Source organism: Podarcis gaigeae (assembly GCF_964106915.1).
Source record: "Podarcis gaigeae genome assembly, chromosome: 14".
In the NCBI taxonomy this organism is placed as follows: Eukaryota; Metazoa; Chordata; class Lepidosauria; order Squamata; family Lacertidae; genus Podarcis; species Podarcis gaigeae.
Genome location: NC_139690.1, coordinates 16,076,498 through 16,220,676, shown reverse-complemented (window position 1 = coordinate 16,220,676; position 144,179 = coordinate 16,076,498). Strand labels below are relative to the sequence as shown.

General features: G+C 45.9%; 3 protein-coding genes across 5 annotated transcripts in view; 1 reads left to right on the top strand and 2 right to left on the bottom strand.

The window, feature by feature from the left end:
* The window catches only part of ADAMTSL3 (ADAMTS like 3), a 283,528-nt gene extending 239,940 nt beyond the window's left edge, over positions 1 to 43,588 (bottom strand). The window contains exons 1-2 of one of the 2 annotated variants that reach the window (XM_083712399.1): positions 43,147 to 43,588; positions 37,210 to 37,322 (exon numbers count right to left, since the gene is read on the bottom strand). In XM_083712399.1, the coding sequence (XP_083568525.1) occupies positions 37,210 to 37,287 (78 nt within the window). In that variant the 5' untranslated portion in view covers positions 37,288 to 37,322; positions 43,147 to 43,588. Of the gene's footprint in view, positions 1 to 34,507; positions 34,617 to 37,209; positions 37,323 to 43,146 lie in introns of those variants that run through there. The other variant, XM_083712400.1, reaches the window with a different exon arrangement.
* Positions 43,589 to 48,700: 5,112 nt separating this feature from the next.
* Positions 48,701 to 66,607, top strand: LOC310831669 (lamin-B3-like). Of its 2 annotated transcripts, XM_083712681.1 has the most exons (11): positions 48,701 to 49,204; positions 50,871 to 51,027; positions 51,564 to 51,689; positions 52,832 to 53,002; positions 54,576 to 54,680; positions 54,826 to 55,067; positions 57,408 to 57,636; positions 58,880 to 58,987; positions 64,474 to 64,590; positions 65,307 to 65,405; positions 65,805 to 66,607. In XM_083712681.1, exons 1-11 carry the CDS (start codon positions 48,867 to 48,869, stop codon positions 65,835 to 65,837), a joined length of 1,725 nt encoding a protein of 574 aa, XP_083568807.1. In that variant the 5' UTR covers positions 48,701 to 48,866; the 3' UTR covers positions 65,838 to 66,607. The 2 variants fall into 2 exon arrangements, with proteins under 2 accessions (XP_083568807.1, XP_083568808.1); XM_083712682.1 differs by lacking the exon at positions 65,805 to 66,607 and having other exon boundaries at positions 65,307 to 65,513.
* Positions 66,608 to 69,086: 2,479 nt separating this feature from the next.
* On the bottom strand, positions 69,087 to 116,382 carry SH3GL3 (SH3 domain containing GRB2 like 3, endophilin A3). Its single transcript, XM_083712820.1, has 9 exons — positions 116,166 to 116,382; positions 89,728 to 89,796; positions 88,444 to 88,516; positions 81,988 to 82,131; positions 80,813 to 80,946; positions 79,412 to 79,570; positions 74,644 to 74,747; positions 73,572 to 73,699; positions 69,087 to 69,845 (listed from the first exon to the last, which is right to left on the bottom strand). The coding sequence occupies exons 1-9, from the start codon at positions 116,208 to 116,210 to the stop codon at positions 69,640 to 69,642; spliced, it is 1,062 nt and encodes a 353-aa protein (XP_083568946.1). The 5' UTR covers positions 116,211 to 116,382; the 3' UTR covers positions 69,087 to 69,639.
* Positions 116,383 to 144,179: the final 27,797 nt, after the last annotated feature.

Below are 144,179 nucleotides of genomic sequence, written 5' to 3'. Positions count from 1 at the left end.
TTGGTACTGTTAACAAACAAAGTGATTCCAACACCTATTGCAGGATCAGGTAATGTTGCAGATCCACTGGCTCAGCAAACTTCTATGTGAGCAATGAAGCTTCCCCTCCCTCTCTCTCTACTGTCCCTGCCTCTCCTATGTGCCCTAAAAATCAACTCCGAAGCATTAGGGGCACCCCTCTGGAGCAGATTTGGGGGGGGGTCATAGGGTAGGAAACAGAAGTCTTGTGGTGCCAGCAAAACTGCACACATGCATCTGCCTCAGGAAACAGTGGAAGAGGGTGCCATTGGGGGTGAAGTCAAACTGCTGGGCATTTGCAGAGCCTGCTGTGGCTGTAGAGACCAATACAGTCATATCTCGGGTTACAGATGCTTCAGGTGCATTTTTTCGGGTTGCGGACCGCTGAAACCCGGAAGTACCGGAATGGGTTACTTCCGGGTTTTGGTGGTCACGCATGTGCAGAAGCGCTGAATCGCAACCCGCGCATGCGGAAATGCGGGTTGCAAAAACCGTGGGTTGCAAACATGCATCCCGCACGGATCACGTTCGCAACCCAAGCGTCCACTGTATGGGGGAGGCATATTTTGCTACAGCTGGGGGCAGATGAAGGTGTCCGGTGGTGTTGCCACAGATGCACCATTTTCTCTCTGCGTTCCTCCCAATGGCCATTTGTCCTATGGTCACTACTATGGATTACATGGCCTATCTGCCTCCAGGCACTGTGGTTGTCTGCAAGGATTTTCCACATGGTTGAGGTTATCAGCCTTCATGTCATGTTTGCAGGCATCTTTGTAACGCAGAGTTGACACTAGATTGCAACCCATAGTTATTACACACATGTTCCGAGATGATTCATTTCAACAGACACATCTAATCATGGCTCTTGGTTCACCAGACTGAATACCAGAAATGTACAACGCATAGAACAAAAGCTTCATGATTCTTTTAAGTGCCACTATTAAACCATTTTTATATCAGGTAAGAAATTCTAGCAACTCCAAGGTAAGGCCTGAAGTATCCGTAACAGGGTGGATTTGATTCAAAGTGAATTGGTTTAAATCACTAGTCAGTAAGACTTGATTTAAATCATATTTTTTTTACAGAAAGACTCGTTCTTGCTGGTATGATCTTAAAATTTACAACCAGATGAAGGTTTAATTTTTGGAATAATAAATTTTTGGAGTATCAAAAATTACTGATTTGGTTATACTATTAGAAATACATAGACAGATAATTATGAAATTATAGTGAGGTTTAATAAGTTAACTGTTGATATTTGGACAACTTTTTGCTGTACTTTATTGGAAGGAGAAAAACAATCATTTCCTTAATAACAATTTAAACAATTTATTTAACCAAAGCAATAACATTATAACATATATATCCATGTTTGTTAACTGATGTGGTTAAACAATTAAAAAAAAAAAAAACTTAGACTGAGTTTTAGCACACATGAAAAACTTTAAACAAATTCTTATTTCCTGATGACTAGCCTTTGAACTATAATGTAACTTAATTATTTTTTAAAAAACTATCTTTAGAAAGATTTTTTGCTCCAAAGGCATTTTAATTTAAAAATCCAATTTAAATTTTTTAAAATCCAATATAATTTTTTAAAAACCCTTTTTTATTATTTGATTTTTTAAAAGTCATTGATTTTTATCCACCCTGATCAGGAACAAATCACGAGTGGGGTGGTGAGAAATATGGAAACTAAGTAGGTCCTGGTAGAGGAAGCATTAAGTTTCTGCAAGGGAAAAAACACAAAACTACGCATCTCGGAATTACATAAGCATGAGCAATACTTTAAAGAGACAGCCACTTTCTCATTCACTTGCAAGCACAAGTTTGTCAGATTTAACATGAATTGCAAGTCCAGTCAGATACCACCAAAAGAGAGGATGACTTGATGGATTCTTTACATTTGAAATGCCTTTGGGAGGGGTGTCTGATAGATTGCCACAGCACGCTTCCCGCCCCAGGGGACAAATATAACCACTGCACAGAAGTCCGTTTTCACATTTCAAGAATTCTACCACAAGGTTGTTGCAGGAAGCTGTCGTGCCTTATCACCAGCTGTTATTATGAAAGGCAGCAAGCAGGCCAGCAGATATAATGAGAATAGAAAGAATAGTAAGATTTGGGAGAGCTGGTGGTAAAGAGCAGTCAAGAAAGTGAGCCAGAAGGATCCCAGGACTAATATTTTCTTGGACATTTAGGTAGTCTTAAAACAAACCACTATCCACTATGGTATCTGAAGAAGTGTGCATGCACACAAAAGCTCATACCAAGAACTGACTTAGTTGGTCTTTAAGGTGCTACTGGAAAGAATTTTTTTTGTTTTGACTATGGCAGACCAACACGGCTACCTATCTGTAACTGGCACTATCCACTCAGTTCCCCACTCCCACCCCTTTACAAAACTTTTATGCATTGCTTTTTCAGTTCTTATTCACAGAGTATGTCTCTTAATACCAGCTGCTAGGGTACAACTAGGGATGGAGATGTTAGGAAGTCATTCTGCAAAGAAACAGAAAAAGGTGCTTGTAGCTTTAAAGAATTTTTCTTTAATAGGAGTGACAATCTAGGCTGATTGGTTACAGCTGGGGATGAAAATAAAAAGACGAAGTTGCAGGTTGCACTTGCCTGCATGAGGAAAGAGTATTCACACGCTGTGTGTTTATACTGTGGTGGAAAGGTGTATGTAAATAGTTTTGTATATAAAGGTAAAGGACCCCTGACTGTTAAGTCCAGTCGCGGACGGCTCTGGGGTTGCGGCGCTCATCTCACTTTATAAGCTGAGGGAGCCGGCGTACAGCTTCCGGGTCATGTGGCCAGCATGACTAAACCACTTCTGGTGAAACCAGAGCAGCGCACAGAAACACCATTTACCTTCCCACCAGAGTGGTACCTATTTATCTACTTGCACTTTATGGCATGCTTTCGAACTGCTAGGATGGCAGGAGCTGGGACCGAGCAACTGGAGCTCACCCCGTTGCGGGGATTCAAACTGCCGACCTCCTGATTGGCAAGCCCTGGCTCAGTTGTTTAGACCTCAGCACCACCCACATCCCAGTTTTGTATATAGTCGCAACTAAAATGCTTGTGAACCAGCCAAGAAATAAAGTAATTATTGACTGGGTATTTTGCACAAGTCTCGTAGCCTCGTCATCTGCGCCAGGAAGAAACTCTGCTACCAGCTGTTTAGAGCTGTTTTACAGAGGAGCCACCACACTAGCAGGAAGCGCAGCCGAAGTGTGTGGGCGGCAACCTCCAATAGGAGAAACTTTATTCAGAAATTCAATATTCAATTTGCAATGAAGGGCAAAATTACCTAATTCACACTTTCCAAAATAATATGCGAACCAAAACTTAAGACAGGGAACATGAGAAACGGAAACTGACAGCTACACCGATTCCTAGGTACAACAGCAGGAGGGGGCTATTTGCACTGTTGAGCTGGACAACTCAATGGGCTTGTATAATGCCAGTCTTTTGTGAACTACTGAGCATGGTTCAAGGTGTGCCGGAGTATAAACCTAAATGGCTCAGTACCCAAATACTTAGAGGAGTGCCTCTCCCACAAAGGCTGGAGTTCAGCAAGGAGGGTGCCTGTCTCATCTCAGTTGGGAGTTCCACCAGTTTGAGCCTATGAGACTGAATACAATACATTTCATAAAAGCAGTACACATATTTTAGCATTATGCTTACTGTTTTCCAAACCAAGATTTGTGACGAATCCCTCCTTACTCTTCCAAGTGGTACAACGACAAAAACAAAAGAAGATCTCTGTTGCCTTGTGGCTGCTCCACAGTGCTACAACAACCAGGTTGAAATTTGCAGCTGTGCCAGCAAAGACAACACAGCAGCCTTCAACAGCCATGTACAGTCCAGATGGGCATGCTGTCTGGGGGCTGAAGGGAGATGTGAGCCAAAACATCTGGAAGGCAGCAAGTTGGCATCTTCCTTCACAGCTGAGGTCAGAGCCAGTAGCAGGCTACAAGAGACTCTACATCAGGCTTCCTCAACCTCGGACCTCCAGATGTTTTTGGGCCTACAACTCCCGTGATCCCTAGCTAGCAGGACCAGTGGTCAGGGATGATGGGAACTGTAGTCTCAAAACATCTGGAGGGCCAAGTTTGAGGAAGCCTGGTCTACATGTGTTGAGTGGTGAACTGAACAATCCACTCCAATTGCTGGTTCTTGCCTTCAGACCAAGAATGCTAAATATTCATACCGCTAAATACTTAAAATGGCCCATTTTAAGAGTCTTAAGATAATGCCTGTCAGAGGTTTTTATGTTATGCCACACTGTTATGGCAGCCATTTTGTGATTGCTGCCCCCATAGCACTTTCTCAGAATTCCAGTTGTGCCCACTGGTGACCCCCTTGATGTATCTGAATCACTTCCAGCTGAGAGTGCTACACATCCTGCGTAACCATAATAATTAAAAGCACCACAGCTTTAATAAGACTACCAAGCCAAGCAATAATTCAGCTTCTCAAAAGCTGTCACTTTCTTCATTTGAAACATGGCTCCCCGAGCCATTTAAAATGGCATTCCAACAATTATTTCAGCATAATTCCATTTAGGCCTACGGGAGTAAGAATGCAACTCTCACATCATCTAATAATTAAATTATGAACAATTAAGCCACTTAAAAAACGGAGGCCCTGATGATGGTTGAATTGCATTCCTGAAACCTCTTGTACAAACAGTTTTGCAGACATTGGCCAGTGGGACTTTTCCTGATTGAGTGGACTGAGGCCTTTAGAATTGAAGTCTTAATCCCACTAAAATCAATGGCTAATGGGCCAATAGATATGTCAAGTTAAGCAGCTTTCAGATTCCGAATTTCAGTTGAGGTCATTAGGGACCCCCTTCAGCCGGGCTTTTCATTTGGCAAATATATTCAGAAGGAGCCCCTTCACTTAAGACCCCCACTGGTTTATACTTGTCTTTCAATCTAAAGAGGACCATGAATAAACTCGCCACAGATACAAACTGCATCTTTAAGCCAGTAAAGTAAAAATTCAATTGTTAACACAGTTAGGAACCTACTAGTTAAGATTTTATATCTGCAAACACAACTTCTGCTTATGGCTCACTTGGGTAATAATAATAATAATTTATTATCTGTACCCCGCCCATCTGATTGGGTTGCCCCAGCTACTTTGGGCAGCTTCCAGCATATATAAAAATATAGTAAAACATTAAACCTTAAAAAGCTTCGCTATACAGAGCTGCCTCCAGATGTTTTCTAAATGTTATATAATTACTCATCTCCTCAACATGAATGGGTGTTCCACAGGGTGGGCGCCACTACCGAGAAGGCCCTCTGCCTGCTTCCCTGTAACCTCACTTCTCACAGTGTGGGAATAGCCAGAAGGCCCTAGGTCAGGGGTAGGCAACCTAGGGGTCGGGGATCGGATCTGGCCCAATCGCCTTCTAAATTCGGCCCACGGACGGTCTGGGAATCAGCATGTTTTTACATGAGTAGAATGTGGGCTTTTATTTAAAATGCATCTCTGGGTTATTTGTGGGGCATAGGAATTCCTTCATTATTTTTTTTCAAAATATAGTCCGGCCCCCCACATGGTCTGAGGGACGGTGGACCGGCCCATAGCTGAAAAAGGTTGCTGACCCCTGCCCTAGGTTTTGGATTGATGGCAGTGGAGTCTCTCCTTCAGGTTTAGGAGTCAATAGCTACCAGAACAATAATTAAAGTTGTTCATGCAAACTCAAAACACACCAACTCAGGATAGGCTCTGCTGGGTTATGTAATTCTGGTATGAATGGTTTTGTGGGAAAATTCAGTCATTCCCAAAATAAGTCACTGTAAAATCACCTGCCTTCCCTGGAAGCTGCCCACTGTCCATCTTGCTGGGATGGATTCACCTCCAGCCAATCAGGAGGAATGCCTGGGACACTGACGCAAAGAAACACAGTGGTGGTCTCCACCAAGTATATTTTATTGACAGGTGATACCACCTGAATTTGCTATCAAAGGGATAGTGGATATTGTGGATACTGATAAGGCTGTGCCTTGACTGAAGTCACCCCAGGCAAGATTCAAAAAATGGATCCCTGGACCATAATGTCATCTCTTCCCCACAATTCTACAACAGCTCTGACCTGTTCACTTGGATCCATCTAGAACAGAGCTCTTTCGAGCATATTGATGGCATGCATCGATACAGAGAAACGCCTGAGACCCGTGGAAAGCGACTACAAAACATACCCTCTGTGGATAACCAGACAGAGCTTTAGGAGCCATGGTGTAGCTCTGGTTCCCTGATGATGTGTGTACGTGGGCGCTTAAGAAAGCGAGTGTGTTGTTTATGTTGAATGCTTCCTATGAGAAACGTTGGCGCAATCTCAGTGCATCTTCAGGAAGCACAGCTGCTACACAAAGCACAAGTATGATTGAGTCCAACGAGTAAGTGTTAGTTCCGGCTTGACATGAATTCTGGAAATGTTATCCAGAGACAAATGAAAAAAAGTTAAATAGCAGGTGGGAGGGAAAAGAGTTATGGAGTGAGGGGGTGATGAATGATGCTAGAATTAGTGTTACTGTGGAGATGAATGGGAGGTGAGACAAGTTCAAGGCATCCTCTCCCAATTGAAATCTGTCAGGCTCCCTTTTGGTGCCTCTCTGGTCAGAAATTCAGAAAACACTTTGATTTCAACAGGCTTTTTTATGTATCACACCTAGGTTTTATTGTGCCAGTTTAATGTGTAACATGTTTTTACTCTTAGCTCTCACGAAGTCTCTAGCTACCTTTAGGCTTGGGAGATTTTTTCCCAACCGCACATTGGTCTTGGGACAAGAAATATAATGCACAGGGCCTGAAATTGTTGGAATTTGTATTCCAGCGTAATTTCTATATCCTTCATGGGAGTCCTGTGGACATATCTAAGGGTCGTATGCTCAACTGAACAAACATGGAAATGCCATCCATCGCATTATATACCCTCTCCTTCATTGATTTCTTTTGTGAACACCTTTGAAGTGTTAGGTAAAGGTAAAGGTACCCCTGCCCGTACGGGCCAGTCTTGACAGACTCTGGGGTTGTGCGCCCATCTCACTCAGGAGGCCAGGGGCCAGCGCTGTCCGGAGACACTTCCGGGTCACGTGGCCAGCGTGACATCGCTGCTCTGGCGAGCCAGAGCCGCACACGGAAACGCCGTTTACCTTCCCGCTGGTAAGAGGTCCCTATTTATCTACTTGCACCCGGAGGTGCTTTCGAACTGCTAGGTTGGCAGGCGCTGGGACCGAGCAGCGGGAGCGCACCCCACCGCAGGGATTCGAACCGCCGACCTTTCGATCGGCAAGTCCTAGGCGCTGAGGCTTTAACCCACAGCGCCACCTGCGTCCCCTTTTGAAGTGTTAGAACGAACCAAAAACAACCACTTTCAACATCAGTGACCCCCATGTCCTTTAACAGAACACACACCAAAAACCAAATATGATAGACTGTGTAAAGATATACAGGGTATGAAAAGACTGAAATGATCTCACAGATTGAGAAGCGATAGTCAAGAGACACTGTATTGTAATCATCTGACAAGCTCACACTAACTTTTTATGAGCAAATCTTGAGCTCTTCCAGCAAATCATGACAATACAGAAATGAGCGTCAGAGTAGATTTAAATGGTGGTATGACTAATGCTTTTAAAACGTCACAAGGAGTAAAGCAGGTTTGCATTCTGGCTCCCACTCTTTACATTTTTTTATATTACAGTCATACCTTGGGTTACAGATGCTGCAGCTTGCGTTTTTTTGGGTTACGGATGCGCCGAAACCCGGAAGTACCAGAACTGGTTACTTCCAGGTTTCAGCGGTCGCGCATGTGCAGAAGCGCTAAATTGCAATTTGCACATGCGCAGAAACGCTGAATCACAACCCGCGCATGCACACACACGGCGCTGTGGGTTGCGAACATCCTTCCCGCACGGATCACGGTCGCAACCCGAGCATCCACTGTACAGTGGTACCTTGGGTTATGAGCTTAATTTGGTCTGGAGGTCCGTTCTTAACCTGAAACCATTCTTAACCTGAGGCACGCTTTCGCTAATGGGACCTCCCGCCGCTGCCCCACCACCATCACCGCACAATTTCTGTTCTCATCCTGGGGCAAAGTTCACAACCTGAGGTACTACTTCTAGGTTAGCAGAGTTTGTAACCCGAGTTACCACTGCAATGTTTTGGAGCTGTATTTAACCACTGCAGACTCCCCTCTCAAGTACAGTGGTACCTTGGTTCTCAAACTTAATCTGTTCTGGGAGTCCGTTCAACTCCCAAAACCATTCGAAAACCAAGGCGCGGCTTCTGATTGGCTGCAGGAGCTTCCTGCACCCAATTGGAAGCCGTGGAAGCCGCAGAAGCTGTGTCGGATGTTCGGCTTCCAAAAAACATTTGCAAACCGGAACACTTACTTTTGGGTTTGCGGCATTCGGGAGCCAACTTGTTCGGGAGCCAAGCCGTTTACGAGTACCTAGGTACCACTGTAATTAGGAAAAAATCTCAAAATTGATGTATGCAGATGATTTAGTGCTCCTCTCTCTTTCCTGATGGAGCCTCAAAAATCTCTTGGAAGTGTTCAGCATAAACTGTAAACAGGGAAGCCTATCTATAAATCACTCTAAATCCAATATTATGATTTTTAGTGAACACAGTCCTAGGTATAAATGGTGCTTAGATGAGCACCACTTATAGCTTGGAAAACACCCTGGGAGAAATGGTTCTCTTTCTTTTAAGTGACAATAAAAGCTTCGTAACACACCAAATGGTACTCTATGCACAGGCGGGGGGGGGGGGGGGGGAGAGAGAATCAGGAAAAGGGAGTTAGCTAAAATCACTACAAATTGCTATGGTGATTCAGAGGTTTAATCTGAAATCAAGCTGAATTTGAGTTTGATGCTGGCAAACTGGATTTTAAAAAGACAAAATAATATTAGAATTGGAGCTGTCAGAGATGCACAGTAGAAAAACACTCGGGAATTTGGACAAGTATTTTTTTATATTATGGGTTTTTTTATTATGGATGGATGTCCTATACTATTTTATTAATATTGTTGTCTGATACAAGTTTGTCACGGCCTTTGGCTAGAACAATAAACTTATGAAGTTTTTAACTGTTGGTTGTATTATATAATATTTGCTAGTGCTTTTAGGAGGAAATGTACTTTATTTTATTAACATCATTGCCTAATAAAAGTTTGCCATGGCCTATGGCTAGTACAATATACTTATGAACTCGAACCCGTTAACTGTTGGCCACATTACATGATATTTGCTATTGTTTGTAGGGGGAAATGTACTTTTAATTGATTGTATTATACAGCTCTGTGATTATGCTGCACACACCCCTGTATACTTTTATTAAAAGAGCAGGAAATAAGTTTTATTATACTTATTATTATTTTAAAGTCCCATATAGCTCTCCCTGGCACAACAGCTTGAGTAAACAGGTCCCTAATTCATATACATTCACTTACTAATTGCCTCTTAAAGAGGTAATGCTCTCTTTCTTTGGTGTTTTTTTTAAGGAATTGACTTAAGCCAGCAACATGAAAGAAAGGAAGAGAGTCCAGATTACTTGGTTTCCAAAAAAATATGAAGCTGTCATTGTCCCAGGCTCTTATAAAAACCAGTTCTCCCCACCACCACCCCACAAATTCTCCTGATTAAATATAAACACATTTGCTTTGGCAAGATGCTATGCTGCAGACTGCAGATCAAATAAATCTGAACTCTTACGGCTTTCTCCCCCTCCTCTGCTTTAAAAGAAAATTATCCCAATGATTAAGCTTCTTGGATATTTATCAGCAACTGATTGTGCTCTCCAGATACAGCCTGACTAAAAGATTTAAAAATCCGTGCTAAATGCTAGGGAACAGTGCTTAGCCAAAATACTGTTTGGTTTTCGAAATCTACCTTAACCCCATCTCCAATTCACATTTCCAAAAGAAATATGCCTTGTGTATTCCCTCCAATTCTTTCCTGACCTCCACGTGTGCTGTTTCTAAACACTGTGTTAGGCAGGGTCAAATCCTCTTTATTAATGTGATTCAAATTGAACGCTTATTCCTCAGTCATCTGAGCTCAGTTGCCTGATATTCCTCTTCCGGGAGAAAAATCAATAATAACAAGGGTCACAGACTCCCAGCTTCTTCAGACACACATTTGCTCCCCTGACACACCGTAATTCCACCTTGATCTAGGAAGAAAGGGTCTCAAAGCAGGCAGGTGGTTTGTTCCAATTATCCTTCCTTGGATAGGATGTCCAATGTGGTACAGCTGTTAGCGTGGTGTCCGATTAGGACCTGGGAGACCAGCGTTCAAATCCCCACTTGGCTATGAAGCTCAATGGGAGACCTTGGGCCAGTCAGCAGAATCTACCTCACAGGGTTGCTGAGGGGATCAAAGGAGAAGACTTATGTATTCCGCCTTGGGCAACTGTGTGGCACACGCCTAGTTGACAGGAGGAGACAATACAACTCTAGTGCATGCTATAGTATAGACGTGGGGCCCCTACTCTCCCCACTTCCCAAATCCTGTTTGAGTTTGTTCGGTGGACTCATAATCTGGTGAACCGGGTTCGCTTCCCCGCTCCTCCACATGCAGCTGCTGGGTGACCTTAGACTAGTCACACTTCTCTGAAGTCTCTCAGCCTCACTCACCTCACAGAGTGTTTGTTGTGGAGGAGGAAGGGAAAGGAGATTGTTAGCCGCTTTGAGACTCCTTCGGGTAGTGATAAAGCGGGATATCAAATCCAAACTCTTCTTCTTCTTCTTCTACATTAGTGCTGTCCAGAAGGGCTGTATGTGCACAGTCAGGGACAAAAACCAAACCAGAATACTTTTGGTATGAAAGGTTACAGGATCTCAGCAGGAAGTCACAGGATGTACACTGATTGGAAATGTAACAGTGTGACCACCCCCAACCTTTGGCAGATGTAAATACCATAATTTTCTGTGTATAAGACTAGGGTTTTTTACTGCAAAATTATGTTCAAAATCATGGGTCGTGTTATACATGGGTAGTGCCGAGGGGTGACGTGGGATTGGTTGATGCCGCGAGCCAGAGATGGTCTACAGCGTGTTATTGGTGTTTTCGGCCATGGGTGGTGTTGATTGGGTGTTGTAGCGGGAACTGGGTGGGCAATAGGCTGCTTCTGCCGGCGAGGGGACAGACGTTAGGAGGCTGTTGCGATGTGCGCGAGTTTTAGTGTTGGCCAAGCGGGTGAGTGATTTCTGCCAATCCCCCCCCCAAAAAAAAAAAGGCTGAACAACTCTGGTGAATCCTCCGTAAAAAAGTTCAACAACTGCAGGCAATCTCCCCCCATTTTCTTAATTTTTAGTCCCCCCAAATAGGGGGCGTCTTATACATGGGGGCGTGTTATACACGGAAAAGTACGGTAGTACTGAAGTGGGATCAGATGTGACTGTCCCAATAGCATCATGAGCACAAATCACTGTGAATGAGCAATAAAAGGATGGTACTGTAACCCAGGCCGTCCAACCTTTCATACCAAGTGGACCACAAGAGTCATAGCTGTCGACTTTCAGATTTGAAAATAAGAGATCAGCAGCCTCTACGGGGACAGTCTACGAGATATCTAACAATCCGGGATAGAAGTGGGGAGCAGCGGGAAACGGCACTGGAATAAGGGAATTTGCCACAAAAAAAGGGAATGTTGACAGCTATGGCAAGAGTACTTCAACATGGAACCCAAGCCACACTCTGCCTTGTTGCGCAGGGGGCAGGGGAGCAAGACCAACATTTGATGCCTTCCCCAGCCCCCCCACTGCCTTCCCAAATTCAGCTAAGCGAGGCGGTGGGCTTTGGGAAGGAGTCGCAAGGCTCTGGCAGGGTCCTGGAGCCCTCCAAACACCTTCCCACAGCTGGAAAAGCATTGACGTTGCTTTGGGAAGGAGATGGAAAGACTCTAGGATCCCGTCAGAGCCCTCACGTCTCTTTCCCAAAGCCCACCGCCTCACTTTGCCAGCTTTGGGAAGGCAGCGCGAGGGCTGCGGGAGCGTCAAATGTTGCAGAAGGCCTCCCCAAAAGGCTTCAGGGGCCACATGTGGCCCTTTGGTTCAGGTTGGACCATTCTGCTGTAACCTTTCGTCACCAGGTAATTTCTCCATCCCCTTGATTGGTTGTTCTTTTCTGAACCTTTCCAACTCTACAATATCCTTTTTTTAGGTGAGGTGATTTTGAAGGAGGGGAGGAATGGCCGGAAGGCAAAGGCATACCGTATTTTTCGCTTTATAAGACGCACCAGACCACAAGACGCACCTAGTTTTTGGAGGAAGTAAACAAGAAAAAAAATATTCTGAATCTCAGAAGCCAGAACAACAAGAGGGATCGCTGCACAGTGAAAGCAGCAATCCCTCTTGCTGTTCTGGCTTCTGGGATAGCTGCGCAGCCTGCATTCGCTCCATAAGACGCACACACATTTCCCCTTACTTTTAAGGAGGGAAAAAGTGAGTCTTATAGGGCAAAAAATACGGTAACCAGCTATTCCCCACCCACCTGTCAGCAACTCTCCCCACTATCCATCACAGCCTGCAAGGTTGCTTTTCATTGAAAAATAGTATGAGGGGAAAGTAAGTATATCGTATGAGGGGAAAGTAAGTATATCACTTCTAGTTTGCTAACCCAAACTACTCTAGTCCACTCTCACTGTCTTTTGTTTACTTGTGACGACTGTTTATTTTGGGCACACTTGCACTGTCAAGTTGCTGTAAGCTGCAATATTTCTTTTTGTCTAAGTAGATTACGCCTCTAAGAAATATTTTTGCCTGTCAGTGGATTGCTTTGGTCAACGTTACAGCACAAAGGAGGAAATGGTTCCTGCAACATCTGGAAATGCGAGAGAAAGTGCCATTTCATTAGTGCACGTTTTCCCCCCAAATCTCAGTGAGACAGAGACATAGGTAACTGAAGTCTTCCCAGCACCATATGTTCAGCCCTTCTAAAAACAGAAACCCACCTTTATATTATTTATACAGTAACCTAATAATTGGCAAATTGCTGCTTATAAACCAAGACCCCTCAGAATCAGCACGCTATTGCAGAAGTCACTCAGTCCAGCTCTGAGATGGTTTCTTAAAGTCTCAGAGTCTCGTTGGGGAGGGAAGGTGGAGTAATCGAAAAGAATATATCCTTAAGAACCCATACCCTAAAACTGAATGAATGCTTCTGAAAGGTATTTGCTGAATTACATCCCTCTCACAACCATTCTGAGGTTACTCTTTTTTTTCTTTTTCTTTTTACAATACCTCAGCTAGTCAAAACTGGTAAGTCCTTTTAACATGTAAGTTCAGAGTCATTAAGAAGGTAGAAACAGCCTACAGTGGTACCTCGGGTTAAGTACTTAATTCGTTCCAGAGGTCTGTTCTTAACCTGAAACTGTTCTTAACCTGAAGCACCACTTTAGCTAATGGGGCCTCCTGCTGCCGCTGTGCCGCCAGAGCACAATTTCTGTTCTCATCCTGAAGCAAAGTTCTTAACCCGAGGTAATATTTCTGGGTTAGCGGAGTCTGTAACCTGAAGCGTATGTAACCTGAAGCGTATGTAACCCAAGGTACCACTGTACAAGTAAATCTCCAACTGACCACAGAAATTACTACATCAGACATGGAACGCTATATCCTGATTGGTGCAAAATACCACGAGTCTCCAAAAACGAACTAGCTTTTACTGGCCTCAGATTACCAAAACTATACCCCAAAAACATCTTATCAGGAGTCCAAAGAAGTTCCTTTTCTCGGATAATCCTCTCTGAAATTAACTTTGTGCATGCTCTGAAACCCAATACTAAGCAAGCAATTACCATGCAAAGTTAGACTGACTATTTATTTTAGTTGCAAGGCTTTTGGGGGAAGGGAGTGTGAGAGGGAGGTTTTGCTGCCTTTCCCTTTTCTTTCTTTCTTTTCGCCTAATAAAATTCTCTATACACTTCAACATTTGTCTTCATTGGTATAAAAATGAATTTCTCCCAAAAACCTTTCCCTCGTGTTGCGCTGCTGGGTGTTAAGCTATCTCCGTGTTTTCCAAAGACAGTTCACACTGCTTTGTTAAGTTCTGTGTCCTGTGGGCTTTCGGGGAGTAAGTCCAAAACTGTTCTCTCTTGTTTATTTTGCACTAGAGCTTAGCTAAAGGGAGGTGTCCCTGGCAATAGAGCTCAGAAATGTTGCATGCAGTCTAGAGTGTGTTAGGAGGTTCAGCCCGACTGGTAGCACTGCCTGTCGTAATCATTTTTTGAGGGAAACCCTATACACAAAAAGCGGATACACCAATAGAGACGCGAGTGGCGCTATGGGTTAAACCACAGAGCCTAGGACTTGCTGATCAAAGGTCGGCGGTTCAAATCCCTGCGATAGGGTGAGCTCCCGTTGTTCAGTCCCAGCTCCTGCTCACCCAGCAGTTCGAAAGCACGTCAAAGTGCAAGTAGATAAATAGGTACCACTCCGGCGGGAAGATAAACAGTGTTTCCGTGCACTGCTCTGGTTCGCCAGAAGCGGCTTAGTCATGCTGGCCACATGACCTGGAAGCTGTACACTGGCTCCCTCGGCCAATAAAGTGAGATGAGCGCCGCAACCCCAGAGTCGGTCACGACTGGACCTAATGGTCAGGGGTCCCTTTACCTTTACCCTCCACATCTGCATGCTCTCACACACTCACAAATACTTCAGTAAAGTCATGCTCAGTTACTGTTGTACAGGACCCAGCCAGTTCATTTAAAGGAACTATTGACTTAATAAAAATGCATACACCTTCCCCCCAAGGAGAGATAATTCAACAGTTTTTCCAAACCTGTAGTTTGGTTAACAAGACTACATCACTCTTACATAGTGCTATGCATTGGCAGATCTCAAATTTCCTAAAAGAGATTATTATCTCTCTAGCCTTTATTTACAGTGAAAGTCTGGTAGAAAGGGAACGATGACTCAGAATTTCCTTTTAATTTAAATTATTGAATGTTGTGTTACTGTGATTATTTGTATTCAATTTCATTCAGAGCCTTTCTTCCCCACTCTCCCCCTGCCCCCCAGCCTACCTCAACAGTGATCTAATTTGAACCGACATCGTAACATGCTTTTCATATACGTGGGTTTAAAATTGGCCTCAGGGTCTGAAATTCTCATCCATAAGCTGTGCACACAGGCTCCACAGCCTTGGCTGCCAAACACCTGCTAGAACCAGACGAGGATCCAGATTTTTTAAGAGGATTCCTATTCCATAATAAAAGCACAATGCAAAAGGGAATAAGCAGCACTTAAGGTGGAGGTGACTTTGCACTTGAAAAGCGACGACAAACTGTACCATCATTAGGCATCTGAAGATCAGGTAACAAACACTTGATGTTACAGCGAAATAAAACCCTTTGGGCACAATTGGGCATGGAAAGTCTGATGTTACCATATCATTACACTCAAGTGTGCTCATTCACCAGCCAATGATGTAGAGTAGAGGATAGGAAATGCACAATGCGATGATGTCACGTCACACATTTCCATCCCTTCATACCCTAGGGAAACAATGGGTGACGCAATGCAGGCTGCCATTTTGCTCTGCCCCGCAGCATTTGTTTATCACAGGTTGCATGCTACATGCTTGCAAACAACATTTCCTTTTCATCTCCTTTTGCTTCTGCAGGAACACCACCACCACAAACCAGTGAGAGACTTATTAAACAACAAAAAGACAACACTCTCTTGGAAACGGGTTGGCCACTCAATGTCTTTAAGAAGTCAGCAAAACATTGTCCTCATCAACACAGCCCTGCCTTTTTGCTCTTGGCCAAGGTGCCACCGCCTGGTGTGAACATTTGCTCAGACAGTTATCATCACTTCGTAAAGCTTTCTAAAGTAGAGAGGCAGTGACAGCTTTTGAGAAGCCTAAAGCAGATTATATGTTATCAGAGAGCCACTGTTTCCTCAAATCAAGAAGGCTGGATTTTATGTGAGAGCTGCTGCTTCAGCGACGGAGCAGCTCAGATTGGGAATTTTTCTAGGGGCTGGAAGCCCTAACCCTTCCTAGCTCCCAGCCAGGCACTGATCCGAGCAGTGCTTGCGGGTGCTTCCCTCTCCTCCCAAGTAGGGATGGACGAACCTGTCCATTTCGGTACTCCCATCTTCCTATCTGTTCAATCTTAAATATAGTTCTCCACATTTCCAAAGCAATTCGCTTTTTTTTTAATTTCATGAAAATTTGTCAGCATTTAAGTGGAACCTAATAAAAAACATTTTGGCCTGCAGCTTTGACAAATACACACCAATTTGCAAGTAATCCCCCCCCCCAAAAAAATATAATGCATTTTGTTATTTGTTAGAATGTATATATGTTATTTTCACTAATGCAGTCCATAAACAAGGATATCTGATGGAATCAGTTGGTCTTTCAGGGTCACTGGCAGTGTGGAAATCTGCCAAGGATCCAAGCACCCCTTGCTCCTCCTCTGAGCAGACCCGAGATCCAAGCAGTGCCAAACACTGACAACTCTAAAAGCCTTCCTTCAGAGAGGAAGCAGTCCCTTTGTTTCAAATGGCCAGCCAGAGTTGTTGATTGGATTTATTTCTGAATGAAAATAAAAAACAGGTGGAAAAACAGCAGTTAAATTGTGAACCAAAAACAGCATGTTAAAAACAACACAGTTTTATATGCTTGGACCCTCAGATTTTCAATTTCGTTTGCATTTATGTACTTTTCTGTGGGGTTTTTTTATATTGCTATTTATTGATTTTAGGTGGTGTTTTTGTTTCGTTTCAGTGTTTTAATAATAGATATTGTTTGGTTGGTTTGGGCTTGTGGCGCTGTGGTCTAAACCACTGAGCCTAGGGCTTGCCGATCAGAAGGTTGGCGGTTCAAATCCCTGCGACACGGTGACCTCCTGTTGCTCGGTCCCAGCTCCTACCAACTTAGCAGTTCGAAAGCAAAGTGCAAGTAGAGAAATAAGTACCGCTCCGGCAGGAAGGTAAATGGCGTTTCCGTGCGCTGCTCTGGTTCACCAGAAGCAGCTTAGTCATGCTGGCCACATGATGCAGAAGCTGTCTGCGGACAAACGCCGGCTCCCTTGGCCTATAGAGCGAGGTGAGTGCGCAACACCAGAGTCGTCTGCGACTGGACCTAATGGTCAGGGGTACCTTTACCTTTACCTTTAAACCCCTTAGACATTTTTTAAAATATTAAGCTGTTTACAAATGCTCTTAAGTTAATAAATAAAACTCCATCAAGCAGCAGTGATATCGAGTCTCTTGAGTACATTGTACATTGTACTACAATTCCCAAACTGATTAACAATCACTTCCCAGGGAACTCCACAAACTGTAGCTCTGCGAAAGGATTAGGGGTCTCCTAACAATTCTCAGCACTCTTAACGAAGTATAGCTCCCAGAATTCCTTGGGGGACGCCAAGTATGATATTGCTTTAAATGTACAGTGCAGATAGAGCATTTATTAGATGGATTAGTGAAACTACTTTTATATAGTTGTGGGAGATGGAGGGGCTTTTAATACAAGGTTGTTTTGCAAATTCGGCCTCGAGCAAAACACCGCTTAATAATAATAAAGAGTATCATTCTCCTTTTCCTGAATTAAGTAAGGTACAGAGAGTATTTTCCCTTTGCTACCATTCCTGAACTTTACATGCAAAAAATCCTATTAGCACTTGAAAGAGCACTGCACGTACATAAATCTTCAATGCAGTTACGGTCTACGGACATTAAATAATGTGCCCCATTAAAATAAATATTCATGTACCTGCCTTGCCAACATTTTGCTGTCATAATTATAAAGCATAGGCAACCACATACTATTATTTGTACTGATTTTGAAGGGGGGAAAAACCTGTGGTGGTAGTTCTAAATTCAATAGCCCAATCTCAGAACCCAGTTCAGGGGGGCAGGAGGCGAGTTTTGAGATATTAGCTTGACAGAAGGGGAGGGAGAGAGAAAGAACCCTCAAAAAAGCTCTTTTATAATTTCCTTTGGTTAAAGATAACATATTGGGTTTAAGTTGGTATAAAATATCAAATACGTTTTATATACAGAGGATCTATTCATAGCACTTTGTATAGGCAACATATGCAGCAAATTATACTATTAAATGCTTAATCCTAATAAAGCTTAAATTTCAGTCCTAACAATAAAGCTTGCATAAAGCTTGCTATGGTTGAAATAGGACTCTGGAACTAACTTATATAATAAAAATATATATATAAAATCTTTAAGTAGCTAAAATGGATATATTAATTGGACGCCTGGGATGCAAAATTAGGTAGCTAGGTTTTGCTACTATGGTTGAAAGCTAGCTGTCAGGATGCTTCTTCTTCGGAAAGCTGTATTTAATTTCTTTTAATCCACATTTTAATCCTTTGCCTGGGACTGCAAAATGTCACGGGCCAGCCCTGTGGCGGTTCACAACATAAAAACGCAAAATGAGAACACAAAATATGTAACAAAACAAAACCCATAACCCACCCCACCTCCCCACACAAACACATTTAAAAGGACATAGAATGATAATCAGACACAGGCATGGTTGAAGGGGAACATTTTCGCCTGGTGCCTAAAGATGTCTAATGAAGGCACCAGGTAAGCCTCCCTGGGGAGAACATTCCACAACTGGGGAGTCACTGGAGAAACAGCTAGTTCTCATGTTTCTGCCCTCCTGGCTTCCTGTGGAGGGGGCGCACCAAGAGGAGCCTCAGGTTATGGTTGCAGGGTCCGGGTCGGTTCATACGGGAAGAGACAGTTCCTGATGTATTGCTGTCCTGAGCCATTTACGGCTTTATAGGACTCTTGAGAGTCCCATGGACTGCAAGAAGATCAAACCTATCCATTCTGAAGGAAATCAGCCCTGAGTGCTCACTGGAAGGACAGATCCTGAAGCTGAGGCTCCAATACTTTGGCCACCTCATGAGAAGAGAAGACTCCCTGGAGAAGACCCTGATGTTGGGAAAGATGGAGGGCACAAGGAGAAGGGGATGGCAGAGGACGAGATGGTTGGATAGAGTTCTCGAAGCTACCAGCATGAGTTTGACCAAACTGCGGGAAGACAGGAGTGCCTGCTGTGCTCTGGTCCATGGGGTCACGAAGAGTTGGACATGACTAAACCACTAAACAACAACAGGTCAAAACCAGCACTTTGAATTGGGCCCAGAAACTAAATGGCAGTCAGCGCAGTTGGGCCAGGATTGGCGCTATATGCTCAAACCATCTTGCCCCAGTGAGCAATCTGGCCGCTGAATTCTGTGCCAGCTGTAGTTTCTGACCCGTCTTCAGAGGCAGCCCCACGCATAACGTGTTGCAGTAACCCAAGTTCCTTCTTACAAAACCTGCTATTGCTCTGTTGGAAGCCACAATTCAGAACAGATGCACAGACAAGCAAAATATATCGGCCCGGAGCATGAGACATCATTCTGATCCTTGTGCTCTTTTATCAGCAGCTGTTCAAACAGGTCAAGACATGTAATTATTATGCCTGCAATTTTAGGGGGTTTAATCTTGAGCAAAACCACTCTGAACCATTAATATACCACACTTGCTGAAGAGTTCTTCACCTTATTATAGATAAGAATCTACCTCCAAGATATTTCACAGTGTTACAATTTAGGCAGCTGTTGCACTATTTGGTTTATATAAGCAGAGAGAGACTCTTCTATACTGTCATTCCTAAGTATCATGGAGTTAAAAGCTGTATATAAAGTGAGACGAAAGCAAGAATCGCTCATGGATTTCAAAGCACTTTAATTATTACTTGGGAAGCTTCGCCCCACGCCCTCCCCCCAGCCACTTCCACTTTAGTAAATGCATATTAACCACCATTCAAAGTTGCTTTGCAGCTTAAATAACACAACCCACCTACCCAAGGTGCTTTAACTACTCTTCAGTCAATAAAATATTCCCAGAGCATATTACAGATCACCACACACCCCCAAAAAAAACCCAAACAAAAGGAAAATGGATTGTGCAGGAAGAGAAAAGAAGCAAACTTGGGTAAAAGTCCTTAGTTCAAACAAATGTAGAAGTGCAAATGCAACTTTTGCAATAATGACCGCTCCCCGCTTAAAACGGGGGGCGACCTTTGCGTGGACGCGCACAGCCCTGGATCTGGAGCGGCCCCATCAGCATAGGCTTGGCTTTGCCTTCCCTCAGGTGGGATACCTGGAAGTCTCCGCCTACCTCAGTCAGTTGTCCAATCCCACCTGGGGGAAGCGTTGCCAAGGAGACCAGGCCAGGTAGGGGAGGGATTACCTGCCCACACAATAGAGGGAGGATCTTACCTGGGAATCCTCACTTGGCTCCAGAGCTTCTCCCACCCTACCCACCCTCAGTTAATGTCTTATTTTGCAGGTTAATTTTTCCTCACAGGTTTTGCAGGTTAACTTTTCTTCACAGGTATGCGGGCGCTGCTACGTTAAGGTCGCTGTTAAAGGGCCGGAAAGGAATTTCCCTGCATGGCAGGTCTCGCCTTTCCCGTAGCAAAACGTCACAACTTTGGCGGTATCAGGCCTTGGGCGGAATCCTTTAGTCCATCTTCCTCTTTGCGGCGGCGATACCAGGGTTCCCCGTTAAAGGGGTTTCTGAAGGGAGGCTTTGACCTTACGCCGAGAGGTCGTCATTGCTCTCCTCGGCGGCGGCGGCGTAACAGGGGCGGCTATCTCTGCTTGAACATATGTTCTCCAGAGCCGGCCCATCCCCCACCCACACACTGGATAACCCTGATGCTCCCTAGATCCCCGGCTGGGGACTGGGGAGGGATAACGCCCAATGCCTGAGCCAAGGTCTACCCACATTTGAAATTTAATAAAGTTGTGGCCAATTTAATCCCATAGCACGTTGTCTTGAGTCGTTATTCCACATGACAGGGGGGACCGCTCAGGATCTGGGGACTCCGCCTGTCCACGCAAAGCACGCACACATTTGCACACACATGAATTATTTGACATTAGTGCAGTGAAGATGTAAAAACCACTGCGGTACGAGGCAAGGATGCTTGGGCTTAGTGCAATGGCTTGAATATACAATTGCTCCTTTTTTCTTTTTGTTGTTTCAACAATAATACTCTCTGTAACGGTTGAATATACGGGTTTTGCACTGGAAGTGAACAATCATGCATATATTTCTGTCACCCCAAAAAATTAATCCCAACGTTTTTATGAAGGCAAAGCACTTGTCAGTATTTGTATATTCCACTCAGTTTTTATACCAGAACAGCCTGGTATTTCCTGATTTTATTTGCTGTTGAGCGTGCCTGGCCAAATACTATGAAAGCAAAGACATATTTAAAAATTGACAACTTCCTTTGAAGCACATGCTTTCCAGTAGAAGACGCTAACAGAAACCACAACACACTGTCAATCAACATTCCATCGTTGTGATGTCAGTATTCATACCCCCGGACAAAATGCAGCATAGAGCCAGCAACTTTTCGAGATCTCCATGCACCTGTGTCTTCCTCAGTACTTTCACTGACAGAAGATAAAAATCCATTCAAGCATTCCAAGTGATTTTTAAATACAGTTTTCGTGGCAAAAAGCCACAGGTTTTTTAAAAGTGAGTTTCCATCTTCTGCTTCATTATTTTTTCCAAAAAAAAAAAAAGGAAGGAAAAAAGGAGTAAGTGTACATGCTTTTGGATAGGTTTTTTGATGTTTCCCTCTGCAGTAGTTCAAGGAAATCTCTGCCAAAAGATAGAGTTTGGAACACCTGATAAAACGCTCTTCAGTGACACACAATAAAAACCGACATTAGCAAATGGAAATCGTTTCCAATTTTGCAAGGCATATTGTGTGTGTGTGTGTGTGTGTGTGTGTGTTCAGCAGGCAAATTATCTTTTTGGATAACTCTATTCTTTTTCCTCCCCAAAAAAAAGGGAGGGGAACCAAAAGCAATTTCTCAGAAAAGTTAATAGAAGTGGAAACAGCTCTGCTCTTTTCCTTGCACATTTACAATGAAAAAGAGATAAAATGATTCATGCCACATGAAGAGGAAATACAACTAGCCAGTTAGGGCTAAAAAAATAAAAAATAAATAAGAAGAAGAAGCCTGAATTCATCTCCAACAACCAGAGCGAACAAACAATGCGCTCGTGTCCTCCTTTTGACCCCAATAGTCTTTTTTTTCTCCGGACAATAAAAACACATTTAATATTTGAACAACCATCTCAAATATTACAACGTTTGGGCCCCAAAGCCTTTACGCCCACGCATGTTCTCACTAAAGTTTTAGAACAGAGCCAACCGTAGGGCTTGGGAACTCTGCAAACTCCACTCAGTCAGAGCTGACACTGAATTCACTCAAGGAAATCTCTGCAGAGATGCACAAATGGAAAGGCCACAATTTACCAAACTTGGGCAGCAGCCTAAAATGGTGAAGCAAAACATCACACCACCAGCAGCACAATGGTTCCCAGAGCATCACAGCGCCTGGTCTACTCTCCACCAAGCCAAGCCATTTGTGAACCTATGACTGATGTACTATCACCAGCCAAGTGGTCCACAACCCCGGCCTGAGATTTGCACTCCCAGGTAGGCAGCAAAAACAGAAGTTAAACTTACCCTGACTATTCACAAAATGAGCAGGATACCGTCGCCCCCATGTTAAGTTACCCTGCTGTGCTGCTGTACAGTCCCAAGCTTTTCCATATTCACTAAAAACTTTGAAAAACTCAGCATGGCTTCAAGAATGTGTGGTTAGGGATGGCGAAGGCATTCACCAAAGCTCCGATTCCAAAGTGGGCTCAACTGATTCAATCCAGATCCATGCCTAACGCCACTTTGGAATCAAAAGTCCTGTGGATTCCTTTACAAGGCGGAACAGGGTGTTTGTTAAACAGAGACAACAACCCTACTTTATTGAGTTTTTAAAAATTCAACAACGGGTATTCCAAATGGCTGCAGCCTAGAAGGCTTTGAATGCAGTGCTATTTACTGCTTCCTGCTTTGAATACAGGTGACTCTTACATGAGGCCCCGACGCGCAGAAGTGAAATGCGTGTTAAGAGGGGAACCTCATCAGAGCAGGGGACTAGGGCGATTTCTTCTTCTTTCACAACAAATAAAGTGATACCTCAGGTTAAGTACTTAATTCGTTCTGGAGGTCTGTACTTAACCTAAAACTGTTCTTAACCTGAAGCACCAATTTAGCTAATGGGGCCTCCTGCTGCTGCCGCGCCACAGGAGCACAATTTCTGTTCTCATCCTGAAGCAAAGTTCTTAACCTGCAGCACTATTTCTGGGTTAGCGGACTCTGTAACCTGAAGCGTATGTAACCTGAAGCGTATGTAACACGAGGTACCACTGTACAGTCATACCTCGGGTCATGAACGCTGCGGGTTGCGCGTTTTCGGGTTGCAGACTGTGCTGAACCCCCGGCTTTTGCGCATGCGCAAAGCGCAAATTGACGTCATGCGCAGAAGTGCCAAATCATGTCAGGCTGCGAACGCTGCAGGTTGTGAACGTGCCTCCCACACGGATCACGTTCGCAACCCGAGGTATGACTGTAAGTTCAGAACTCTTCAGAACCCTACATAACAAAAAGCGATCCATCTCTCAAGATGTGAGAGGGATATGGGAAGTGTGGGGATTTTGGGGGGAGTATTTAAAGAGATACAGTAAACAGGTGGCGCTGTGGGTTAAACCACAGAGCCTAGGACTTGCCGATCAGAAGGTTGGCGGTTCGAATCCCCGCGACGGGGTGAGCTCCCATTGCTTGGTCCCTGCTCCTGCCAACATAGCAGTTCGAAAGTACGTCAAAGTGCAAGTAGATAAATAGGTACCACTCCGGTGGGAAGGTAAACGGCGTTTCCGTGCGCTGCTCTGGTTCTCCAGAAGCGGCTTAGTCATGCTGGCCACATGACCCGGATGAGCACCGCAACCCCAGAATCGGTCACAACTGGACCTAATGGCCAGGGGTCCCTTTACCTTTACAGTAAACAAATAAATTTCCAAGTAGGGTTAGAAATATGACTGCAGTCAAAAACAGAACGGTAAATGTGCAGAATGAATTGGATATGTAGTGGGGGAGTGAGAGAATAAATAAGGAACCATGAAGGTGGAAGTCTTTTTGATAGGAGATTAAAGAATGAAAATCTAAGTTGTGTATACTAAGTCTGTGAAAATGCACAATTATTTTTTTAAGCAACCCATATGTACATTTGCCTCCAGATCACCAGAAAGGGTAGGGAACAGCATCTCAGAGACCACGGTAATACAGCTTCCCACCCAACAGTTGTTGAGCGGGTTAGTGCAGTGGCAGCGAGAGCTCCCGTGCGCCATTTTGGAACCCATAATTTATTTATTTTAAAGAGCTCTTCGGGCTCTGGGGAGGGTCTCCTCGCGAGCCACAAGAACTTTCCAGCTCTCTCCTGCAATTTCCAGGTTTGAATAGATTTAACTTGATTTATTGATTTATCCCCCAGTGCCGGGCATAAATGTGGGATCACGCGTAATTGGGGGCGATGCTTCTACAATATAGCAAGTCCCCCTGGGAGCGATGGGACTTGATGACTTCCTATTGCTCTCCGGGAGAATTTTACAGAATAAACATGGCTGCCCCATGCAAGAACATAACAGGCAAGTGTGGTGGCCCCTTACTAGAGCCAAGGAATGCTGAAGAAATTAAGTTCTGTTCCCATTTCAATGCAAACTTAAGTTTGCATTCCGAAAAGAAGACATGAACCAAAATGCATCTATCCTTCAAAATTTGCACTTCTCTGAAATTTGCACTTCTCTGAATTTTGCACTTCTCTGAATTTTGCAATTCAGTTCTCCAATCAAAAATTGTTTTATATACAGTGGTACCTCGGGTTACATACGCTTCAGGTTACATACACTTCAGGTTACAGACTCTGCTAACCCAGATATATTACCTCAGGTTAAGAACGTTGCTTCAGGATGAGAACAAAAATCGTGCTTTAGCGGCGCAGCGGCAGCGGGAGGCCCCATTAACTAAAGTGGTGCTTCAGGTTAAGAACAGTTTCAGGTTGAGAACGGACCTCTGGAACAAATTAAGTACTTAACCCGAGGTACCACTGTACAGCATGCAAGAAAATTTTCATATATTAGTGAAGTAACATACAAAAATGCATTGTTTTAGGAGAAATTGCATACAAATAATGCACTTAAGGGAAATCTGAACTGAAACAGGAAAACTTTCTTGAGGACACACGTGTGTGTGTGTGTGTGTGTGTGTGTGTGTGTATGCAAAGTGATGAAGAACTAAACTTAAATCTGGAAAACTGAGAGAAATAAAACTGACAGGTTTATCCATCCACACTAGAGGTTAGTACAGTGGCCCCTTACTGGACCTGGGCTCTGGGGCTGTAGTCTCAGGAATTTGTGGTTCATGCAGTCTCCTCCATCTCATTCCTAAAGGTCTCTGCCATCCTGGCCATGAGGACCCCTGGGTCAGCAGCAGTGCGCAAGCCCTGTGCTTCCTCCATCTGTACTATTGGTCCCTCAGACCCTGAGCCAGTGTCACTGCTGGACTCAGGGCTCAGGAAACCACAGCAAATAAAAAACATGTAGCTTGGTATCTTAGACAACAGCTCCTTCCACACAAGCTGATGTCAACCTAAGAGGGTTCCTCACCTATGCAAAATCCACTTGGCAAACATTCCACCATCTCAGCTATGGCAGCAAAACAGTGAGGTCCTCCAAAAGTTATACGATGCTATTATTTTAGGTTGATTATTAGGACAATCTTACAAATACTGATTTCTGAATGCTTTTTGGAATCTGAAGCCTTTTCTTTGTAATCTGTGCCTCCTTCTTTGTTTAATTGAGGTTTTTCTATTCTTTTGTTGGGTTTGTGGGGAGGGGAAATTGTGGTTTTCATTGGTGTTATTGCACACCACTTTGTGTGTCACACAGTAGACAAATTTTAAAGACCTGTGTTAAGTGAGTAGCACTCCTCCAGTTCCCATTAGCTGTCCACGAGGTAAACACAGAACTGCAGATAGTTTTCCCATTGAAACAGTTCTGGTACTTTAACATACATGCATGATAGATATAGATATAAATGACTTTTAAAGGTTGTGATTTACAAACAGGGTAAGCTAACAGGATGTTTGAAAGGCCCACGAGACTCACAACACTAAACAAAATGCATTTTCCTGGTAATTTAATTGCTCTCTCATTTTCAAGGCTATTCCCACTGGAGATGTAAATACACATTAAAACAAACTTGTGGAATTGAAATTGCATTTACAGCTTTCTTTCAGTAAAATACTATCTGCTGCAAAAACACACAAAGCCACGCATTTCAGCAGTATATTGAAGCGTTTCAGTTATATATTTACCCAGGCCTAACTAAGACAACAAGCTGGAAAACCAAGGAAATATAATGCATTTGTCATCTACAGGATGTTTGGAAGAGCTGTGCACTCCTGATCTCCTAAATGGACCCTTCCCCTTCTTCTTTGCCGCCCTTTATGCCTGTCACAGCCTTCCAGCACAACTACACAATGCCAGTCCTTTCCCCGCCTCAAAGCTTGCATTCAAAACCCTCAGCACCATGCAAAGCTGAGTCCAAGAATACATCCAGACTGCCACTACTTTGAGGGTGGAATTAAGCTGATATCAATTGCAGCCCTTTTTGGTCAGGGATTGTCTGGCCACAGTGGTCCATGCATTGGTAACCTCAAGACTGTCCTACTCCCGTGTAGGACTACTCTTGAGCCTGCTCCCGAGGCTCCATCTGGTACAAAATGCTGCGCCCAGAACGTTGATGTGGACAGACTATCACCAGCAAACATCTCCAGTGCTCAAAAGATTGCACTGGCTGCCCATAGGCTACTGGGCCATGTTCAAGGTTCCGGTATCGATTTACAATGTTGGTAACTTGGGTCCAGGATGCTTCAAGGGCCGCCTAATCCCTTATAACCCTCTCAGATCGCTGAGGTGTTCCAGCGAGTCACTGTTGGTGGTCCCCCATGGCTCAGTTGCACTGGTGGTATCCAACCATTGAGTATTGTGGACCCAATTTTATGGAACTCCCTTCCAGTTGAGATCCGACAGGCCCCCTCCCTGCTGAATCTCCACAGAGCCTCCAAGTGTCCCTATTTTCCAGGGACAATCTCGGATTATCCTGGTTTCTGATTTGATCTCGGAATGTCCTGCTTTTCCTCAGGATGTCCCTATTTTCATTGGAGAAATGTTGGAGGGTATGGAGCTATGAGACCCCTGAGCCAAGGATATAAGTCAATGGTTTTCAACCAGTGTGCCATGGCCCCCTGGGGTACCTTGAAGATGGTCAGGGGCGGCACGAGCAACACTGGCCTCTGTCCCTCTTTCCTTCCCTCCCCCTTCTGATGCCCTCTCATGTCTCTTGGGGCAGGGGGGAGTTTAGAGACCATGGGCAGCAGCAGCGGCTGCCCAGAGGATTCTTAAGGCTGAGGGAAACCTTCACAAGGGAGGGTGTTCGAAAAAGGGTGAGAGGCTGCCAGCTCTGCAGGCAAGGGTGACATAACTGGGCTCCTGAGCCCCACAGGGGTGCCACAGAAAGAATGTCATTTGCCAAGGGAGCCATGGACTCAAAAAGATTGAAAACCTCTGACATAAATAACTAGAAGACATCTGAAGGCAGCCCTGTATAGGGAAGCTTTTTAATGTTTTATTATGTTTTTAAATGTGTTAGAAGCCGCCCAGAGTGACTGCGGCAACTCAGGCAGATGGGCAGGGTATAAATAATAAAATTGTTGTTGTTAATGGAATAGGACAGTCCTATTTTCATCAGAGAAATGTTGGAGGGTATGTCTCCAGTGCCTGCAGAATACTTTTTTTTAATTCCTGAAGGCACTTTAATTCAAGTCTGGTTTTATAACTGATTCCTACCCTTTTCTTGTATTGTGTTTCTTTGAACCGCTTAGAGCTGACTGTAGTTTATAAACTGATTAAATAAATTACATAGGGGCAAATTCGGTTTGCACGATTAAAGTGGAGTTCAGCTCTCTCGTGCAGCCAACCTGCTTCCAAAAAAACCCACACATAACAGACGTCTTGTGGGAAAGAACGTGCTGCAGTGATGTTCTGGAAAGTGTGGGATCTTCATGTAACACTCAGTGGCGTAGTGTGGGTTATCAGCACCCGGGGCAAGGCAAGTAATTTGCGCCCCCTAACCCATGGATTTGCGCCTCCTAACCCGTGGATTTCCCTAACCCCCAGATGTTGCGCCCGGTGCGGCCGGCCCCCCCTGCACCCCCCACGCTATGCCACTGGTAACACTTATGCAAGTGGTATTGCCCCTTTATTATTTTAAGCACATATGCCACACATACAAAAATGGCTATGACCATGTTAGATTTTATTTTCATTTGGATGTTTGTCTTTATCTTATAAATTGTTTTGTGCAATCATAATAGAAAAAGGAACACAATATACATGAGGGAATACACGGATTTCCCTAACCTATGTCGGTTCCCTAAAAATGTTCATCTTGCAATTCCACTGTTCGATGTGTGTAATAACCCACAGTTGTTGTGCTACTACTGTCAGCCAGCCAACACATTCAGAAAAGCAATATAAGGTTTTTGGACGATTCTGGGTGGGGGAAAAGAAGCTAAAAACAACTTTAAAAATGCAAATAGTTCTTCACCTTTAAAAACCAGGTGCCCGTATGTTTTAGGAGGCAGAATCTTGCTCAAAAATTCAACGTAACTGCCTTTGTTACGCACGTACCAAGACCTCAGATCACACTTAAACCTTCTGCAGCTGTAGCTGAGTGTTATACCAATAACAGAATACCATACCTGGAAAATGAATGAAAGGGTGGGAGAAACAAACTCAAGTTGCCTAGACAGAGTCCGGAAAAATCCATCTCAATACATCCGAAGTGGGTGTTATTCACATTAGCCTCTCACCTCTTAGTGGCAAGAGCATGACCCGGAGAATTCACAACACAACTTTTAAAAAAACACAACAGAACAATAAAAGCCTTTTTGGAAGGCGGCTCAATTCACAACGCATCAGCCAAACGGGAGAGAAGCCAAGATTTCTGCAACCTTGTGAAGGCTTCCACAAGGTGCAAGCCAAGAAACATTTACTGTAGAGCTGAGCCCCAAGAGAACCCTCTGCCTTATATTTTTGCGTACCTGCATCTCCCTGTAACATTATTATCAGCCGGATTTTATTTTGCATTAAAGCACTCAAAACCAGTGCAATGCAAGGCGCCACATGTGCAAGATGTCCAGGAAGACAACTTCCTTTACTTCTGAGCTGACACATACACATAGCAGTAGACGGTGTGGCCAAACGATGGCTTATGAGTCACTTGCAAGACATTCCATCTCGCCCTGTTCCTTTAAACATGACTCCCAAGCAGCTCAAGAAAGGATCCGCCAGCTGTCCTAGATCCTTATAGCTGTATCTTGGTCTTCCTTAGGTTGTGTTTTAATGTGCATTGATGCCAGTTGTCAGACACCTTTGAAGGATATGTATCCTTAAAGGCAGAAGCCAGTGTGGCGTAATGGTTAGAATGCAGGACCAGGACCTGGGAGGCCAGGGTTCAAATCCCCACTACTCCATGAAACTCACTGGGTGACCTGCGGCTAAGCACTGTCTCTCTCAGCCTAAATGAGGGTTGTTGTGGGGATAACATGGGGAGGAGAAGGACATGTAGGCTAGAAATGCAGTAAGAAAATATTAAAATAATTGAACTAAAGCCGTGTTAAGGAAAGTGAAAAAGGGGTTAATTCTCCATGAGTTTGCGCCGCAGTGCAGCTGCAGGCATCTTGTGGCTGTCTTATCTGTATTGCTGCGTAACACTGGGTAGAAAAGGACTCAAGTTACAGCATTCATTGCTTGGGAGTACAGAAGAGTCTGATGGAAAAATGGAGATTATTGGAACAACCCTGTGAAAACGTGGAAGACTTTGTGAAGGAAGACCTCGCCAGAGGGATATTGGACAACTTGCAAGACTTCTGGACTCAGGGAAGTCTGGCAGTTGTAGGAGTTTGTTAGCAACTGGACTTTGCACTTCCTGTGTGGACTTTGTCTCAGCAAGGACTTTAAGCTGGGACCCTCTCTGGGCTCAGAGAGTGAAAACTTCTTGTAGCAACTGCAAATTGTGTGTGTATATATATAGTATGTGTGTTTGTGTTTGCCAGGTAAATATTATCTCTACTACACCGTTGTTTCCTGTGGTGAGCTTAACCGCTCAAATAAACTTCTCTGGTGCACACCCAACACCCAACAAGCTGGGCCAACAACAGGCATCTCTGGGAACTGGTTGTCTAGAGGCAGAAGAGAGATAATTTACAAAGCCCAAAATGGACTTAAAGCAACATCTGTGGGTCACATAAGTTCTGCATCTATAAGAATGGGGGGGGGGTGCAGATAAGACAAGACAGGAGTTTGCACAACAGTCCAGAGCTCAGTAGTAGAGTATAAACTTTGCACATGGCAGAAGGTTGCAAAGTGCAGTCTAATGGTTAGAGCGTCTGACTATGACCGGGGTTTGAATCCCCACTTGGCTGTGAAGCTCACCAGGTGACCTTGGGCTAGTCCTTGTCTTTCAGCCTGTCTTACCACACAGGGTTGTTGCGAGGACTAAATGGAGAGGGGAGAACCATGTACACCACTTTGAGCTCCTTGGAGGAAAAGGTGGTATATAAATGTTATATATAAATCCCTGGCATCTCCAGATAAAAGAATGAAGGTGTAAGCAGGTGATGGGCAATACTGCTACAGTGGTACCTCAGGTTAAGTACTTAATTTGTTCCGGAGGTCCATTCTTAACCTGAAACTGTTCTTAACCTGAAGCACCACTTTAGCTAATGGGGCCTCCTGCTGCTGCCGCGCTGCCAGAGCACAATTTCTGTTCTCATCCTGAAGCAAAGTACTTAACCCGAGGTAATATTTCTGGGTCAGTGGAGTCTGTAACCTGAAGCGTATGCAACCTGAAGCGTATGTAACCTGAGGTACCACTGTACTGGAGAGCTACTACCAGTCAGAACTGATGAGCTAGATCAGGGATGAGGGACCAGCAGCCCTCCAGATGTTGCTAGACTACAGTTCCCATAATTCCTGAGCAGTGATCATGCTGGCTGGGGCTGATGGGAATTCAACAATATCTGAGGGCCAGAAGTTCTCCATCCTTGGGTTAGATGGACAAACAGGTTGACATATTAGGCAGCCTACCTCCGACAGGAGGCCGGCAGGTGTGGAGGATTCCCTGGTCCTGAATGGGGTAACTGTGCCCCTGAAGGACCAGGTGCGCAGCCTGGGAGTCATTTTGGACTCACAGCTGTCCATGGAGGCACAGGTCAAATCTGTATCCAGGGCAGCTGTGTACCAGCTCCATCTGGTACGTAGGCTGAGACCCTATCTGCCTGCAGACTGTCTCGCCAGAGTGGTACATGCTCTGGTTATCTCCCGCTTGAACTACTGCAATGCGCTCTACATGGGGCTACCTTTGAAGGTGACCCGGAAACTGCAACTAATCCAGAATGCGGCAGCTAGACTGGTGACTGGGAGCGGCCGCCAAGACCATATAACACCGGTCTTGAAAGACCTACATTGGCTCCCAGTATGTTTCCGAGCACAATTCAAAGTGTTGGTGCTGACCTTTAAAGCCCTAAACGGCCTCGGTCCAGTATATCTGAAGGAGCGCCTCCTCCCCCATCATTCTGCCCGGACACTGAGGTCCAGCTCCGAGGGCCTTCTGGCAGTTCCCTCACTGCGAGAGGCCAAGTTACAGGGAACCAGGCAGAGGGCCTTCTCGGTAGTGGCGCCCGGCCTGTGGAACGCCCTCCCATCAGATGTCAAAGCGATAAACATCTACCTGACATTCAGAAGACATCTGAAGGCAGCCCTGTTCAGGGAAGTTTTTAATATGTGACATTCAGTGTATCTTTTATCTTTGTTGGAAGCCGCCCAGAGTGGCTGGGGAAACCCAACCCAATGGGCGGGGTACAAATAATAAATTATTATTATTATTATTATTATTATTATTATTATTATTATTATTATTATCTATTGTATCTATGTATCTATGTATCTATTGGCTGGGTCCCAGGAATGGCCATCCGTCAAGGAATCTTTGCAGGGGATTGGACTAGATGACCATTTGGGTCCAACTCTGCAATCATATGGTAAGCTGGAGATATTGGCTTGTTGCCTGTGGCCACCAGCTTACCCTTCAGCCTTGGGGGTCTAACATGGAAGGGATTATAAATATTTCCCAGCCAAACAGGGGCAGTCAGCACAACACCCTCCAGATGTTCTTGGACTCCCACTCCCATGAGCCTCAGGAATTATGGGAGTTGTAGTCCACACCATCTGGATGCTGGGCTAAGGTGTCTGCTTATAGGCGCAAAGTCGAAGTGCCAAGAGAACTAGTATCTTACATACATGGGAAGCTTGGTTTTTGTTTTTTAAGAACTTCTTGAGGTTTACAAGGCATGTGAAAGTTCTGGGTGTGCCTCTGGAGTGTAGAACTTTGGCTGCTGCTTGCAAGAAGCATGTATGTTAACAACAGGAGAAAACATCCTAAAATCACTTCTACTAACCATCCAGATTTTTGGCAGAGGAAAGAGAAGTACAGCCTGATTTCCGCCCATAAACAAACTCTCCACTTACTTAGCCCTAGAAAGCAGCATTATTAAACAAGGAGGATCGCCCACATTGACAGTAATGGCAACGGTTAGCATGCATCAGCTATGGGGTAATTACCATCTTAAGAGCGCTTTGAACATTGTTTTACAGTTCAGCTGGGCTAACTTGCATTCAGCGAGTTTCTAAGCTGTCCGGAAGCATGACAAACCCAAGGATTTCTGGAAACCAGATTCTTCTAGTCAGCTTTTCAAACATTGTTTTACTATTCTTGCTACAACATTAAATATAAATCAAACACAGATACAATTCCTCTTCTCAGTTTATATTAATGTTCTTTTGCAACTGTGATTTAAACAACTACCGGTATTTTTTTAAAAGTGTATTTATCAATAAACAATCACTTAAAGCATTTGTTTGCAGAGAGATTATATGATATTAGCTAAGTAATGAGCATTAATTCTAATTTGTTTGCCGCAGGTTAAATGACAGTTGAGTCAAAGCAGGTGTTAATTCCATACTTTCCAGTGCATTGTGCTATCACTTTTCTTATCGCAAAAAGTGATCTTTGGGGGAAGTGGGTTTGATGTGCAAACTTCCCAACCACCAATATTTGTGCAATGCGAATTTGCTGCGATGGGATAGCAACAATCTGGGTGTACCCTATGTGGCCAGCACAGACACACCATCCATCGCAAACTTGCATGTGGGGCTTGCAATTTGGTCCAGAACACACTGCACATAAGTACTGTCACAATGAAATTAGTAAGAAATAATTATCCAGGAGTTGGTCTGTATGCACCCATTATTGTTGGCTGGTTTGCAACCCCAATGCCTGGATCTGATTTCAGATTTACATCTGGAAAATGTCGTTCTCGTAAGACAGTGAACAGTACATGCCTGGAATGGAGAACCTGCGGTCCACTGCTGGACAATGACTCCAGCTGGCAATGATGGGAGTTGGAATCCAACAACATCTGGAGGGCTACAGGTAAACTAACCACTGGGCTTCGGGCTTGATGACCTTCTGTCTATATCAGACATGGCCAAACTTGGCCCTCCAGCTGTTTTGGGACTACAATTCCCTGACCACTGGTCCTGTTAGCTAGGGATGATGGGAGTTGTAGTCCCAAAACAGCTGGAGGGCCAAGTTTGGCCATGCCTGGTCTATATAAAGTCAGTTCCTGTGTTCCTCTCATGCTCAAGACTGAAACAGATATGTTGGTGGCAGATTCAAGCCAATCATGTTGGAAAAGTTTTATCTTAAGATAATTCTTATTTATTCCAATTTATTCTAAGAATGCTACAACTCTCAATGAAATAGTGACTGAAGGAAGAGGAATAAAATGCTGAGGCAAACAACCTATTCTTGCTATCACTGGTTCTCGGTGTTGTTATTTTGATCAAAGCAAGTAGAATATATAAACAAGCATGTTAGCATAAAACTAATTTTAAAAGCAGTACTACTTGACTTTCTAATATCCCTTGGTTTTTTTCCTATCCCAGCAAACTGGGGAAAGCAGCTGTTTGGATCCCAAGAATACAAATTTTAAAAGCTGCCATTAGTCATAAAGCAACTGCAGGAACTTGCATAAGCTTTGCGGTAATGCTGTCACTGAATAGCCATGTCAGAGATAAAACCAAATATTTCATTGAACAGTACGCTTGGCAGATTCGTAAGCATCTCTCCTTTGGGGAGGTTTCTAATCTGGCTTTTAAAGTCTACGCAGAAGCATAGGTTTGAAGGCAAAGCCACCATTTTACCTCAGAGCTTTCAATTTGAACCCACCATTTTACCTCAGAATATAGAGCTTTTAACACAAAACCACCATTCTACCTCAGAATTATCGCAATCTTGTTGTTGGCAGTTCTAACCAGCAGTGTAGATGGGGGCAGGGGGTGCACCGGGTGCCACTCACCCAGCAGGCGACACTTACTGTGGGGCCTGCAGCATGCCCGAGCCACATGTCTCTCCCAGGGGTGATGTGGTGGCTCAGGCACCTTTTCCAGTGGCATGGGGCCCGCGGTCATCCGCCGCCTCCTCTTCAGCCGCCCTGCAGGCTAGCTACGCCGCTGGTTCTAACTGATCTTATAAGCAGAAGGGGGCGGGGCGGGGGGACAAGCAGCAAATCTTTTATACAGTGGTACCTCAGGTTAAGTACTTAATTTGTCCCCGAGGTCCGTACTTAACCTGAAACTGTTCTTAACCTGAAGCAGCACTTTAGCTAATGGGGCCTCCTGCTGCTGCCGCGCCACCGGAGCCTGATTTCTGTTCTTATCCTGAAGCAAAGTTCTTAACCTGAAGCACTATTTCTGGGTTAGTGGAGTCTGTAACCTGAAGTGTATGTAACCCAAGGTACCACAGTACAGGGAGATGAGAAGTACTAATCGTAATATTTTTATTGTTTAGCTATAAACCATAAGAAAGATGACTAGGGCCAGCTGTATCCTGAAGTAGATTAAGGCAACCCTGCCAAGTAACATGTTTTTTAAAAATCCATACACTCGGGGAAGGTGTGCATGCAAATTCATATATCTGCGAAAATAATGCACAAAAATGCATTAAATAAACACGTGCTTTAGAAAAGTGTGTCAGTGAGGAAAACAACATCCAAACGTGTGTTTATTAGAATAAATTCACGCTAAAAAGCTGATAAACTTTCATTATGGCTCAGGGTGTGTGTGTCACAAACTGATGAAGAAACGTTGAGGACTGAATTTTAGATCTAGAAAAATGAGCAACCTATATTCACAGATTCTCCCATTTCCAGTCTGACGTATCATTTAAAGGCAGAAATTTGTTTAAACCATTTCTACCCTGCTCCTTGTCCGAGAAGGTTCTCAGAATCGCTTACAAATCAGCACAGTCCCTACCTACCCCTCAGGCTCACAACCTGAATATACAAAAGGAGATGGGGAGAGAGAAAACAAGAAAACGCAGGCACCCAAATTCTCCATATTAAAATGCATTGCAATCCTAACCATGTCTACTCACAGAAGTAAGCCCCCTTGAATCCGATGGGGCTTACTCCCAGGTGAGAAGGGTTAGGATTGCAGCCAAGGTTCTTATAATAACCAGACGAAATCTGGAAATGGCCAAATATTTATCTTATAACATTGGGTTGAATCCAGATGAGGGAAAGCCTTTTTACATGTGGAAGGTGTCTTACGCTCACCCAACAGCTGCTTTAGGCCTAATAACAGAGAGTTGCATGAGAAAGTTGCTCTGCTTTATGAGATGTGAGACCTGCTACAGAGCCTGTTGTTCAAATTGCTAGCACTTGAACAGGGGTAGCAAACGTTGTGCCCTCCTCATGTTGTGGACTGCAACTCCCATTATTTGCCATGCTGGCAGGGGATAATGGGAATTGTCTATGACATTGGTGGGGAAGCAACACACAACGCTTGCTAACCCTGGGTTTGCAGGACAGAATTAGCAACTGCTTTCCTTCAACTCACTGTTCCTTCTGTCCAACCCACAATATGTTTAACCAGGGCAGGGGGAGTGCTGTGACATTTGGATCTGCCAACACAGGCAATGGCAAAGTCTTAATCTGACCTTGGATTTAGCTGTCTAGTCTGTGGCCTTCCTCTGGACTCTAGACAGAGTATTATCCAACATAGCAAGCTGACTTCTGCCACATCAGCCTATTTGTCCGCCTAGCACATCACTGCCTGCTCTGACTGGCAGCAGCTCTCCAGGGTCTCAGGCAAAAGGCTTTTCCCTGCTCCCAGGTCCTTTTGACTAGAGGCGCCAAGGATTGAACGTGGGACCTTCTGAGTTCTGGCCAACTTCAGAAATCCAATCTCCATAGCATTTAAATGTCTGCCACTCAGGCCCCTCAAGATATCCCACATCGGGCAGCTTTCCTCGGCCCGCCTCTTGTTCCTACTCACGTGAAAGCTGGGGAATAACTGCTGCTAGGTGTAGATGAATCTGTCGATTTTGGTTTTCTTGGTTTCTCATCTTTCCCATCGTAAATCCAGTTTTCCACATTGCAATTTTAAAACACACACATGAAAAATCACAAGCTTTTTTGGTATGCATTCTGTATTTTTGCAAGCACAATTTCCTAACACAATGCCTTTTTGTGTGCCATTTTCACTAATATATGTACTTAAATGCACACTTTGACCTAGCTTATGCATTTTTGTGCACATTACTTGGGCTGGAGAACTGCGCTGCAAAATCTTAAAAAGTGAGAATTTCCAAGGGTGGCTGGTGTGTTTCAGAAAGCACTAAGCGGGCAAGTTCACCTTTAGGCGCGATTTAAATCAGATTTCTCCTCCTTCACCCCTAGGATGCTGCTATTCACAATTGCTACTCAGCGATTTGTTATTAGTTATTTTAAGGACTGTGTTATTTTTATGCATTCTTTTTATCTAATACGGTTTTGCTGTAAACTGCCTAGTGGCTTGTAAGAAAAAAGGTGGAATGTAAGTCATCTAAAGGAAGGATGGGAACAGCAGCAACAAAAATTGCCTTTCCTACTACAGCTGCCTTTGATTCGAACACCAGCAACACGCTAGAGCGCGCTGCCCATCCCAGCGACTTGCCGGGATTTCCCCCTTTCGTCCGTAGGATTAATCCATCATCCCATCTTCAAGCAGCTGCTGAGACTGCAACCCTCTTGCCTACCTGTAGATGGGCACAGATGGCTGTCACTGTGAACCAGGTGATCTCCCACGAGAGTCCTGTGGACTTGGCATAAGCCATTCTCCTCTTGCACCTTTAAGGGGGGGGGGGAGAAGCTGTAAGCAAAAGAAGAAGGGGAAAAGTCAATGCACCCCGCCAGAATCTGAATGACTAAAGCAAACTGGGCAGTGAATACAACCCGGACTTTGGAAACGGTGCAACCATAACAGCCGAGGTTTGTGCTGGCCAGAAAAGCAGACTCACAGAGAACAGCATGATCGCAGCGTGGAGGCTGAGGTACTCCAATAAGGACAGGAGGGTGGGGGAGCTGGCCAGAGGAGCAAAAGCCAGCTAGGTTTTTCTCTCGCTCACGAGTCAGTTTATCAAGCCTGTAACCTCCTTCCCCGTTATTCCCCCCCCCTCCATTACCATATACGCACACAGGAGCCAAGAAGAAACTGAACCTTGCAAAGCTATTTCAACACTCTTCCTTTTTTTTTTTCCCCTGCCCTGCTTCCCAAGCCAAGGAACCCAACTCTGGGACTTTGGGATCCGTAACAGTTCCAGCCGTGTTGGCTACTCAGCCCCGTGGCAGAAAAGCGACAATCCTCACTCGCTTTGGGGAGGGGCCCCGCCGATTCGTGGATTAGAATACAAGGACTGTTAACTGTTTCCATGTAAAGGGCAATGTTGAACCGCTGTCCCCGCGGCACGGAAAAGCTCTTTGTGTGTAAAATCTCTGCAGATTTGAAACCGCACGCAAGGGGCTACTGGTTTTTACTGTCCCTTTCTTTCATCCAGGCTATTACTGCAATATGATAAAAGTTGGCCAGCTTATCTGGCAACCACCCATGTTCTCAAGACCACAGGGTTTGCAATATCCCTGAGAAGAAGAAACATCATCTCCATGGGAAATCTTGGGCACCTAATTCTGTCAGCCTTCACTGGGGACAAATCGCTCCTCCCAAGAAAAATCTCATCCTTCCTCTCACCTTCTGCCAGAATGTGGCCCTCGGGTTCAAAATTGTCCCCCACCCCCCCCAGACTGGGACCATCGAGAGCCAGGTACAAATCTCCATTCAGCCATTAAACTTTACTGAGTTGAGGACTCTCAGCCCAACCTACCTACTTCACAGGGTTGTTTTGAAGATAAAACTCAGCTCCTGAGTATGTCACTCTGAGCTCCTTTGGGGGTGGATATAAATGCAATAAATAATGGATGCAACAAGATCAAATTATCCTAAACAGGACAAGGGAAGTCAGGCTATAGTTATTTGTAACCTCTTGCTTAGACTACTGCATTTGTAACCTCTTGCTTAGACTACTGCATTGTGCTCTACTTGGGGCTGCTCTTGAAGACTGTTTGGGTGGATCCAATGGCTCTAAACCATATAATAACAGTCCTAAAAGACCTGTACTCACTGCCAATTTGTCACCAAGCCCAATTCAAGGTTTGGTTCTGTTATGTAAAGCCCTGAAAAGCTTGGCATTTGGCTACATGAAGGACTCATTTCTCTCCGACTACTGTCCTGCACGTAGTCTGAGCATAGCTGTCAAGTGTCCCTTATTTGAAGGGACAGTCCCTTATTCCAGCGCCATGTCCCGCTGCTGTCCGTTATTGATAGATGTCCCTTAAATGTCCCTTAAATTTCAAAGGATGCAGCTCCTCTCCCTCCCTCCCTGCCAGCCAGGGAGGAGGGAGGCTCCAACTGTGTTGCTTGGCTGTGTTGCTCACCCAATAAGAAGTCTAAGAATGACTGGGGGGGTGGAGCTTGCATGCCTTGTGTGTGGCTAGCTAATGCAAGCTGAGGGGGGTTTTGAATGCTGGACGCCATTTTGTTGCACGTGCTGCTGCAAACTTTGCAGTGCAAAGCCAGGCCGGGGAGCCATCTTAAGTTGAGGCTGCATAGGCCTTGTGGTGCATGTGATTCAGATTCTATTCAGTTGAACCTCTGGTTACAAAGTTGGTTGGACAGTGTTCTCGAAGCTACCAGCATGAGTTTGACCAGACTGCAGGAGGACAGGAAGACTGGAGTGCCTGGAACAGGTGAGGCTGCAGGTCCCTTCTTTTGGCTGCTGGTCCCTTATTTTCAAGGCTGCTGGTCCCTTATTTTCAAATCTGTAAGTTGACAGCTATGAGTCTGAGATCCACTCAGGGGTCCTTTTAGTACAGTGGTACCTCGGGTTACATATGTTTCAGGTTACATACGCTTCAGGTTACAGACTCTGCTAACCCAGAAATAGTGCTTCAGGTTAAGAACTTTGCTTCAGGATGAGAACAGAAATTGTGCTCCGGTGGCACGGCAGCAGCAAGAGGCCCCATTAGCTAAAGTGGTGCTTCAGGTCAAGTACAGTTTCAGGTTAAGTACGGACCTCCGGAACAAATGAAGTACTTAACCAGAGATACCGCTGTAGTTCCATCATTCAGCAAAATTCAGGGGTCTGTGACCTGCAAGAGGACTTCCTCTGTAACAGCACCCAAGTTATGGAACAAGCATCCCCTAAAGATCCAGCTGGCATCAATGTTGTCCATTTTTTGACACCAGCTGAACACTTTCAGTTTGCATCCATCATCAATACTCAAAGAGTAGACTTGTTGACATTTATGGACCTGATTTAGGATTGTCAATTTTAATGGAGCTACTCAGAGTAAAACTTAGTTGGATACAGGCATAATCGGCGGGTGTTATATAATATGTTAACAGATGGTTGGATTTTAGTGATTTGCTGCTGTTTTATTGGCTTGTGATTGATGCTTTAATATTGCAACCCACCCCAAGGTCACGTGAGAAGGAATTATTTTTGAAAATAAAATACAATAAATGTGACTACATTAAAGAGGCTGCCAGATCCATCTCTCCAAGGCTCTCTCTTCGCCACCCAGTTAAAGCAACACCTGTTCCTCCAATAGCTGCCCCTCCCACATGCACACTCACACACACATGCCAGTCTCGAAGATATCTCAGCACAAAAACAGATCTTTCCTGCCGCGCATATTGATAGTGCTATAGCCTATTTCCAAATAAGGGTTTCTAAAACGATGCCGGAATAGTGTTTAGATCTGCAGGGCGGTTATACACGGCTCTCCCCGCCATGCTAATAACTCTTGGGCACTGTGTCTGTGCAGCCTGCCTGCACGCAGCAAACACTGTGTAGAGATTTCAATCTTTTGTTCCTCCAGAGAAAGTGTCTCTTCAGACCCAGGACCCACTTTTAACCCAAACATGTGTTTGGGGACCCTTTTTCCTTAATCTTTTACCCTATATTTGCGTGGTGGTAGCGCTCTTGCAGCAACACCCCTCGGATCAGGCCACAACCCATCAGCCAAAGAGCAGAGCTCTGGAGCCCATCCTCTGTACTCCCCTCTGAAAACATCCCACCACCTGCTTCAGCCCACGTGAAAAGGTTGGCTGTCCGAATCCCAGAATGAAGCCTGGGGGCAAAGCAGACATTTGCCCTGGAGTGGAGAGCAAAGCTGAGAGGGCACCTCTTGAAAAGCTGCCAAGTCCCTTGTCGGCACCACTGAGCAAGCTGTTCTAGAGAGAACACCGCCCTTTCCTTCATCCCAGGCATGTCCTAATCCGGCCCCTATAGCAGTCTATCTTCTGGGTAAAATCCTAAAAAAGCTCAACAACTTTGGTCGGCCCTCACGCATGTTCACTTCATCAAATCTGACCCTCTTTGCTCAGAGAGGTACTTTGCTTACCAAGTACCAATCCAGGGTCCCACTCAGAGCCCCGCGCTAAATACCCTCTCAGGGTGCAAGTGGAGCCCCCCGCGCGCCCCTCTCTTCGCGAGAGCGCCCTCTCACCGGCACCCCGCGCGCGCCTGTCCTGGGTGCAACTTCGGCGCAGCGCGCGCGGGCGCCAAACTCCGCACGCGCGCGCTTTGGGGATACCTTTGCTCAACTTCGGGGCGCAAGTCCCTGCGGCGTAGCCAACCACCTCACGCGACGGCGTTTTCCCTCTCCCTCTCCTCAGGGGGAAGGGAGCAGGCGTGGACTCGGCGGCGGCGGCGGAGGCAGCAAGGCGAAGCCTCTCCTCCTGTCAAAGCACCAGGGACGCCGACGCCGCATGCTTGCAAAGCGGAGCTGGCAGGCGAACAAGCGCCCGCCCTTCGAGCTTGGCTGGCTCGCTCCCTCCAGGCTCCTCCAGCCCACAAGCCCCGCCAGACCGACTTAGCCGAGGGCCTCGGAGGAAGTGGCGGAGAGAGCGAGGGCGCCGGCGCCGCCGCCACCGCCGCCTCCTCCTCCCGCAGGGCAGCTCAAGCAGCGCGCAAGGCCAGGCGACGGCGCGCGTCTCTTGGAGCTCCCGCGCCGCCACCTGCTCCGCCGCGCGCGCCCTGCAGGCAAAAGGCGCCTCGACGCGGGAAGGGGAGAGCCAATGGGATGCAAGGAGCGGGGGGAGAGTGCCTCTGAGCCCGTACAGAGTGCCTTTCTTTCATTCACACACACCACTTGGGAAAACCACCCAGATAGCCTGGGTATTATTTTTGTATTATTATTATTAATCAACCTAATCCTATTGAGAGGGTTTGGGGCGATGCTCGGCGTTCTCCAAAAAGGCATGAACAACTTTTTAAATACAAAACCTTACGGACTTGAGTATTAAGCCCATAAGGTCTTCTACAACTTAGGTGGCTGGAAAGGCGAGGCTGCAGACAGCGAGCAGGAGGAGGACCCGTTGCAGGCAAAAGCCATTACAAAAACAGCCTTGACAGTTACTTACATGCCGACCCTTAGCACTCTCCCTAGTTAGCACTTTTTCATGGAAGCATGCCTAAAATTGCAGCCACGGCGAATCATTCCCAAAATCGCCCTTCGATGGGCGGTGTGCAGCGTAAATGTAATAAAAGCAACATCATTGAGTGAGAGGCAGCAATAGTTATTCAAATCAGGCGGCCGCAATGTAGCCCTTTGAAATGCCTGCGCACAAGTGAAGCCAAACAGCTCAATCCGACGCACGCCTTTTGCTCGGAAGTGAAGTCCCACTGTGTTCAATGAAGCTTAGCTCCTAGTAAACGTGTCTAGGATTGCAGCCTCGCCCTCGCTACATTTACCTGGGCGTAGGCCCCAGTGAACGCAGTAGGACTTGCTTCCGAGTAAACATCCTTCGGGCTGAGGCTGTGAAATTCTGCTTTGCACATTTCTGGCCTCTCCATACGGATACTTGAAACCCAGTGAACACAATGGTACTTACTCCGGATTAAAGTGCTCAGGATTGCAGCCTTTATAAATGCACCCCACGTCTTCTATCTATCTATCTATCTATCTATCTATCTATCTATCTATATATCAATTGTATATATATCCAATTTCTGAAGCTGATTCGTTCCTACATAGACGTCAACCGGATGGGTGCAATATTAAATCACTATTTGCATGTGTAAATAAACTGTCTCAGCTCTTACATCGAAAATGGAGCTTTGGTTCCGCTTACCATACACCCAGTGCTTGCCGCAGTCAGTTCACACGTTCAGCTGCCCGCTCTCAAATAAAGCGTAATCAAAGAGATAAATCAAATTCTATGTACTTGCATTCTATTATTTCCACCTCAAAAACAGGGAAACATTGCGGAAGCGGAATTGTATACCTTCCCGGGCTGGTATTATGTCAAACGTATAATTAACTGGGGGCCAGCTACTCTTTTTGCAAATGGCTAATTTTACGACCCGGGCTTGAGGATGCTTGCGCGCCACGTGGAATACGTGCAGCCTCCCCTATAGCACATGAGAATGCGCGAAGGAACTCGACCGAGAAACCGAAGGCACATTCTGGCCGATGGAAGGTTTACATTTGCGTTAAAGCATCGCCTTAAGGAAGCTAGTATAAAACTGTCACGTGTGAATGCAAGTAGGTTGACCGAGATTCTCATAACTGTCTAGCATTCGAAAGGACCATCTTATCACGAAGAAAACTTATTAAGGGTAACTACTCCTTACCTGCCGCCGCCAGAGATGCGAGTCGTTTAGGAGAGGGAGGAGCAAACTTTCCTCCTCTCTACTGCATCAAAGGCAGCACAGAAGAGTCGGCGTCGCCGGTTGAGAAATACAGGCTTGCAAATTGATGCTTAAACCTTAGCCTTCCTTTGCAGGGCAGGCGGCGCCTTTACGCAAACCCCGTGCGCAGCCATAGATCTCCACGCGTCCTCCTCTCCTTCGAGGTGCGGTTACATCTATCAAACCGCGCCGCTTTTCTTATGCAGTGAACCCACCTCCTCGGGGAAATGTGTCCCCTTTTTGCTGGCAGATAACTCAATTGTGGGCTAAAGGAAAGCCTGGAATGGTCACAGAATCAACAGAAAGCCAAAGTGTCTTGCTATTCCATCCGTGCCACTGAAGTTAAAAATACGCACCAAGGAACTAAACATAACCTCGTGAAAGGGTTTGCTGAAATGTGATTGCGCCGTTTCCAACCTGTTGAAAATCAACTTAGATTTCTTCTATAGCTGGGAACGGCGCGCCCTCTAGTGGAAAATCTGGCAGAAGATACAGAGGAGGATATGCGTACAGCACTTATTTGTACAAAACTAAACAGGATTCAGCTGTACTGCCTTATAATCTTGCCTTTGCCCGGTTGCACGTTAACGAGAGAACCAACCTGGTAAAAAGAATCTTGTCGCACAATCTGTTGCACATCTCCTCAGAAGTAACACCTACTGAGTTCAATCGGCCTTATTCCCAGGAAAGTGGAGTTACTTATCGGGGAGTAAGTAACCCTTTGGCTGCGTTGTCAGTCTTTGAGCTAATTGAATTAAACAGTTAAATCCACATAAATTTACATTGGAGCAAACTGTTAGTTCTGAAGGGGGGGAGAGTTCTAACCAGTTGATAAATCACTTAAATGTTACTAGCCAAATTTTGGACACTTGTAAGTCAAAAGACCCTTTAATGTATCTTAGAATTGTTCCATTGGCTCCCAAAACATTGTTGTACAAGCTACAGCTATCTTTATATTAGGGAAAAGATGTACTAAGCAGTGGCGTAGCGTGGGGGGTGCAGGGGGGGCTGGCCGCACCGGGCGCAACACCTGGGGGTTAGGGTTAGGGGGCGCAAATCCACGGGTTAGGGGGCGCAAATCCACGGGTTAGGGGCCGCAAATTACTTGCCTTGCCCTGGGTGCTGACAACCCATGCTACGCCACTGGTACTAAGCTCTTAAACTACGTATTGTATACCTCCCATCTCTCTGTGGGAGGCTGGTTGTATTGCTCCTATTGAATCCACCCACTCATGTAAATCTGGCCTTTTGGGAACCAGCTAATTATTAAGTCTTGGTGATACAGAATACAAAGCATAGGAAAAGAGGGAAGCCCACACAAACCTTTGAAAACAGAACAGGTACAAAGCAGGGGGAAAAAAATTAAAAAGGCTGCTTATATGCTGGAGATAATAGGACCCAGAAAGTGCCATTGTGTTCCTCCAGTGAGAATCCTGGTGTGTTTTTTTTTAAAAGAAGGCTTGCATTAGAAGCAAACCTTTTGCATCTATTTTCTGCAGTTACTGATTAACAAGCACGATCAAGTCAAGTTCTGCAAGCAGTGGTGCGTGCATGGTTCTCCGACTCCCTTTTATTCTGACAACACCCCTGTGAGGTAGGCAGACCGAGAGACTGACTGGGTTTGTGGCTCTGCAAGGGATTTCAACCCTAGCCCAACACTCTAACCACAGCATCACACAGAGAACACAACAGTTCCTCCCCTACAAAAGGGCCAGGCAAGGGGGCAGTTTGGACCAATTACAATGTATGTGGAAGGGTCATAGCTCAGTGGTGGAACATCTGAAGAAGGTCCAGGTTCAACCCCCTGTGCCTCCACGTACATAAGAAGCTGCCTTGTGCTGAGTTAAGCCCATTTAGCTCAGTCTACACTGACTGGCAGGGGCGTCGACTTATAAAAAATATTGGGGGGGCAGGGGCCCATACCGACTTATAAAAAATATTGGGGGGGCCCAAGACCTCCAAATCGCTGCTGCTGGGGGAACGAAAGGGGCGAGCCCCGGGCTGCCCCGACCTTAAGTGAACCTGTGAGGGCCCGCCCTTTGCGGCAACCGATTGGCTGCTGCCGTGGGCGGTGAATATTAATGAGCTAGGGGGAATCCCCGCTTCTCGCCAGCCCCGCGAGATTGTTGATGGGTCGAGAGCCCGCAACCCCACCCCCTCTCTAGATCGGGAGTGGCTTTGTTTTAACTCATTACTGAATGTATTTTAAAAGGTAACTATCGTCAAACAAGGAAAATAAAAAATACCAACATAATTTTGTGATTTTACAAAGCATAATATAACTAATAATCTTCTTAAATTATTGGGGGGGCAGAGCCCCCCCAAACGAATTTTTGAGGGGGCTCGGGCCCCCTCAGGCCCCATGGAGTCGGTGCCTATGCTGACTGGCAGCAATTTTCCAGGATTTCAGACAGGGATATCTGAAGATGCTGGAGACTGAAGCTGGGAGCTTTTCAAGGCATAGCCCTTGTTCCACCACTGAGCTATGGCCCTTCCCCTGGCAGAGCCTTCCACCTGAAACCCTGGACATCGGTCACAACATATATTATGAAGAGTGGGAGAAACTTTGGAAAAAAAACCTTAAATTTACAGCCTGCATAACGTTAAAGGAGAACCTCATGAAGATGTTTTACCGATGGTATATAACTCCTGCAAAATTAGCAAAAATGTATAAAACTTGTAACAAATGCTGGAAATGCAGGGAAAAAGAGGGATCCTTCTTCCACATGTGGTGGGAATGCAGAAAGGTTAAGGGTTTTTGGGAAAGCGTATATAATGAAATGAAGAGTATATTAAGATACACCTTTGAAAAAAAAAATGGAGGCTTTCCTGTTAGGACTAGCAGGAAGGGATATAAAGAATAATGACGGTAATTTTTTTCAATATGCAACAACGGCCGCAAGAGTCCTACTAGCTCAAAATTGGAAACAACAGAACATACCGACGGTTGAGGAATGGAGAACAAAATTGTTAGACTACGCGGAGATGGACAGATTGACGGGGAAAATTAGATATATAAAAGACCAAAGGTTCATTGATGACTGGGGGAAACTTGTGGAATATCTGGATAACATAAGTGAAGGTCAGATAACACTAAAGGTAAAGGTAAAGGTACCCCTGCCCGTACGGGCCAGTCTTGCCAGACTCTGGGGTTGTGCGCCCATCTCACTCAAGAGGCCAGGGGCCAGCGCTGTCCGGAGACACTTCCGGGTCACGTGGCCAGCGTGACATCGCTGCTCTGGTGAGCCAGAGCCGCACACGGAAACGCCGTTTACCTTCCCGCTGGTAAGCGGTCCCTATTTATCTACTTGCACCCGGGGGTGCTTTCGAACTGCTAGGTTGGCAGGCGCTGGGACCGAGCAACGGGAGCGCACCCCGCAGCGGGGATTCGAACCACCGACCTTTCGATCGGCAAGCCCTAGGCGCTGAGGCTTTAACCCGCAGCGCCACCCGCGTCCCCAGATAACACTAGTTGGGTTTAAAAAGGCTCTGTGAAAAAGTAGGAATATGGTCTAAAGAGAAAAGGAAGAAAAGAGAAAATAATGTCAATATAAACTAGGATTTGCGTAAACTTTTCAAATAAGGGCACGGATGATTTGTGGGGAAGCTGAAGGAAGTCTTAAAGAAAGAAATTTGTGATAACAAGATGTAAATATTTTTATTTTTGTTTGTTATGGTTTAAAAATCAATAAAAAATTATGTTTGCAAAAAAAAAAAGACAGAAATCCTGGACAACCGCTGTGTTGTGTACAGAGTTGAATAGGATCCAAAATGCACAGTCTGATTGGTCCTAGAATAATAGGATTCAGAATGCAGCAATCTGATTGGTCCTAGAACAATAGGATTCAGAATGCAGCAGTCTGATTGGTCCTAGAACAATAGGATCCAGAATGCAGCAGTCTGGTTGATCCGCAGGAGCCACCCAATCCAACTCCAGGTGGAAGTGAATCTGCAACCTGATTGGTCTACAGGAGAATCCCGGAATTAGCCATTCACATGGGGCCCATTGTGTAAATAATATATATACAGTGGTACCTCGGGTTACATAGGCTTCAGGTTACAGACTCCGCTAACCCAGAAATAGTGCTTCAGGTTAAGAACTTTGCTTCAGGATGAGAACAGAAATCGTGCGGCGGCGGCGGGAGGCTCCATTAGCTAAAGTGGTGCTTCAGGTTAAGTACAGACCTCCGGAACGAATTAAGTACTTAACCCGAGGTACCACTGTAAAGCAGACATTTCGGGGGAACTGGCATTCCTCACTACTGAGCTGAATAAAGAGCATGAAATCCACACTCGACTCCGAGTATATTTCACGCTGCCAGTCAGTGCAGCTTACTAGTTCCCCTGTGTTCAGACGTTGCTTTCTCTTTCTCTGGCTGAAGGGTTCTTGTCTTCAGAAGATCATTGCATGCCCCCCCCCCCCCAGCCTCTTCTATTTTAACAGATATGCATGAATCAGCAAGCGACGTTTTCTGCTAACTGCAGCGGCGGATCAAAACTGTCCTTAAAGGAGCAGCTCCAGTTGTACCCGGAGGGATAAAAGACGGGCGGCGGCCCAATCCTCAGCTCCTAAAATATAGGAGATTGCCATCCTAACCCTCTTTACTTGAGAATAAGCCCCTGCTGCATCCAAGAAGGCTCACCTCTGAACACACACCACCCTCCCGCTACCCAGCAAAGTTATGAATGAGCAGACCGAAGAAGGCCGCGCCCCTTTCCCCGGGGCTCGACTTCCTTTTGCTGCGCGCTGATTGGACAGAACGGGAAGCAGTGAGAGTTCTTGGAACGCCGAGGGAGAGAGGTTTGGAATGGACGCCGGGCACAGAAGTTGAATGGATAAGCCCTGCAAGGGTTGCCCGGATGCCCTTAGCTACAGGATCCACTCACTGCCCTTCTTCTCCCTTTCAGGCTCTGGGCAGCCCCGCCCCCGCCTTTCTGTCCCCTCCAAAGCGCATAAACCACCAGACAATTCTCCTTGCAGCCGCTACCAGCCTTCATAATCAATATAAAGCATTGTTTTCGCAAGCGCCTTAGGTGTTGATCCTGCACCTTTATTTTGTTAGAGGGGTTTATTTTGCATAGGTGTCAACCTTCCCCTTTTTTTGCGGGAAATTCCCTTATTTCAGCGCCGTTTCCCGCTGCTATCCCGGATTGTTAGATATCCCGTAGACTGATTGCGGGATATCTAACAGTTGACAGCTAAGCTATCCCTTATTTTCGAGGCAGCTGATCCGTTATTTTCAAGTCTGAAAGTTGATAGCCATGGTTTTTTCTTCTGGTGGCAGACGACAGAACCACGAGACCGGTGCAAAACACTCAAACAAAGGTTTTATTACAGCTATACAAAAACAACAAACACAAAGCTTTGGGTGTCCCCTCTCTCTGCAGGCAAATTCAAACTGCAACATCTCCTCCTTTTGTCATCATCACCAGCTGTACCTAATCAGCCTAGAAAAGAACTCACAGAAACACGTCTTAAAGTTAAAATCAGCTTTGCAGAATGAGTCCCAACTTATTTACCCCACGCCCTTCCTGCAAAGCGCGGCAGCGCATATATATATCCTTGGCCCAATTCTTATTCCTCTGCTTAACGCCAGGCGAGGGAGGGGGTCCGGCCGCCGCTTGCAAGAGTGCGCGGCGGGGTGGTGGTCCCTGCAGCTCCGATGGCTTCGCCGGACAGCGGCCTGGGCGGCGACAGCTTCTCTTCCCCGCTCCTGCCCGGCCCGCGGAGCAGCCTGCAGCAGGAGCTGCGCCAGCTGAATGACCGCCTAGCCGCCTACATCCAGCGCGTCCGCGGCCTGGAAGCCACCAAGACGGCGCTGCAGCTCCGCCTGTCCGCATCCGAGGAGGGCAGACGCCGCGAGGTGGACGTCTTACGGAGGGCCTACGAGAGGGAGCTGGCCGCGGTGCGCGAGGAGCTCCACGGGCAAGTCCGGCAGCGCGCCGGTCTGCAGGTCGAGCTGGAGACCCTGCTCGAAGAGCACAGGCGGCTGCTCGCCAGGTGAGTGTCCCTAGAGGGCGCGCCATCCTTCTTCCCGGATCTCGCTCTCTTTTCTTCTTAAAGCAATGGCTCTTCTTAGTCCATAGATTTCCAGTTTTCTGAAGTTAAAGAGGTTCATGGGTGGAGTCGGTGAGGGGGAAGTCGCCCCCCTCCTAAATCAAGTAATTAAATAAAAATACTTAACTAAAAGCAGAGATTGTAATAGTAATAATAAATAATTTATTATTTATACCCCGCCCCAATCTGGCTGGGTTTCCCCAACCACACTGGGGAGCTAATAATAATAATAATACCTTTATTGTCAATGTACAACCTATGTTGTAATCATTCATCTTGGTTTTATTATTGCTTGTAAGCCGCTCTGAGCCCGGCCTGGGCTGGGGAGGGCGGGGTATAAATAAAAAAAATATTATTAATTATTATTATTATTATTATTATTATGTACAATGAAATTAAGTGAGCCTCCCTCCCTCCCTTGTGGGGTGCCACAAACACTCAATCTCATTGCACTCTGTGTGCTTGTCGCACAACACACCAACGCCGAAAGTCAGTTGCACTATATTACAGTGGTACCTCGGGTTAAGAACTTAATTCGTTCTGGAGGTCCGCTCTTAACCTGAAACTGTTCTTAACCTGAAGCACCACTTTAGCTAATGGGGCCTCCCACTGCTGCCGCGCCGCCGGAGCACGATTTCTGTTCTCATCCTGAAGCAAAGTTCTTAACCCGAGGTGCTATTTCTGAGTTAGTGGAGTCTGTAACCTGAAGCGTCTGTAACCCGAGGTACCACTGTATTTTCCGTTCAGCAGCCTAACAGCCCACGGATAGAATGTTAAAAACACCAAACATTAAAAGCATCCCCAAACAGGGCTGTCTTCAGATGTCTTCTAAAAGTCAGAGAGTTTTTATTTCCTTGACATTTGATGGGAGGGCATTCCACATGGCGGGCGCCACTACTGAGAAGGCCTTCTGCCTGGTTCCCTGTAACTTCTCTTCTTGCAGGGAGGGAATTGCCAGAAGGCCCTCTGAGCTGGACCTCAATGTCCGGGCTGAGTGATGGGGTGGAAACGATCCTTCAGGTATACTGAGCCAAGGCTGTTTAGGGCTTTAAAGGTCAGCGCCAACACTTTGAATTGTGCTCGGAAATGTACTGGAAGCCAATGTAGGTTTTTCAGGACCGGTGTTATGTGGTCTCGGAGGCCACTCCCAAAATCCAAAAGGTTTTGACAGATTGTTCTGAGCACTTAGGACTCAAAGGAAAGTAATTTAAAAGAACTGTTGTTGAGACATCTCATTCCGAATCTGCTAGACAGAGCCAGACAGAGGATAATGACGTGTGGTTGCTACCTGCCAGCCCCCTAAAATAAATCCTCGCTATGCCCATGGATTTGTGCTTTTATTGTGTGGTCTCATTTTCTTGCTCTGAACTACTATAGGACGAAGGCTGGGGCATATAGACCCATAGAATGGTAGAGTTGGAAAGGGGTTCCAGGGTCATCTAGTCCAACCCCCTGCAATGCAGGAATCTCGACTAGATCAGGTGGCTGTCCATCTTTCACTCTCCCTCCTAGCGATAGAGCTTGTGATGTCTAAATTTGATTCAGACATGCTAAAAGCATGTTGAGATGCAAAGCCTCCTGTTTACACTTGCAACCTGCTTGTTCTCAGGAATTCTAAAAAGGAGAATGATTTAAGCCTGGCAGTCGCTCGTGTGAAGGACCTTGATGCTCAGCTCCACTGCAAAGAGGCCGAATTGACGACATCCTTGAGTAGACAGCAGAGCCTGCAGAACCATCTTCAAGATTCAGAGCATGAAATCGGCTCTGTAAGGGTTTGTTCTGTAAAATCTAAACCGTCCTGCTGAAATGACGAAGGTTGTTAATAGATATTCAGGTCACAAGTAAAATGTTCTGTTATTTTGGGGTGTATTTTGAGAGGTGAGAAGTTCCAGGGGCAGCAGGGCTTACCTGAATTTGGAAGGTCACCGGGGGCTTATGGAGCCTTGTGATATTTAAGGGCTTCTTGTGCTGTCTGGTCACTGCTGTCGCACTCACCTGATGTCCCCTCCACAACTGATAGGAGCTTGGTGAACAATAGTATGTTATATGCCTAAGAACAATGACATTGCACAATATCAAACCTGCAGGTAATAAGAGTAACATAACCCTAATTGCAGGCTTGTAATCTAAATGAACACGAGGAAAAGGGAAGGGAGTATGAGAAGACTGATTTTGAGTTCTGTTAAAACATGTTGGCTTCCCAAGGTTCTCCTTTTGGGCTTATTAAACACTGTAGCTGAACAGGAGTCTTGGAAGTATTTAAGGGTAGCACAAAGCATTTGCTAACTTTCTCCTTTCCTAGCTCAAGGTAATGGTGAATGATTCCAAAAGCCATCTTCAAAATGAGATGTTGAATAGAACGGATAGAGAAAACCAAATGGAAACCCTGAAGAAACAAGTAACATTTCTAAAGAACATCCATGAAGACGTACGTACTTCTGCAGTCTTAGACTTCCTTAATTCCAGCTGCCGTTTAATTTAAAACACTAAAATTAAGGTCAACAACTTGGTGAAATAGTTTAATTTTAGCAAATCCAATAGGGGAGGGCCAAAAATGATGATAACCCTGCGTTACTCTGTTTTATTGTTCCTATTTTGCCCCTCTCCTAGCATGAATGGGATAAACAAACCAAAGAGCATTGGCTTCCTGTTGTATCTGAACCAGGGTTCATGGTTTGTTGCTCTCTAATAAGCAATGATCAGTAACTCTAGAGAAATAAGCCACAAACCCGGGTTTGGATGACATACTAAGACAAACCATGGCTTAGGTGGTAGCAGTTTATCAGGACCAGAGGAGAAACAAAGTGGGCACAATCTTGTCTCTGGGAGCCTATGGTTCTGTTAAGCCATGGTCTGCATTACATGCAAACTGAAGTAGTGTGTTGTATTCCATTCATTTGTGCCCCACGGGAGACAGTTGCATTTGCAGAAGAAAAGAGAAATACAAGGAGCAAACAATGGAGGCTCCAATGTTAATTGCATCTAAAGTTACTGTGTGCCTCTTTTAATTGCTCTTAATGCGCCATGGAAGGACGCGGATGGCACTATGGGTTAAACCACAGAGCCTAGGACTTGCCAATCAGAAGGTTGGCGGTTCAAATCCCTACGACGGGGTGAGCTCCCGTTGCTCTGTCCCTGCTCCTGTCAACCTAGCAGTTCGAAAGCACATCAAAGTGCAAGTAGATAAATAGGTGCCGCTCTGGCGGGAAGGCAAACGGCGTTTCCATGTGCTGCTCTGGTTCACCAGAAGTGGCTTAGTCATGCTGGCCACATGACCCGGAAGCTGTACGCCGGCTCCCTCAGCCACTAAAGTGAGATGAGCTATGCAACCCCAGAGTCGGTCACAACTGGACCTAATGGTCAGGGGCCCCTTTACCTTTACTAATGCGCCATGGATGATCAATTTCAGGCGACAGTTTAACCGTAAATAAATGTTGCATGTTCTTTATTCCAGGGCAGTACAGTACTGGTACTCTAATTTGCTTGTCTGCTCAGCTGAAACATACCTTTGTTTTTAATGCGGAGCTTCTCAAATCCTTCCTCCCGGCTGTATTTACCTTCTCTTCCTAGGAGCTAAAGAACAAGAAGCAGATCTACGAGAGCAGGATTCGAGAAATCGAGTCTCACCATCACCAGGAATTGGAGAGTAAGCTGTTGAATGCTTTCAGAGAGTTCAGACAGAAACACGAACAACAGATTTGCGCCTATAAAGATCAGGTGCAGCAAAACTTCAGTGCCAAAGTGAGTGGTTTGTCTGTCCATACTGCTGATTGGAATGGGATGTCTTGCTGTCCCATCGTTCTTAGTAGAGACCTGATCTCTTCTTGTTTCTTATGGGCAGGTCCCGAGTAGGAGTGGCACAATTAGAGGCTGGGTTTTCACTTGCTACCTTATGCTGATAGGATGTCTTCCAAATGGTGGAAGGGGAATGCAAAGGAAAATTACTGGTCTTCTAAGAGTTGATGGGACAAAGGCATGTTGGCTCCTCTCAGTGGATTCAGTGGGAATTAATTCGGACTGGATGTGCATAGCTTGCTTCGTTAATTACTGTATTTTTTGCTCTATAAGATGCACCACACCGTAAGACGCACCTAGTTTTTGGAGGAGGAAAACAAGAAAAAAAATATTCTGAATCCCAGAAGCCAGAACAGCAAGAGGGATCGCTGCACAGTGAAAGCAGCGATCCCTCTTGCTGTTCTGGCTTCTGGGACAGCTGCACAGCCAGCATTCGCTCCATAAGATGCACACACATTTCCCCTTACTTTTTAGGAGGGACAAAGTGAGTCTTATAGAGCAAAAAATACGATATATGCTAAGATACCTTTCCCCAGCCTGTTTCTAAGGGGATGCTGTATTTTGGTGAAACCCCGTTTGCCTCAGTTTCCCCAGCTCAGCATGTTACCTTCCCATTGTGTCCTCCTCTTGACCCCCTTGGATAATTCTCCTGCATACACCAGTCACAGCCAGAAGCATTTATTTTTAATACTAATTTACGTATTGCCTAACCTTCACCTTAAGGTGAACACCTGGAACAATATTGTAGAACATGCTGCCTAAAATGTGTTGGGGAAGGGGGGGCGTTATTGAGTTGTTTTTGTTTTTATTACGTATTTTGTGTTTTTATGTTGTGTTTTTATGTTGTAACTGCCCTGAGACCTGCAGGAACAGGGCAGTATGAAATTTAATAAATAATAATAAAAGTCATCTGAATTGGAAGGAATAAGGCCTAGAATTGTCTAATAATAATAATAATAATAATAATAATAATTACAATACAATACAATACAATACAATACAGTAGGTAAAGGGACCTCTGACCATTAGGTCCAGTCATGGCTGACTCTGGGGTTGCGGCGCTCATTTAGCTTTATTGGCCAAGGGAGCTGGCATACAGCTTGCGGGTCATGTGGCCAGCAGGACTAAGCTGCTTCTGGCAAACCAGAGCAGCGCACGGAAATGCCGTTTACCTTCCCGCTGGAGCGGTACCTATTTATCTACTTACACTTTGAGGTGCTTTCGAACTGCTAGGTTGGCAGGAGCAGGGACCGAGCAACAGGAGCTCACCCCGTTGCGGGGATTCGAACCGCTGACCTTCTGATCGGCAAGTCCTAGGCTCAGTGGTTTAACTCACAGCGCCACCCGTGTCCCAATAAATATAGTAGATCCCATTATTCCTCCCGAAGGAGCACAGGGTGGCAAACCTGTGTTAAATTGAACTGTTATTCATGTGTGTGCACAGAAACATGTTCAAATTAAAATGTGCAGTCCTGCTTAGCTTTTTCTTTTCTTTTTTAACCCAATACTATTTTCACAGATGGAAAACATTCAGCGTTCTGCAGCAAGGAGTAGTGATATCACCAAAGCTGCTGAGGAGGAGCTCAGAGAAGCAAAACTGAGAGTTGATTCTCTGATGTCACAGGTAAAAGAGGTGCTGGAAACCAGGTAAAATGACGCCTACCAGGAGAGGGAAGAGGCTCTTAAAAGGTCTTTGGGAAATAGAGGTCTCTGCTGGTATGGCTCTGTTCCGCTGTGCCTAACAGCAAAACCTTTCTGTGAAATCTAAGGTTGCTACGTTGGAAGCCAGGAATGGAGATTTGGAGGCCAGAATTAGCGCGTTGGAGAACACCATTCTCCACGAACAAGGCTCATCGAAGAGATGCCTAGCTGAGAAGGACAGGGAGATGGACAGAATGCATCAGCGTATGCAGGCACAGCTGGAGGAGCATGTGAAACTGTTGGAAATGAAGATGGGTCTGGACCTGGAGATCAGTGCATACCGGGCAATGCTAGAAGGAGAGGAAGCACGGTGAGCTTGGTGACAGAATTCTGTTCTTGAAAGGAGGCTTTCTTTACTTTTTTTTAATAGAACAGGAGCTGAACTTCTTACCAGTATTGGCTCTCATGGGCAAAGGGCTCTTTAACTCCCTCCTGCCCAGTATGAACAGCAAGAGGAGCTTTTCTGCACCTTTTACTGTACATTTCAGCCACACTTTAATACCCTCTAATGTACCAGCTCCCAAAACCACAAGCAAGCTGGAATGAGCAGCTGATGTCCATAGTAAGTGATGGGGCTATTCAAAAGGGAGCTGGTTTTCGCATTGGGGAGGAGGGGGTTGAAAGAGCCCTTTGCCCATGTCTCTCCCCCCTTTTAAATGATATTTATTAAAATTTCAGAAAAAGGTTACAAAAGTAATAAAAAGGAAATAAAAAGAAAACCAAAAATACAAAATACAGAACAAATGAAGACAATTAAAAATAAATCCCTCTTTCCATGTCTTACTTTTCATTTATTTGTTTCCTGACCTCCTCACACCTCCCTTTTTTGTATTCCAGTTCTAATGGTTAATTCAGCAAATCCTTTCCCTCTTTGTTTTTATCTTATTTCTTTATCTTAACATATTATAGCCTTATTTTTTCATCTATTATCAATCTGTTTTTACATATTCCTTTTTAACATTATTACTAAAGCCGCTTCATTTCATTCCAACATCATTTTAACACTCATTAATTTTACAATGTTTCTGTAGATATTCTTTAAATTTCTTCCAATCTTCTTCCACCAACTCTTCGCCCTGGTCTCGGATTCTGCCAGTCATTTCCGCCAATTCCATATAGTCCATCACTTTCATCTGCCATTCTTCCAAAGTGGGTAGATCTTGTGTCTTCCAATACTTTGCAATGAGAATTCTTGCTGCTGTTGTGGCATACATAAAAAAAATTCTATCCTTCTTTAACACCAATTGGCCAACTCACATGGTTGAAAGCAACTGTGGTGCAGTCTCGGAGTCAAGAGTGGATTTCATGCTCTTTTCACTATCCCTCTTGTTGTTCTGGCTTCTGGGATAGCCATGCCAAGCCTCTTCAGGGCAGGGGGAGCGTTCCTCCTGTTGCCCTGAAGAGGCTTCAGCGATAGCTGCGCAGCCTGCATTCGTTCCATAAGACGCACACACATTTCCCCTTACTTTTTTGGAGGGGAAAAGTGTGTCTTAGAGTGAAAAATATGGTATATATTATCTCCAGTATCGGAGGCCATGTCCCTCTAAAAACCAGTTGCTGGGGAACACCAGCGCGAAAGGCCTATTGCGATCAGTTCCCGCTTGCGAGCTTCCCACAGACACCTCGATTGCCACCGTGGGGAGTTTGGTTCAGGAGCCAAGTTAGACCAGAAAGACCTTTCTTGACTATCATGCTTTGTCGGGGGCTTTAAAACAAGACGTTCAGCGAAGATGCAAATAATGGATTTGATCGTTAACCACCTTGCAGAGCTTTGCCTCTGCTTCCTAGCAAAGTAAATGATTTTCTGGCTGAGCTGCCTTGCAGGAACGTTGGGCTGTGAAAATGCCACTCAGAGTTCCCTGGCAGAAGGGCAAGATACAAAAGCAACTCACCAAGTCCTCTGTATTGGTGTCCTCCTTACTTGCCCTTCCGATCCTGCAGCAGCCTGTTATGTGAGCCCGGAGAAAATGCACAATGTGATGATCTCACAGCACAGGGGAGTATCACTAACCTTACAGGGGAGATGCCACTTTGCAGGCAGGGCAGCTTTGTGCCAAAGGTTATGTGTAAGCATCATCCGTAGCGACCTCCCCGCTATCTCTTGAACGACACAGATTTGACTTCATGACGCATGGTGGTGTTGTTCTTTAGTCGTTTAGTCATGTCCGACTCTTTGTGACCCCATGGACCAGAGCATGCCAGGCACTCCTGTCTTCCACTCCCTCCCGCAGTTTGATCAAACGCATGCTGGTAGCTTCAAGAACACTGTCCAACCATCTTGTCTTCTGTCGTCCCCTTCTCCTTGTGTCCTCCATCTTTCCCAACATCAGGGTTTTTTCCAGGGAGTCTTCTCTTCTCATGAGGTGGCCAAAGTATTGGAGCCTCAGCTTCATGATCTGTCCTTCCAGTGAGCGCTCCAGGCTGACTTCCTTCAGAATGGATAGGTTTGATCTTCTTGCAGTCCATGGGACTCTCAAGAGTCTCCTCCAGCACCATAATTCAAAAGCATCAGCCTTCTTTATGGTCCAGCTCTCACATCCATACATCACTAGACACCACGGGAATGGCCCAATGTCAAGAGCAAAGAGATTGAGACAGGGTGTTCTGCCATCAGCGGCTGCCTAATTTGAAAGGTGACTTTGTTTTGTAGGTTAAGAGTGCCCAGGCCCGGCTCGGAAAGTGTTGGAATAATGGCAAGCACCAGTCTGGGCAGCCCCGTCCTCCCACGAAGGAGAAGGAGGAAGCGGGCACTTTCGGAACGCCAAGTCCACAGCGTTTGCTTCAAAACGGTCCAGCATGCATCATCTTCGGGAAGTATTTCCATAGAACATATTGACAAAGAAGGACAATTTGTCAAAATCAGAAACAGTTCTGATCAGGTATTTTTTACATGATTTAACTCCTTGGGATGAATGCATGGTTAGTGTAGCTGGCAAATTTGTGTCCCCCCAAAACTGGGTGCCATTTCTTTACAAAGCAGTTCTGGGCTGACCCTCGGCTTGACCCTCCCCACCACCGATCTGCCTCTTCATTTCCCACCAGTAACTTCCTAGCCACTTTTATTTTCTCTCCCCTACCCCACCGTTCACCTGGTTTTAGACTAGTACAGTAGTACCTTGGGTTACAAACGCTTCAGGTTACAGACTCTGCTAACCCAGAAAGATTACCTCAGGTTAAGAACTTTGCTTCAGGATGAGAACAGAAATCGTGCTCCAGCAGTGCAGCGGCAGCAGGAGGCCCCATTAGCTAAAGTGGTGCTTCAGGTTAAGAACAGTTTCAGGTTAAGAACGGACCTCCGGAACGAATTAAGTACTTAACCCGAGGTACCACTGTGAACATGGATCTGGAATCCCCCTGGGGGTGGGTGGAATAGAAGTTGCCCAGGAAATAATAATAATAATAATAATAATAATAATAATAATAATAATAATTTATTTATACCCCGCCCTCCCCAGCCAAGACCGGGCTCAGGGCGGCTAACAACCAATAATAAAAACAAGTTGATTAAAATACAATTTAAAAGATTAAGATACAACATTAAAACATTAGGATACTGTCTCTTCAAAGGAGGAGAAAGGAAAAAGAAAGAGGGGGAGGGAATCAAACTGATTCTAAGCCAAAGACCAGGTGGAACAACTCTGTCTTACAGGCCCTGCGGGAAGAAATCAGATCCCTGGTCTCATGAGACAGAGCATTCCACCAGGCCGGAGCCAGTGTTGAGAAGGCCCTGGCTCTGGTTGAGGCTAATCTAACTTCCTTAGGGCCCGGGACCTCTAGGGTGTTGCTATATATGGACCCTTAAGGTCCTCCAAGGAGCATACCAGGAGAGGCGGTCCTGTAGGTATGAGGGTCCTAGGCCTATGATTAAATATCATACTTGATGGTCCCATCCTACAAACAGCCTCTTCCTAACATTTCTTTGCAGTTTCCAAGGTTCCTGAGAGAAAAGGGAGGTGACGATAGATAAGCTTCCTCAGGACGCTTTAATTAATTGCACAAAACTCAATATCCCAGTATATGCTTGAACTCCTCCCAGAAAATAATGAGACTGGAGGCTCTTAAAAGGCAAAAAGTTGCTCAAACCCAGCAGTCTAAAACTGTTAAGCACTGCTTTCCTTGTAGGAGCAGTCACTAAGTGGGTGGACCACAAGAAGGCAGCATGGAAACCAGTCTGAAATAATGTACGAGTTTCCTGCTCGATGTACCCTTGGGCCTGGTCAAGTACTTACAGTGAGTGAAAATCTTCTCTTCTTCCCCTCTAAACTTTAAAATGTCAGTGTTTTACTTTGCTTCCCCTTGTAAGAATATTGAACACACCACCTAATGTAAGAATATTGAACACACCACCTGAAACTGGCTAAGTAACCAAGATGGATGAAATACCTGCTTATATACTCTACAGTGTTTTGGACTTGCTTAAAACAATATTGTACTGTGCCACTGGCATTATGTACATGGCATTTTTCTGAAGAACAGGTCTGGCAGATCTTTGGCCTATGGGGCTTATAAAGAGGGAGGGATTTGAAAGAAGCAAGGGAGGTGGTCTCATGGAGAAGTTCTGGGACTGGAGGCAGTTGAAAGATGGCTGACAAGGGACAACAGGTGAAGCTTTTCTAAGTAATATGGCGGGAAGCAGGCTCGGCAAAACTGTTTTAAATTCCTTCTGCGAGCCTTAAGTTTTGGGAGCCAATATTGGATGATACACCTCCCAGAACCAAATTCCATGGGGGGAAAATCCACCTGGACTTTTAACTCCATAGGCATTAAATGTTTGTGTTGATAGTTTGATTATATTTTCATTCAATGCCTGCTGATCCATTAGAGATGGATATCGAAAACCACAAAACCCAGTTGTTTTAATTTCTATGGTTCTGATCCAGTTCTGGTGCATGCAAATAGTGGCTCCAGTTGGAGATACCTATCCATATCTTCATCATAATTCCAACAGCGAGTTCATTGGGACCAGATGTATATAAGTTTCAAGTACAGACTCCTCCGAGCTGGAAAGCCCACCACCTGTCCTCTTGACCCGTGCCCGTCTTGGCTGATTAGACGAGGTGCGGGCCCCCCTGGGGGATATCATCAATTTGTCCCTTGGCACTGGGATATTCCCAGGGGAACTGAAGGAGGCAGTGGTGCGCCCGCTCTTAAAGAAAACATCATTAGATCCCTTAGATCTATCCAATTACTGCCCGGTTTCAAATCTTCCATTCCTGGGTAAGGTGATTGAGAGAGCGGTTGCTGAACAGCTTGGTAGGTTTCTGGATGAAACATCTGCTCTGGATCCATTCCAGTCTGGCTTCCGCACTGGTCATGGGACCGAGATGGCTCTGGTCGCCCTAACAGATGATTTCCGCAGGCAGCTGGATCGAGGCGGGTCGGGGATGCTGATTCTTCTAGACCTGTCAGCAGACTTCGACATGGTTGATCACGAAATCCTAGACCACTGCCTTGCCGACGTGGGGTTCCAGGGCACAGTCCTTCAATGGCTGCACTCGTTTCTCTCTGGTCGGGGACAGAGGGTGGTGCTGGGGGGGAATTGTCATCGCGCCACTCCTTGGTGTGTGGAGTGCCTCAGGGTGCGATACTCTCCCCGATGCTTTTTAACATCTTTATGCGCCCCCTCGCCCAGCTTGTCCGGAGTTTTGGGCTGGGTTGCCATCAGTATGCTGATGACACCCAACTCTATCTGTTGATGGATGGCCATCCTGACTTGGCCCCAGACACACTGACCAGATGTTTGGAAGCTGTGGCTGGATGGTTACGTGGGAGCCGGTTGAAGTTAAATCCTTCGAAGACAGAGGTCCTCTGGCTGGGACGGGACAATATGGGATTGAGGGGGCAACTCCCATCTCTTGCGGGGGTGCAATTAGTGCCAACACCGTCCGTAATAATAATAATAATAATAATAATAATAATAATAATAATAATAAATTTATTATTATTTGTACCCCGCCCATCTGGCTGGGTTTCCCCAGCCACTCTGGGCGGCTTCCAACAGAGATGAAAAATACACTAAAATGTCACATATTAAAAACTTCCCTGAACAGGGCTGCCTTCAGATGTCTTCTGAATGTCAGGTAGTTGTTTATCGCTTTGACATCTGATGGGAGGGCATTCCACAGGGCGGGCGCCACTACCGAGAAGGCCCTTTGCCTGGTTCCCTGTAACTTGGCCTCTCGCAGTGAGGGAACCGCCAGAAGGCCCTCGGTGCTGGACCTCAGTGTCCGGGCAGAACGATGGGGGAGGAGACGCTCCTTCAGATATACTGGACCGAGGCCGTTTAGGGCTTTAAAGGTCAGCACCAACACTTTGAATTGTGCTCGGAAACGTACTGGGAGCCAACGTAGGTCTTTCAAGACCGGTGTTATATGGTCTCGGCGGCCGCTCCCAGTCACCAGTCTAGCTGCCGCATTCTGGATTAGTTGTAGTTTCCGGGTCACCTTCAAAGGTAGCCCCACGTAGAGCGCATTGCAGTAGTCCAAGCGGGAGATAACCAGAGCATGTACCACTCTGGCGAGACAGTCTGCAGGCAGATAGGGTCTCAGCCTACGTACCAGATGGAGCTGGTAAACAGCTGCCCTGGATACAGATTTGACCTGTGCCTCCATGGACAGCTGTGAGTCCAAAATGACTCCCAGGTTGCGCACCTGGTCCTTCAGGGGCACAGTTACCCCATTCAGGACCAGGGAATCCTCCACACCTGCCCGCCTCCTGTCCCCCAAAAACAGTACTTCTGCCTTGTCAGGATTCAACCTCAATCTGTTAGCCGCCATCCATCCTCCAACCGCTTCCAGACACTCACACAGGACCTTCACCGCCTTCACTGGTTCTGATTTAAAAGAGAGGTAGAGCTGGGTATCATCTGCATACTGATGAACACCCAGCCCAAACCTCCTGATGATCCCTCCCAGCGGCTGCATGTAGATGTTGAAAAGCATGGGGGAGAGGACAGAACCCTGAGGCACCCCACAAGTGAGAGCCCAGGGGTCTGAACACTCATCCCCCACCACCACTTTCTGAACACGGCCCAGGAGGAAGGAGCGGAACCACTGTATGACAGTGCCCCCAGCTCCCAGCCCCTCAAGACGGTCCAGAAGGATGTCATGGTCGATGGTATCAAACGCCGCTGAGAGATCCAGCAGAACTAGGAAACAGCTCTCACCTTTGTCCCTAGCCTGCTGGAGATCATCAACCAGTGCGACCAAGGCAGTTTCAGTCCCATGATGAGGCCTGAATCCCGACTGGAAGGGATCCAAATGGTCCGCTTCTTCCAGGCGTGCCTGGAGTTGTTCAGCAACCACTCGCTCAATCACCTTGCCCAAGAATGGAAGGTTTGAGACTGGGCGATAATTGGCCATTGTGGCCGCATCTAAAGATGTTTTTTTAAGAAGCGGTTTAATAACCGCCTCTTTCAGTGGGTCTGGGAAGGCTCCCTCACGGAGGGAAGCATTCACCACCCCACGAAGCCCATCGCCCAGTCCTTCCCGGCTAGCTTTTATAAGCCAGGATGGGCAAGGATCCAGGAGACAGGTGGTTGGCTTCACTCGTCCAAGCAGCCTGTCCACATCCTCGGAGGTAACAGATTGGAATTGATCCCACACAACTTGACCAGACAGGACTCTAGCACTCTCCCGCCCCGGCCCTGCTCCCACGGTGGAGTCTACTTCTTCCCGAATCTGAGCGATTTTATCTGCAAAAAAATTTGCAAAATCATTGCAGGAGAACATGTGGCCCGTACTGGGCCCCGATGTTACAGGTGGTTCCGCTAAATTGTGAACCACCTGAAAGAGTCTCCTGCTGCTGTTTTCTGCAGATGCAGTAGAGGCGGTGAAGAAAGTCTTCTTCGCCGTCGCTATCGCCACTTGGTAGGCTCGACGTTGAGCTCTAACCTGTGTCCGGTCAGATTCGGAATGAGTTATCCGGAATGAGTTTGGGTGTAATCTTTGATACCTCCCGCTCTATGGAGGCGCAGATTACAGCTATAACAAAGGCGGCATTTTTTCATCTCCACCAAGCTAAGCAGTTGGCCCCTTATCTCTCTCGCCCTGACCTAGCCACTGTGATCCACGCGACGGTCACCTCCAGACTGGATTATTGTAACTCGCTCTACGTGGGGCTGCCCTTGAGACTGACCCAGAAACTCCAGCGGGTGCAGAATGCCGCGGCGAGACTCCTTATGGGGTCTTCGCTGTGAGATCACATTCATCCGGTACAGGTTTAAGGTGCTGGTTTTAACCTTTAAAGCCCTATACGGCCTAGGACCCTCATACCTACGGGACCGCCTCTCCTGGTATGCCCCACAGAGGAACCTACGGTCTGCAAATAAAAACATCCTGAAGGTCCCAGGCCACAGAGAGGTTAGGCTGGCCTCAACTAGAGCCAGGGCTTTCTCGGCCGCGGCTCCAATCTGGTGGAACGCTCTGTCACAAGAGACTAGTGCCCTGCAGGACCTGACATCTTTCCGCAGGGCCTGCCAGACAGAGTTGTTCCGCCAGGCCTTTGGCCAGGGCACAACCTGACTTCCTCCTCTGGCAACCTGCACAGAATTTTGCTTAACGGTTGCCATTAATTTGATTTTAATTAATTTTTATAATGAAATGTTTTAGAATGTTGGATTATTTGATTGTTTGATCACTTGATTGTTGTTAGCCGCCCTGAGCCCGGCTTCGGCTGGGGAGGGCGGGATATAAATAAAATTTATTACTATTATTATTATTATTATTATTATTACTACTACTACCACTACTACTACTACTACTACTATCCTTTCCCTTTGGGGGAACAATGGTGGTGTTTACACTTGCTTCCACAAAGGTAAAATTAAATTCCTGTTGTAACCACCTTCCCCATTCCACTTGATCAACATAGCTAGAGGTTTTAGTACAAACAAGTACATTTTCTTAAATAACGACAAATTAAGACTATGTCTATATTATACTAGCATGGATCTGTGGTTTGGTTCCATATCAATGCACGGTTAAGTTTGAACATAGTTTCTAAAGTAAGTAACTATAAATACAAAATAAATATCACACACAGGAACTAAAAAAGGATATAGAACTTTTCTTGCAGAAATACAAATTATTCAATGTGCTAATACGAATGGAAGTTAAAAACATTGTAGCTATTGTATAAGGGATTATGATTAAGATTGAAATGTAATTGGATTAAACAAGATTTTGGAAGCAAAATTAATTTTTCTTACCTTGAAATCTAGCATGCGGGAGGCCACCTAAAAAGTATAATTGGCTTATCAATTGGTTTATTTTTGAATTGTAATTGTAATTGTAGAATGTGACTTATATTGGATATATGTAATTAAAAACTAATAAAAAATGTTTACCAAAAAAAGAAAAAAAAGTTTGGACACAGTTGCTGATCCAGTCATGTTGCTGTAATCAATATTGTCAGAATGCCATTATATCTGCCTGGCATTTGATGCCACGGACTTCTCCCCACAACTGCCTTTTGTTAAAGGCTGACACTTCCAATGATATCACTTGCACAGCCAAGTTTGTAGAGAACTTACAATAATCTCATCCCAGGGTTGATGTTGCAATGAATCTGACTGGTGGGTGGGGAAGCATTGGACAATTTCCTGTGCAAAGGTGCTCTTTAAGCATTCAAATATGAAGATGATCTTCTTCTTCTTCTTCTTCTTCTTCTTCTTCTTCTTCTTCTTCTTCTTCTTCTTCTTCTTCTTTTCTTTGAAGATCTGGGGTGTGACAGAAAGTTCAAGCCCAGCTCCTGGTATGCTTATCTGGAAATCCCCCAAGTCAGTGAGAGGTGGAGACAGCTTTAGGATTGTACTTTTTGACTCTGCTGGAAACGTAAGTACCATACTAACATGTCCTTGCTACAATTTGATATTGTTCTTGAGTTTTAATCAGCCTTGTAAATAAGCCCACAAGTTAGTAGCCTGGGTCCCCCCCCCCCAATTTACTGTTGGCTGGCAGAGGAGATATACAACTGGATTCCTCCAGCAGCACTGTCCTGCATTTCTGTCCTGAGTGCAGAGGAGGAATGGAACACTAGCCTAGAATCCCATGTACTCGTCTGCCTGCAATTCCTTGTTGCCTATGACTATTTAACTGCTTAAATATATCTCTGGTTTTGCACGATTTGCCATGTTTGATGGAGAAGGGCTTCTACCTTCTGCATCGAGCAAACACCTTTTCGCTCTCTTTTTTTACAATCTGTGTGTTTATTTGTACATAGCCCTTCGCCAAATGGTCCCAGAGCAGATTGTAAGAAGTGTACACTTGACAAAATTAAAATTTACATTGAAAATTTATACAGTAGAAGCACAAAACAGCAGTGTGCAGCGTTTAGTATTTCTTGTTCAGACAAGTGGCAGAGACAGAATATTAATGTGTTTCTCTGACATTTTATGGTTATTTTCCATAGCTTGGTAAGTTTTCCGTTTCCTTTTTTATAATTCTTTAATGTGGTCTTCATACAGATGCTTGCTGGTGTTTTATTCTTGTGTCCAGAGAATGATAGTTATTGTGTGCCTAATGAATTCTGTAAACAAATTACCTTGCAGCAAATGGCAGAAGGAAAACTCACTTACGTAGATAGAGGAGAAGGTGATGGAGAAATGGAGGTGGCTGCTGGGGAAGAAGGAATGGAGCGTCCTACTCAGGCAGGTTTCCTACGTAAACTCCAAAACTGAGAAATGCCAAATACTTGTATTCGTATCCAGCTGAGTTGAGCTGTTGCTGTTGCTTTTTAAAATAGTCAATTGATGCAAAGCACATGTTTCTCCTGACATGCCACATAGATGCTGTTTTTTGAGATGGCAATCTTGTAAACCTTTACAGATAACTGAAGAACCAGGGTTGTTGCTTTGGCTCCAGCCTAGCTGTAACATTGACCTAGCTTAGCGAGAGAAGCTCTCAGCATTCTCAAAAGAGTTTTCTGGGCCTGAATGCGCAGCAGAACTGCCGTTTTTAGGTCTAATCTCCTGGCAAATTTTATAAAGCAAATTGGACCTAGCTTCATGTTCATCTCTTTCCCTCCTCCTTGCCCACCCTCTCTCCAGCGAAATGAAAGTCGGACCTGCCTCATAATATAGCCGAGAGAAGATGGTGAGCATCTGTGGAAGCTTCCTCCAACCAAAATGGTGCTCTACGTATATGAAAGTGGCAACCTGCAGAAAGAGACTCTGTTCAGCGTAGAGCCTTACTTGAACTGAAGACTCCCTAAATGGGACAGGGCAATCCAAAGTGGGCAATGGCAGAGGAACCCAGGGTGGAGGAACCACCAAACCCAAAGTCCTTGTCCTAGCAGGGTAGAAGTTTTTGGGAGGGGCATCCCCCCCTTTAGTTTTGTTCCAGTTGAGGCCAGTTAGAAGAGAAGTCTTCTAAGTATAGCAGGGCTAGGGCTGGTGTACTTCTTCTCCCCCAATTCCAGAGTTATAGGGAGGGGGACGGAATTCACTGACGTACCTTGTAGTGCCTCCAGCTTTCCTTCTCCACTGCCTGAGCTCTGACAGAGGGTCAGCTGCAAAGAGGTACCTTCTGTGAGTAGCCCTCCTGCTCGTTCCCAGGGACCCAAGGATTATTTATCGATACCATCTTGCTCATCACAATGAGTGAAAAGACACCGTTTCTGTTTATTTCTTTACAAATTATTAACTGCAAATTATGAAAAGCCAAATTATGAATGGCATTGTAATCAGAGTGATTTCTTCCCAACTCTGTAGTGTCAACGCCTGGAGTTAGCAGACTTGTTGAAGTCAGCTGTAAAATATGTCTCAAATATGTTTAGATTTGCCTTGTATGGGATATCAAATATTAACATATGTAATACCTTAAACTGTGGGCAATAAACTTGATTTAGGCTGTGTTACCAGCATGAGTTTGACCAAACTGCGGGAGGCAGTGGAGGACAGAGGTGCCTGGCGTTCTCTGGTCCATGGGGTCACGAAGAGTCGGACACGACTAAACGACTAAACAACAACAACAAAAGGGCATCTTATGTAAACGAACAGGGGTGCTACCTACACCCACACGCACCAGCATATCTTCCCTGCGTACCCCCCTCCCCCTCCACCAACCGCTTCTCTCAATTAACTAAATCCACTGTCTTCCCTTTAGAGTTATTTCTCAATGGCTCATCTGGGCCACCTGCCTCAGTCTCTCACCTCTCTTCCCTCCAGCACTGCAGCAACAGTTCTCGGAACATAACATCACCATCATTTGGCTGTTCCCACACTGTGTTTGCTTGGCTGCAAACTGCTGTATGACGACAGCCTCACCTTTTTATTATATGCAAGATATAAACACACAGAATAACTCTTCTCTGACCTGCCTTTTGCTTGTTTTATTATAAATATAGCAAATTTGGGGGGGGGGGGAGAGATTAGTAGAGCATGAACAACTGGTGCAAGGCTGCGTGTGTTCAGAAAAGGTCACAGCTGGGGCACCATTGAGGTCAATTGGGATTCCCTTTCAGCAATAATGCCAAATCAAGGGGAATAGCTATAGCCCAGCAGATTGTTAGACTCCATCCCTAACCCTGGGGGTGGGGGTTGGAATGAAGAGAAGGGGAAGCAAAAGCTCAAGGAACATTGTGGAAACCAGTACAATATTCTAAGAGGTAAATCTATATATACACCTAACCGCCCCTGCAAAATGACTGAGCAGATTATTAATAATAATAATTTATTATTTACACCCCGCCCATCTGGCTGGGTTTCCCCAGCCACTCTGGGCGGCTCCCAACAAAATATCAAAAATACAATAAAACATCAAACATAAAAACTTCCCTAAACAGGGCTGCCTTCAGATGTCTTCTAAAAGTCAGATAGTTGTTTACTTCCTTGACATCTGATGGGAGGGCATTCCACAGGGTGGGTGCCATTACTGAGAAGGCCCTCTGCCTGGTTCCTTGTAACCTCACTTCTCACCACCAGAAGGCCCTCAAAGCTGGACCTCAGTGTCCAGGCTGAAAGATGAGGGTGGAGACACTCCTTAAGGTATACTGGGCCGAGGTCGTCTAGGGCTTTAAAGGTTTTCGCCAACATTTTGAATTGTGCTCGGAAACGTACTGGGAGCCAACGAAGATCTTTCAGGACCGGTGTTATATGGTCTCGGCGGCCACTCCCAGTCACCAGTCTAGCTGCTGCATTCTGGATTAACTGCAGTTTCCGAGTCACTTTCAAAGGTAGTCCCACGGAGAGCACATTGCAGTAGTCCAAGCGGGAGATAACTAGAGCATGCGCCACTCTGGCAAGACAGTCTGCAGGCAGGTAGGGTCTCAGCCTGTGTACCAGGTGGAGCTGGTTGACAGCTGCCTTGGACACAGAATTAACCTGCGTCTCCATGGACAGCTGTGAGTCCAGAATGACTCCCAGGCTGCGCACCTGGTCCTTCAGGGGCACAGTTACCCCATTCAGGACCAGGGAATCCCCCACACCAGCCCACCCCCTGTCCCCCAAGAACAGTACTTCTGTCTTGTCAGGATTCAACCTCAATCCGTTAGCAGATATTCAATATTGGGCTATACCACAAAAAGACTGAGGGTTGTAGGTATAAAAGCTATGAATTTAACTTGATATGCTGAAATAGGAAATAGCATCCAACTCAACTAGTAGATGACAATTATGAATATAATATACAATGAAACAGGAGCTGAGTTTACATAACCACAAAAGCCACCTGTTCTCACTGTTCCTGCAATGTATTTAATTTCAGTGTAAGTTCCCCTAAGAAGTTTCCTTATTAACTACAGTGAAGTAGTGGATATTATTCTTCCAGCACTTTTTCATAAAGAAAGTGAGTTGAAGTAAAAACCCACATAAAATACCGTATTTTTCACTCTATAAGACACACTTTCCCCCCTCTAAAAATTAAGGGGAAATGTGTGTGCGCCCTATGGAGCGAATGCAGGCTCCTTGGCTTCAGCGAAAGCAACGTGAAGCCTCCGAAGTGCAGAGGGAGCGCTCCCTCCGCTCTCCGGAGGCTTTGTGTTGCTTTCGCTGAAGCCTGGAGAGCAAGACTCTCCTGGCTTCAGCAGAGGGGGAGAGCTGCACAGCGCCCCTTCAGCCAAGCGGGAGGAGAAATGGAAGGGGCTCCGTTTCTCCTGCCGCTTCGCTGAAGGTGCGCTGAGCAGAGGGGGAGAATTATTTTTTTCTTGTTCTCCCCCTCTAAAACAAGGTGCGTCCTATAGAGCAAAAAATACGGTATGTTTTAACTTTTTCCTAACAGCATCGGTACCCTCCTAGGAAACTGAAGTACAGTTACATGTGGATTATAGACCTCAGAAATTATTGGCAACTAGAACCAGAACGCCACAAGTTCCAAGACACAGTAAATGCGCATTTCCCACAACAGTGTTTATTACATTTGCTCAATGGAGAATCAATTTAGCTGTGACATTGACTTGACTTTTTTGTTCGGGTACAGCGCACAACAGGTATTAGCTTTTCACAGTTAAGTTGAACGTAACAAAGGTAGCTCACTGAGAACTAGCTCTTACAGCAGCTTCAAAAATTGTGCCCACGAGTAAATTCACTGCAGGTAGAGGGAAGTTTCGGACATCATGCGAGGAAGTAAATGCACTTGGGAAGCAACAGTTGATCTATCAGTAAACGTACAGATCTTCAAGGCACAAAGCAAGGAATTAGGTCAGGGAAATCTGTGTGTGTTTATTTAACAAAAGGGGAGGGGTTTTTTTATACGATATATATATATATGTACAAACTACATGAATACAAAATAAATACTTTTTTTTAAAAGACACATACAAAAAAGTCAGTAAGTTGGTCAAAAGAACAAGGCTTTCGTAGAATGCCACACAAATGAAAAGCCACTTTGGAGGGAAAGACTTGTTTTCACTCACGGAAATGCATTTCTGACGTGAGGATGGCAAGCTCACTGAGGCAACGGCACCACAACCTCCACGTAATTGATGGGGAAGAAGCCCGATTCGCCATTCAACATGCCTTCGAACCAGTTCTCATCGATCTGATTGGTCAGCGTGATGACGTCACCTTCCTTAAATCCAAGCTCACCTTCGTTTTCTGGCTCAAAGTCATATAAAGCTTGGCAGCAAGGCTGGTCCATATGTGAAGAAGAACCTGCCCAGAGTCACACGAAAGATTTTTAACCTGACGTTCTGTAGGTTTTGCCCAAGATTATTCATGACCAGTTAAAACAAAATTAACCCATTGTTGTAGTATTATTATGCCGACTCAGCAGAAGGCTACTTCCTATGTTCATAGGTAAAGGTAAAGGTACCCCTGCCCATACGGGCCAGTCGTGTCCGACTCTGGGGTTGCGTGCTCATCTCGCTTAAGAGGCTGGGGGCCAGCACTGTCCAGAGACACTTCCGGGTCACGTGGCCAGCGTGACGAAGCTGCTCTGGCGAGCCAGCACCAGCGCAGCACACGGAAACACCGTTTACCTTCCCGCTATAAAGCGGTACCTATTTATCTACTTGCACTTAGGGGTGCTTTCAAACTGCTAGGTGGGCAGGAGCTGGGACCGAACGACGGGAGCTCACCCCGTCGCGGGGATTCGAACCGCCGACCATACGATCGGCAAGTCCTAGGCACTGAGGTTTTACCCACAGCGCCAGCAAGTCAATATAGGAAGCTGATTTATACCAAATCAGACCCATCAGTTCAATTGACTCAGTACTGTCAACTCCAACTGGCAGCTAGATTTCAGGCAGGAGTCTCTCCCAATACCTTAAGGATCACCTCTCCCCATATGAACCGACCCAGATCCTCTGCATGTCATCTGAGGCCCTTCTCTATGTCCTCCATCCCAGAGAGGTTCGGAGGGTGGCCACAAGAGACCCAGTGTGGTGTAGTTAAGAGCGATAGACTCGTAATCTGGTGAACCGGGTTCGCTTCCCCGCTCCTCCATATGCAGCTGCTGGGTGACCTTGGGCCAGTCACACTTCTCTGAAGTCTCTCAGCCCCACTCACCTCACAGTGTTTGTTGTGGGGGAGGAAGGGAAAGGAGAATGTTAGCCGCTTTGAGACTCCTTAGGGTAGTGATAAAGTGGGATATCAAATCCAAAGAAGAAAAAGAGAATGTGTATTTTCTGGGACATGTTCTCCCCAGAGAGGCTTGCCTACCACCATCATTACACGTTGTCAGGTGCTGTTGCGGTTGCTCGAGAGTAACCAGGCAGGACTCCGACCTGTCATTTAAAGGCTTTATTTTGGTGCAAACTATTTACAGTGAAGAGCGTGATAAGTTCATGCCTGGCTCAATCGCTAGCAGAATCTGGGAGTGGTCTGTTTTTGTACCTCCCCCAACTTGAAAGCTTCATCACCCCCAGCCTTTTCCGCCCCTCCCTGCGCCCCAGATTACTGCGCATGATGGGCGACGGCAAAGGCATGCTTCCCTCCTCTCTGGCTGGATCAGGCGCTGTGTTAAGGCTCCTACTAGCATCCTCTGGTCCTTGCACCTTCTCTCCACTGGAGGTGGGGCTTTCCTCCTCGCCGGAAGAGGAACTGCTCCGCAAGATTTTCAGGGGCTCCCTGTAACACAACTGCTCTTCTATCTCTCACTTCTGAGCCGATGGCAGTTCCCTGACACACGTCTTTAGGCACCAGGGAAAAACATTCCTTATTACCCAGGCCTATGGCTATTAATGGCCTGTGAAAGTGTGCGAAGACTGTTGTGTCAGTATGCTTTTTATTATGTCTTTATCGATGTTCTCAAGGCTTTCTTTCAAGCTGGAACTTAGTTCCGGCACCTCTCAGGTGGGCGCCGTTGCCATTACAGCCAAACCTCCGTTGTTGAACGGAATCGGTTCCGGAAGACCATTTGACTTTTGAAACGTTTGACAACCGAGGCGCGGCTTCTGACTGGTTGCAAGAGCTTCTTGCACTCAAGCGGAAGCCGTGTCGGACGTTCGAGCTCCGAAAAATGTTCCAAAACCGGAGCATTTACTTCCAGGTTTTTGGCATTCGGGAGCCGAAACGTTCGAAAATGGAACCGGTTGAGAACCGAGGTTTGACTGTATAAGAGAACAAGGCGTTCATGGCGAGTTCCGGCACCTCTTTTTCTAGAAAAATAGCACTAGGTATTCTGTACTGTGGTACCTCAGGTTACATATGCTTCAGGTTACATACGCTTCAGGTTACAGACTCCGCTAACCCAGAAATAGTGCTTCAGGTTAAGAACTTTGCTTCAGGATGGGAACAGAAATCGTGCTCCGGCGGTGCAGCGGCAGCAGGAGGCCCCATTAGCTAAAGTGGTGCTTCGGGTTAAGAACAGTTTCAGGTTAAGAACAGATCTCCGGAACAAATTAAGTACTTAACCAGAGGTACCACTGTAACGTGTTTTTAATGTTGTACACCACCCTGGGATCTGATGATGATGATGATAATAACACAATTGTAGAGGACTGACGGTGACTAAGGTAAAGGTAAAGGTACCCCTGCCCGTACGGGCCAGTCTTGCCAGACTCTAGGGTTGTGCGCTCATCTCACTCTATAGGCCGGGAGCCAGCGCTGTCCGCAGACACTTCCGGGTCACGTGGCCAGCATGACACGCTGCATCTGGTGAGCCAGCGCAGCACACGGAACGCCGTTTACCTTCCCGCTGGTAAGCGGTCCCTATTTAACTACTTGCACCCGAAGGTGCTTTCGAACTGCTAGGTTGGCAGGCGCTGGGACCGAACGACGGGAGCGCACCCCGCCGCAGGGATTCGAACCGCCGACCTGACGATCGGCAAGTCCTAGGCGCTGAGGATTTAACCCACAGCGCCACCCGCGTCTGACTACTAGTGACTACTAGCCATCAAAGCTACAATCTGCCTCCACAGTTAGAGGCACCAATGCCTCTGAATAGCAGTAGCTGGAAAACACAGGAGGGGAGAGAGCTCTTGTGCTTGAATCCTGCCAGAGACGTGTTGTTGGCCACTGTATGAACAGGCTGCTGGACTACATGGGCCACTGGCCTCATCCTCTTCTGCTCTTACGTATCTGGAGATGACAGGGATTGAACCAAGGACCTTTGCTATTTGAGACAGGTGCCTTAACACTGAGTTACAGCTCTTCCCCCATTGGTGCACAATGGTTGGACGAATGGAGCCCACGGTGGGTGGGGAGAGAGAACTGATCTTTAATGCAAGGAGGAAACTTAGGGCACACCCACACCATACATTTTAAACACATCCAATGCATATTTAAAGAAGTTGACTCACCCAAAGAATCCAGGGAACTGTAGTTTGTGAAGGGTGCTGGGAAATGAGGCCCCTTGATGGAGAAACTACAGTTCCCAGGGTTCTCTGGTGGGGTGGGGGAGTCATGTGTGTTGGATTTGCTTTAAATGTACAGTGGTACCTCGAGTTAAGTACTTAATTCGTTCCAGAGGTCCGTTCTTAACCTGAAACTATTCTTAACCTGAAGCACCACTTTAGCTAATGGGGCCTCCTGCTGCTGCCGCGCCACCGGAGCACGATTTCTGTTCTCATCCTGAAGCAAAGTTCTTAACACGAGGTACTATTTCTGGGTTGGCAGAGTCTGTAACCTGAAGCGTATGTAACCTGAGGTACCACTGTATTGTGTGGGTCTGCCTCTACAACCAGAGCATTTTGGTTTCTAAGTGATAATGTGGAGCATATTTTCAGGAAGGGGTCAAGGAGCAAATTTAGTAGATAAATGTTACTGCAGGCAGACTGTCTATGTAGGTCATTAGAAACGGGAATGAAGGCAATTTATACCTTAGCCCAGAATGAAGTCAGGGGAAGGATATATTCATTTAGCGAGTTTTCATCTGCTACACATGAAGAGCTCCGAACTTAGTTTTGAGGGTTGTCAGTTTCACAAATGCATGCTCACCTGTGGTTTTTATCGATGGACTGAGTGAAATCCCATTGTGCTGCTGACCGTTGCTTATTTCAAGAGGTGTCCTTATCACCGGCTTTGGCTTGAATTCACGTCTTGGACGACTTGACGCTATGTTTATCCTGCAAACAGAGAAGTCAAGGGTCAAAACTCTATGACCCTGGAAGATGCAGAGAGCCACAGCTGGCAGTGTTTAAAGTAGGGGTGGGGAATCTTTGGCTCGCCAGATGTTGATGAATATACCTCCCATCTGCCCCAATAAGCAGGTCTAGTAGTCAAGACTAGGGATGGGGGGTGGATTCAATTTAGTTCACATCCAAAGCCAAATTTATCAGATTTGCACTTTCTGAAACAATATGGGAACTGAAGCACCGCCACCCTTTGAAAATCTCTATTACCTGAATTTAAGATGCAGTTCACCTACCAAAATGCTCACAAGAATGCATACACAGTGGTACCTTGGTTGTCGAACTTAATCCATTCTGGGAGTCTGTTCATCTCCTAGAATGGTTCAGAAACCAAGGCGCGGCTTCCGATTGGCTGCAGGAGCTTCCTGTACTCAATCGGAAGCAGCGGAAGTCATGTCAGACATTTGGCTTCCAAAAAACATTCGCAAACCAGAACACTCACTTCGGGTTTGCGGCGTTCAGGAGCCAGAACGTCTGAGTACCAAGGCGTGTGACAACCAAAGTACGACTGTATTAGGGAAAGTCTGCATAAAAATGAATATATTAGTAAATCTAACATACAAAAATGCAGTTAGGAGAAATGGCTCGGGAAAATGTGTACATTAGTCAATGCGGCATACATAAATGTGTTGATTAGGAGGAAGTGGCAAGAAAATGCTGAGGAATTTTCATGAGGATTAAATATCTCAAATTGCTGCAGAAATGTGAAGAACTGGATTGAAGATGGGAAAAAGGAGGAATCAATAGAACTGAAATGGACTGTCCCTTCCATCCCTGTCAAGACTGATGGGAGTTGTAGTCCAACAATATACAGAGGACAAAAGGCTCCCCACTCCTGGTTTTAAGATGAACCAGAGGTAACCTGGAGTAATTCTTACCTGTTTTGTAGCTTGCTCTGCAGATCCTCTAGAATCTCTGTAGACTGCTTATGATACTCTACTGCAGCTTCTACAAAGACTAGCAACTGGCTCACTTGCTCTATCTGAAAAGGAGGCAATGGAAAGGGAATTTATATAACAGGCTTTGCACGAGGTTCCCAAATCCGAATACACAAACAGGGGCTTGCATTGCATGACCAGGAAAAAGGGGCATCCAGCAGCCGTTATTGTTGTAGAAGACCCTAGAGCAGCCTTTGCCAACCTAGTGCCCTCCAGATGTTTGGGACAACTCCCATCAGCCTTAGCCAGTACAGTTATTGTACAAAAAAATCTGGAGGGCGCCAAGCTGGCCTAAAGAAAGGGAGGGCGCAAGGAGTAAGAACTGCTGAAAGTAGGCAAGAGAGTGAGATTGATGGTACAAAAAAGGTTGCCAAATTGTTCTTCCACACTGGTTCTTTGGAAGCATTAATATTAATATTATTTGTTGTTGTTGTTTAGTCATGTCCGACTCTTCGTGACCCCATGGACCAGAGCACACCAGGCACTCCTGTCTTCCACTGCCTCCCGCAGTTGGATCAAACTCATGCTGGTAGCTTCAAGAACACTGTCCAACCATCTCGTCCTCTGTCCTCCCCTTCTCCTTGTGCCCTCCATCTTTCCCAGCATCAGGGTCTTTTCCAGGGAGTCTTCTCTTCTCAGGAGGTGGCCAAAGTACTGGAGCCTCAGCTTCAGGATCTGTCCTTCCAGTGAGCACTCAGGGCTGATTTCCTTAAGAATGGATAGGTTTGATCTTCTTGCAGTCCATGGGACTCTCAAGAGTCTCCTCCAACACCATAATTCAAAAGCATCAATTCTTCGGTTATCAGCCTTCTTTATGGTCCAGCTCTCACTTCCATACATCATTAATTAATATTATTTACTGCCTTTATGAACCTCTTCCCACGAGACATCCTGAAGTGATTTGCAATGAAGCAACATACACAAAGCAGTCATATGTAAAAGTGTTAAAAAAAGTTGCATAATTAAAAACCATTATACACAAATAAAAGCAGTTGAAAACATCGTATACATGAAACCAATTCCATCAAGGCAAGCCAGAAGCATCATCAGAGTCCAAGGACCCACTCCAGACAGGTCATAACACTCAAGGTGGATGCAAAGCAGAGCTGAAAGGGGGTGTAGCCTGGGGAGAGTTCCAGGGGCCAGAATGAGAGACCTGGGGGCCGCATTTGGCCCCAAGGCCTGAGGTTCATCATCCCAGGTGTAGACAAACCTGAGCTTGGGGAACCAATAGTCAGATTCAACATAAGGTATCTTATCAGTGCTCCTGTCAGTGGTAAAGATGGAGCTCTCAGTATGTGGTGTGTCTTACCAAAGAAACCCAGAAATTGTTTCTTAGCAAACCACACATGGGGAACTCTGTGATAATCCTCACTTCTCTCACCAGGTGGCAGCCTTTCTAAAGCAATACAAAGAACAAAACCACAGCTGTTTGTCTTTGTTTTAAAGCTGCTATTAGCCATCAACATAAAGCATAGATGATTTTAAAGAAACAGACAGGAGCAGGCAAAAGCCTACCGTTTCCTCTCTACTACAATATAGGACAGGGTTTGCCAGACTTTTTTGGATTCATGGCCACATTTGGAATTTTGAAAGGATGGTCACATCAACACCATTTAGGCCCCATCTGCACAATATATTAAAAGTGGTACCATACCACTGTAAACAGGGGCTGGGAGTTGTTAGGAGACCCCTATTCCCCTCAGAGAACTACAGTTCCCAGAGTCCCTTGTGAAGAGGCGCTGGCTGTTTAATCACTCAGAAAATTATAGCTCTGTGGGGGAGAAACAGGAGTCTCCTAAGAACTCTCAGCGGACTACAATTCCCAGAATTCTTTGCGCAAAGCCATAAGTGTTAAAGGGGTATGGCGCCAATTTAAATGTGCAGTGCAGATGGAGCCTCAAAGCAAACACAGCCAAAGTGAGAAAGTGCTGCTGTTGTTCAGCTCAAAGGGGGTGGCTTTCTCACCACCTTGTGACAAAAGAAGGGCAGGGACTGGGGTGCTGGGATGCCCCAAGGCGTTGAGGCCACCAAGGGAAGCCCTCAAGGGCACCATGATGTCCACAGATACAGCGGCGGAGAAAGATGCTCGGGCACCTGTGGCAGCGCACCCAGGGGCAGGGCGAGGCATCCATAGGGGAAGGGTGCACTGTGGGGCCTCTGGAGTCTGCCTGCCTCCTCCCACTCAGCCGTCCTAAACCGGGGGGGGGGGGGAGGAAGGGAGCGGGCAAACCATTTGGGCAGGAGAGATGCATGACTTGGGCGCACTGCAGGCCCCGCGGTGAGTGCCCCCTGGCATTTTGTCACCCCCCTCAGTGGTGACACGCAGGGCGGTCCACACCCACCCCCCACCCCTTCCTCCGCCCCTGCGCAGATACAACACTGGCAGCCCCAGATATTATTATTATTATTTATTATTTATAGCCCGCCCATTTGGCTGAGTTTCCCCAGCCACTCTGGGCGGATCCCAATAATAATAATAATAATAATAATAATAATAATAATAATAATATAACAACAACAACAACAACAACAACAACAATAATAATTTATTACTTATACCCTGCTCATCTGGCTGGGCTTCCCCAGCAACTCTGGGTGGCTTCAAAAAATATATTAAAATACTGTAATACATCAAACATTAAAAGCTTCCCTAAACAGGGCTGCCTTCAGATGTCATCTAAAAGTCTGGTAGTTGTTTTTCTCTTTGACATCTGGTGGGAGGGTGTTCCACAGGGAGGGCGCCACTACCGAGAAGGCCCTCTGCCTGGTTCCCTGTAACTTGGCTTCTCGCAGTGAGGGAACCGCCAGAAGGCCCTCAGTGCTGGACCTCAGTGTCCAGGTAGAACAATGGGGGTGGAGACGCTCCTTCAGATATATATATTGAGCGTTAAAAACAATACAGCATTAAATATAAATAAATAAAGATTAACAGGTTTAAAATAAAGATATAGCATCTTTGAGACTACTGCGTACCCGCCAACATGACACGGCCTCAATTTCCAAGGCACCACCTCCTGGGTCCAAAATCCCACACAAATCACATGACCGATGCAAGATCGCACACCTGGAAAAAGCACTCTTTCGTGGCATTATCTCAGCCCGAAGTCACGCAAAAGCAAGGCACCCAAATTGGCCACCAATTTGGGACAAGCTGGGATGTCCCAGTTTTTCCAGGGCAGTTGTTGACGGATATGATGTTGAGACCACTCCAAGGGGGCTGCATTGTATAATATATTTCTAAACTCATCAGTTCTGTATTTGGAACTGGCAAAGGAAAGTGGCTGATACAAAGCCGTACAAGAACTGTATTCTCAAAGGCTGTCAACTGATTTAAGAATTTTAGGCTCCAGTCCTACACACACTTGAATTCAACAGGGCTTACTTTTGAGTAGACATTGGCTGCATTCACTTTATTGTATTTTCCTGTTGTTTCCTTATCTGTTAATTGTTTGCATTTTATGTGCTCTTTCACACAATGCAAAAGCCAATTCTGGAAATCTAGCAAAAGCTTAGCATTCATTTCTGTGTTAATTGTATCCAGAAAACAAAACCCAATTTCAGCTCCGTTAACTGGGAAAATCACGGGAGTTCTATGTTGCAATTTTACACAACAAAATATGGAGAGGTATCCTGGCATACTGTTTTTTCCTACTATTTGGAATTTAGCTTGACATGGTGGCATATGAATCAAAAAGCCACGGTGCCATAACACAACAGGTAATGCAATGTAAAAGGAATGCCAGAAATCAGGACAGAAGTGCCAGCTAGCATTATAACCAGGAAAATTAACACAATAAACCTCATATCTAATGGCAACCAAATGGTTTGATAAAATGTTATTAACTGTTGTTTTTTTGATGTTTAAAATTGTTTTTAAATGCTTAAAATATGTTGGTTTAAGATTTTGACATTTGCCGCCCTTGGGCTCCTCTAGGAGTAAAGGCAGAATACAAATATACCAAACAAACAAACTATAAAGGAAATCTTCTCTATAACAGTAAAGGATCAGGAGAATGTATTATAGCAGAGCACTAAATGAATCTGGTACTATGGTTGTTTTTCATTATGTGTTCTGGGATTGTAAACATCAAGATCAAGATAATACACACCCGCTTTTGCGCCACTGTTTACACATCTCTTTTGTATAGAGTTTGTGACTGTATGGCTTAAAAACCTTGATTGTAAAAGGTAAAGGTAAAGTTAAATGATCCCTGGACAATTAAGTCCAGTCAAAGGTGACAATGAGGTTGTGGTGCTCATCTCGCTTTCAGGCCGAGGGAGCAGGCATTTGTCCACAGACAGCTTTCTGGGTCATGCGGCCAGCAGGGCTAAACTGCTTCTGGCACAATGGGACACCATGACAGAAGCCAGAGCACACAAAAACGCTGTTTACTTTCCCACCGCAGTGGTACCTATTTATCTACTTGCACTGGTGTGCTTTTGAACTGCTAGGCTGGCAGGAGCTGGGACAGAGCAATGGGAGCTCACCCCGTTGTGGGGATTCGAACCATCAACCTTCCTATCAGCAAGCCCAAGAGGCTCAGTGGTTAAACCACAGCGCCACCCGCGTCCTACTTTGATTGTACACGTACACACACACACACACATTAGTAGTTAGGACACTGCAACCACATGGAATGCACACAAACACACCAAATCAGTCCTTGCACTCTCAAAGACCTTAAAATCAGCAAGAGGGTCTTACATCATTTTCTAAAAAGTTGAACATGCTCCTCTCTGCCAGTTCTTTGGATTCTTCGAACTTTTCCACAGCTTGCTTAACCTCCTCATCTGGTATCTTCCCTAGACGCTTCTTTTTGTAATCGTAATCTAAACGCCGGCCTTCTAGTTTCTTCAGGTGGTGCTGTGTTCAAAAGAAAAATCCAAACAAAAAGATATCCAATTGTTAAGAATCCAAATGGCAAGGAGCCCCAAATGACGTTTTGCAAGCATGTTTCGGTTAAAGACGATATTATGTTGATTTATGCACTTAGGGAAAGTCCCGTGGGATGTCAGCCAAAAAACAAACACCCCTCAACCAAAGAAACCCAGCATCTGTGAACACTCCAAATACTACACAGCAATAAATCCTTTCATGCAGGACACTTCACTCAATGTGTGTGGGGGGGGGGAACCTTTAGACTCCCCGAATGAGAAGCAAGAGACTGCCAAAATATGGTTTCACTTTGCATCCTGGCTTTCAGTCAAGTTCTGAATTTTTTATTATTATTCTGACTGCAGTGTGGTAGTTAACACAAGAGAGATAATGACAAACCATGGTTAACACGAGAGACATAATGCTAAACCATGGTTGCATTTGAATATGAAAAGCTGCGGGGGGGGGGAACCGTGGTCCTCCAGACCGTGTTGGATGCCAACCGCCATTAGTTACAAAGAGGAGCAGAGGAAACTGGAGAGGCTTAGCAGGGAGAAAAGCAAACCCTGGTTCTATCAGGTTTCTCCACAGTTATTTTATCTCTCCTTCAGCAGCTAATTTTCTCAATGGGTGGGAGGGAGAGAAACAGGGCTCATTCACACTTTTCCTTATCCCATGTCTAGAAAGCATGAATCCAAGCAGTTTTGCCTTTCCCCTGGAAAACTTGCTCCTTAGTGCTGAATCAGAGAAAATTTGAACCCGGAGAAAACCCGATTGACATCTGCTCCCATTCAGCAGTAAACAGTGGGTTTTCCTGGGGGAAAGCAGCAAGGAAAGCGGAAGTGTAAATGAGCCTGTAAAGGAAATTAGCTGCTAATAACCTAGCTTTCCCCAAAGCTGCTAACCATGGTTTCCCATTTTACCCAAACCAGGAAACGATAGCTATCGGAAGACTTCCTGGTTTGTTTACTTGCTTGTGCGAAGAGAGGAGTGACAGGATTGCTAATATTTTACAATGGTTGGGGGGGGGGGAGAACAGGGATGATTAGCTGCTGTGGCTCAGAGAGGGAAGATGTTCCCATTGCTCCAAACCAAAAAGTGCTACAGCAGAATTTGAGATACTCACGGTAAAAGTTCGGAGACACTTTGTGAAATTTCTCAAGGGATTAATGCGCCAAACCTCCTGGCACATTTGAAAAGGCAAAATGTGCAAGCCAGAAATAAACTCACCCCAATCTCTTTTAAATCCTTGTCTTGCAACAGTTGGAGAGGATCGATGAAGTTTTGCTTGACATTGATGTCCAGAGAGTCTTTCACTTCGCCCATCAGCTTCATGCTCTCCCCTGAATCGATTAGGGCAGTGCCTTGTAGGGAAAAAGCAACACTCATTAAATCAAATTAGTACCATATGTGCTGTACAAGAGGGCAAAACCCTAACAACCTAGGTATTAAAACCATATGCTCCATTGTCACCCTCCGTTCTCATAAATATGAACAGCTTTTCAATCCCCTGTATTTTCCCCTGTCCTCGTGTTGTAGGCAGGAACAGCTCACAATCCAAGCCCCCCACTTACCTTTTTTGGGGGTGGGGCCACCTTCTGTTTTCAGAAAGCCATAGGCAGGGCTTTTTTTCAGCCCTCAGCAGAGCTCAGTTCTGGCACCTCTCAGGTGGGCACCATTGCCATTATAAGAGAACATGGTCAGGGGAGGAGGAAGGGGGCGGAGGGGGCAGTATGCCCAGGGTGCCACTCTGAGAGGGGTGACAAGATGGCCCATACCTCCCCCCAGCTGTGGAGCGGCCGAGGGTGCCCACAGTCTGTATGGCTGCCGCTCTCACGCACTGTCCGTACAGGCTCCCTCTCACACAGCAACCGTATGGGCTGCTGTGCATGTGCAGTCCGTATGGAATGCTGCTTGTACGGGTTGCCGCACATGCGCACTTTGTACGAGCGTCGCTGTCCAAGCAGCAGCCCGTACAGACTGCACATGTGCGGCATTCCGTACAAAGTGCGCACACACGGGAAGCCGCACATGCACAGTCCATACGGGCTGCGCTGCCCCAGGTGTCGGAGAGCGTTCCTCCACCACTGAACATGGTGAGTTCCCGCACCTCTTTCTCTAGAAAAATAGGTGGGTGAGGTTTGGAGAAAACCACCTCACAGACCTAATTATGTCTTCTGCCGATCAGAGATTTTGCACATTGTTTAGAGGACCATCTTGAGTATGGCAAATACATGAAATGTGTCTGCCTGTGTGAACTGTACTCTCTCACGTTCATTCTGTCTCAGCCTTGCCTCTCCTCCCTCTATTACCTCCTCCACTGTAAGCTTCATGGGGCAGGGCCTGTCTTCCCCACCACAACCACATGCACAGGCCACAGAAGCCACATAGCTGCAGAAGCTCACCAAATGCGGAGTCCTCTCCGAGTTCTCTCCCATATCGAAGCATACACTCTCCAAGCAGCCCTTCTGTCTGAGGGTACCCTGTGGCTTTCACTTGCCCTCGTATCTTGGACACGGTATTCAGCATTCCCAGCTTGGCTCTGTAGGCTTAAAAACAACAACAACATTGCAGACATTGGTGAGGCATAAAAGGAATACCTAAATATCCATTTGAAGAAAGACATATGTGCTTATTATCCCCACGTACTGGGGTGTCGTGGCAAATTCAGAAGTGCGGGGTTCCTTCATGATAGCCACAGCCACACCACCTTCTAAGACTGTACAGCCATCTTACAATTATACCATCACCGCAATACAGTAGTACCTCTGGTTGCAAATGGGATCCGTTCCGGAGGCCCGTTTGCAACCTGAAAAGCCTTCAACCTGAAGCGCCGTATGTGGGCATGTGTGTGGTGTGATTTGGTGCTTGTGCGCAAGCGGCGAAACCTGGAAGTAACCCTTTCCGGTAATTCCAGGTCACAGCAGGACGCAACCTGAAAAGACGTAACATAAAGCAAATGTAACATGAGGTATGACTGTAATGGGATGTGCATTGCAATGAACAGTGCTGATTGCCATGTGTTCCAGCTAGATAGACTATTTTATGCACATGTACAGGAGCAAATGATTTGGAGTGATTAAGGTGTGTTTTCCTCGACGTTCCACTGGACATAACAGAACTTGCACACCATTCTCTTGAATCGGCAGCACCTTGTGTTTTAAGGTTGCCAGGAACAGATCAGACAAGGAAATGTCCTTACCATCTGCTTTTTATTCAATATTTACAGAGCGGGGCTTGGGAATGCAGCGTTGTCCCAAGTCAATCTCCATTCCCCTTCTCTCCCACTTCCTCATTCTTCATCTCTTCTATGGGTGGCGCTGAGGACCCTTTGCTTCTGAGCTCTTTCCTCTCCTACTTTTAAGGCTCGCCAGGTTCTGGGATATGGTGCGTCTGGAACGCTTTCTAGTGATAACGTGTCAGCCAGCTGCTGCTCTGGCCCTGCTCCCTCCTCCTCTCCCATAATTCCCCAGCTTTCCCCCTCATCTTCCTCTGAGCTGTGACCTCCCTCAAACCCCTGTTGTAATTCCGTCTTCTTCTTCTCCTCTGGAAGGGTTAGGCTGGGGAGGCGGCCTCCACCATTCCTGCTCTGACCAGTCCCTGATATTGGCTGACTCACTTTTTCACTCTGATTGGATTCAATCAGTACGAAGGATGAAATGACTTCTTGGTAGAAAACAACAACAACCCTCTCCTTTCATGCTGATTGGGTGGCTCAGGAATTATTATTATTAAATTATTATTATTATTATTTCCTTATTACCATTTGAACTTATATACTGCCCTATACGCGCAGGTCTCAGGATGGTTCACAGGATAAAATCAGAAAATAAAACCAAGTATGTAATCAATATATAAACAATAGCCCAATAAACACCACCCCCAGCTGAAAGCTGGGACCCTGCTGCAGAAATAGTAATGAGTCTTTAGTCCTGGACCACAACTCCTCTTGAAATAATACTGCCTTACATTATAAGAATATTGTTACTAGAGCAACAATGCTGTCCTCTTTTAAAGGAATATGATGCCTCTTAATGCCAGGTTCTGGGCATTAGAACCTGTGTGACGCGGCAGCTAAAAAAGCCAATGCAATTCTGGGCTGCATCAATAGGAGTATAGCATCTAGATCAAGGGAAGTAATAGTGCCACTGTATTCTGCTCTGGTCAGACCTCGCTTGGAGTACTGTGTCCAGTTCTGGGCACCACAGTTCAAGAAGGACACTGACAAACTGGAACGTGTCCAGAGGAGGGCAACCAAAATGGTCAAAGGCCTGGAAACGATGCCTTATGAGGAACGGCTAAGGGAGCTGGGCATGTTTAGCCTGGAGAAGAGGAGGTTAAGGGGTGATATGATAGCCCTGTTCAAATATATAAAAGGATGTCACATAGAGGAGGGAGAAAGGTTGTTTTCTGCTGCTCCAGAGAAGCGGACACGGAGCAATGGATCCAAACTACAAGAAAGAAGATTCCACCTAAACATTAGGAAGAACTTCCTGACAGTAAGAGCTGTTCGACAGTTGAATTTGCTGCCAAGGAGTGTGGTGGAGTCTCCTTCTTTGGAGGTCTTTAAGCAGAGGCTTGACAACCATATGTCAGGAGTGCTCTGATGGCGTTTCCTGCTTGACAGGGGGTTGGACTCGATGGCCCTTGTGGTCTCTCCCAACTCTATGATTCTATGATTCTATGGGGATCAAGAGAGTGCAAAACCATGGTTCTAAAGACTGAGAACTACACGGAAATTTTCTTCTCCAAGAATTGCTTAGGGGAAGTGCAACACAAGGAGCAGAGGGGGCTGGCTTATATTATTCTAGTACAATATAATCACAAGGGACGCAGGTGGCGCTGTGGGTTAAAGCCTCAGCACCTAGGACTTGCCGATTGAAAGGTTGGCGGTTCGAATCCCTGCGGCGGGGTGCGCTCCCGCTGCTCGGTCCCAGCGCCTGCCAACCTAGCAGTTCGAAAGCACCTCCGGGTGCAAGTAGATAAATAGGGACCGCTTACCAGCGGGAAGGTAAACGGCGTTTCCGTGTGCAGCTCTGGCTCGCCAGATGCAGCTTTGTCACACTGGCCACATGACCCGGAAGTGTCTCCGGACAGCGCTGGCCCCCGGCCTCTTAAGTGAGATGGGCGCACAACCCCAGAGTCTGTCAAGACTGGCCCGTACGGGCAGGGGTACCTTTACCTTTACTTTACCTTACAATATAATCACAGACAGTGGTTCTCGGAGATCTCTCTCAAACCTTTTAACTATACACAGAGCCGTCTTTCCTATTGGGCTTACTGGCGCATTGCGCCAGGGCGCTGGTCTCTCAGGGGCGCCCCAACGAGTGGGGAAGCTGTGCGGCTTTGCCAGTGGCCTCCCCTTTCCCTGCATGCCTGCCAGCTGTGCCCCATCAAGCATATGGCTGGCAGGCGTGCAGCTTGCGTCCCAAGCCCCCATGGGAGGAGAGCGGTCCCCACAGAGGCTTGGGGAAAGGTCGACAACTCTGGGAAACGGGCGGCGCCAGAGGGATCCACGGCGCTGGATATGCTTAAGGCAGCCCTGACTATACATCCCCCGGGGATAGTTACAGCCCCACTCCAATGCTAAGTATTCTTATTATTCCAAATTTCATTGAGGTCAGTGGGTGTTTTCGTGTGGGCCAAATATGCGGGATAAAGCTCTGTTCACCAAAGCAGACCTTTCCCAGCAAACCATCTGTAGCAAAAAGAGGTTTTAACAGACCCTGCTATGAATGTTATTTGTTCTCAAACTGCGATAGTAAAAGTTCAGCTGATGAGTAACAACCCCCCCCCCGCTTCCTCTGAAAATGCACTTGGTCAGTTATACAAAAGGTGGACAGATAAGCAGTGTGTGCCGGAATCAATGAGAAAGAAATCCTTCATTTCTCAGTGCATACTATGTCTCATTTCACAGAGATATTACATATTCACAAAGATATTGGTATATGTCAAGAATGGTACAGATTTCCAATCTAGAGGGCAGTTTCTAGATCGGTTTTTACAGGGTAATGTCACAAACAGGCAATGTTTATAACGATTCCGTGGCTGTTCTTTCTGAAAACTGCAATTTCATGTGGAAAACTCTGGACAAAACGGAAGCATGGTTCTTGCGAACATAACCTTGGCTTTTACATGACTGCTTTTGAATTATGGTGCTGGAGGAGACTCTTGAGAGTCCCATGGACTGCAAGAAGATCAAACCTCTCCATACTGAAGGAAATCAACCCTGAGTGCTCACTGGAAGGACAGATTGTGAAGCTGAGGCTCCAGTACTTTGGCCACCTCATGAGAAGAGAAGACTCCCTGGAGAAGACCCTGATGTTGGGAAAGATGGAGGGCACAAGGAAAAGGGGATGGCAGAGGACGAGATGGTTGGATAGTGTTTTCGAGGTTACCAGCATGAGTTTGACCAAACTGCGGGAGGCAGTGGAGGACAGAGGTGCCTGGCGTTCTCTGGTCCATGGGGTCACGAAGAGTCGGACACGACTAAACAACTAAACAACAACAATCATCTCTAACTTATAAAAAAGGCCAGACTGCAAAACTGCACCAGTTCCCACTGTGCAGACAAAATAATTCATCCCCAAACTATTTTTAAGAGAAGTGTCAATGGAAAAAAGTCTTCACAAATAAAGCTATTGCGTCTACTTCAACACCATGTAATTTCTCAGGCTCTCTACATGACAATTACTTTGCCTAGCATTTTAAAGATGTTTATCCTACCTTTCAGGGCGTATACTGTCACAAGGCAATTTACAAACACAAAATCCCAAATGATTAAAACAGCATAAAATAGGGATGGGGGTGTTGCTGGACTCCAAGTCCTATCGACCCCAACCAGCTTGACCAATGGGAATGGACGATGGGAGTTGTAGTCCATCAACATTTGGAGGCCACAGCTCCCCCACCCCAGCACAGAACACCAGCATTTGAATGTTAACACTAACATTACAGCAGCAGCTACACATTTGCTAAAATGTGGGGATTCATAACATTGTCCAAATGCAGACTAAGCGCTATGGGTTCTGCTGGGGTGACATGGGCCCCGGCAGCCCCCCCCCCTGGATTTCAGTTGATTATATTGACCCAGACCTACATATACTGGACTCTAAGTACTGTATTCATTGTATTGTGCCTCCTCCTTGAGAGGTCCGGAGGGTGGCAACACGAGAACGGAGCCTTCTTTGCATTGGCTCCCTGTCTGTGGGATGCTCTCCCCAGGGAAGTTCGCCGGGCGCCTTCATTATACACTTTTAGGCACCAAGCAAAATGTTCTCTTTTAACCAGGCCTTGGGTTGATTTGATTGACATCCTATGCCCTTATACAATATGTTTCTTTCTTTGGGGGGGGGGGGGTGTTACTGTTGTTGTTTTTATTTTGATTATATATATTGTGGTTTTTTATTTTGATTTTGTTCTGTGAACCGCCCTGAGACTTCCAGGTATAGGGCAGTATATACCGTATTTTTTGCACCATAACACTCACTTTTTTCCTCCTAGAAAGGGGAAATGTCTGTGCGTGTTATGGAGCGAATGCCTGCGGGTGGCGGGGGGGATCTGCTGCAGTCGTGAGCAGAGGATCCATGGTTCCCCTTCCTTCCCTCCTCTGTGGTTACAAAGCATGGATCCACATGGATCCTCAGGATTTTTGCATTGGGCTACTCCAAACTCACTGTCAGATCACATGCCTGTGGCCACAGCATGAACCACAAAAATCATATATCCACTATTTCGTTTAGATTTTTTTTTTCTGGTTTTCCTCCTCTAAAAACTACGTGCGTGTTATGGTCTGGTGCGTGTTATAGAGCGAAAAATACGGTAAATTCTAATAATAATAATACTGTTAAAATAATAATAAAAAAATTTTCCAGTAGCACCTTATAGACCAACTAAGTTTGTTCTGGTATAAGCTTTCATATGCATGCACACTTCTTCAGATAGCTTATACCAGAACAAACTTAGTTGGTGTATAAGATGCTACTGGACAAATCTCTATTTTTATTATTTTTATTTTGACTACGTCAGACTGACACGGCTACCTACCTGAATTATTAAGTTAAAAAGTCACTTAGTGATATATTTGTTGCACTGGTAGAACATTGTTTCATAAGGGAAAACACAAGTACAAGGATCCCGAAAGCCTTGGGAGTCAAACGTTTCGATACTCGAACGATTGAAAACTGGAAGTGAGCATTCCGTTTTTTGAACGTTCTTTTGGAAGCCGAACGTCTGAGGGGCTTCCGATTGGCTGCAGGACCTTCCTGCAGCCAATCAGAAGCCACGCTTTGAAAGTCAAACATTTCTGAAGTTGAACGGACTTCCGGAACGGATTCTGTTCGACTTCTGAGTTACGGCAGTACATCGCTAAAGATTGTTATGCAATAGACTGCTCTACAAGAATCAGCTGTTGAATTGGATTCTTTTGTTGTAGAACCTTCAAACTCTGCCATCCGCTTGCATACAGGCTCTCGCAATAGCAGACCAGAGTGTGTTGATTATGACCTGTATAACTCCTGATGGAAGAATGACACCCAGTGTTTGGATGCTGGGAGTACGAAAGAGCAGCCATGGAGGTAAGATGGACTAGCACCATCCCCATCCAATGGATGGAACCAGAAGAAGAAAAATTGCACCGTGTGTCTGCACTGAAGTGACAGAACAAAACAGAACTGAACAGGATTTCCCTTATAGAGGAGCTACTGGCAGGTAGAGGGATCAGAAATTTCATGGTACAAAAGCATCCAGCTATAATAAGTTGTTGCGCCCAGAAGCCAAGCAAGGCGTGCTTGGAGCAGATCTGATGACCTGGGTTTGCAGTGAAACATCTGGAAAAGGCTATTGGAATCATCTCTATTTACCTGGATTAGGTTGCAGATATTCAGTGGACTTTGACAGGAGTTCTGCTACAGCTTTGTTGGTGATGTCAATCTTCTGCAAGACAAACATATCAAGGCTTTTAAGGAAAATTTCATCGAAATGCCTGTTATCACTCCGTTCAGATGCACCATAAAAGCCTGCGCGTTCTGTGGAAATAACCAGAGAAGGCATCCGGTCAACTAAGAGATGGAGAACATCTGGCCTTCCAGATGCTGTTGGAAGACAACTCCCATCAGTCCCAACCATCAAGGCCAATCGTCTAGGAAGGTGGGAGTTGTAGTCCAGCAATGTAGGAGGGTCACAGGTTCCACATCTCAGAACAAAATAAAACTGGGACAAGTGGGTGACAAAATGAGATCATGGCAAGATGGACATTTATGTATTCGTCCAGTAGTAAAGGTAAAAATAAAGGACCCCTGGACAGTTAAATCCAGTCAAAGGTGACTATGGGGTTGCGGCGCACATCTCGCTTTCAGGCCGAGGGAGCCGGCGTTTGTCCACAGACAGCTTTCCGGGTCATGTGGCCAGCAGGACTAAACCACTTCTGGTGCAACAGGACACTGTGACGGAAGCCAGAGCACACGGAAACACCGTTTACCTTCCCGCCACAGTGGTACCTATTTATCTACTTGCACTGGCATGCTATCAAACAGCTAGGTTAGCAGGAGCTGGGACAGTGCGACAGAGACTCATTCCGTCATGGGGATTCGAACCACCGACCTTCTGATCGGCAAGCCCAAGAGACTCAGTGGTTTAGTGCCACCTGCGTCCAATAGTAGAGCTGGTAAGAATGCCTAGCTGTTCGAATGGTAGGCTTTCATTTCAGGTAAACAATATTTGCTTCTTTCTATAATCTCACCCCACACTCCGTAGTTATTTTCCTTATAACATGGCAAGTTTATTTTACTATACTGATATGGTGCAATGGAAGTGAATAGCACTAATTCACGAGCGAGGATCTGCACTCAAGTCAAATATCTATTTCTTCCTACCTTGTTGTGAAGGAAAAATTAGAAAGATCCGCCTTTGTCACCCTGAGCAACTTGAAGGAAAAACAAAAACATACACATCTAACTCATGCATAAAAATATAAATTGGACCTAGAATAGGTTCACGTGATCTGAATACTCATGCGGTACAGCCATGTTGGGAGTGTAGACTCTAGACTGGAAGGGAAGGAAGGTAGAGAAACCTTACTTTATCATCTGGAACCAAGGGCATGTGATTAGCAATAATCTTTAAGCATTTCCTTAGGCTTGTCTTACCCGTTCCATCTCATGGAAATCTTCATCGAGTTTTGTTCCTTCCACTCCGCTGATTTTTTCACTGAATAGCTGCAGGAAAAAAAGAAAAGCGCTTATATAGCATGAAACAAAAGCTGCACATAAGGCTAGAAAAAATGTAGGAGACGCCACACAAATCCTGTCAAAATCAGGAGTCCCCTTTAGATATTGGAGAGTGCAGTGGGTCAGAGCAGAGGCCCATCTGTCAGTCAGTCTATGCCTATGCAAAGTCCACAAGGCCAGGAGGGCAACTGCTCTGTCTGCTGCTGTTCCCAAGTGACTGGTATCCACAGGTATGCCACCTCTCATAATGGAGAAAGCCATCATGGCTGGTAGCCATTAGGAATGGGAAAACCTATCAGTTTCATTTTCCCATTTCCCCCTCTCTCCAATTCTCCACATTTTCAGTTTGCAACGTTTTTATTTTAAACCTGTCTTGAAATTCAATTAACTTTTTAGTCCTTACTTCTCTTGGTTGCACGCAACTTTGTTTAATATACACATCATTCCAGAGCAATTCCCCCTAATATAATGATAGAGTGGTAGAATGATGCAATCACAGTGTTAGAAGGGACCCCCATGTAAATGTGATAAAAAATGGTTTAAAATTATGATATATGAAACTGCTAAAGATGAGGTAAAATGAAAATCAGATGGGGGGGTTGGGGAAGCTCACTTAACAATGCATAGAAAAAATAAGGATAAGACAAGAATTTGTTTGGAATGTTTGTATTTCTGTTTGTATTGTTTATTTGTGTTACAAAATGAATAAAAAATTTTGGGGGGAAAAGAAGAAGGGACCCCATGGGTCATCTAGTCTAACCCCCTGCAATGCAGGAATCTTTTGCCCAATGTGGGGCTCAAACCCAGGACTCTGGGGTTAATAATCTCATGCTCTAGCATGGGACCAATTTACCTGCACCCATACAGGTATAACAAACCCGTGACCTTGGCGTTATCCCCACCATGCTCTAACCAACTGAGCTAACCGCATTTCTGTAAATTATTTTCACTAATGTATGCATTTTAATGCACACTATACCTTAGTAGTATATGCATTTATATACGTATTACTTGGCTGGAGAACAGCATTGGGAAATACAGATAAGTGCACGTTTCAAAGGATGTGCTTTGATTCATGTACCATATTTTTCCATGTACAAGACTAGGTTTCCCCCCTAAAAAATAATGTCAAAAATTAGGAGGTGTCTTATGCTCTGGGCCATCTCTCCCCATTTTCCTGAATCTGAGTCCCCAAAAATAGGGGGGGTCCTTATACACGGGGGGGGGGGCGTCTTATAAATGGAAAAATGTAGTAATTTGGCTGTATCACAGCATTGGCGTGACTGGATGATCCATTTACACCCAATGTGGAGTTAAAGTGGAATTCCTCACCCCCGGCATAGGAGACTAGATCAAGTGGAGGGAGGTGCTTAGGGCTAACACATGCCCTTAATTACCGTATTTTTTGCCCTATAAGACTCACTTTTTCCCTCCTTAAAAGTAAAGGGAAATGTGTGTGCGTCTTATGGAGCGAATGCAGGCTGCGCAGCTATCCCAGAAGCCAGAACAGCAAGAGGGATCACTGCTTTCGCTGTGCAGCGATCCCACTTGTTGTTCTGGCTTCTAAGATTCAGAATATTTTTTTTCTTGTTTTCCTCCTCCAAAAACTAGGTGCGTCTTATGGTCTGGTGCGTCTTATAGAGCGAAAAATACAGTATCTGATTTATTCCCCCCACCACCACACCCGCGATTCTAGTCTATCCAGGCACACCATACAGAAATTACTGGAAGGAGCTTCACAACACAGTCTGATTACAGAGCCAAATGCATCAATTAGAACAAGCGCTCACAGCTGCAGTAACATGACATTCTTCTCCCATTTTACTGCCTCCGGGTGGCAGCTGTGCTCCACCCAGAAGCCAAAAGGGCGTCTTAAAGATATACTTCAAGGCGAGAAACCTCAGCTGGGAGATGCACCGAGCCAGTTTCTGGCTGATCACTTCCACGGTGCAGGCCAAGCGATAAGGGGACCAACAGCTCACAATCTAAGCAAAACAAGGCATTCCTGAGCACTTCATCTGCTACACTGTTGAGATTCTCAAAAAATAAGCAAGCTTCTTTCTCAAAAGATACAATTTCGAACTGTTTGTGTGTGTGTTATAAAGCATGTGATATGGGTAACAAAAGAACCATTGACATTAGCCATCCGCAGGAATGTGTTCTGTGGTTTGTTCATCCAGGAACCCAGCCTTCACCACCCTGGTACTGTCCACATGCTTGGGGATGCAATTCCTATCTGTCCCAGCCAGGCCAGGACTGGTGGGAATTGTAGTTCAAAAGCATCTAGCGGGCAGCAGGTTGGTTAAAGCTCCAAGAGGCAATCTGTGCAAAAGAAAAGAAGATCTGTTGCTCATTGGTAGAGCATGTACTTTTCCACATAGGGTGTTCTGTGTTCAATTCCTGGAGTCTCCACCTGAAAAGGATCTGGCAGAAAGTGATATTATGGTCCTGCTCAATGTCTCAAGACTGCTGGCCACAGCAGACAAGGAGAACTTTACTGCTAAATTATACTTCTGCAAAGAAGGCAAGAAAGTCCTATTGCATGTCGCAGGAACCCCCCCACCAATCATTCAGTTTGTACAAACTTCACACACACACACACACTACATATGCTACGCTTCTGTTATAAATTCATAGATTCAACCATACATCAGATCTGCACTGTTCCACTTTTATTTTACTCCATGAAGGAAGGACTACAAAATGGGGAAGGTTTGATACAGGCCAGCCATAATCCCTTGAGTTTACCAGCACATACACAGGAGGCCCTGCCCAGTTGCTATGCCAACCCTGATGGTCCTAGACAGAAGACCATCAAGATCACAAAGAACTTGCATATGGGAGTGGATTCAGCACTGGCTGGAACAAAGGACAAGGATCAGCTCTTCCCTCTGGGGGCAGGAAACTGCAAGCTCCCCTTTGTCACCTGGAAAGTACTCATGGGGAGGGGGGGAAGGAGGAACCAGCCAGGTGACAGGACACTCAGGTTACCACCACAACTCCTCCCTCACCCCCTCCTTTTTGTGATGTAGTTGTGATGTAGTCTTAGAGGTGTAGTTTGGGGAATTAGTAACTAATAAAAGTTGGGATCTTCTTTTGTTCTGGGCTTCCATTTTGCTTCAGCTTGTTGCGGGTGGGAGTCCTGTCGCGACAGTATTCAATAAAGGCCAAGCTTACAGGCTGCTGTTTTGCTCCAAGTTATCCTGGTTGGTGTCTTTGTTTTTGTCCAAGGGAGCCCTCAGATTTTTCCGTTAACATGCACAACTGGAAGTTGTTCAGCTCACACAAGGAGTTGCTTGGTGCTTCTTTAGCTGCAAATGCCTTTAGGGCTCTGTCCTCTCCCCCATGCTTTGTAACACCCACATGAAGCTGCTGCAGGATATCATCAGGAGGTTTGGGCTGGGTGTTCATCAGTATGCGGATGATACCCAGCTCTACTTTTCCTTTAAATCGGAACCAGCAAAGGTGGTGAAGGTCCTGTGTGTGTCTGGAGGCGGTTGGAGGATGGATGGTGGCTAACAGTTTGAGGTTGAATCCTGACAAGACAGCGAAATTAATGGACAATGCAGAACTGGACAAAATGACAGGAAGGATTCGAAACCTGTGGGACCAGAGATTTAGAGAAGATTGGAAGAGGTATATGAATTATTTGAAGAGCAACTGTAATCAACAAATTATGCTAGTAGGACTACAAGAAGTTTTGTAAGGAGAAATATATGGTGTTACAAAGTAGGAAAAGATAGAGATATTGGTTATAAGTTTGAAATGTAATAGGGAAAATAAAAAATGCATACTAAGAGATTAGATTGGAAAATTTTCAGACAGGACTGATGGAAGTAAAAAAAAATGAGTAAGATGTAAAAGTATGTTTAATTATTGTTGAAAATGGTATGTTAAAAAACTAATAAAAATTTATATAAAATAAGAATCCTGACAAGACAGAAGTACTGCTTTGGGGGGATAGGAGGCAGGTAGGTGTGGAGGACACCCTGGTCCTGAACAGGGTAACTGTGCCCCTGAAGGACCAGATGCGGAGCCTGGGAGTCATTTTGTGTGTGTGTGTTAAATACTTTTTATTAAGTTTCACATTTTTAACATAGTATTAACATTTCATACAACAGAAAAATAATACAATTCCCCCAACTTCCCCCCTCCCCCGACTTCCCTCAACTTCCTCTTCTGGTTTTTTACATAATAATTTCCCCTGCTTGTTTTATTATATCTTCATATTAGGTTCTTTATATCCAACATTGTTATTCTCTTATCATTTTAACATCTTCTTTATCATTTCTGTATTTATTTTGGGAGTCATTTTGGACTCCCAGCTGTCCATGGAGGCGCAGGTCAATTCTGTGTCCAGAGCAGCTGTCTACCAGCTCCACCTGGTACACAGGCTGAGACCCTACCTGCCCACAGACTGTCTTGCCAGAGTGGTGCATGCTCTGGTTATCTCCCGCTTCGATTACTGCAATGCTCTCTCCGTGGGACAACCTTTGAAGGTGACTTGGAAACTACAATTAATCCAAAATGCAGCAGCTAGACTGGTGAGTGGAAGTGGCCACTGAGACAACATAGCACCAGTCCTAAAGGATTTTCACTGGCTCCCAGTATGTTTCCGAGCACAATTCACCTTTAAAGCCCTAAACAGCCTTGGCCCAGTATACCTGAAGGAGTGTCTCCACCTCCATCATTCAGCCCGGACACTGAGGTCCACTTCCAAGGTCTTCTGGCAGTTCCCTCTGTTATGTATTCAGTGGTCTGTGTTTGCCTGAGCTTCAGTCTAGACTAAGGATTCTGAGCTCCTGTGTTATGATTCAATACAAGATGTCCAGTTACGGAACATTTCAGGATTTAGGCCTCTGCCATTGGCCCTTGAACTCTGAGTTGTGATTCGCAGCTTGGAAGTTTAGACAGCCAATCACGTTAGGAGTGGGAGTGGCCCCGGCTTTCAGGAATGTATATAAGCAGTTGCTTTGCCCCCATTTCCCAGTTATGTGGTTCAAAAAAAGTTCTTGCTGCTATCACCGCGTCTTGCCTCATGGGAACCCGCCTACACTTCACCCTCACTGAGAGACATAAAGTTACAGGGAACCAGGCAGAGGGCCTTCTCTGCAGTGGCACCCTCCTTGTGGACCGCCCTCCCATTACATTTCAGGGAGATAAAGAATTACACAACTTCTAGAAAACACCTGACGGCAGCCCTATTTAGGGAAGTTTTTAATGTCTGACATCTTTATATACATATATTTTGCTGGAAGCTGCCCGGAGTAGTTGGGGAAACCCAGCCAGGTAGGCGAGGTATAAACAATAGAATTATTATTATTATTATTATTATTATTATTATTATTATTATTATTATTATTATTTATTATGCGCCTCAGGCGGCAGGATCCATGGGGCAGCAGTTCAAGCCTCCAAGCAGGAATCAGCAAACTTTTTCAGAAGGGGGCCAGTCCACTGTCCCTCAGACCTTGTGGGGGGGCCAGACTATTTTTTTGGGGGGGGATGAACGAATTCCTATGCCCCACAAATAACCCAGAGATGCATTTTAAATAAAAGCACACATTCTACTCATGTAAAATCACGCTAATTCCCAGACCGTCCTCGGGCCAGATTTAGAAGGCAATTGGGCCGGATCCAGCCCCCGGGCCTTAGTTTGCCTACCCATGTTCCAAGGAATGCGTCGCCTGTTCTTGCTGCCGCATGTGGCATCATCAGCTGCTTAGAGGCTGGATCTGTTGCCTCCTTGGCAGCCCCTATGCCACCTCCACAGTGGCCTCTTGGCAAATAGGAGCCACTGCTGGTCTCCTCCCACCCTTGTTCCTGATGCAGATCTTTGCTCAGCCCTTGTTCCCTGACAGGAGGAAAGAGCCATTTTGTGGTTCACCTCAGGTGCCAAAATATCTCGGCCTGGCCCTGCAGCCCATTATAACCAAATGCTTGCAACCTCCAACACTTCTCCTTTTTTTTTGTTTGCTTTGCCTTGTCTCTTTTACGGCGCTTCCCTACTTCACTGCCAAGCTATAAAAAGAGCCTTGCTCCTGTTAAGTCTGCTCACAAGAGGGTGTTTATTGACCTGCCATTGTGGCATTCTACCAAACAAGGAGCCTGGGTTATATTTGTTTAGAAATTCCTCTACCTTGAAAATGGAAAATAGAAAATGACGCCACCACACAAGGAACTCTAGCAGAACATCACAAGGGAGAAAAAAGATGCCCAGCATTTGTCTGGGAATTAGATAATAAAGGGGGGAGGAGACAGATGCAGAATGATGTGTTGTTACTCTCTTGCTTTCAAGGCAAAAAGCTGGCAAGAAATCTTATTTGATCCACCAGGCGCTCTCCCTTCTGTTGTAGCAAGTGATTTGTTTTGTGTCACTGTGACCTTGCTGCCTTTCGGTTGTTGAGATATTTTCCCACAGCACCACTGATACATGGTCCAGAGGCCTCAGTAGACTAACCCCATCTTTTGCTTGCAAGCAGTAAGCAAGTTTACTACAGGCCTAGATAAAAATCAGAGCTTATGGGGCCCCCCCCCAAATGTTGTGGGGCTCCAATTCCTATCACCACTAGCCAGGATCGTTAAAGGTAACCAGGCAGAGGGTCTTCTCGGTAGTGGCGCCCACCCTGTGGAACACCCTCCCTTCAGATGTGAAGGAAATAAGCAGCTGTCCTATCTTTAAAAGACATCTGAAGGCAGCCCTGTTTAGGGAAGTTTTTAATATTTAGTGCTGTACTGTTTTTAACATTTGACTGGGAACTGCCCAGAGTGGCTGGGGAAACTCAGCCAGATGGGCGGGGTATAAATAAATTATTATTATTATTATTATTATTATTATTATTATTATTATTATTATTATTGAGTAAAGGATTGTGAAAGCTGTGATCTGGTAGTATCTAGAGCAACCTTTCTAAACCTTGGGACACCCCCCGGGTGTTACTGGACTACAACTCCCATCATCCCTGACCACTGGTCCTGCTAGTTGGGATGATGGGAGTTAGAGTCCAGCTGCATCTGGGGACCAAAGGTTGAGAAAGGCTGATCTAGATGTTGCCAGATCACAACTCCCATAATTCAATGGCATGATTCGAAACAACAAAATCTGCACACCCCATCAGGAGAAGAGCGTCAATTCCATGTGACCGAGAGCAAGCCACATTCAGAAAAGGGGTTTCCATGCATTTAGGACCATGTGTCAAAAGGGCCTTTCTCACACTCCTGAAACCAGTATAGTGCCTGGTTCTCTCTTGTGTTAAATGCAGCTAGCTTCTGGGACAGTTAAGCAGCAAAATTTCAGATAAAGCACAGGCACACAAAGAACATTTTTGTCGACAGACGTCTAAAGAGCATTTTTGTCGACAAGCGAATCAAACAAGGTTCTGTGGCGATAACACCATTTTGCACTTTCCAGGGAAGGAGTCAGTTTCCGCCAGGCTGTGCCACATGGATCTTTTGGAATAACTCGACTGCTGATGCTTATTCTTCTCACACAACAAAAAAGTACTTTGTACTCTGAAATCTTCAAGACTTCCTTGACAAATCCCTACTGTCTTGCCTGGGTGATTTACTATTCAGTGATAAGTGAAATGGCAAATCGCAAAACGGGGGTGGGGAGAAGAGATGCCTAACATTTCAGGAAGTCATTGGTTAGTCATTTCTAGCAAACAGAATTGATGGAGGAAACCAGAAATTTACACTCTGGCATAGTCTGTAGAAACACACAGGAACTACCTTTCTGAATCTAAGCAGGCTCAGGTCTGCTCAGTGCCTGGACAAGAACCTCATGTAGATCACTTTCAGTTCCAAATGACAGCAGATAAACACATATGAGAACAGGGGAACTTAAAGAGGGGAACAGAGAGTTGCCACTGTTAATTTAACTAAAGGAACCATATGAATCTATATGATGGTGCAACCTGATACAACAGAATAAGACATTGGCTTGGTGAAGAGTCATTTGGAGTTTGGTTGAATGGAGATTATTATTATTATTATTTTATTATTTAGTTCATTTCTATACCTCTTTATATTTTTAAGAAAAATCTCAAAGCGGTTTACAGCATATTAAAGCATCAATAAAACAATCCAGAATCAAACATTTCTGAAGGAAGTCAAATATAGAGTATATAGTCAAAGCAACATAATTAACAGAATACTAAAATATTATCTTAAAGATGTCAAAATAAAACATTGCAAAGGTCAACTACGGAATACATATCAAACACAAACAAAGTTAAGAAAAAAAAAATCTTAAACATTTCAAAAAAACCACACCATTGCTATGTGAAATCAAATATAAAATGCACATTTAAAACAGCATAATTAACAAGAAAATAAAATATTATCATAAGCGTGACACGGCTGTTTGGCAGGCACAAAAAGATGGGGCAAAGATGGAGGCGACTGTCTCTCAAACCTGTGCTATAGAACTAGTGTCTGGAGCCAGCAAATTCATTTCTTTAGGAATACGGTTTTGCGTGGACAGGCGGAGTCCCCAGATCCCGCACGGTCCCCCCCCCGTCATGTGGAATAACGACTCTAGACAACGTGCTATGGGATTAAATTGGCCACAACTTTATTAAATTTCAAATGTGGGTAGACCTTGGCTCAGGCATTGGGCGTTCTCCCTCCCCAGTCCCCAGCCGGGGACCTAGGGAGCATCAGGGTTATCCAGTGTTTGGGGGGGGGATGGGCCGGCTCTGGAGAACATATGTTCAAACAGAGATAGCCGCCCCCGTTACGCCGCCGCAGGGGAGAGCAATGACGACCTTTCGGCATACGGTCAAAGCCTCCCTTCAGAAACCCCTTTAACGGGGAACCCTGGTATCGCCGCCGCAAAGAGGAAGATAGACTAAAGGATTCCGCCCAAGGCCTGATACCGCCAAAGTTGTGATGTTTTGCTACGGGAAAGGCGAGACCTGCCAATGCAGGGAAATTCCTTTCCGGCCCTTTAACAGCGACCTTAACATAGCAGCGCCCGCATACCTGTGAAGAAAAGTTAACCTGCAAAACCTGTGAAGGAAAATTAACCTGCAAAATAAGACATTAACTGAGGGTGGGTAGGGTGGGAGCAGCTCTGGAGCCAAGTGAGGATTCCCAGGTAAGATCCTCCCTCTATTGTGTGGGCAGGTAATCCCTCCCCTACCTGGCCTGGTCTCCTTGGCAACAGTGGGATTGGACAACTGACTGAGGTAGGCGGAGACCTCCAGGTATCCCACCTGAGGGAAGGCAAAGCCAAGCCTATGCTGATGGGGCCACTCCAGATCCAGGGCTGTGGGCGTCCACGCAAAGGTCGCCCCCTGTTTTATGCGGAGAGCGGTCATTGTGTACAGATTAAGGGCTCCTCCAGACAACCTGCTTAGAATCATGGAATTATATGATTCCAATGATCATTCTAGTCCAACCCCCTGCAATGCAGGAATCTCAGCTAAAGCATCCGTGACCGATGGCCATCCAACCTCTGCTTGAAAACCTTCAAGGAAGGGCAGTCCACTCCCTTCCCAGGGAGTCTGTTCCACTGTCAATCAGCTTTTACTATCAGAAAGTTCTTCCTGATGTTAAGTCAGAATGTGGATGTGCTGTGCTAAAGTGCTTTAAAGATAAAGGGACCCCTGACTATTAGGTCCAGTCGTGACCGACTCTGGGGTTGCGGTGCTCATCTTGCTTTACTGGCTGAGGGAGCTGGCGTACAGCTTCCGGATCATGTGGCCAGCATGACTAAGCCGCTTTTGGCGAACCAGAGCAGCGCACGGAAATGCCGTTTACCTTCCCACCAGAGTGGTACCTATTTATCTACTTGCACTTTGACATGCTTTCGAACTGCTAGGTTGGCAGGAGCTGGGTCCGGGCAATGGGAGCTCACCCCGTCATGGGGATTCGAACCGCCGACCTTCCGATCAGCAAGTCCTAGGCTCTGTGGTTTAACCCACAGCGCCACCCGCGTCCCTTAAAGTGCTTTAATCCACTCTAATTGTGCAAAAGCCTAAATTTCCTGTATGCCCTTGAATCCATCTTGCAAAATACTGACTGTCTGGAGGCAAACAGAGTTAGAGGCAGTATTGCAGAAGAAACCATTCACCAAAAATGCTCTTTTGGGGACTTGTGCTCTTAATACGGCATGCTGATATTACAGTATTTTCAGTGCCAGGTTGAAACCCTCTTCTTTACCCAGGAAGTTCAGATGACATTTTAATTTTACATGTTTACTTTGCCTCTTACTTTTGCCTATGCTTATATGTTGTATTTCTATGTTGGGTAAATAGTTTTATTCACAGCTTTGTACACCACTTAGGAATCTTTTTGATCAAGGCTGGCTAAGAAATATTTTAAATAAATAGTATATGCATTCAATTCGCTCCCTGCAATTTTCCTGCTATGCTCTCTGTGCATTGATGATTTACAGAAAGAATGACTCTCTCCAATGCGGACCTTATTAAGGGACCCAGAACTGCTGAAAGACATAGATTTTGGATCCAGTAATGTAATGTATGGCAGATCGTACATCTAATTCTTAACGAGTTTATGGAATCAAAGAATGCTGGACAGCATTGGAAAGAGCCAGGTGCAAGCAAGATGGCGATTCTTAAAATACTTGGGAACTTGCAAGATCATTGGCTCCCTAACATCTTTGCAACTGTGTTGCATTATTCATGAAAGGCCCAGTTAGTCCATAGGGCATTCTCTGGCCCAAAAATTCATGTTGATTAAGGAACTTTGACAGGTAATTGGAAGTGGAGTTTAAAAAACAAGCTCTACCCTTAACTTGCAGCTTGACAGATCCATAAATAAAAAGGGTATAGACATCTGTAAACCCAGACATCTGTAAACCCAGCCTATGTCTATTAGTTTTTTAACCAAACCAAGATATACCGTATTTTTTGCTCTATAAGACTCACTTTTTCCCTCCTAAAAAGTAAGGGGAAATGTGTGTACATCATATGGAGTGAATGCAGGATGCGCAGCTATCGCAGAAGCCAGAACAGCAAGAGGGATTGCTGCTTTCACTGCGTAACGATCCCTCTTGCTGTTCTGGTTTCTGAGATTCAGAATATGTTTTTTCTTGTTTTCCTCCTCCAAAACTAGGTGCATCTTGTGGATCTGGTGGGTCTTATAGAGAGAAAAATACGGTAGTTGTCGATCTAAAAATATGACTAGCCAGAAAGGAAAAAATATGACTAGCCAGAAAGGAAAATCAGTTGCACCAAGATGAAAGGGAGAAGCCATTTAAGCCACGGGTGAAATTTAATAAGTGTTGAATGGTCCTGCTGGATAGCTCAGTTGGTTGGAGCCTGGTGCTGATAACGCTAAGGTTGCAGGTTCGATCCCCATATAGGACAACTGCATATTCCAAAAGTTGGACGAGATGATTCTCAGGGTCCCTTCCAGCTCTGGAATTCTATGACTCTAAAATGTGCAGGAAGTCCGGTAAGGGTAAACCACCGGTAGGGGGAGCCCTGTTGATGCGTACCAACTCGAGCTCCCCCTGGTGTTCCCATCAGGGGCGTGTCAAGGCCCTAGCTCCCCAGCTGGGCTTCAGACTAGATCAACACCCCTGGATTCCTTTAACAGAATACCCTTAAGCATGGAAGGGCAGGTTATGGCCACACCTCCACTCCCCCCCCCCCAAGGTCAAACAATGCCTAACCGCAACCCTAACAAAGTAGTGAGGATTGCTATGAGGTAGGCGAAAACCAAGTGGCCAGTGCCAATTTGCCAAGTGGAAAAATTCCTACCAAGCCCCTCGGACAACCAAGGCGACCAACCAAAGTCCATAGCAAGGCCATTGCCTTACCTGAAAAATAGGGAGGGAGGGCGGGTGATTGAGGAAGCGAGCCAAAGAGGAAGTCCTCTGGCTCGCTCCTCCGTTTAAACGGCCCCGGCCATGCCCCCCGCCAGCGGATTGGCTGGCCGGGCTCTGACGTGGCCGGGATCCCCCAGGCAACGGGGGACAAAGTCCCCCGCCCCCCCGGTGGGGAGTGGGTGGCCACGTGGTCCACCGCAACTCCCTCCCACTGGGGAAGTGGAGCGGATTTGTCGCTTTCCAGCTCTTCAATGACCTTTCAACCAGAATTGTGCATAGTATTCCAAGTGCGACACTTTTTCTTAGCTTCTTCTTTTGTGCAGCCTTTGATCAATCCAGAGTCTTTGTTCTGAGGGTTTTAAAAGAAAGCTCAGCAGGAATCATATGCTTCCTGAGGCAAGCTCACCTTTCATTCTTCCGAATGTTCCTTTTGTGCATTCTCATCTCCCCTTTCAGAAGTCATTTCTATTTTGCCAACCTAACTTAAACCGACACCATTTGCTTGGGATAACTGGGCATGTTCTGAATAGCTTCCAAGCAACCGCAGAGAAATGTGATTTGTAAAAAGTCTTCGAATCTCTTTAATTTGCAGTATGACAGAGGTTTATAAATGACGCTGGTGCCGAGAAGGAAAGAGCACCTTTGCTCCTCTCAAGAGTAACCAGAATCTGAGGGTCATCTAATGGAGCTGACAGGAGATATAGGACAAGAAATAAACTCCTCCACACAGCACATCATTAATTTACAGAATTCATTGCCACAAAAATTGGTGTTTGCCATCAACAAGCACCACCGTGAACACAATATATTTGAAGCACAAGCAATGCACATTGCTTCCCCAAAAGAATAACGTTTAAAGAATCCTGGAAGCTGTAGTTTGTTAAAGGTGCTGAGAGTTGTTAGTAAGGGTAAAGGGACCCCTGACCATTAGGTCCAGTCGTGACCGACTCTGGGGTTGCGGCTCATCTTGCTTTATCGGCCGAGGGAGCTGGCGTACAGCTTCCGGGTCATGTGGCTAGCATGACTAAGCCGCTTCTGGCAAACCAGAGCAGCGCACGGAAACACCGTTTTCCTTCCCACCGGAGCGGTACCTATTTATCTACTTGCACTTTGACGTGCTTTCGAACTGCTAGGTTGGCAGGAGCTGGGACCGAGCAACGGAAGCTCACCCCGTTGCGGGGATTCAAACTGCTGACCTTCTGATCGGCAAGTCCTAGGCTCTGTGGTTTAACCTACAGTGCCACTCACGTCCCTGCTGAGAGTTGTTAGAAGAACCCAATTCCCCTAACAGAACTACAATTCCCAGAGTTCCATGGGAAGAGAAGTTCATTATTAAATACTCTTGAAACTGTAGCTCTGGAGGTATATAGGTGCCTTCTTTAACTAATCACTGTTCCCAGAATTCTTTGGAGGGGGAAGCCATGACTGTTTAAAGTGGTATCATAGTGTGAATGTGGTCTATATGTAACTGGGAACAAAGTGTAAGCACTGTACTTATCTGAGAAACTCAAGAATTGGAATGATCAACCATCAAAAAGCAGGGTATAAACTTCAGACACCAGTAAATATAATGTCCCAGAATTCTCTGGGGGAAATCATGACTTTTTAAGGTTCCTTTGTAGTGCTTTAAATATATAGCGTGAATGTAGCAATATGCATCCTGTAGCTGAGACTAAAACCTGACCGAATGGTGAAACATCCAGTCTACATTTTTGTACTTTTTAAAATTTTCGATTTTGTCCTCATCCCCCATCCACTTCCTAGTTTGTGTAACGTTTCGCCTGATGCAGAGTTCTGGGGGAACTTGAAAACTCGCTGCTGCTGAAATAACATCTTCTTCTGTTAAACAGTTGTTCACCACAGTTAGGAGCAATCGTGGGCCCATTTTTCCAACGGAGGACCTTTACATAGATGAATCCTTCTGCAATCCACCTACCACCAGCCTCAACAGCTGCTCCTCTAGAGCTCCCAGATGGCAAATGTTTACGCAGCATCAATGCTCTGCTAGCTTGCAAACCAGCAGGGGGTCAAAATCTTTAAATTATTTTAGCAGAAGATTCTGCCCCAATGCGTGGGCCTGCGCAGCAGGAGGCTCAAAACCCCCATTGTTTCACATCCCTAATTTTATAGACACCCTGTTGGGAAGAGGTCAGATTTAATCACCGCAAAGGCAATGGTTTTGGTTTTTTTAAAAAATGTAGATACACCCTGTTTCACAGAGTTCATATAGACCAGGACTAATTAAATCTATCATGTAAGAGAGGCTGAGCCATTCCTATTTTGGAAAACAGATATTTCCACAGGCGACACGTTCACAGGCACTGTTGACAACTCTCTAGACATGCCGCAGCATAAATGTTTTGCAGCCGTTTTCACTGCTGTTGTTTTTTTAGCAAGAATTCCATTCATTTATCCCAATTCAATAAAGGAGATATGCACATGGGAGGAATTTTTGCTGCAAGGAGTGTGTCTTGATGGAACTAGGTCCAGAAACACATCTCTGTACTGGGATAGGTGTTTAAAGAGAAGGCATCTAACTGCAGCCCCCTGCTCAGAAGAAGAACATGGGGAGCTCCAAACGAAGTGGGGGCACGTGCTGGGCCTGTCATCAATGATCCAGGAGACCCCACTTTGCATGAATCGAGTTCTTGGGTCAGCAGGGAGATTCTATCCATGCTTGCCTGAATGCTGCTAAGACTCTCTTTGCAGATCTCTGTGCTCACCACTTGAAAGGTCAGGAGTGGAGGGCATGGAGCCAGCACAATGCAGACTTTGACAGTGGAAAGTGCCCCCCACCCCCCGCAATTCCTGGATACAGTTGAGGGTTTACATGTTCTTTTGAATGTCTAAGGAGGGACAGCATTGAAGGGAGAACAATCCATCGCCATACCCATGGGCATTCATTGTGCATTATTATTCTTACCGTATTTTTCACTCCATAAGACACACTTTTTTCTTCCTTGTAACGTGGTTGCAAAGCACGGATCCACATGTATCCTCAGGATTTTTGCACTGGGTCACCCCAAATTCACCATCAGATCACATAGCATGTCCATGGCTACAGCCTGCACCCAAAAAACCAAGCACCCACTGTTGCGTGGGGCCACAATGGCAAAAAACGTGGTTACAAAGCACAGATCCACATGGATTCTCAGGATTTTTGCATTGGGTCCCTGCTCCTGCCAACCTAGCAGTTCGAAAGCACGTCAAAGTGCAAGTAGATAAATAGGTACCACTCCGGCGGGAAGGTAAACAGCGTTTCCGTGCGCTGCTCTGGTTCACCAGAAGCAGCTTACTCATACTGGACACATGACCTGGAAACTGTACGCCGGCTCCCTCGGCCAATAAAGTGAGATGAGCGCCGCAACCCCCGAGTCAGCCACGACTAGACCTAATGGTCAGGGGGCCCTTTACCTTTACCCCAAACTCACTGTCAAATAACATGTCTGTGGCCACAGCATGAACCACAAAAATCATACATCCAATGTTTCTTTCAGAATAGTTTTTTTCTTGTTTTCCTCCTCTAAAAACTTGGTGCGTGTTATGGTCAGGTGCATCTTATGGAGCAAAAAATATGGTGAAAATTGAATTTATATACCGCCCTATACTCAGGGGTCTCAGGGCAGTTCACAGAATTATTACTTATATCCATAGATAAAAGTACCAATCACACTAAGTCATACATTCAGATAAAAATTATTCAACCTCTATTGTAAATCAGGTTTATTATCAAAATTTAAAGGCTTTCAGCTGTTTGCAATGAACAAATCAAACAAAAGCAACTAAAATAGCTCAACACAGCAGATGCTTCAAGTGGTTTCCCCAAATTCAGCTGAAATTGTAACTTATACTGGCTTCTCTAATCTATTATTCAAGCCAAACAGGTGTTCTCTCAAGCACACCTGATGCAACTGAAACTAATCAATATTTGGGAGGGGGTGAAGAGACCTCGGCCCCTAGGAGTTGGCTCCCATACATGGAAAAATTGACCCAAGGGAATGCAGCCATCAGGATAAAAAATGACACACACGCCCCTATAGATTTATGGCATGCCTTTCTCTGGTGTCATTACAAATAAGGAGTGAGCTGTACACCATAAACAAGCAAAGGGGCAAATGGCCGCTGAGCCACACCCACCACTGTGAGGCCTGAGGTGATGATGATGATGCCTCTCCAGCTGCTGCTATTGGCTGTGGATGTCCTGTGATGTCACAAAAGCACATGGCAGCTCAGTGGATACAGTGGTGCCTCGCAAGACGAAATTAATTCGTTCCGTAAGTCTCTTCGTCTTGCGGTTTTTTCGTCTTGCGAAGCACGGCTATTAGCGGCTATTAACGGCTTAGCGGCTTTAAGAAAAAGGAAACAAACTCGCAAGAACTCGCAAGACGTTTCGTCTTGCGAAGCAAGCCCATAGGGAAATTCGTCTTGCGAAGCACCTCAAAAAACGGAAAACTCTTTCGTCTAGCGAGTTTTTCGTCTTGTGAGGCATTCGTCTTGCGGGGCACCACTGTATACAAAAGCAGCCCAAGGGGAATGCCAAGGCGAAAGCTTGAGGAGGACACAATGGACAACAGCCGTGTTATTCAACACTTGGTGCCTCCTTCCACAGGGAGGTGAAGTGGCAGATGGAAGGAGGTAATCATCCATCAATGGGATGCTGTGAAGCAACAAGAAGGCAAGTGGACCTGCTGGGCAGGATCGCGGCATGAAAGCGGCTGATATCCGTGGCTGGAAGCTGGCGATGGACCTGGCAGAAGCTGGCGGTCAGGGGTGTAGGGGCAGTCCGTCCCAGGTGCCCTCACTGAGGGGGGTGACATACGGTGTGCCGTCCACCTGCGACTCCCAAGCCTACCCTGAACTGTGGAATTCCCCCTTCCCTCTTCATTTTGACAGCTTGGGGGAGGCTTGGAAGTCGCAGGCAGGTGGCGCACCGAATGTCCGCCATGGATGGCTCGCTTTGCCCCCGTGAGTGGCTCGCTCTGCCCCCGGCTGCAGGGCGCGTGTGCCACTCCAGGCATCCTAGCGGCTATCCCGTGCCTGGGATGCCACTCTCTGCGCCACACCCCCCTTGAGAGCGCACCCGCCCTGGGCAGCGTGGGCATACGCTCCGCCGCTGCTGGCAATTGTTGGTGGACAGAAGCTGATGTGATTCATATTTAAATCTTTGAATAGCTTTGGAAGTGGATATAGGCTGTAGGGTCAGAAGTAGATGATAGTGTATTTTAAAATAGTATTCTTTGTAAGTGATAAAATGTGAAGTTATTCTAAGTGTGATTAAAAAAAAGATGTTATATGTAAACTCAGTGGCGTAGCGTGGGGAGTACAGGGGGGGCCGCACCGGGCGCAACATCTGGGGGTTAGGGTTAGGGGGCACAAATCCATGGATTAGGGGGCACAAATTACTTGCCTTGCCCCGGGTGCTGACAACCCACGCTACGCCACTGTGTAAACTGCTAAAGATGAAGTAAAATGAAAATCAGATAGGTGGGACTTGGGGAAGCCCACTTAACAATGTTTAGAAAAATAAGGATATGACAAGAATTTGTTTGTATTGTTTGTTGTTTTGTTTGTGTTCTTTATTTGTGTTATAAAATGGAAAAAAGGGGGGAAAAGGAAGCTGATATGATTAGCATGTGGAAGCCCAGGATGTTGCAGGACTGAAGTTTGTTGTGCATGTAAGCTGACTGAAATTCACCTTCAGAAGGCTGTTGACAAAAGCTGTGTGGATATTTGTGGACTGATGCTGGGGTAAGTATGAATGGAGAGTAGATGCAGGTCAGTGGTGTTGGCTGCCCTCTGAGTGAATGAACCACTTGATATTCATGGGTGGACGTTGGCAGGCTGGTCAGTGGAGATGCCTGGATGATGCTGTTGAATGAGGGCCATTCCCCTCACCGTATCTGTGTTTGCCTTTCAGGGATGTCAGAAGTTGACGAGGCTTTCCCCGAAAGCACCCATGAAAGCAATGAAGGCGACAACAGAGCTTAAGTAAACCATCTTCTACTTCTAAATCAATGAATTTCTAAATACATCTAAGTAACGTTCATGACATTCCCCTTTCCAGTACCGGGATGGGAGGCTGTGCAGATGCATCCCTATCAGTTGCCGCTGTCTACAAACTTCCTGTGATGTCACAAACGGTGGCTGAGGGGAAAGAGGCAGTTACTAGTGGGAGGAGGGTGGAAGAAGGGAGAAGACCCCGTAGAAGGTTCAGGGGAAGTTGGGGTAGGCAGCTCCAGCTGGATATGCAGAAGTTGAATATGGGTTGACTTCCTTCTGTCTACTTGCGTTGCCAACGTTTTGTTCTCTCAGGGCTCCTATACCTGTCTCACCTAGATCGCTTTGCGGAGCCCCAACCCCAGCCCGCCAGGCATTCTCCAGGGGCCCAGAGAACTGCAGGGAAGTTTCTGCAGCTGCATTAGACTTTCTGCATCCTCCTTTCCAAGACAAGCCAATTTATGGAGGGTGTGGGGACCCTGAGTTGCAGAATAGGTGGATAGAGAAGGTGAGGGAATCAGAAATGCCCCTTGCGAGTTGGAATCTAACAACATCCAGAGAGCATCCAACATCCAGATTGGGAAAGGCTGCTTTAAGCAAACAGAACTCGCAGTTGATCAGGAAGGACCTGATCTTACCTCTGAAATGTTTTCTTTTCTTCTATTACGAAAGCCTTAACAAACAAACAAAAACTGAAAGCCAGCCTGTGATAAGAAACAAGTACCGTATTTTTCGCTCTATAGCACGCACCTGACCATAACACGCACATCATTTTTAGAGGAGGAAAACAAGGGAAAAAACATTCTGAATGAAACAGTGGATGTATCATTTTTGTGCTTCATGCTGTGGCCACAGACATGTGATCTGATGGTGAATTTGGGCTGACCCAATGCCAAAATCCTGAGAATTCCTGTGGATCCATGGTTTGTAACCACGTTTTTGCACCATTGCAGCCCCAGGCAACAGTGGGTGCGTGATTTTTTGGGGGGCAGGCTGTAGCCATGGACATGCTATGTGCTCTGATGGTGAATTTGGGCTGACCCAATGCCAAAATCCTGAGAATTCCTGTGGATCCATGCTTTTTAACCACATTTTTGCACCATTGCAGCCCCAGGCAACAGTGGGTGCGTGATTTTGGGGGGGCAGGCTGTAGCCATGGACATGCTATGTGATCTGATGGTGAATTTGGGGTGACCCAATGCAAGGATCCTGAGGATCCATGCTTTGTAACCACATTTTAAGTGGGGAGCGAAGGAAAAACAAAGATGGGACATTAGAGGGGTGTGCAGAGAAGCAGCTGGCTAAGAATGCAGGAGAGGGATTTAACGGGAGGGAGGAAAGAAAGGCAAAAGTTTCCCCCCCACCCAAGCCAGCCATCTCTCTCTCTCTCTCTCTCTCTCTCCCTCCCCCCTCTCTCTCTCCCTTCCCCCCTCTCTCTCCCTCTCCCCCAGCAGCACCGGAGCTTGCCTGGAGGGGAGGGGCTTTTCCTGCTCTTTGTTCCGTTTCAGCAAACACAGCAACGAAACAGAGGAGGGTGGGCAGTAAGACCCTGAGGCAGAATGCAGGAAAGCAGCCGCTTCCTCTTTTCAGGTTTCGCTTCTCCGTGCAGCGTGCAGCGCCGCGATTTGATTTTTGCATGATTTTTCGGCTCCAGGGACCACACATTCGCTCTATAACACGCACAGACATTTCCCCTTCCTTTTTAGAAGAAAAAATCTGCGTGTTATAGAAGGAAAAATACGGTAATACCCTTGCAGTGTTAAGGGTGTTATAATGATGCAAGATTGATCAAAAGGGAAACTTCACGTAGCATTCTAAAAGTATGTTGCATTTTTATCTTGTGAACTGCCCTGAAATAATAATAATAATAATAATAATAATAATAATAATAATAATAATAATAATAATTTATTTATACCCCACCCATCTGGCTGGGTTTCCCCAGCCACTCTGGGCGGCTCCCAACAGTACATTCAAAACACGATAAAAGATCAAACATTAAAAACTCCCCTAAACAGATGTCTTCTAAAAGTCAGATAGTTGTTTATTTCCTTGACATCTGCTGGGAGGACATTCCACAGGGCAGGCGCCACTACCAAGAAGGCCCTCTGCCTGGTTCCCTGTAACCTCACTTCTCGCAGGGAGGGAACCGCCAGAAGGCCCTCGGCGCTGGACCTCAGTGATGGGGTGGAGACGCTCCTTCAGGTATACTGGGCTGAGGCCATTTATAGCTTTAAAGGTCAGCACCAACACTTTGAATTGTGCTCGGAAACGTACTTGGGAGCCAATGTAGGTCTTTCAGGACCGGTGTTATATGGTCTCGGTGGCCACTCCCAGCCACCAGTCTAGCTGCCGCATTCTGGATGAATTGCAGTTTCCGAGTCACCTTCAAACGTAGCCCCACTGTTAGATGGGGATTGTCAGCCAGTCAAATAGGGACCTGGGGAGAAAGAGACCTGTGGTGATAGGGATTATAGGGGTTAGCTAGGGAGGGCATCCTGGTTTGATTTCCTGAGGGGAAAATAAAAATCCTAGAGGCTGGAGAAGTGTTGCTGGTATAGTAACAGTAATAGTCATTCTAGGGAGGGAGTGTGTATCCCAAGTCTAGTTTTAGTAAGAGTGCTGAGGTTTTAAAGTTTAAAGTTTTCTGTTAGGAGCATTTGTCTGAAACTAAGTATTGTGCCTTGCGTGAGTAACCATCAAGCTTAAAACTTTCCTTAGGGCTCAGTCACAATCACAATTCCTTATGGCTTGTCTTTCTCTTGGGAAAACCTGCTGTTTACTGCTGAATGGGAACAATCATCAATCAGTTTTGCTTGGGGAAAGTGGTAGGACAAATGAAAAACCACTCAGACCTGTCTGCTAGAAAGCATGGGACCCGAGCTTTCTATGTGCAAGACAAGCAGAGGTGTGGGCAAGCCCTGAATGTAATTAAATAAAATGTCAAATTCCCCCCTGCCCAGCACCCAAAAAAGTGGCTCCTCATTAGTTTTAAGCTTCTGAGTGGGGAGTAAGTGGACAAAGTATCTTTCACATAAGCAAAACACTTGGTTGCCATGTAATAAAAAGCGCTGCAGCAGACAATTCTCTCTAGTGGCTCCTGAACGATCAAAAACCAGAAAACCGGAAGTGATTGTTCCAGTTTTCAAACACTCTTTGGAACCCGAACGTCCAATGTGACTTCCGCAGCTTCCGATTGGCTGTAGGAACTTCCTGCCGCCAATCAGAAGCCATGCCTTGGTTCCCGAACGTTTTGGAAGTCAAATGTTCAACTTCCAGGGTACGTCTGTAATTGACTCAGTGTAGCTGAGTCCTCTATCCCACTCTCCACGCATCAGCACTGATGACCACACGCTTGAGGTGGTAGATGATTCTGTTGACCTGGGCTGCACCATAACCAGTTCAATCAAAGCTGAGCTGGTCAAGCATATTGGCAAGGCAGCTACGGCAATGGCTCGCCCCTCCAGAAGGGTATGGGAAAATAACATTGAATACCAAGATGAAGATCTACCAGGCTTGAGTGTTGAACATGCTGGTTTATGGAAGTGAGTTGTGGGCAACTTATACCAGCCAGGAATTATACTTCAACACCTTCCATATGCACTGCATCAGGAAGATTTTGAGCATCACTTGGCAAACCTCAAAGTCTCAAACCAATATTATTATTATTATTATTATTATTATTATTATTATTATTATTATATTTTATTTGTACCCCGCCCATCTGGCTGGGTTTCCCCAGCCACTCTGGGCGGCTTCCACAAATACCAAAAATACACTAATATGTCATACATTAAAAACTTCCCTGAACAGGGCTGCCTTAAGATGTCTTCTGAATGTCAGGTAGTTGTTTATCTCTTTGACATCTGATGGGAGGGCGTTCCACAGGTGGGCGCCACTACCGAGAAGGCCCTCTGCCTAGTTCCCTGTAGCTTTGCTTCTCGCAATGAGGGAACCGCCAGAAGGCCCTCGGCGCTGGACCTCAGTGTCCAGGCAGAACGATGGAGGTGGAGACGTTCCTTCAGGTATCCTGGACCGAGGCCATTTAGGGCTTTAAAGGTCAGCAGCAGCACTTTGAATTGTGCTCGGAAACGTACTGGGAGCCAATGTAGGTCTTTCAAGACCGGTGTTATGTGGTCTCGGCGGCCGTCACCAGTCACCAGTCTAGCTGCCGCATTCTGGATTAGTTGTAGTTTCCGGGTAGCCCCACGTAGAGCGCATTGCAGTAGTCCAACCAGAGCATGCACCACTCTGGCGAGACAGTCCGCAGGCAGGTAGGGTCTCAGCCTGCGTACCAGATGGAGCTGATAAACAGCTGCCCTGGACACAGATTTGACCTGTGCCTCCATGGACAGTGTGAGTCCAATATGTGCTCTCCAAGCTCAGATTCCCAGCATATTTACACTTCTGCCTCAATGACGTCCACGCTGGCTTGATCATGCCCACAGAATGGAAGATGACAGGATCCCCAAGGACATGCTGTATGGGGATCTGGTTTCCGGCACCAGGCCCATTGGCAGACAAACTCAGCATTACGAAGATGTCTGCAAACATGACACAAAGGCTGGCAACATCAATCCCGCCCCCCCATGTGGAAATCCCTTGCAGATGACCACCGTGCCTGGATCAGTCAGGTTGTGTATCCACAGCAGTGACCAAAGGAGGGAGGACCGCTGGGAGAAAGAAGAAATGCCATGGTACACTTGCATCGGCACAACCGGACGGATGCCTTCCCCTTCAATTATATGTGATCAAATCCCACCAGAAAACAGTGCAACACAAAGGTTTAAGGGAACAAAAGGAGCTTAGACAAGTCTGAGCAGCCTGCTAATTGAGCCCAGAAAAAAAAAACTTATCACCAAAGTCATTTGAAACCATTTTACAGGCATCTCTGCCCACACATGCCTATGTTAGTCATTTATTTGCAGTACATTCTCAACCAGAAGGGGAAGGAATGCCACTATACCAACATGCAAAGAGTTGCAAGCCAGTTCATCTTGTTTTCACACACTATAGTCCAGATGGGTGGACTAAGATGGGGAAGGCTAAGGTTCAAATTGCCACTCAGCCATGAAACTAGTTGACTTTAATTAAAAGCCTCCTCAGGATTGGATTTGGATTTATAAACAGGATAACGAGCAATATTTATCTCTAATCCATATCTCAAAATTCTCCCATTGGTACTATTTGCTGAAATCTAACCACACCAAGGTGGCGCTGTGGGTTAAACCACAGAGCCTAGGACTTGCTGATCAGAAGGTTGGCGGTTCGAATCCCCGCGACGGGGTGAGCTCCCATTGCTCGGTCCCTGCTTCTGCCAACCTAGCAGTTCGAAAGCACACCAGTACAAGTAGATAAATAGGTCCCAGTATGGCAGGAAGGTAAACAGCGTTTCTGTGCGCTGCTCTGGTTCGCCAGAAGCGGCTTAGTCATGCTGGCCACATGACCCGGAAGCTGTACGCTGGCTCCCTCGGCCAGTAAAGCGAGATGAGCACCGCAACCCCAGAGTCGGTTACGACTGGACCTAATGGTTAGGGGTCCCTTTACCTTTAACCACACCAAAGCTCAATTCTTGCAGTCACTTACCTTTGCCTCCCTGAGAACTGCATTTACAGCTCCCCGTTTTCAAACAATGCCTACATCAGTCTTAAGTGGAAGATACAGAAAAGTTCCAAGACATTTAAGACTTTGTATTTGTGGGGTAGGTGAGGTAGAAGATCTCCCCCATTATATACTCCATTGTCAGCTCTATCAAAACTCCAGAAAGAGATTTTTATAACAGATGTTGGCACCGCTACAGGGTCAGAACTCTGACGTGAAAATATATTATCTGATTGCAATCCGCTTGTCACAAACAAAACAGCCCTATTTGCTAAAGCCGCTAAAAGTATTTGCACTAGCTATATAAAAGACAATGCCATTGACTGTGCAGGCAATTCATTAATTTGACTTATTGTAAGTGGATGTATATCTCTGGATTTCTTTTAGCAGGCTTTAATTGACTTGCTGGATATGTAATCGAATTTGTAATGGCTTTTAGTCAAACACAATAAATGATTGGATTGGAAATAGTTGACTTTGGGCCAGTCAACTATTTCTTGGCCTAAACTATCACAGAATTGGGAAAACTGGGGTGGGGTCGGGGAGAAGAATCAGGTATGTGCCCTTGAGATCCTTGGAAGAAAGGTGGAATATATATCTAATTAACAAACTGTTGGCAAGTTAAAGGTCTGTTTTAGAAGCCCAAGTTTGAAAGGCACTCTCACACTTTGACCATTTGTGGCCAAATGGTCACATTGACACGTAGAAGGTTCAATTCCTGGCATCTCCAGGTAGGACTAGGAAAGAGTGCCTGCATGAGACCCTGAAGAGCTCCTGCCAATCAGTGCAGACATCACTGAGCTAAATAGACCAAGGCTCTGACTCGGTATAAGGCAGTTTCCAACACCAAGATGGACTGGATCATTTCAAATCACTTTAAAGCTTCGCAGCACAACAAACCACCACCTAAGCGTGCTGCAAAGAATTACCGTATTTTTCACTCTATAGGACGCACTTTTCCCCCTCCAGAATTTAAGGGGAAATGTGTGTGCGTCCTATGGAGCGAAGGCAGGCTCCTTGGCTTCAGCGATAGCAACGCGAAGCCTCCGAAGCGCAGAGGGAGAGCTCCCTCCGTGCTCCGGAGGCTTCATGTTGCTTTTGCTGAAGCCTTCGGAGAGCAGCACGAGTTCCCGCTGCACTCCGGAGGCTTCATGTTCCTTTCACTGAAGCCGAGAGAGCAAGACTCTCCTGGCTTCAGCAGAGAGGGAGAGCTGCGCAGCGCCCCTTCAGCCAAGCGGGAGGAGAAATGGAAGGGGCTCCGTTTCTCCTCCCGCTTCGCTGAAGGGCCGCTGAGCAGAGAGGGGGAGAATTTTTTTTTCTTGTTCTCCCCCTCTAAAACAAGGTGCGTCCTATGGTCTGGTGCGTCCTATAGAGCGAAAAATACGGTAATACGAAGATACCTTTCTCTTTGGCAATGGAAGAAAAGGAAACCAGCCTTGGAGGAAAGAAGGGGCGACTTATTTGTGAAGGGTTAGGGAGTAAATAGAGCGGAAGAGATACAACCAAATGTCTGTAAAGAAGAAGAGAACAGCATCCTTGCAGATGGAAAAAAAGGTAACGGGCATATAAAAGTCTGTAGAGGATTATGAAGTCCATTCACTAACGTACGACAAGGGTAGGGAACCTTTTTTAGTCCACCTCTTGCACCCTTAAACAAGCCAAAGACACCAGGACTGAAAGCCCACATTTGTTCCAGTCATCCATAAATGCTCAAGGAGGATGTGAGACAGGGCTGGTGAGTCATGTGAGGGTTCTGAGGGCCACATAGAGAGGCCAGGACAGCTCAAGGCTGCCCATCTCTGACATCCAGGATTGAGGGAGGCTGAGAGAGGCAAACAGGACTTCTCTTTCAGAAAAATACAAATCCGCAGCAAATCTAAACCAAAAACACAATATCCCCTCCAAAGCACAAAGCACTGGAAAACACACATCACAGAACCTCCTACAAACCAACCAACATGTTGATCTGGAGATCTACCAACCAACATCATTAGCATATAATGGGCACCCAACCCAATCATCCAAGACGGTCTGTTTAATTCCCATGTGTTAGACTAAGCAGGACTATGGAGCGAGGGGTGGACAACACAGAAACATGGGCTTAATGGCATACAAATACAGCACCTAGCACAAGAGCTAGTGAGGCCTGGAAATACAGAATCAGAAATAATAACCACCCCTCCAATGCTGCTATGGCACGGAAGATGGAAGAATTAAACAGATATAGGTTGCTTACTTAAGAGCGTGTTCCATCATACAATAACAGAGCTTAATCCAGAGTAAGCATGATCAGCTCCAGAGGAGGGGGAAAGTTGAATTCCCTGAGAGGGGTTACCCAAGAGGTAAACTGGATATGGCAAAGGAGTTGCTACGCCTGGGAGAGCAGGAAAAGGATTGTCCAAAGCGATATCTGGACTTCCTTTCTTCACCTCTCCCCACATTTTCTCTCTCTCTCTCTCTCTCTCTGCATGCAACGATGTGTTCCCTAAATATGTACAAACATCACAAGCTTGGCATTTGCAAAATACGCATCTGGCTACAGGGGTCCATGGGGGACCGGTGACTGGTACAACTCTTTTCTGAGCAAACACAAATTCACTTCCACATAATGTGCAAAATGGCCCAGGAGAAGAGAGCCCAGGTCCAATGCACCCAGGAAAATCTGATAGGGAAATCCAACGGGCAGCACATCCCCCGAGATTCTCAGGTGGAGCAATTCACTGGGGAAACGCAGAGCACCTACTCTGCATAACAAAGGTCCCGGGTTCAACCACAGCCAGCATCTCCAGGTCGGATTGGCTGCTGCCAGTCCGTGTAGGCAATACGGAGCTATAGATAAGACCCGACATAAAAGAGCAGGTGATAAAAAGTGCTATGCAATTCCTCCGAGCTTGGCACGGAGGGTTGCAAGGTTTCTACCAAACAAACCATCTTCCTCAGCGCCTAAAGCTACTCTTACCTGGCTGGCTTTGTGGAACTGCTTCTTCAGGCCCGCTACCGACATGATCCCTCCACTCCGGGCGCAGCAAGAGCTGCACGCGGAGGAGTCTCCAGCCAAGGGAAAGCAGAGGCGTTTCCAGGGCCGATGCCCCGGCCGAGCAGCTGGCAAGAGCTTCCCTCCTCGGGCAGCTCTGCCAAGGCAGCCGCCCGCTCCGTCGCCACCCGGGAGAGCGCGCAGGGGAGGACCAGAGCATTCCAAACACGCTGCACGCCCGCCCATTGGCCAACGGCGACGACTATGCAAATGAGACGGAAGGCAGCTCGCCCGGCTATTGGTCGGTTCGCTGGAACCTAAGCAAAAAAACCCGGAGAGAACTTGGCGGGGACGCCCACGCTCCGTTATCGCTTAGAGACGGCGAGGGAAGATGGAGCTCCGCGTGCGGGAGGCGCCACGTCGGAAGCGAGAGACGCGGGTGCGCGAGAGGGCCGAGCGAGGAAGGCGAGGCGGAGGGCGCCTTTGCTGCTCGGGCGGCGGAGGGGGCCTCCCGATGCTTTCTAGGGGCTTAAGAAAGAAGGCTGTTCGAGGTCAAGGAGGCAGCTGGATTCTTATTTTTATTTCTAAAATTTGCAAATCAGCAGCAACTGCAAAGTAAGCTCAGGGCCGTTTCACACGTAACGCAGCAGCAAGCCCGGGTTTTCTGGCACGTGTTCCCAGCAGCTGCGCCTGCCTGTTTGGAGACCGCACGAGGGCGGTGCGAGGGTTTCTCAGCCGCCGTTTATCGCGTGTTCAGGGCGGCGCAAGAACTGGGCTTCTGCAACCGCTTAACTCTGTCCTTTATCCTGCAAAGACCACATGTGACCTTCTGCTGGGAGCGGTCGTGGGTGGTTCCGTGCAGTTACTCACTTTGCTTACTTAGTTTTGCGAATAGATTTCTATTTCACCGTTCTAATTCATTGTCTAAAGCAGCCATATATGTATTTTTAAAAAAGCACACGGCAATATTAGGAGACTATGACACAGGAAAAGCCATGAGCAACAACAAATAGGGACAAAATGAGAAGCAATGAAAATCAATTATAATATGTAAGAAATTATATAATGTCTGGCATATAGTGTTGGCATATGGTGCTGGAGGAGACTCTTGAGAGTCCCATGGACTGCAAGAAGATCAAACCTATCCATTCTTAAGGAGATCAGCCCTGGGTGCTCACTGGAAGGACAGATCCAATACTTTGAGCACCTCATGAGAAGAGAAGATTCCCTGGGAAAGACCCTGATGTTGGAAAAGATGGAGGCCACAAGGAGAAGGGGGTGACAGAGGACAAGATAGTTGGACAGTGTTCTCAAAGCTACCAGCATGAGTTTGACCAAACTGCAGTGGAAGACAGGAGTGCCTGGCATGCTCTGGTCCATGGGGTCACAAATAGTTGGACACGACTAAACAACAACAACAGATAGTGTTAATGCAAACTGCAGTCACTCTCTTGTACACACTGCATTTCCAGTGTTGGGTTTTTAATCCATGTTCACATGACAATGTGTATGTGCTTTCAAACTGCTAGGATGGCAGGAACTGGGACAGAGCAACAGGAGCTCACTCTGTTGTGCGGATTCGATCCGCCGACCTTCCGATCAGCAAGCCCAAGAGGCTCAGTGGTTTAGAATCAGAAGGTTGGTCGTTCGGCGTTAAAAGCGAGATGAGCGCCTCAACCCCATAGTTGACTTTGACTGGACTTAACCATTATGGGGTCCTTTACTAAGGGGGCCCTTTACTAGCCATTTTATGTTGTGAACTGCAGTGAGCAGGGGTGCCAACTTCAACAAAATATGGGGGGGCAGGTAAGCTCCTCTTCATATAATTGATCACATTACATGGTTCAGGCACACCATTTGAATGGCAATGCCCATCAGCTTTGGGGGAACTTGGTCCCCCTCAAATATTTTATTGGGGGAAGCAGAAGATCCCTGCACTCCTAGCAGTTGGCTTCTATGGCCCTGAGATCTATGGGTATAGGGCGGTACACACATTTAATTAATAACAATTACAATACCACAATAATGTGATATTATTATCAAGATAATGCAAAGACACCTTTAGTTGCCAACATATCCTGGGGGGGGACGGGACGGGACGGGACAGCAGCATTAATGTTCTATGCATGTGTACCCAGAAGAAAGTCCCACTTATGTAATTTAATTGCGCATACTTCCAAATAAGTGCATTCTTTTACAATCCAATCCTAAATGATGACTAAGCAGCAGGATTAAGACTCCTAGTGACCTTTTGATGATGCAAAAGAGAATTGAGTTCTGATTCCCTCTTCTCTCCATCTGCTATAGGTACAGGAGCCTAGTAACCTGCCATGCAGTACTGGTGTTGTGTCCGACTCCTTGTGGCCCCATGGACCAGAGCACGCCAGGCACTCCTGCCTTCCACTGCCTCCCGCATTTTGGTCAAACTCATGTTGGTAGCTTCGAGAGAGAGCCAGGGTGGTGTAGTGGTTAAGAGCGGTGGACTCGTAATCTGGTGAACCGGGTTCGTGTCTCCGCTCCTCCACATGCAGCTGCTGGGTCACCTTGGGCCAGTCACACTTCTTTGAAGTCTCTCAGCCCCACTCACCTCACAGAGTGTTTGTTGTGGGGGAGGAAGGGAAAAGAGAATGTTAGCCGCTTTGAGACTCCTTCGGGTAGTGATAAAGCAGGATATCAAATCCAAACTCTTCTTCTTCTTCTTCTCTTCTTCGAGAACACTGTCCAACCATCTCGTCCTCTGTCGTCCCCTTCTCCTTGTGCCCTCAGTCTTTCCCTAGATCAGGGAACCGGCAAGCCACTCTAGTATCCCTGCCAAGAAAACGCCATGGACAAAAACAACAAGCCATGCAGTATAGCTGGCCAGTAATCAGCAAGGCTGCAAATGTCAAGCTGTTTTGATAAGTGAGGACCGTGGCGCTCTGGCCCCATCTAGTGACTGAACTGCAAAGCTTGCAAATCTGCTGATTAGCTCAAATATTGCCCCTATGATTTATTGCAGCCCCCACCACCCAAACCACTCTCTACCTTCAGGCAACACTTTCCACAGCAACCCATCTGCCCAAGTAATGACAACCTTTGCAGCTCCTCCGTATAATAAGTCTAATAATAATAATAATAATAATAATAATAATAATAAAAAACCACCCCTGAAAACCTGAAGCATCAGATGTTCACCCAGGAACCCTCACATATTATAGAATCACAGATTTGTAGAGTTGGAAGGGACTACGAGTGTCATCTAGTCCAACCTCCTGCAATGCAGGAATCTTTCGCGCAATGTGGGGCTCAAACCCACAACCCTGAGATTAAGACTCTCATGCTCTACTGCCTGAGCTATCCTTCCCATGGAGCTCTAGTGGAGGCACAGTCAGGCAATGTCTGCACTATCCATTTAAAGCACTATTGTACCACTTTAAACAGTCAATGCTTCCCCCTGCCTTGCAAATCCTGGGAACTGTAGTTGGTTATGGGTGCTGGGAGTTGTTAGGAGACCCCTAGTCCCATCACAAGGGGACTGTTTGTGGGGCACGAGAAACACATTCAAACTCTTGAAGCTCAGCACTGCAGGGCAAGTGATTGTGGGGAAGTTGTCTTCCAAGTGAGGTCGTCCACCATTGTTACTGATCATCAGGAGACATAGGAAACGGCCTTATACAGAATCTGGCCACACTTTGGTATTGTTTGCATGTACTGACTAGGAACACCTCTCCAGGGTTTCAGACAGGGATGTTTCCCAGCTCAGCCTGAAGATGCCAGAGATTGAACTGAGGTCTGATTTGCTCCTAGAATGGGAGGTAAAGGAGGAGCAAGTGAAGACAGTGATGATAAAGTGGGCCCAGGATTTCGGGGAAAATATGATGATGAGCGGGACACGGGTGGCGCTGTGGGTTAAACCACTGAGCCTAGGACTTGCCAATCAGAAGGTCGGCAGTTCGAATCCCCGTGACGGGGTGAGCTCCCGTTGCTCAGTCCCTGCTCCTGCCCACCTAGCAGTTCAAAAGCACGTCAAAGTGCAAGTAGATAAATAGGTACCGCTCCAGCGGGAAGGTAAACGACGTTTCCGTGCACTGCTCTGGTTCGCCAGAAGCGACTTAGTCATGCTGGCCACATGACCCAGAAGCTGTACGCCGGCTCCCTTGGCCAATAAAGCAAGATGAGCGCCGCAACCCCAGAGTCGGTCACGACTGGACCTAATGGTCAGGGGTACCTTTACCTTTATTATGATGATCCAATGGGAATGGCTGTGGAAAAGAGAGATCAAATTTACGACATGCTATAATTTAAGAGAGAATGTAATGAAAATGCAATACAAATGGTACCTGACCCAGACCACTTATTTCCCTCTTGGTGTGTAGATTACTTTTCTTTTCAAAAGTACAGCCAGCCTCTCGAAATACATGAGGTGGTTAAGAACCAGTATTAAAGGTAAAGGGACCCCTGACCATTAGGTCCAGTTGTGGCCGACTCTGGGGTAGTGGCGCTCATCTCGCTTTACTGGCCGAGGGAGCCAGTGTACAGCTTCCGGGTCATGTGGCCAGCATGACTAAGCCACTTCTGACGAACCAGAGCAGCGCACGGAAACGCTGTTTACCTTCCCGCCGGAGCGGTACCTATTTACCTACTTCCACTTTGACGTGCTTTCAAACTGCTAGGTTGGCAAGAGCAGGGACCGAGCAACGGGAGCTCACCCCGTCGCGGGGATTCGAATCGCCAACCTTCTGACCGGCAAGTCCTAGGCTCTGTGGTTTAACCCACAGTGCCACCTGTGTCCCTTAAGAAACAGTATTACAACAACCCAATAGAAACAGTTCAGATAAAGCCTTAGAATCAAAATGCACCTTGGGGGGGGGGGTCAATCTTTGAGGACAGCTTATTCTCCAAGCATGCAAAAAGCAACCCTGTTGCATTTCATCCTGAAGTCCAAGGCTGGGGAACATTTTACAGCACTGTTTCCCAAATTTGGGTCTGCAGTTGTTTTTGGACTACAAACCCCATCATCCCTGACCATTGATGATGGGAGTTGTAATCCAAAAACAGTGGGAGACCCAATTTTGAGAAACACTGTTTTACAGCATGAGGGACATATTTCCCTTCTGGCCAACCTGCCAGAGGCCAATGGTGGCTAGAAGCAAAATAGGGTAGAGTTGTCAAATGTAAATTTTAGCTTTAGGCAGATTCCCATTGCCCTCTCTGTCCTCATTCCGGAGAAGGGAGAGGCCTGAAGTCAAGGAGACATTCCAGCCAGGCAAAAACCACTCAGGGTGTCAGTGAAGCATGTAGCCTGGGAAGAGGGGGCGTGGCCTAGAGAGATTTCTGAGGGCCAGATAAAGATGATTGAGGGGCCACATTTGGGCTGTGTGCCCGAGATTCCCCAACCTTGCTGAAGACCAAGAGAGCAAGAAGTTCCAGGAGCAGTGCCCACCACTGTAGCTGCTACTGAGCAAGGGGGTGGGGACCGGAATAAGGCAGTTTCCTGTCTTCCTAGGAATAATCCAGCTTTTCTTTTTAAAAGAGAATGGTGACCAGAAAGGTTTTACTTGCTAAGTTAAACAAGATGACAAAGTCTAGCAGGACTTCGGCAATCTTCAGTATACCTGAAGGAGCGTCTCCACTCCCATCGTTCAGCCTGGACACTGAGGTCCAGCTCTGAGGGCCTTCTGGTGGTTCCATCATTGTGAGAAGTGAGGTTACAGGAAACAAGACAGAGGGCCTTCTTGGTAGTGGCGCCCGCTCTGTGGAATGCCCTCCCACCAGATGTCAAGGAAATAAACAACTACAGTGGTACCTTGGGTTAAGTACTTAATTCCTTCCGGAGGTCTGTACTTAACCTAAAACTGTTTTTAACCTGAAGAGCCACTTTAGCTAATGGGGCCTCCCACTGCTGCCGTGCCGCCGGAGCACAATTTCTGTTCTCAACCTGAAGCAAAGTTCTTAACCTGAAGCACTATTTCTGGGTTAGCGGAGTCTGTAATCTGAAGCGTATGTAACCTGAAGCGTATGTAACCCGAGGTACCACTGTACCTGACTTTTAGAAGACATCTGAAGGCAGCCCAGTTTAGGGAAGTTTTTAATGTTTGATGTTTTATCATGGTTTTAATATTCTGTTGAGAGCTGCCCAGCCAGATGAGCAGGGTATAAATAATAAATTATTATTATTATTATTAGTGGTAGTAATATGGTGCTGTCAGGAGCTCATCCTACACTCGAGTAGGACCCTGGCAGAGACACATGCCCAATTGGCCCGTTCTCTCCCCCCTGGTTGATCGTTCGGGAGCTTCATTAGCTTTCTTCAGCCCGAACATCACAGCAACCGATGGTAACAGACACCGGCACACTTAGGGATCCGCAGAGTCTTCGCAGCTTGTGTAACAGAACTCAGCAACTCAGCATTTTGGCTAATCCACTTTATTTACATATAAACACACACGGAGCGCTGCAACATGGCTCCTTCTCTCTAGCATCAGACAGCAAAGAGAATGAATAAAGGACAATAGTCCCACTTCACGCAACACAGTAACACAAACATCCTGTCTCCATCACTTCCCACTTTGTGGAGTCATGTGAAAGACAACAATCCCATGACTGCAATCACGGAGCAGGAATTCTAACAGGTGCCTTGTGTGAGCCCAGTGTCCTGTACAGGGAAACTGCCCAGACTGGTGTCTGAGGGGGACCAAACTTGTTGAGCTTTTGGGGAAAATCAGAGTTGCTTTTAAGGCAGCCACTGATTGCAGGGACAGGAAGTGGCTCCGCCCTCCTGCAGCGCCCCAAACACCCAGCAACCACCATGCCACCATAAAGCTCCCCTGCTGCCCATAATCCCAACCCCTGACACACAGCAGCCACTGGGCAGCAGTACAGACCCCTCTGCTGCCCCCCTTGCCCGGTACGAACAGTCCCTCACCCCACACCAGGCTACCTGTGCTACTGCACACTGCCCTAAATCCAGCGCTGGAGTCCAGAGGGAATTCTACCTTTCTTCTTTTTCCAAAGACAACTGCATGCCAAGATAGGTTCCATCTTTGAGGAGGCCCTCGGCACGCTAACCTCAGTTGGGCTCTGCTGGTTTCTATTTTGCCCTCTTCCATTTTTATTTTCCACAATCCTTTGGAGCAAGACTCTGTGGGGGCCATTGTGGGAAATTGAAAGGGCTACCCACCCGTAGGTTCCTGAGATAGGTCACTGCTTAAATGGTCTAGAACAGGGGTCAGCAAACTTTTTCAGCAAGGGGGCCGGTCCACTGTCCCTCAGATCTTGTGAGGGGCCAGACTATATTTTTTTTTGGGGGGGGGGAATGAACAAATTCCTATGCCCCACAAATAACTCAAAGATGCATTGTAAATAAAAGCACACATTCTACTTATGTAAAAACACCAGGCAGGCCCCACAGATAACCCACAGATGCATTTTAAATAAACGGATACATTCTACTCATGTAAAAACACGCTGATTCCCGGACCGTCCACAAGTTGGATTGGGAAGGCGACTGGGCCGGATCAAGCCCCTGGGCCTTAGTTTGCCTACCCATGGTCTAGAAGAGGCTTCTAGGGCTAGAAGATGGGACAAGCAGGTGGAAAAAGCCATTGCCTGATGAGCAGCACAAAGCCTCTCTTCCCCTCACACTTCTTCCTCTTATAATTTCCCTCTGTTTCCTGGATTTGGCCTCCTTGTCTGCAGACGGCAAGAGACCGTTTATTGGTTGGGACGCTCAATTGCAATCTCAGTCCGGCGCACGTCCACACAAAGCTCATCTTGGTTCCAAAGATAAATTGGATCGCGTCACCACCTCATACTTTAAAAATATTTGTGCATCATTCCCAGCACTAGTGAATATCTGTGTCTCTTGCGTTAACAAATGTTTCATGGCAAGGATGCTGTTTTGCTTCCAGTGAAACTCAATAGGCCTTTTGGGAACGGCCTGGCTTGTACATCTGGGAATCATCACATGTTAGGTCTGTTGGTTGGTGAGACAACAGGAAAAGTGGGATGGCTCACAGATGTTAAATATGGAAATGGTCCACAGAACCTCTGGTTCACAAAGGTTCACAAAAACAGGTTTCTATAATCGTCCTTTGCCAAATCTTATTTATTTATTTATTGGGAAGAGGACCCATCTCACCCATAAAACGAACACTGAGATGTATTCTGGGGGTCGGGGTCCCCATAATATATGGAAGCATGCAAGCAAACTCAATTGAATTACACTTTTACTGAATCTTAGATGAAAACAAGGGCAAAACATACAAACCTGCTGGATAAAGTCAATCTGCTTTAAAAAAGTGCTTCCAGAAGGGGTAAGCTGCGCTAGCAAAAAAAAAGAAGAAGTGAAAAATAAATAAAATAAATAAAAAGAACAGAGAATCTTAGACTAAGATATTATGGTATAATATGAATGGTTAGGAAGCAACTAGATTTGAATTTGTGTTTGTGTGTGATTTTTTTTAAAAAAAAATGCTGATGTTTTTATTGTTCATTTCATCCTGATGTTTCATAGGAAGTGATTTATAAATGAAACAAGCACACACACAAATAACAGGAATGTTGCAAGCAACATTGCCCTTGCCTCCAGCCTTATTTATATTTATTTATTGCATTTCTCTCTCACCTTTCTTCAAGGTGATGTACATGGTGCTCTTCTTCTGCCTCCTCCTCCTCCTCTCTGTTGTCCTAGCAACAAGCCTGCAAGGTAGTCTAGGCCAAGAGATTGTGAGTGCCCCAAGACCACCCGGTAAGTGTCAGGGACAAGTGAGGATTTGAATCCTGAACCCTCAGGTCCTAGTCCAGTGCTCTAACCACTGCACCACACTGTAGTGCTCAAGGGGCTACATCCGGCTTACGGCTTTGCAGTGGAGAAGCAGTAACCATACCTAATGTGGAATAATAATAATATTAATAATTTTTATTTATACCCCACCCTCCCCAGCCAAGGCTGGGCTCAGGGCGGCTAACAAGCAATGATAAAAACAAGTTGAATGAATACAACTTAAAAACAAGATTAAAATACAACAATTAAAATATTGAAACATTAAAATATTAAAATGCAGCCTCATCACAGGAGGAGAAAGGAAAAAGGAAAAAGAAAAAAGAAACAGGGGGAGGGAATCAAATTGGCTCCAAGCCAAAGGCCAGGTGGAACAACTCTGTCTTACAGGCCCTGCGGAAAGAAGTAAGATCCTGCAGTGCCCTGGTCTCATGAGGCAGAGCGTTCCACCAGACTGGAGCCAGTGTTGAAAAGGCCCTGGCTCTGGTTGAAGCTAATCTAACTTCCTTAGGGCCCGGGACCTCTAGGATTTTGCTATTTATGGACCTTGAGGCTCTCCGTGGGGCAGAGACTGGATAGTAACCGGAGAGCTTGACTTTTATCAGGGAGATCCGGGTTCAAATGTCTGCTTAGCCACAAAGCTTACCTTGGATCAGTTTCTATCTTTCAAACCTAACCTGCCTTGCAGGGTTGTTGTGGGGAGACAAGGAAAGGTAGCCGCACATTCTGCCCTAAGATGCCTTGAGGGGGGGGGAAGCGGGGTGGGAGAGATAAATTGGAATGGATGAAGTCTTTTGTTTGACTCCCTATTGTAAATCAGTGGTAGCCAATCCAGTGCCCAGGAGATGCTGTTGGATTACAGCTCCGATGGGTTTAGGTGGTCTGGTAGTCTGATCCAGTATAAAAGGTAAAGGGTAAAAGGACCCCTGACCGTTAGGTCCAGTCGTGGCCGACTCTGGGGTTGCGGCGCTCATCTTGCTTTATTGGCCGAGGGAGCCAGTGTACAGCTTCTGGGTCATGTGGCCAGCATGACTAAGCCGCTTCTGGCGAACCAGAGCAGCACACGGAAATGCCGTTTACCTTCCCTCCAGAGCGGTACCTATTTATCTACTTGCACTTTGACGTGATTTCTAACTGCTAGGTTGGCAGGAGCAGGGACTGAGCAACGGGAGCTCACCCCGTCGCGGGGATTCGAACTGCTGACCTTCTGATTGGCAAGTCCTAGGCTCTTTGGTTTAACCCACAGCGCCACCCGTGTCCCTGATCCAGCATACAGCAGCCTTATACTGAGTCAGACCCTTGATCTGCCTACACTGACTGGCAACGACTCTCCAGGTTTCCAGGCAGGATGTCTGGGTTTCCATTCACATATTGTTGTGGAAAGCGCAGGTTTGGTTGGTTCACCTATAAGTGCAAACTGGAGCGAATCTCTCCCTCCTCGCTCTCAAGATCCCAGAGTGCCTCAATAGATTACATGTAGGGAATATTTGCAGCAGACTGTGATACTGACTCTGGGCCACAGGTGGCAGTGACCTCCTATGATTATTGCGCTAGACAGATTTTACAGAGGGGGGAGCCTTCGCATTGAAAGGAGCTGTTTTAGAAGTGCTGTAAAAACCAGCCAGGTGGAGGACACAGCGGCAAACAATAAAGCCTGCTTCTGCGCTCTTGTTTCCTTTGGCGAAAGAGGGGTAGGCTTTGAGAGAGAGAGCCATCCAATTTCATCGCGGAGTGCAATACTCCATAGACACCAGTCAGTTGTCTAGAAAGACGAGTGCCGCTTAACGATGAATGGTGATCTTAAAGGCACACACACACACACACACACACACACACACACACGGAAATGTCAGAAATGACTGCCTCAGGAATTGTGTGTGCTTCAGCGGGGCAAAGCCGGTTGGTGCATAGTGTGATGGCAAATACTCCCATTTGCTGGGGCAGTAGGACTTCCGTTGGGTACCAAATTTGGCCTTATAGTTGGGAAAGCTGCTGCTGGTGCACCCATGGGTTGTTCCATGCAGCAAGCCCCTCCCAAGCCTGCTGAGGAGACCTTGCTTATGGGTGCCAGGGGAATCTGGTCACTATGGCAAGATGGCCTGGAGTGCCTTCTATCAGCTTCGGCCGGTGACCCAGCTACGCCCCTATCTGGACAGGGATAGCCTAACTACTGTTGTCTATGCTCTGGTAACTTCAAGGTTAAATTAGTGCAATGTGTTATATATGTGTAAGGCTGCCTCTGAAGACGGTTCAGAAACTTCAGCTAGTGCAGAATTCAGCGGCCAGGTTGCTCACCGGAGCAAGATGGCTTGAGCATATTACAGTGGTACCTTGGGTTAAGAACTTAATTCCTTCTAGAGGTCCATTCTTAACCTGAAACTGTTCTTAACCTGAAGCACCACTTTAGCTAATGGGGCCTCCTGCTGCCGCCACACGATTTCTGTTCTCATCCTGAAGCAAAGTTCTTAACCCAAGGTACTATTTCTGGGTTAGCAGAGTCTATAACCTGAAGCATCTGTAACCTGAAGCGTCTGTAACCCAAGGTACCACTGTACACCGATCCTGGTCCGACTGCACTGGCTACCGATTTGTTTCCAGGCCCAATTCAAAGTACTGGTTTTGACTTATAAAGCCTTAAATGGCTCAGGACTGTAATACCTCAGGCATAGCTGTCAACTTTTCCCTTTTCTTGTGAGGAATTCTATTCAGAATAAGAGAATTTCCCTTTTAAAAAGGGAAAAGTTGACAGCTATGACCTCAAGGACCGCCTCTTCCCATATGAACCTACCCGGACCCTGAGATCACCTTCTAAGGGCCTCCTTCGTGTGCCTCCTCCTTGAGAAGTCCAGAGGGTTACAACACGAGAACGGGGCCTTCTCTGCAGTGGCTCCCCTTCTGTGGAATGCTTTCCCCAGGGAAGTTTGCCTGGCACCTTCATTACACACCTTTAGGCGTCAGGCAAAAACGTTCCTTTTTAAGCAGGCCTTTGGTTGACCTGATTGACATCCCATACCCTTTAAAAACATGTCTCTTTTTTTGCAGGGGGGAGTGTTATTGGGTTATTTTTTTAATTTTGATTTTATATATTGTGATCTTTTCTGTGAACCACCCTGAGTACCTCGGTTTATGAACAGTCCTGTTTACGAACTATTCGGTTTACGAACTCTGAAAAACTCTGAAAAACCGGAAGTAGTGTTCCAGTTTGCAAACTTTTCCTTGGCCTACGAATGGAAGCCGAAGGGTACCAGCGGCGGGAGGCCTCATTAGGGAAAGCGTGCCTCAGTTTAAGAACGGATTTGGTTTAAGAACGGACTTCAGGAACGGATTAAGTTCATAAACTGAGGTACCACTGTATATAAATGCAGTAAATAAATAAAATAATAAAGATGAGGCAGAGCCCTACCATTATTATTTTTCTGAACTCTAAAATAGCATTCTTGCGTACCTGTCAGGGAACTGACATCAGAGCGAGAGGCGGAGGCAGGGCTCCAGAGCGATGCCGGAGAGGGGACCAGCAGGGGGAAAGGAATTCAGTGTAACACCAGTAGAGAAGAGAGGGAGATGGAGGAAGTGGAGACAGCTCCCCAAGACCCTTCACCAGAGACTAGTGGAGAGAGCGCTGACACGCCCCTGCCTTCCCCGTACTTGCGCAGACGAGTTCCGCGCAGGGAAAGTAGGAGGAGACTAGGCGTCAAAGAACTCTTATGCTGGAAGAGGTTCAAGAAACGCCCACTGGCAGATTCTGCAAGTGACTGACCGGCCACGGAGTGTGAGCTGTCAGCCAAGGCATGGTTGGGCAGGCAATATAACTAAAACTGAAGGCAACTTACGCACAAGTAACCCCCTTACAACCATTACAGTACCGTAGAACCATATTCATTAATTTACTATCATCCAGAGACTGCTTGGAGTCTTTTCCATCCAGTGTCATAGAGTGTTGGACTAGGACCTGGGAGACTTGCATTTAAATCCTCACTTGGCCATGACACTTCATCGAATCGTAGAACTGTAGAGTTGGGACCATGAGTCATCTAGTCCAGTGTTTCCCAACCTTGTGCCTCCAGATGTTTTTGGCCTACAACTCCCATCATCCCTAGCTAGCAAGACCAGTGGTCAGGGATGATGGGAGTTGTAGGCCAAAAACATCTGGAGGCACAAGGTTGGGAAACACTGATCTAGTCCAACCTTCTGCAATGCAGGAATCCTTTGCCCAACATGGGGCTCAAACCCACGACCCTGATATTAAGAGTCTCATGGTCTACTGACTGAGCTATCCCAGAAATAAATAAATAATAATCAAACAATCTCTCTTGGTATAAGCAGAACTGAAAAACCACAGTTAGGTCTAGGTATTTGATGTTGACTCCTAGAGTTGTAGAGTTGTAGATAAATAGGTACCGCTCCGATGGGAAGGTAAACGGCGTTTCCGTGCGCTGCTCTGGTTCGCCAGAAGCGGCTTAGTCATGCTGGCCACATGACCCGGAAGCTGTACGCTGGCTCCCTTGGCCAGTAAAGCGAGATGAGCGCCACAACCCCAGAGTCGGCCACGACTGGACCTAATGGTCAGGGGTCCCTTTACCTTTATCTAGAGTTGTAACATTTCTAGATGTCCTCCTTTTCTCTCCAGTAGTTGGGCCTTGGATATCCGATGCATATATATGGGAACTGCTTATGTGTCCACTGTATCTTTGCAATGGACAAGGTTGGGGAGAAAACCAGAATAAGATTATTCCACCTCCAACTCATCTCCTTCAGTTTACATTGCAGGTAAAGTAAGAACAATTTGCAGATTGCTGCAAAATTGTGGAGATCGAATTCTAAGATCGGAAAAATGAGAAACTGAGACAAGATGAAATTGTTAGATTTGTTCATCCAGCTAAACAGCAAATGGGATTGATTCTTAATGCAGTTCAGACTGGGTGTTGGGAGACATTTAAAAAACCCAATTTCTGTCAATAGGGTGGGAGACTGCAGCCATCAATGTTTATTTTAATGATGCTTCCTTTACAATTTGCTATTCTGCCAAGCTGCCCCCCCCTTCCCCAAGGATCAGTTGATTTAGCAACTTGCTCTGGAGTGCAAGTTATGTGAACTCAAGACACTACTTAAAAAGCATAATATAAATGAAGGCAATCCATGTCGGGCAGAGCGGGGCTAGAATCTGAGCCAGCTCATGTGAATTTCAGGTCAACCAATGTCTAATAGCATCTCTGTAGGGATTAAAGGCATTGCCTGCTAGTAAACTGAGCAGCCAGAAATGCAAACTCACTCATCCATTGAAGTCAAGTTGAACATTTACTGAAGCATGACCAGAATCGATACATTGAGTTCCAGGGAAACTTTGTGGCAAAAAGAAAGAAGAAGAAAAGATTGACCAGTCAAATGAATGGCAGCTAATGCACATTGTTAAGAGTGCAATTGATAACTTTTGCGCCGCCCATTTCGGTCCTGTTTGCTCTGCTCGTGGTATGCTCATTTTAAATGGACCTCCAGCTTTGCTTTTGCAAGGGCTGATGGGTTTTCTTTTGCTTTGGTTCTTCTGCCTTGCAAGGGACTTGTGGGTTCCAGCCAGCACTCGAGGCAGGGCTGAATCACATACATGCGTGCACACTGCCATTTGATCTAGACCAGTGGTTCCTAATCTGTGTGATAGGTGATGTCAGGGGCTGGACTGAGGAGGAATGGTGGGGGCCGCCCCGCCTTCTTCTGAACCTTCCCAAGGGCAGCAGGACAATATAGATTTAGAACAGTGGTTTGCAGAGGGGCATCGTCCAGAGGGGGGAAAGCTGGGAAATACTGGGTGTGGAACAGCTAGAAGAGGAAACACCAGGAGAGAGACAGTGGCAGATTCAGCATTCCTGATCCGCCTTTGCCTAAGATGAGATGGACTCTGAGAGTGATAGACCACAGAGCTCAGCGGCAACATAGGAGTGACTAATGGGGATGGAGGGGGTAAACCTTAACTGGGAGCAACGCCATTTCTAGAGAGAGATGCATTCCTTTGCCTCTTGCTGTGATTATTAAAGAAACTAACTGGTAAGAATGCTCCTTTTGTTTGATCTGCTTATTTACTGCCACCGGGGGAGGGATCCAATTCCCCAAAACCTGACAGATGTACTCTAGTGTGCCATGAGAGAAACTGAAATATACCTTGGTAAAATAAGACGAGCACCCATTGAAGGAGGAAGACCTGTGCATTATGCGCTCTGGTGGAATAGCCCAGTAGGGCAAATGGGGCACCACCCTCCAACTGTTCCCTGCCCCCCGCCTGCCTGTCTCCTTACTTAACATCCATTCTAGGGAGCGCGATGGTGCTGCCTGTCAGCTTCTTCCTCCTTTTAATACACATAACTTGGCTGGAGAACCACATCACAAAATTCAAGGAAGTACACATTTTGAAGGATGGCTGTTTCGGTTGCTTAGTGTTGGGTTGATCCACCTTCAGACAGGAACAGAACTGATTTTCTGCCCCATCTTTGCCCATGGTGCGTGCGTGCACACACACACACACATTTGGGTGACTGGTCAAACACGTTTTATGAGGATTTGGTAAGGATTCAGGCCCCTGTGAAATATGTGTAATAGCAGCAGGAATACAGAAAGGATTGGAAATGCCAGGGGTGGGGAACCTGTGGAACTCCAGAATTTGCTGGACTCCATCAGCCCAAGACAGTGCAGCCAATGGCTAGAGACGGTGGGAGTTGTAGTTTAGCAACACCAGGAACACCACAGGTTCCCCACCCCAGATGAAGATTGTATAATGTCATATACCCATGGATCTCGGTGCAGTTTGCAACATAAAACCACAATATAAAAATACCACGGACAGTGATGCCTCTTACAAGCTCTCCTATGAAGTTTGGGCCTGTCTCCAACCTGAGGATGGCTGCATAACCCCCATCTCCCAGTTTGAGGGAAAGACATGGTGCCAGGGTAGCATCTGCCTTATTAAACCAAACACCCCAAAGCTTCCATTTTACATTTCATTTGTATTGTAATTCCCCAAATGTGGATTACTTCCAATGCTTCGTGGGGAATTTCTTTTACCTCCCTGGCTTCCGAAGCACTTATGGAGAGGGGAAGGAAGTTCCGCCTGTGATGCCTAGGAAATGTAAGCCTCCCTCTTTCCGTAGCAAGTGACCTCTTTAATCATGGTGGGCAACTGAAACCTTTCTGCCTTTTGTCCAGAATCCACCCTATTTCACCCTCTCGCCTTCAAGCTGTGCCTGTCTCTGCTGCTCCAAATAGGCACCTGATGCTCTCCGGTCATTTCCACTTGGAAAGTGTAAATGTAAAATGCTAATTATCTTGCCCCAAAGTTTATCTGGCTGCTTACTTTCCTTCCCTCTGGCTGCTGAATCTATTACCACCTCCCAACATATCTAATCCTGTATTTTGGCATAGACGAGGCAAAAGTGACTGGAATGGATGTAGTAGCATGGCCTGGGGTATGGGTTTGAGAGAGATGTAGAATACCTGAGAGCAAATTCCATTGACCTCAGCAGGGTTTATTTCTGAGTAGATATTGACCCCATTTGCACAATACAGTTGTACCTTGGAAGTCGAATGGAATCCATTCCGGAAGTCTGTTCGACTTCCAAAATGTTCAAAAACCAAGGCTTCTGATTGGCTGCAGGAAGCTGCAGAAGCCCCGTTGGACATTCGGCTTCCAAAAATAGTTCGCAAACCGGAACAGTCACTTCCGGGTTTGCAGCGTTTGGGAGCCAAAATGTTCGGGAATAAAGTTGTTTGACTTCCAAGGCACGACTGTACATTTAATGCAGGATCATACAGCCATGGCTACCACCTAAGAATCCTGGGAACTATAGTTTGTTAAGAGTGCAGAGAGCACTTAGGAGACCTCTGTTCCCTTCACAGAGCTAAGTTATTTTGCTGCCTGAGGTGGGGCAGCTAATGGTCCCTGATCCACCCAGTCAGGATTACTCAAGGTTAGCCAAGGCTATTTGGGCACTTGGGGCAGAAAACCACACAACAATTATATATATATATATGGTAAAGAGACCCCTGACCATTAGGTCCAGTCGTGACCGACTCTGGGGTTGCGGCGCTCATCTCGCTTTATTGGCCAAGGGAGCTGGCGTACAGCTTTCGGGTCATGTGGCCAGCATGACTAAGCTGCTTCTGGCGAACCAGAGCAGCGCACGGAAATGCCGTTTACCTTCCCACCGGAGCGGTACCTATTTATCTACTTGCACTGGTGTGCTTTCGAACTGCTAGGTTGGCAGGAGCAGGGACCGAACAACGAGAGCTCACCCGTCGCGGGGATTCGAACTGCCAACCTTCTGATTGGCAAATCCTAGGCTCTGAGGTTTAACCCACAGCGCCACCCACATCCCATATACATACATATATATATATACACACACACACACACACACATATATGTGTGTGTGTGTGTGTGTGTGTGTGTGTATGCTAATGCATATATATGGATGTGGAGAACCAAAGACAGGGAACACGAGAAACTAAGAGAACCAAAATTGGCAGATCATTCCATCCTTAATACAAACATATGTATGTAAGGAGAAATTTGCAATGCTGGTGAACTTTCGTGAGGACTTAAAACCAAAAAGCCCACAAATTGATGTGGAAATAGTGGAAACATCACACAAGGCTGTTTGCAAAGACTTATATATTAAGGGAAATGTGTAAATGGGAGAGATTTTCACTAAAACGCTGATGAATTCTCACCTATAAACTCTAAATAAATCACAAACCAATATGGAAATGTGAAAAGCTGAAGACTGGGTGGGGTGGGGTGGGGGATAGAAACTGAGAGAATTGAAATGGATGTATATATTTTAGGAGAAATTTCCACTAAAATTCTGGTGACCTTTCATGAAGATGTAAACAAGAATTAATCTGCAAGCTGATGTGGAAATATGGAGAACTAAACTTCAGAACTGAAAAATGAGAAACTGGGAGAAGCTTAAACTGGCAGATTTGTCCACCTGTGGTGAGAAACATAATTTATGAATACATTTTAAAGAGCTGTCCACGTGAAACAATAATTATTTATTGGGCACAAGAGGATAGGAAGCTTTCTTGGTTAGTTCCCACTTGTTTCTGTAGAGCTTGTGGAGGAAAAGCTCTGAGGGCGGATTCGTGCCCAAGCCAATTAACTGGGATTGCAAACATACAAGATTTACCAAATGGGGCTTTGTTCATAAAATAGTTATGTCCTCTGTCCAAAAAAAATAAAATAAGATACAATGCCCTCCCTTCCCCTCCTTCCCCTAAGCTCATGCATTTCTTTCAAACATGAAATAACTTTTGAAAGAGAGATGGCTGCGGTGAAAATCAATATCTTTCCTCTAGCTGGGCGTACTTCAGAGGAAAGTCTCTGCCCTCTGCTTGCATCTTAAAATTCTAGGTTTCATTCCCTGTGGTGGCTATCATAACTATACAGCTACTTCTTACAGTATAGATTGACTTTGTAAACTGTGGTGGTTCTCTGGTGCCTGGATCAGTATGCTGGACTGAACCTCTTCGTGTGGCAGTGGGAAGAGTCTGACATGTTATCAGATGCTTCGCTACTCATGCTCTTTGTACGGTTTCCTGTGTGTCCCTGGATAGAAAATCAATGGCTACGTATGAAGCATCAGTGGTTATCCATTGCAGAAGTACAGAGACGGTTCCCATACTCATGAAAAGGCCCTTGGATTTCTCATGTTTATATCTGAGATGTTGAAGTACAAGAGTCCATCAGAAGAATAAGGCCTCCTGTTCCCAGGATCTGTTGGGGAAGCCATGACGGTTTAAAGTGGTATGATACCACAAGGAGTAGGGGATGACAAAGGATGAGATGGTTGGACAGTGTTCTTGAAGCTACTAACATGAGTTTGACCAAACTGCGGGAGGCAGTGGAAGACAGGAGTGCCTGGTGTGCTCTGGTCCATGGGGTCATGAAGAGTCAGACACGACTAAACGACTAAACAACAGCTACAACAGATAGCATTCAGAACTTCCAGCCCGGCATGTAGCTGGCAGCAGCCATTACATCGGGCAGTAATAGGGGAGAGGAGAGAAGGGATGTAGGGACACCAGATGCTCAAGTAGGATTCCAAGCTCCTCCCACCATCAACTGTCATCAATAGCTGGAGGACCAATCCTTTGACACTTTAGTACCTCCTTGCCCTTAAATGGTTTCCATCACAACTGGTCATTAGAAGATCTCTCAAGTTTGCTTATTTCCTCCTTCCTCTCGATCCACGTTTCTTTTGTGTTGTGTGTTTTTAGATGGTCAACCTGAGAGCAGTGACTTTGTTTGTGTTCATCTGTAGCACATTTCTCTGAGAGCCTTTCCTCCCGCCCCCCCCCCCCGAGGTAAAGGTAAAGGGACCCCTGACCATTAGGTCCAGTCGTGACCGACTCTGGGGTTGCGCACTCATCTCGCTCTATAGGCCGAGGGAGCTGGCGTTTGTCCGCAGACAGCTTCCAGGTCATGTGGCCAGCATTACTAAGCCGCTTCTGGTGAACCAGAGCAGCACACGGAAACGCCGTTTACCTTCCCGCCGCAGTGGTACCTATTTATCTACTTGCACTTTGACGTGCTTTTGAACTGCTAGGTTGGCAGGAGCAGGGACCGAGCAACGGGAGCTCACCCCGTCGCAGGGATTTGAACTGCCAATCTTCTGATCGGCAAGTCCTAGGCTCTGTGGTTTAACCCACAGTGCCACCCGCGTCCCCCCATCCCCCGAAGAGCAGGCTAAATGAATACAGTCATACCTTGGATCCCAAACTCATTGGTACTCGGATGTTTTGGCTCCCGAACACCACAAACCCGGAAGTGAGTGTTCCGGTTTGCGAACGTTCTTCGGAACCTGAATGTCTGATGGGGCTTCCGTGGCTTCCGATTGGAAGCCACACTTTAGTTTCCAAGTGTTTTGGAAGTCGAAAAGGAAGAAGAAGAGGAAGAGGAAGAGGAAGAGGAAGAGGAAGAAGAAGAAGAAGAAGAAGAAGAAGAAGAAGAAGAAGAAGAAGAAGAAAAGATTGACCAGTCGACTGTAAATGCCAATGACAAAAGATCTCTGGCTGAACCAAAGCATACTGGAGCAAAGAAACTGGTTAGTCTCCATTGGGAAATATAAATGCCCACAGTTATTTGCATTTGTACCAAGCAATGATCCAAACATGCTGCTCTGGTGCTAGTATCTTATTGGCACTAATCAGGGCAATTCACACATAGCAGAAGCATGTTCAGATATACTCTGAACATGCTGAGAGGCATTTTTCGGTGTCGTTGCCCCTGTGCTCCAAGACTAAGAAAAAAAAAAAGGTTCCAGAACTGATCTAGGAAGCCCCGCATCGAATGGCTACAAAAACCCATTCATAACCCGCGACTCTGATTTAACGTAAGACGACACACAGATTAAGCCCCTTTAACATCTAGTAAAGAGGAGCACTCACTTAAGGTATTCTAGGTGTATAACCAGTTCAGTCTTGCAGATGCTAAATGTGCTTACCCCGCCAGATACACACATCACACGGCATGCAGGTGGCAGTCAGATCCTATCACTGTTGTGAAAACACCGCATTAGGAAGACTCAGGGTGACAGTGGAATGGAAGGCGCCAGTGAATGCCTTACCTGCTTGCTGGCTTCTGCGGCTCTTTCACGCTCTCTTCACATGCTCATAGAAGTCCTGGGCTTTGCGTTTGCTCCGGGCCTCGAGCGTCAAAGTGCATCAGCTCTCTCGCAGAGGCAGCCGGCATCAGGATGACATGTGAAACTAGCCAGTTCCATAACACTTTACACTTCACATATTCCTGTGATATCGAGCCCCGCATTGAGAGGGGAGGAGGAGGGCGAACAAATCAAACCCTGACAAACCAGTCCTGATCCTTAAGCCCTTCCCCGGGGGATTTAGCCGGGCAAGGCCACAGACATTGAATTGCAACGTTTAACACTGCACTGGTGTTGCTGCAGCAGAGGGTTTCTGCCAGATCAGGGCCATGTATAGAAGTCAATGATTTGGGAGCATCTCTCCATGCTCATCTCAGTGACAGGCATAATGACAGCTGCACATCTTTGGGGACATTATTATTATTATTATTATTATTATTATTATTATTATTATTATTATTATCTATATCCCACCCTCAGGATCAGAATAAAATCCAATCAGATGGCAACCCACAGATTAGGGTTGGGGACCTTAAATGCTCACCAGGCCCAACTGTTTGTGCTGAACTTATATGGGCCTGTGAGAAAAATTGGGAGGCCACTTTCATGCAAGTTCTTATGAAAGGGGAGAGGGAATCAGACTGAACCCCGACCAAAGGCCTGGCAGAACAGCTCCGTCTTGCAGGCCCTGCGGAAAGATGTGAAGTCCCGCAGGGCCCTAGTCTCTTGTGACATAGCATTCCACCAGATTGGAGCCACAGCCGAAAAAGCCCTGGCTCTTGTTGAGGCCAACCTAACCTCTCTGTGGCCTGGGACCTTCAAGATGTTTTTGTTGGAAGACCGTAAGTCTTCCAACATAGCGGGAGAGGCGGTCCCATGGCAGTCCCGTGGCAGCAAATCATAAGAACACAAGAATTGTCCTTCTGGTCAAGCCAGAGGCCTATTCAGTTGAGTGTTCTGTACCCTAAACGGCCAGCCACATACTTACAGGTAGATCAGAAGCAGGGCATTAGACAAAAGGGGGTTTCTGATGTCCTTGACTCTCCCCCCCCCCCGAAATTTATTCATTTGGTTTTTCAGATTGAAATTTTACAGTCACATATCCAACATATAACATAAAATCAAGATTCCAAGGACTCTCTTGGGCTCCCCTTTGTGGGTCCTACTGTTAATCATTTCCTCCTTCATCTTTTATAATAATCCAAACCTCTTATCTCTCCATTGTATCCAAAATTCACCATTATACTACAAGTGATATTCCAATCCTACTAACAGGTTTTAATCGTTTACAATGGTCTTTAAGAGAGGTTTTAAATTTTATTAAAATTTTGGTCTTCCTGATTTCTGATTCTTCTGGTCATTTTAGCCATTTCAGCACAATCCATCAGCTTGATCTTCCATTCTCCTCTTTATCTTCTTTCCATGTCTGCTATCATTCTCTCCTGTCACAGGTAGGGGAAAATTTTTCAGCCTCAGGTCCTTTTCTTAACAACGTCCCAGGGACCATTTATTTTGTGTTTTGTTTTGTTTTGTTTTGTTTTATTGTACTGCAGTGTAGTTTGTACACATACCCTTCTCTAACTTCCATCCCGGGAAGCCAGAGGCATGATCAGAGTTCAAGGACACAGTCCAGCCAGGCAAAAACACTCAAGGTGAGCGCAAAGCACAGCTGTAGGGGATTTGCCTGGTTAAGAGTGTGTGGCCTGGTGAAAACCCTGAAGGCTATACAAGGCTACCTCCATATGGCTCAGGGGTCGCATTACTCCATACCTGCCAACAGTTTTCCAATGAAAATAGAGACGTCCTAAGAAAAAATGGGACATTCCTGGATCAAATCAGAAACCGGGATGGCTTCTCCAAATCAGGGACATCCCTGGAAAATAGGAACACTTGGAGGGTCTGCAATAGATCTACTCTGAGCAGGACTAACATTGCATACAAACCACAGTTAGGAGTCTCTGACATGCTTACCATTGTAGAAAGCAGCAAAATCAGTGTTGGTTTGAAGCATATTTGCTTTTATATAATCTAAGCAGGGGGGAAAGAGATGGCTTTTATCCTAGTGGCGCTTTGCGAATCCCTTGAATGCATTGTCGCTCCTATCTGCCTACAGATTCTCCCTCCTTCTCTCTCTCTCTCTTTCTCAGAATCAATGACTGATGAACAAAAGTATCCTAGGACTTCATCAAGGCCTTGAATTGTTTTTCAAGGCATATTTAGGCAACAAAGAACCTGCAAAATACCAAAAAGGAGAAAGATGTAAGAGTGAAATAATAACCGTGCTCAGCTGCCTGCCCCCGCGTCAGCTGAAGGAGATCATTCTTTTGATCCTTTTCTACAATAGCACCTGACATGAGGTCTTTTCTCACGTGCAGCAGATTTAAGTGGTGTGAGGCTTTTCATGGGTGATGCCATCATCATCACCATAATCTTATCTGCATGCTGCCTTTCCATAGTTAGAACCGTGCTCAAGGCGGCTTATGACATGAAAAGATTTACGTAATTTCAAACATAACAAAAGTAGCACTAATCAATAAACAAAACACATCAAAGAGTATGCAACGAAACAGAACAATTTCCACATAAATCACAATAAGATCCAAAAAACAATTAAAATCAATAACAGCAACAACTCCCCCCCCTCAAAAAAAAACCCCTAAACAATTCCCCAGCCCAAGGGGCTGTTCAGCAGCAATAAATGAAATAAGATAAAATACAAAAGGTTACAAACTCAGTAAAATCAAAGCAATTAAACAAATCTACTTCTACAATTTTAGAATTATTATTCCATACAATGATGGGGTCATGTTTCAGGGAAGGCATTATTAAAGAGAAAAATGCCTTCAGTAGCTGTGTCAGTGTCCAAATGCTAGGCATTTGCATAATTTCCATTGGTGACTGATTCCAGGCGGCTTGGACTGCAGCGCTAAAGTCCTGGTATTTAATGCAGGATTAGTGCATCTCTTAGCAGTGGTCCATTGGAGAAGCAAAGCTGGCATGCAGGGATATATGGGGCAAAGTGGTCCCTTAGCTCTCTTAATCAGTGTTCATGAGATGCTACTTTTCTACCTGAAGGTAGAACAAGTTGTTTGTTTGTTGTTGTTTTTGCCCTGGGAACTACAAAGGCAGCAACACTAGGGTTGCCATATTTCAAAAAGTAAAAACCAGGACACTTTTTTTTTAGGAAAACCCCAGAGCCAACCCCCCCCCCCCCCGTGATTTTTTTTATTGACTTGCCTAAGATCCAGGACAAAACACCACCTTTCAGAAATTCCCCCTCAAACATCATTTCCACCATTGAAATCCTAGTAATGTCTGGGAAAATTCGGACGTATGGCAGCCCTAGGCAACACTGCTCCCTCTGCCCTTGCAACACCACAGATATCTGTGGTGAGAGGTTTGCAGATATACCCCCCACCCAAAAGCACAATGAGGGCTGAGCACACTCAGTAGTCAAAGAATGCTGAAGAGAAAACTGGAAAACTGGGAGAGACACACACAAAACCATATGGAACCTGTGGCCCTCCAGCTATTGCTGAACTACAACTCCCATCATCCCTGGTCATTGGCCATGCTTCCTGGGGCTGAAGGGAGATGTAGTTCAGCAACATCTAGCGGGGCAAAGGGTTCCCCCCCCCCCAAAAAAAATTGATCTAGAGGAGGGAAGGGCTGGGAGGGAGCACTTCTGCTAGGATGAAAGGAAACTACACTGCAACATTTTTTTTGCTGCAGATTCCACCTGCCAGTTCTATTCCATATACCTAGTAGTAGCAACTACAGGGCAAAGGCCGGCATGCTGATCAGGCCTGGAAGCAAAACGCAGGGAATGAATGTGGACCTGATGAATAACCTGCTCAGCTGTAATCTGGAAACGGAATACGAGACAGTAGCAATACTAGACCCCGAGAAGAAGGAATAGCTTTGCCAGCATTTGATGCAAAAAGGAAAAGCTGCTCATTTTGCTAATTTTTCATCCGTTTTCCAGGCCACAGGATAGGGGCCTCCTGCTGGTCTTTTCATAATACAGATTTGCTCTGGCTTCCGAAGATTGCCATAAGGTAATCACTTTCACACTGTGCTCCAGAGAACTCTGGGGTACCTGGAATCTTTTCAGGGATGCTTAGGCAAGCAGCCTGCATCTTCGACTATCTTTGCTAAAATGTTTAACTGCAATCGACTGGGGATAGTTTAGGCCAAGCACCTAGCACACATAGCTCAGCTGTGAGACCCAATAATAGACCTAGCCAGTGTCCCGCATACACTGAGTGGGCACACTAAGATTATTTCCTAGGGTGCTCTTTGATTTTATTTAATGAAATATTTGTGTGCCTCTTTTTCAACATCCCAGCTGAGCTTCTATGCAGTTTAAAGCAACGACAAACCATTTAACAAATAAAAACAGCACGTCCTAATCCAAAAGAGATATACAACGAAAGTACAATAAGTGCAACAAATTAAACAATATAAATTAGCAAAATCACAACATACAAAATCCATTACACTCAACGGATGTTAGGAATGCCAGCCAACCTGGTGGTAAGAAACAGAGGGTGGGTGAGAGCCTCTCATCCACCATACACCCTCCCACAGACAAGCCCCCATTTCATTGGCTGACAGGATGGTACCAAATGCATCAGCCTATGTTCGTAACCATAGCAATTTGATATGTTTGAGAGGCAGGTGGTCCTGAGTCACATGGGGACAATGCTGTCTCTGGCACACGGCAATGTAGCAGGCGATCTCTGGAACAGGTTCACATTATTTGTTAGACTTGTATCTTGCTATTCTTTGGGAAATTAATAGCCATTCCCAAAGGTCTCCCATCCAAGACCTCATCAAGGTCTTCAACAATAAGGGCTGTAGTTCAATGGTAGAGTATCTGGTTTGCATACAGAAGATCCCATATTCTACCCTAGGCATCTCCCAAGTGGGTTGGGAAGGGCTATGGCCTGACATCCTGAGTAACTGCTGCTACTCAACACACCAGTGTTCTTCCACCTTGTAGTTTGACAATATCTGGGAACCCAAGGTAGAAGAAAGTTGTAGACAATACTGAATTAGATAGACCAATCCTTTGCTGATACAATAAATCTACCATGTCAGCTTCCCTGATCAACTCAAATCCTCTAATGAAGGAAAGTTTGCAATGTCCAATGCATGTTTTTCACTGTTGAGCAACTTGTACTATCAGGACATTTTTCTTAAGGTTTCATTGGAATCTCCTGCCATGCAATTTCAACCCATTGATTTCAGTCCTACCCTAGAGAAACAGAAAATGAACTTGTCACAGCTAAGGATTCTTGTTCTGCTCCATCTTTGTTGCACGCAGCACTGTTTCTATTCCACTGCAGTTCAGCTTCCGACAAAAATCAGATTATTTGCTTTGCTATCCACTGAGGAAGAATTTTGCATAATTCATTGTGTTATTACATTATTGCACACCATTAATTTAAACGCAAGGGAAACCCAGTGCAAATGGAGCACAGGGAGACCTGTACTTCAAAGATGGTCTCATGTAGGGTTGTAGGAAGGAGGTGTTGTCCAATCTGACTGTATTCGCTGCATGCAGCACTGTTTCTATTCTGCTGCAGTTCAGTTTCTGGCAAAAACTATATGCCTTTGTCCTTAAATTCATTGTGCACTGAATATTATTATTATTATTATTATTATTATTATTATTATTCCACACCACTTATTTCAATGCAAAGGAAACACAATGCAAATAGGGGTGGGGAGAGAAATGACTTTAATTATGCATCATGTATGGGCTGTTTAACTCATTTCTGTTCTGGAAATGCAGATGAAGAAGCAAATACTGGCAATTTCTTCTCCTGTTTCCATCAGAATTCTCCAACATCCCTGGTGCTAGCCCTTGAAAGGATGCAAGATGCTTACCATATCACCTCTTAACTGTTTTTACTCTTGTCTCAAGGCCTTCAACCGTTCTTCATATGGACCAGGTCCCCAGGCACCATGTTTTCCACTCTGCTATGTGGCAGTCCCAATTAGAAGTCTGGAGGGGGGAGATTTATATGCACAAGCACATTCGTGGTAATGCAACTACATTATGCAAACATCCAGACTGACTTTTAAAAGAAGGGTTAACAACGTCCACGATTGCCCCGCTCGGGTGTCTTAAATCCATTCCTTCCATCTGACCTGCAAGAACACACATCTGCTGAGCGTTAGCCTTCCCCTGCCTTTTGACAGTGGCACACACTTCAAATCCTCATCATTTTGATTAAAGCCTCGGTTTTGTTAGGATGTCATGTACAGTATATCAAAGGAGATCAGTAACCAGTCAGAAAGTCAGATGACAAAGAAAACAATCAGAGCATGCACAGTTAAGCAGACTTCCACAAAGAGACAGGCCTAATGTAATGAGATATAATTTGGAAAAGTATCTGTGAGCGAGGCTCAGCGCTTGAACCATGCAGACGACATCTTAAGGTTTAGACTCAATTACTGTCCGGTGAACCGGTTACTGATTACAAGAGGGCAGGCAGATCGTCTTAGGCAGTGTCCTAATCAAAGTACAAATTGGTGATCACAGGTAATCGACCAATATAACTTTCAGGCTGGAAAAGCTTTGGAATGGTAAGATGTGAATTTGTTTCAGAACATTTGGCAATAATTTATCCACGATGCATTGAGATTTAGCCAGCTGTTCCCTAATAGGTCCCGATTAGGAAATTGTGTTTTATTTCCTTTAATCAATGTATACTAAAGAACATTCCTTTCTGACTTGCACAATTATCCAAAATGTTGATTTCCCTCTCGTTTTGTAAAAGATCCACCATACTGAAGTAAAAACAAGACATTACTAAACTCTACCCAACCTGCTTGCCCCCCCCTTCTTAACTCATTATATTTTTAGAGTTTATTTCTAATTTGGATGAGGGGATGAGCCATGTTAATCACTGCCATGCCTCCATTGGCAGGAACCCAGAAAAGTTGAGTTTTCAGACCTACAAGTCCCTGGATCCCTAACAAACCTGTGCTGGATCCCTAACAAATTCTGTGCTCCAAATTTATGGTGGGGATCTGCTTTTGTGTTAATAACACCTTAGAGAATTTCACCCCCTGGGCTAAAAATGAAAAAAGGATGTAGGAAAGAGCCTTAACATTTATTTATTTTTTGGCTTTAGTTAGGATCACACCTGAAGAAGGAGTAAATAGTTAACCCAGTTGGGCAAATTCAAGACCACGCCAAGGTTCAGAGTGGACTTCTTCTGGCTGCTGTGCTAAACTCATCGAGAAGGAGCTTCTGAACACAAGCTTTCCGGATTAGTGGAAAGGAAAGTGATGCTTGGCTGATACATTTCCCAGGTTTCCTTTCAGCATCATGTATGTTTGCTTCCATTTGAGGGCAGCTGAGAGAGAGGGAGAGAGTCCTTTCTGCTGTGGCAACGAGTCAGTGCAGAAGAGGATGTAGCAATTTAAAGACTTCTTCATGGAAAATCACTCCTGCAGAGGCTCATTGAGGGACAACTTAGGTCTCTGCCGCAGCTAAGTGAGATGTTAACATTGATGTGGTTTTCCTTCCTGCTTGGACTGGTGCTCTGCTCCCATTTTGGAGCTGTAAGCTGGATC

Excerpts from the sequence above, each read along its gene's own strand:
- LOC310831669 (XM_083712681.1), top strand. The coding sequence starts at position 48,867 with ATGGCTTCGCCGGACAGCGGCCTGGGCGGCGACAGCTTCTCTTCCCCG. Across the intron at positions 51,690-52,831 it reads TAAAGAACATCCATGAAGAC|GAGCTAAAGAACAAGAAGCA; the intron begins GTACGTACTTCT and ends TTCTCTTCCTAG. Across the intron at positions 64,591-65,306 it reads TTTTTGACTCTGCTGGAAAC|CAAATGGCAGAAGGAAAACT; the intron begins GTAAGTACCATA and ends ATTACCTTGCAG.
- SH3GL3 (XM_083712820.1), bottom strand. The coding sequence starts at position 116,210 with ATGTCGGTAGCGGGCCTGAAGAAGCAGTTCCACAAAGCCAGCCAG. Across the intron at positions 82,132-88,443 it reads ATATCTGCAACCTAATCCAG|CCTACAGAGCCAAGCTGGGA; the intron begins GTAAATAGAGAT and ends GTTGTTTTTAAG. Across the intron at positions 74,748-79,411 it reads TCAACTTTTTAGAAAATGAT|ATAGAGCAAGTGAGCCAGTT; the intron begins GTAAGACCCTCT and ends CCTCCTTTTCAG.